Here is a 121,896-nt window from a genome sequence, read left to right as displayed (position 1 = left end):
TGCCAATCTCCATTCACTTCAGCAATACAAACTGCTTCCCGTAAGGTTCTTCCAAGGTAAGAAATATAACTTTGCCATACCCAAAAGGGAAAGATCTGTACTATATATCACATTTTCTTTGTTCCCGATAATATTTTTTACAGTTCATTTTACATGCTGACAATGGTGAGGCATGTTGTCACTTTGTAATTTGTCAATAAACAGCCTTTGTCTCTTTATTCTGTTAAAAAGCAAAACAATCATTAAGCACAAAATGATTCATGAGTGTGAATGAATTCATCAACATCAAAAAAAAAAAAAAAAAAAAAAAAAAAAAATTAATGCCGTAGAAACAATTTACACATAGAAATTGCTAGTACATTTTACTGTTATAAAGAAACAGCAAGTAATACATTGAACTAAATGTGATTTTTTAAGTAGAAATGTACACATAATCTTTATTTACAACTTAAAAAAATAAGTTTACAGTGTGTATAATATTGTTATTAATTATTATATAATATAACAATATACATATATAATATTTGTATAATATAAATAAATATATATATATATATACATACATATATATATATATATATATATATATATATATATATATATATATATATATATATATATATATTGTAATATATAAGTGTAATATAAATAAGTTGCAACTGATACGATAAAAAATTCGGATTTGTTTTTAAATTGTATTTCTATTTATAATAGAATTTTTATTTGCAGGACAGAATTCTCTAGACCTAAGCGAGATGTCTGAATGCTTTAAACTGCTGATAAAGCAAACAGCATTTGTGGACTTTTTTAATCAAAACCTAAGCCCTATTACATAAATATGACTATATCAAAATGGCTACAATATTAATTTTATGAGGACAATAAGGCTATACTTACTATAACACTTTATTGTCTTATTACATTGACTATATAAATATATAAAAAATATAAAAAAAAAACCCTGCATTTCTGTTTTTCCTGGCCATTCCAAGGGTTTGCTGTGCAGGATGTCAGTTCAACCCAAGTGGTTGGTTGTAGCTATGTTTCCTCTGATCTGTCTGCACTTATCTTCTGCAGCCTTCACTTTGACATTTGGAGCATGTGTGAATGAGGCGCGGGGCGCGGAGATCCCGTCCCTGAAACACCGGGGTAGGCGAAGTGACACAGCAATTTCCACGATGCATTTTTAATTAATTCACCAGTCTCTTCTGTGAGGAATTGTCTAATATAAGTGCAGCCATCATGACATCGGTTTGGAAGAGACTTCAGCGCGCTGGCAAAAGAGCGTCGAAGTTTCAGTTTGCCGCGTCCTTTCAAGAACTCACCGTAGAGTGCACCAAGAAGTGGTAAGAAATGCGATTTCTCTTTTCATTGTCATGTTCTGTTCTTGTTGTTACACTCTATCGTATATGTTTAACGTTTCTTTTAAGGTTGACGTAGCTACAGTAACACCGGTTTAGAAAGCGACGCGACGCTATTAAAATAGAACGCATCGCTCTCATTATAAACTACAAAACTTGTGTGGTTGCTGTGTGTAGTGATGGTGTAGTTTACTGTCAGTGTGCTGTGGTTCATGAACGGACAGTATATGAGGGCTTGTTTACTCTGGCAAGCGCATTTCTGTTTGTAGTAGTGGGTTTTGTTATTAGTTCCTCCGCTTATACTTCAGTTTTACTTTCAGTTCTCTCGAGCACATTTATCTTAATAGTTCCACTTGAAGCTTATCTTCAAGGACACTTTCATTAGCAGCTACAGACCAACTTCATTAAGCCCTGTTTATGTGATACTCTTTAATTCTGATGCTGATGGGAGGGTCTTAGAGATGTTGATAAACGAAGCTACTAACCACAGCCATTGATTTCCATTCAGTTATACACATAGCCTTTTATTATAAGTATTTCACTATATCATAAACATATTTGTTCCGTCAAATTTGCTAGCATTTATCTAGATTTCAGCTCTGCACACTCCTTTTCTAAAGTGCAGGAGGTGCATTCTGGGATGTTTTTATTGAAGAAGTGCTTGACTTGTTGAGCACTTGTTGATTGGGGTTTCCTTTGTTTTACTGTCCAACTCATTCATAAAGCATAGCTTCAAGTCAAGTCAAGTGCAGCTTCATTGTCATTCTGCTACATGTGTGGACATGGAACTAAATGTTTGTCTCGCAGGACCATGGTGTTACATAATAATTAAACATATATAAACATACAACAACAAAAGCATAAAACACTTATAAACCTATTCACAGCTAAGCATCTGACTATACATATACTATAAATAGTTGGCTATACATGCACATAATCTGAGAGATTAATTTTTGTATACAAAATTCAAGCGTGGAAGCATTTAGATAAAATGATTTTTAAGAAACATTCAAAAAAAAATCAGTCATGTGTGCCAGACTTCTTATTGGCAGAGTGGCAAATCCATACAGACTTTGCATTAGACACAGACTATGTATGTTGAGGAAGGATATAGAGTTTTAATATCCTTTATTTGTTTAGTTATTAGTTGAGTTCAGTCATTTAAATCTGAAATAATTACAATGCAGTTCTCTCAATAATCCCTTTTAGCAAATAAATGCTTCTGAATTGTAGGCCTTCAATCTTGAAAATGTATTATTTTCCTGACAGTCAACATCATAATGTGCATTATAGCATCATGTGACAGTGATTTTTTTTTTTTTGTGGTAATCGATATTCCATCTAAACAGTGTTAGTAGAAGGATAATAAGTATCCATAGTCTTGTCTTTATCATTAGAGAGTTAAGAGAAACGTGGCTAGCTCAGAAGAATTTGTAGTATGGGGAATGGCTGGACTGATTAAAGAAGTTTGTTATTTTTATTTGTATTCATTTATTTAGTGAAAACTAGGCATCAAGCCTAGAAAGCAGACAGAACTATTACATCCTATGTTGTAGACATGACTTTATTTATTAGCTGAAACATTCACTTTGAGACACTACATTGTTGTTCACTTTGACAACACAACATGGTTAGCTTTTTATACACTATTGTTCAAAAATTTTGTTTTTGAACTCTCTTGCTCATCAAGGCTGCATTTATTTAATCAAAAAATACAATAAAAACAGTAATGTTGTGAAATAGTATTACCATTTAAAATAGTTGCCTGTTTTGTAATATATTAATAATAATTTTTAATTTGTTATGATTTTAATATATTTTAGTGCTTTCAAACGATTAATCGCATTCCAAAATAATTGTTTTTGTTTACATAATATATGTGTGAACTGTGTATAATTATTATGTATATATAAATATATACACATAATATTTGGACATAATAGTTTGACTCCTAACCCTAAGGTTGTGGGTTCGAGTCTCGGGCCGGCAACACTACGACTGAGGTGCCCTTGAGCACCAAACCAACAACTGCTCCCCGGGCGCCGCAGCATAAATGGCTGCCCACTGCTCTGGGTGTGTGTTCACGGTGTGTGTGTGTTCACTGCTGGGTGTGTGCACTTTGGATGGGCTGAGCACGAATTCTGAGTATGGGTCACCATACTTGGCTGTATGTCACTTCACTTCACTTCACTTCACTTCACTTCACTTCACTAAATATACAAACATACAGTATATATTTAGAAAATATTTACATGTATAATTATATTCATGTAATTTATATTATATATAAGTATATTTAATATACAAGCGTAACATATTTTTCTGAAATATATATGTATGCATGTATGTGTATTTATATATATTTAAATAATAAATATACACAGTACACACACACATTATATAATTTATTTTGTATGCAATTATTTGTGATTAATCGTTTTGACAGCACTAATATTAATGCGTAATTTATTCCTGTGATATCTGGAGTCTCAGCATCATTACTCCAGTCTTCATTGTCACATGATCCTTCAGAAATCATATGCTGATTTACAATTATTTATTTATTATTTTTATCAATGTTTAAAACAGTTGTGCCACATTTTTCAGAATTCTAGAACAGCATTTATTTGAAATAGAATTCTTTTGCAAAAATTATAAATGTATTTATTATTTACTTTTGATTAATTTAATGCACCCATGCTAAATACAAGTATTAGTTTCTTTCAAAAATATTTCTGACCCCAAAGCTTTGAACAGTAGTGTATTTCATGGAACATTCTGTAATATTAGCTGATGCTGTGATGATGTCACCTGACTTCTGTGGCCGCTGCGGACCTCTCTGTGGTCCATTGACAGTGTGTCTTGTGTAGTCACATGACTTAACAATGTCTGACCTCAGAACAGCTGTTTGATTCTGTCACTTAAATGACTCGGCTAGTTCTTGAATGTGAAATGTGGTCAGTGTTACAAGACTGTCTACAAGTGAAACATTTTGAATCTCTGGTCGTAGTGTTTAAACTGGGTTATTATTTTACATAATATATATAAAAAGATGTGTAACATTTACTTTTAAGTTTAAACATTGCACCATCTAATACCTCAAATCTAAATAGTTGTTTAAAAGCATAAAATTTGAATCCCTTCTTATGCAGTTTAATAGATGTAGCAGTGTTTCAGCCGCTTTATATCAATGCGTGTACCTTTTCCCAGTCTATTTCTGTGGACCCCATGACTCTGTCACCACGTCGCTTGGCCTCTTGCATCCATTCACGCAGCTGCTGCTGACACTGACCTGCAATATGAGACCCAGAGGCTCACGATTCTCTCTCTCCACCTTCCCTTTCCTTTATTATGACTCAAATGTCACGTTAACATGCGTAGACATAATCTACTGCAATCATTTGGTTTTTCATCAGTTTGAGGAAATTATTTTATAAAAGCACTTCACGTCCTATTTATTTGACTAATCAGCACTTTTCCAGGTGTACTATTGAGTGATAGATGTTACGGGTGGGTTGCATGGGATGCCTGGAAAGGCAAAGCATGTAGCTTATATCCCAAGATTATAAGAACGACTTGCATGATATGAGAGTTGCATAACTGCATAGTCATCTGCATGTATGAATAATAGTGTATTTTTGTACTTTTGTGTTATTACACAGTAAATAACAGTAAATAATAATAAAGGGGAAGTCTTGGCCTAGTGGTTAGAGAGTTTGACTCCTAACCCTAAGGTTGTGGGTTCGAGTCTCGGGACGGCAATACCACAACTGAGGTGACCTTGAGCAATGCACCTAACCCTTAACTGCTCCCCGGGCAGTGTATGGCAGCCCACTGCTCCGGGTGTGTGTTCACGGTGTGTGTGTGTTCACTGCTATGTGTGTGCTTTTGATGGGTTAAATGCATAGCACAAATTCTGAGTATGGGTCACCATACTTGGCTGTATGTAACGTCACTTTTTTTTAAATTGTGTAATTTATGGTAAGAAACGGCAGCTGTGGTTGCCAGAAATACCACAAATATGGAAGTTACATTTTAGGTTTTACTGATTGAACTTAAATATGCAGAAAGATGATGTATATTTTATTAACTGGTAAAATGTTAAACTGCCAGCCTACTGTGTATAGTGTATACAGTTTTTCACTGTATACACTAAGGAAACTTACCATTAACCAATCAACAGGTTTTTCTGTAGCATTTTATAGTCTTTTACCATTAATTTTTTTAGTAGTGCAGACATTGTCAATTTTGTATGTGTTCAAAACAAGCGTTGAAGCATTGCTGTTGAGCATTAACATAAAGGTAATCAGCAAACAGAAAAAGTGGTTAAAAATGAGACATCTGAGCCAAAACCACTTCCACGAGGAAGTGGCATAGTGTATGTAAGTTAAACAGCTGATCTGACCATGTTATTGTAAGGAGAGTCCACACCTTCCATTGAGAGAAGAGAGATCAGTTTGACGTAAACACGCTGGGAAAAGTAGAGCAGGGCTCAGGTTATATTTCCCACAACCACACTTAAGGGAAACCCTCATCACACCCCACTCTGCTAATACTCAGTTACTGAAGCTTACAATTGACTTGCACTACTTATTAACACTAATATGTTTTTATGGTTTGTATAAGGTAATTGCTATTACTATTATTTGATATAGAGGTTGACCGATAAGGGTTTTTCACTGGCTGATGCGATTAATTAAAAAAATGCCAAAAATCGATCAATCGGTCGACCACTAATTAGGTAACAATAATTTCACTTTTAGTATAGAATGAATCCTTTTTGTAGCTTTGTTTAAATAAATGGTGTTTTTGGACTCTGGAGGTTTGAGATGAAAATTACAGTATGTTTTCATAGTAAAGTGAACTCTTTTATCTCAAATTGTTCCTCATGATGTGACCACTTTAATCTAATTATCTTTTTCAACTATATGCTGTGCTTCTCCAGAATGTTAGCATGGACATATTTTAAGATATGTCACATGTGTTGGATATTGACCCATCTGCACTTCATGATGAGTCTCTCAGTTACTTTTTTAAATAGCAGAAACATATTTCGTTCTGCGATTGCTCACATTATGCACAATGTTAGCCTGTTAGAACAGGAACAAATAATTTAACTTGATCTTAAAGAAGCTCCAGCATTCCACGCAATAAAGCCAGCTAATGCTTTCCTGCATGTGGGTCAGATGAGTAACCTAATAACCAAACTGAGTGCGCATGATAGTAGTCCCCTTCTTCATGCTGATGGAGACTAACCTCCTTAAAGCAATTCCCAAGGGAATTTTAGGTGAAAGTCCTAGTTATGTTTTCTGAGTTTCATGAATCGTTTCAAAATTCAGTACATTGTGAAGAGAAATACAGCCTCATGCAATATTACATGCTCTCTAAACAAACTAAATAATAGTACATGTGCTTTCAGTGTGGAACAGGAGCTATGATGTTTTTGTATTGTAATGTGTTATTATATTTTATTTGTCATTCACAGGCAGCCAGACAAACTGCGAGTGGTTTGGACCAGACGAAACAGACGCATCTGCAGCAAGGTAAGAGGAGGATGTGGGTTTTTAGTGTTATTGTTCACACATTTATAGCTTTCAAATACTATATGAAGATGCAGCTGTTATTAGGTTACCTTGACTTTAACTTATCTAGAATTGCTCATCTTATTCATATAGAATTACAGATGTTTTAATAGCTACTGGAATTGTAAAGTTACTAAAGTGAAGCTGTAAGTGCAGAACAGCACATAATAATTTTTTTTTCTCATTTAAGGTTATAATTGGATGGTGTATTGCTGTTTTATACGTTATTATTAATGTGTGATTTTTTTAATGAAGAAATGTGCATGATCGTCATCCAGGCAGTTTTGATGTTAAGACTTTGTTATCATCTTTATTAGCTTCATGGCTGGCAACCAGGTATCAAGAACCCATACAGGGGGACTGTGCTTTGGCAGGTTCCTGAGAGTGTGGACATCACTGTCACTCTTTTTAAGGTGAATATATGATATGATATAAAAAGAAATCAATACATGTACAATACAATTTAAAAGTTTGAGTAAGATTTTATTTATATTTTTGAAAGAAATTAAGTTTTATTTAGCAGTTATGATTTAAATTATTAAATCTTTAATATTGTTCCAAAAAAAAAAAAAAAAAAAAAAAAAAAAAACATATTTCAGATAAATGCCATTCCTTTGAATTCATTGTTCATCATACAATCCTGCAAAAAAAAATTCAGAAAAATTTTAAGCAGCACAACTGTTTTCAACATTAAGCACCAAATCAGCATATTACAATGTTTTCTTGAAGGATCATGTGACACTGAGGACTAATGATGCTGAAAATTCGCTTTACCATCATAGGAATAAATTATGTTTTAAAAAATATTATGAAATAGAAATTAGTTATTTTAGATTGTAAAAACATATCACAGTATTACTGTTTTTACTGTATTTTTTATTAAATAAAGACTTCTTTCAAAAACATTTAAAATTAGCCAACCCCAAACTTTTGAATAGTAGCAGATAATTTGTGATATGGTGCTTGAATATGCAAGTAATAAACTAATAAGGAGTTGTCAACATGAATTTTGACATTTATGTTATATAATTATTAAGTACCTGTACTCCATGTCCACATCAACATTTTTCACTTTCCCTTTAGGATCCAAATACAGATGAATTTGAGGACAAAGACTGGACCTTCATCATAGAGAATGTGAGTCTGTCTACTATGTAATCTCACCCTGTTTATTAAAGCTACTGCTAGCAATTTTAGCTGTTTCCTAACCTCAGCCACAAAAGCATTTCTGTTTTGGTTAAAAAGTATGAGCCACCCCCTGACTCTTTTTCTCCATTTAATAAAGGGCTCTCACAGAAATGGGTCAAGTTTTACATCTTATGTATTAGTCTTGCTCTTTTGCACTATTTTGTTATCAAAAGACAGCCTTTTTGAAAAGCATGTCTTGAATTATGTTGTGATGGCTTCATCGATTTGGCAGTACACTACAGTTTGAAAGTACTGTGCTCTAACATCCACAGGAAACAAAGGGCCACCGAAAGGTTTTAGCATCAGTGGATGTGAACATGAAGAAGTATGCGAGCGTGATCCCGGCTCAGTTTGACCTGACGCTTACACTAAAGCCTCTGTCTGTGAAAGTGTTGGATGCCACACTTAAACTCACCCTGTCCTGTGTCTTCCTGAAGGAGGGCAAAGCTACGTGAGTTCAGATGTTTTCAATGTTCCAGATGTGTTTCTCTAGATCTGTTTAGTGATGTGGAAGCATCAGTCCAAGCAGACAACACATACAGAATCAACTACATTTTATTTACTTTATTGATCTATAGTCTGTTTTTAGTAGGCCTTCAATTATCTTCACCAGTGCTCTATTCTGTGTTGTGCATTCAGTGATGAAGACATGCAAAGTCTGGCGAGTCTGATGAGTTTGAAGCAGTCCGACATTGGAAACCTGGATGACTTCAATGACAGCGATGAAGAGGAGGACAAAAGAATGAGTGCAGCAGTGAAAATGGCCACAGCAGTAATAGGTAATATTGACATATACTCTCAGTCTTAAGTACAAATACTACAAAACTTGAAGCTGAAACCAGAAGATTGGAAACAAGTTTAGAAACAGGCATTTCCTGTTCCTGTATTTGCTTTTTTTTCCCCTGATGCTGTGTGGTTTCCTGGCTTATGAAAATTGAAGTAGATGTAGATAACCTGGTGATTGTTTGCTGTCTTAAGCTGTTTGGCTGTATTGAGTTTATTTCATGTTTGACCCAGTTTAATGCTGTATTTCAGATTTACATTTAGTCATTTAGCAGACACTTTTATCCAAAGCAACTTACAAATGAGGACAATGGAAGCAATCAAAATCAACAAGAGAGCGATGATATGCAAGTGCTATGACAAGTCTCAGTTAGCCTAACGCAGTACACACATAGCAGTTTTTTTTTAAATTATATAATAAATAAAAAGAAAGCAAATATATAGAATACAAAAAGAATAGAGAAGCTAGTGTTATTTTTTTAAAGAATAGAATTAGAATAGAGAGTGGTAAAGTTAGAGGGTTAAATTTAGGTTTGATTTAAAGGAACACTCCACTATTTTTAAAAATGGGCTAATTTTCCAACTCCCCTGGAGTTAAACAGTTGAGTTTTACCATTTTCGAATCCATTCAGCCGATCTCCGGGTTTGGCGGTAGCACTTTTAGCTAAGCTTAGCATAGATCATTGAATCTGATTAGACCGTTAGCATCTCGCTCAAAAATGACCAAAGAGTTTTGATATTTTCCCTATTTAAAACTTGACTCTTCTGTAGTTACATCATGTACTAAAACCGATGGAAAAAGAAAAGTTGTGATTTTCTAGGCCCATATGGCTAGGAACTATACTCTCATTCCGGTGTAATAATAAAGGAATTTTGTTGCCATACCATGGACGCAGCAGGTGCAATGATATTATGCAGCGCCTGAAATTTGCCGGCTGCAACTCTGCTAGGGACTTTTTTCAGGTGCTGCATAATATCATTGCGATATCAGATTCAATGATCTATGCTAAGCTAAGCAAAACAAAACAAAAAAGTAAGCAACAAATACTTAAACTCAAATGGATACCTGGACAATTTTCAATCTGGTTTCCGAATGCATCACAGCACAGACACAGCACTTATTAAGATAATAAATGATATTCGCTTAAATTCTGACTCTGGCAAAAAAAAACAGTCCTGGTATTGCTAGATCTCAGTGCTGCGTTTGACACTGTCGATCGTAACATACGAATAGAGAGACTGGAAAACTGGGTCAGGCTTTCTGGGACAGTACTCAAATGGTTCAGGTCATTCTTAGAAGGGAGAGGTTATTATGTGAGTGTAGGAGAGCATAAGTCTAAGTGGACGTCCATGACATGCGGAGTCCCACAAGGCTCAATTCTTGCACCGCTCTTGTTTAGACTGTATATGCTCCCACTAAGTCAAATAATGAGAAAGAACCAAATTGCCTATCACACTATGCAGATGACACCCAGATTTTCCTAACCTTATCTCCAAATGACTACAGCCCCATTTACTCCCTCTGCCAATGCATTGATGAAATTAACAGTTGGATGTGCCAGAACTTTCTTCAGTTAAACAAGGAAAAGACTGAAGTCATTGCATTAGGAAACAAAGATGAAGTTTTCAAGGTGAATGCATACCTTGACTCTAGGGATCAAACAACCAACAATCAAGTCAGGAATCTTGGTGTGATTCTGGAGACAGACCTTAGTTTCAATAGTCATGTCAAAGCAGTAACTAAATCAGCATACTATCATCTCAAAAACATTGCAAGAATTAGATGTTTTGTTTTCAGTCAAGACTTGGAGAAACTTGTTCATGCCTTTATCACCAGCAGGGTGGACTATTGTAATGGTCTCCTCCCAGTGGCGGACTGGGACAGTAAATCAGGCCGGGAATTTGACTCCACCTCAGGCCACCTCTGTTGGTCCAGTCACCATCACCCAATTCATGTGTCCACCAGACTGCTAAACTTGTAGGCTAACCCTGTTAGTTGATGTATACAGGTAGACTACCATACATAATATGAATGGATAAATAAATAAACCCTCAAAAACTCACTAGGAATCCACCATCTATATCATCTTTCCCTAAATCCCTCTCTCTCTCACTCTGCACATCTAGTTTCTCTGCAAAATGAAATAAGCACTTTCAATAATCTATATTAATTATGCAGCCATCAATTGTATGTCCCCATGATCACAGTCCTACTACTGATGATCTTATAAATCATAAAAGCACATATTGTTCTAAGAGTATAGCCAGCATGTTTAGTTTTGCTTATAGCTTAAACTTTACCTGAAGGTTCGTGCTCTGACTCAAAAGCTGAACTGTCCACCCCGTTTTGTTTAACAGCAGGAGCACTTGGAGCACTGGTGCTACTGTTGCTTCCTTCGTCACCTTCAAAATAAATAAATAAACATTGTAGACTAGACTACATATTGTAGGCTAGAAATGGAAAATCAAAATTTCTGGTCAAATTTGGCACTAAAAAAATACTGTGTCCCCATATGTAAAACAGTGTGCTAGTTTGTCATAAACATGCTCTTTTAAAACTTCTATCATTATATATATTTGTAATTTTTTTTTTTTAGAATAGTTTGTATCTATTGTAAGTCTCTTTGGATGAAAGCGTCCGTCTGCCAAATGATTACGTAAATATAAGGGGTGGAACAGTTCAACTTTTTCACGGTTAGGTTTGTTTCACAGTTTGTGCTATGTTTATGGAAAAACGATACTTTCAAAAAATATATATTTTATCATATTATTAAGAATATTCTAACCACAAGCAACAGCACAAATAAATACAATAGAGTAAATCTACAAATAAAATAAACTGACTTTCAGGTTTTTTTAGGTAGGTATAGCATAGTTTTTAGGTACATAAATTGAATAAAGTAATCAAATGTAAAACAGCATTGCATTTTGGACTACAAATTAAAGATTATTCTTTATTAAAGTTACAAAAGCTTTTCAATCAAGAGCAGTGAGTGATTTCTTTGTTGTTGCTGTTCAATTAATATAAAGACTGTCACTTTAAAAGAATGCATTATTCCAGTGTTCGTATTCGTATTGAACAAGAGTGAATGGTTTGGCCACGGGTTTTTTTTTTCATCGCTGTTGTTGTAATGTCTGGGAAGCCAGAATGTTCATCCATCAACAGAAACATATATTAACTGAACCCTGTTTGTTTTACGTGTTATTTATAGTAAACCATATTACAGATGCTTTGTCAGATTTAAGTTGAACAGCGTTTCCAGCGCGTGCCGAACCGTGTGTGAAAAACCGAACAGTTCGATTTTTTCAGTGAACCATCCCACCCCTAAATATAATGTAAATGTAATGCTGACCGACCTGCTCCCTTACTGGTGAACATGGCTGGGATTTTGCATCAACTTAATGCGTCTGTGGCCAGGCGGGCTTTTCTCTTTTGTATACGTTCCCGCTCTGCTCCTCCTTTGCTTTTACGCTCCGTTTTTTGCACGGTTTTCTAAGATGAAGCCTGCCTCTGGATATAGCCAATTAGGCAGTGCTTCGCTGATGTTGGTCATGTGGTGGTGTCACCACACTGCACAGCGGCAGCCGGCAGGCCAGAATGACCATCAGGCCACCGGGAAATGTACCGGTACTCCCGATGGCCAGTCCACCCCTGTCTCCTCCCCGGCCTTGACAAGAAGACCATTAGACAGGAGCAGCTTATCCAGAACGCTGCTGCCAGAATTCTGACTAAAACCAGAAAATCTGAGTATATCACACCAGTCCTCAGGTCCTTACACTGGCTTCCAGTTACATTTAGGATTGATAGCTTTTAAACGAAGTAGTTCACTTAACTCAATTCACTGAGTAAGCGATCAATATACATACTACTTTTACAAACGACTTCAAAATAAATGCATATATCCTACTTATTACTTACATAAAATGATGGCTTTGAGAAGAAACACATTGGATGCGAGTAAATCCGTAGGTCTTGCACGCAGATGCTAAAAATGGCTCCTTCGTCTGTCCAGTCTGTTCGGTGTTGGCGCGCTTCATTGCACATGTGCCAACTTCGTGGTCATTACAGTGCGCATGCTCCAACCTCCAACCCAACTTGTATGCTTGTTAACTTGCATTTACAAATCGAATTTACAATTAATACTAGGTTGGTCCAACGATTGTTGAACCAACGTCTTTTCACTAGTTAAGCCAACATTTTTGCATTTAATTGTCCAGTTAACTAAAATATAATCATTAGTGTAACTTTTTGTGAGTTGGATTTTTTACAGGAACGAAATACATTGCAGATATGCTCACTGAATATAAACCTAACAGAGCACTCAGATCAGTAGGATCGAGTCAGTTAGAAATACCAAGGGTTCACACAAAACAAGGGGAGTCTGCTTTTAGTTATTCCAACTGCCGCCCACAGTTGGAATCAGCTTCCAGAAGAGATCAGATGTGCTAAAACATTAGCCACTTTTTAATCTAGACTCAAAACTCATCTGTTTAGTTGTGCATTTTTTGAATGAGCACTGTGCAATGTCCGAACTGATTGCACTGTTTTATGTATTCACTGTATTTTATGTAAAAAAAAATTCTATTTTTAACTGTTTTAAATTCATTTTAAATCAATGTTTCAATAATTTTCAAAGTTTTTAAATTCATTTTTTTTACTTTTGTGATTATTATTATTTTTTTCATGATTATTTTACTTTCTTTAATGTAAAGCACTTTGAATTACCATTGTGTATGAAATGTGCTATATAAATAAACTTGACTTGCCTTGACAAAAGTGCTACCGCCAGACCCAGAGATCGGCTGAATGGATTCGAAAACGGTAAAACTCAACTCTAGGGAAGTTGGAAAATGAGCCTATTTTCAAAAATAGTGGAGTGTGCCTTTAAAGGTAGCTTCCATGTGGTTAGCCATGACAAACATAGAATTTGACAATATTATCTCTCAGTCACGTTGTAAATTTGTTTATTTATTTATTTATTTTTGGTATTTTTTTCTCAACTGCTGTCTTGCTTTCTTTTTCATTCTTTGTCTGTGGCTCTATTCTTCCTGCATGTGGTCAGCTCCTCTTCCTCCTGCTAGGAGAATACATGACAAAGCCTGGAGACCTGCTGTAGACGCAGGTCCCTCTAACCCAGGTAGATTACTGAATGCTTTGGCTTCTTTTTCCACTCTCTTTCTTCCCTTAACACTGAAATTAACATTTTATTTATATTGCTAATATTCAAATGTATTTGTATTCAAAAAATTATACTGCTCAATTTGTATCATGTTGGTCTTAGGTTGGTAAATACTTGCATCAAAATTGTGGGACACTTATTAAGAAATTTTGATGGTCATACTTGGCACTGTGATCGGCTGATATTTATTAATTTGCATTATTTGTTTTTCAGTGAGCCATAGCAAAATGCACCAATGTATAAATAATGCACTTGGACATTTTAGTTCAATAATATTTATTACAGTATGTATGATTATATTAATTTATCTGTTTGTATATATTCTAAATTTACATATGCATACTGTATATATGTATATGTATTAAGAAAATTTTTTGCATTCTTGCATGATTAAATTCTATATATATATATATATATATATATATATATATATATAATAAAATATAAATACATATAATAATAATAATAAATATATATATATATATATATATATATATATATATATATTATATATATATATATATATATATATATCTATATCTGTGTGTGTTTGTGTGTGTGTATGTGTGTGAAAATGTGTGTGTGTGTGTGTGTGTGTGTGTGTGTGTGTGTGTGTATAAATATAAAAAAAATACATATTTATTGTATTATTTTATTTATTTCTTACTGTGTATATTTTATATTTATATTATTTTATACATAAACCATGGATATTTTGGTGCACATTTGGTGTGTTCACCCCTGTTATTATTATTGTTATTATGCACTCAAGTGTAAATTACTTTAGTTGTGCAAATTGAGCATAATGTTACTACTTAAACTTGTGGAAACATCTAAAACATAAACCCAGAAATTTAATAGTAGAGATCATGAATATCACAAAAAAACATTTTCACACACATATATAAATAGAATATATAATTGTTTCACTTCTTCATTTTGTACTAGAAATAAGATCAAAAGTAATGCACTTTCTAACTCGTGTTGAGAGTGTATTTGGATAGACTGGATTTTTTGGAATGTTTTGTATCGGTCAGAAAGTGGGTGAAATTGCATAATGCATTCCCATGACCTCAGCATACCAGTGGTCATAAGTTTGTGTGTGAGAGAGTTTATCTGAGATCTGCATCTCTTCCTGGTTTCATTTTCTTCTCTTCTAAATTATTCCCTGCTCATTTCAGTTCCTCTTTATCTCTCTGCATTTTTTGTCTGCTACCTGTCAACTCTTCTTTAGTAAATACACCTCCACTCTAACTTCGTCTGTTTTTGTCTGTTCCTCTCCATGATCATCATCATTTCTCTCAGCTCATTCTGAACCAGAGCGGATGAGCTGTTCCTTCACTACACCTAATGTTCCACTCCAGTACCGCCCCCTGTCATACACCGCTCTTGAACCGTCTGCCCCGCCCCTCTCCACTTCCTGTATCCAACTCCCCCGTGCTGCCGGTAGCGACCCGCAGGCACGCCCCTCCCCGTACGCCTTCACTATACCTGCATTTGCACGTGCTCATCCACCTGCCTTGCCCAAAATCTTCCAGCCGCCATCCGGCTCAGGTACAAACACTCATCCACCCGGTGCAATGCAGCAGATCACCACAGAGTTGTGCTGGTCTCCATCTGCTGCACTGTGTACATGTCCATACCTCATAGATCATCCACAAACTCACTCTTCTGTGCTATTACTTATACAGAAACGTACTTGTACTTTTACGTACTTGTACTTGTGAAGTAATAGTGCTATGGAAGCCCATTTCTTGCTTAAAGAAAACAAAGCAAAATTATTATTATTAAAAATATGATTAAAAAAAAATATATATATATATATATATATATATATAGATATATATAAATATAATTTTTTTTGAAAGAGACTTATGCTCAAGGCTGCATTTATTATTTTTGATTAAAAAAACTGTGATAACAATAATACTATGAAACATTCAAATTCAAATTTTGTTTTAATATATTTTAAAATGTAATTCATTCCATTGTTCCATTGCTTAATCTTTTGTAACATAAATGTATTCACATTTAATAAATACATTTATAATGCTACAAAAGATTTCTATTATAATTATGAGAAGAAAAGTTTAATAAGCAGCAAATCAGCATATTAGCATGATTTCTGAAATATCATGTCATTTTTTATAAATATAATCCCCTAGCTGAATACAATAAACTTAGGGTAACACTTTACTTAAAGCCTTTATGTATAATGCATTTTAAAAGTCATTTTAATGCATTAATTATGCCTTGTAATTCACCTTATAATGCATTGTACAATCACATGAATAATTGTAATCACAGTTAATACATTATAGCACTTAACAATTCATTGTTACACTATGCATTTTAAATTTGGTTATAATTATTGACGACAAGATATAAGGTATTACAATGCACATTATGAATAATTATGATGCATTATACCCTTTAATAACCCTTTATAATGCATTATACATAAAGGCTTTAAGTAAAGTCACCCCAAACTTTTGAATAGTAGTGTATTTCATAAACTGACTATATATCTTGCAATTGCGCACAGTTTGACTTTCTGCCTCACATTTGGACTATTTTAAACTAAATTTGTTATATTCATGCTGAATATCTGCATGACATTACTGAATGAATATTTGCATGAAATTCTGAGACAGCTATTTTTAAATAATGTAGTTTAAGAGATATAATCAAGAAATTAATTAGAAATGATTGTTTCTGGCAGTAAGGTCTGCAGAGTTATTGTGTGGGACTTTTGTAGAATATTTTTTTCTTTAAACGTACTTCACTTCTAGATTCATTAAAAGGAATCTTAATTGACTAACTTTACCTTAAAAACAACCGATGAGTGTTAAGGCTGCTGTTTAAGAAAATAACAGCCTGACCACCATAGTAACTGTTGTAGCGCCCTGTGAATTTGTTGATCAAACAGCTATATATCCAGCCCCTGACTTTTACCATTCTTGCCCTGTCACAACTTGATCTAATGAACCTTATTTACCTCAATCTAATGAGTGTTTTTGCCTCCTTTTAAACACACACATCAACAGATTTACCAAAAGCTGTAGCTTTACTCTCTATTTTCTGTTATTTTTTTCTCCTCTCTAACTCTTATCATGCTATAAATTTTCCTTCTTCCCTTAGTTGCTGTATCTGTCACTCAAAAGCCGTCTGGAGGTCTTGCTAGGTCTGAGTTATTGGAGAGCAGTCGCTCTGCTGAGGGCGGTGCAGTTCCTCCCCAAAGGCCTCTCTCTTTTCTTCCTGGGACTAGCACACCTTTCTCGCTTTCCTCTGCTCAGTCCTCCTCGTCCCCTCAGCAGACTCCTCTGCCTGATATAACCCAGAAAGGTAATGAGTAAGTCAGTAAAGATATAGCTTGTAAATAGTTGAATTGTAGCCTGCATTAACTGTGTAATGTATTTTTGCTTATTTGATATTTGCATATCTTTCATTTTTACCTGTCCTGTTGCTGCTTCACCTTGCTTTTATTCTGTCTTTTCTTCATTCTTCTCTTTTCTATCTCATCGTTTTCTCCCTTGACTTAGCCACCCATTCTGTTGCTCGTAGCAAGACCTGGAGGCCTCAGAGTTTTCCCTCTTCACACTCCTCTCCTTCTGATTTCCACCCCTCCTCCTTTGAGTTTGGCTCCTCCCCTCAAGGCACAATGACTTTACCTGCACCACGGCCCTCAAAAGTCTATCGCGCCTCATTGGCTGAGCCAGGCTCTGCTCTTACAAAGCCTTCAAGCATGCCCTCTGCCACTGAGACAGGTACATGGGGCAGATGTTCATTTTTAACCATTTTAATTTGTTTAATTAGAACCACAAATTTATGTTCAGTACCCAGCTTTCTAAAAATGATTTGGAGGTCTTAAAGAGCTATAAAGTCACCGTGACAGACCCTATGAAAGAGTTTTAATGTTTGGTAGCTTTAAGTCTGTTCATATACTTGTCTACTCCTAAAAGTTGACCAAATTTGACCAGATAGATTACTGTTCAGAAGTTTGGCATTGGTAAGATTTGTTTGTTTAAGTCTATCACCACCAAGGCTGCATTTATTTGATCAAAAATACAGTAAAGTAATAACAGTAATAGTAATAATAATATTGTAGTTTTCCATTTCAATATATTTTAAAATGCAATTTATTCCTGTGATGCAACGCTTAATTTTCAGCATCATTACTCCAGTCTTCAGTGTCACATGATCCTTCACAAATCATTCTGATATGCTGATTAACCTGCTCAAGAAATATTAATATCAGTGTTAAAAACCATTATATTTTTTGTGGACATCGGGATGCTTTTTTTTTCAGGATTCTTTTATGAATAGAAAGTTCAAAAGAACAGGATTTATTTGAAATCTAAATGTTTTGTAACATTTTAAAGGTCTTTACTGTCACGTTTGAGAAATTTTTATTCACCTTTCTGAATGAAGGTATTAGTTTCTTAAATAAAAGAATCTTTCTAACCCCAAACTTTTGGAATAAAATATATAATTTGTATGTTATGGAAAGATTAACCAAAACATTGGTGACTCTCTAGAATATCAATATCCCATACCCTAAATTATAATTGACAATAGCATGTAGCAAATGGCTGTGGCATAAAAGATTTTAATAAAATAAATAAATAAATAAAAATTCCCTTGTTCTCATGTTACGTTTTTTCAAACATATTTGCAAATCTATACTAATCATACCTTTTTGTTTTTTTTCTTCTTCTTTCTTCCCCGTAAACACTGTCTACTTATCATACATGCACTCTGTCATTATTTACTATGGTTAACTCCAGCATCTTGGCAAAAAGAGTGGAGGCCTCCCAAGCTGCACCCTACTCTGTGTCCTGCTCCCCTTACCTCTCCAGAACACATTAAACAAGAGTGTCATCCAGCCTCAGTGACCTCATCTCTACCTGCACAAACCTCTCCCCTAATGTATGTCCCCCTTCCTGCAATATCTTCATCCCATGTGCTTCCACAACCAATGGTAACATCTCCCAGTGTGGTTCCTTCCTCTGAGATGCCCATCATTGAGTCAGTCCTTACTTCTTGCTCACAAACCCTGTCAGCTGCCATCCTTTCTCCTGCTCCAGCATCACTGGTTTCTCCCTCCATTGCTCCTGCTGCTTCATCTAGTTCTCAGTCCACCCCGTATCCATGTGTTTCTACTCTCTTGTCATCTCCTCATCTCACTCTTTCTGATGCTCCTCTAAGTTCCACTTCTGATGTTGGTCCTGTGGTCACTGCACCTGTTGTTGCCGAGTCAGGTAGAGAGCAAACACTCTAGGATAACTGTATTCTAAACCTGTTTGCATGTGTTAAACTAATGAAATGATTAGTTTTCATCTGTTGAGTTTAAGATTAAAAAAAAAAATCATGCATTGTTATAGGGTTTTGGATGCCTTTTCAATGGAGCATGAATATTGTGAAATTTCTAATCCTCGTTGTCTGAATCGACCATGCCTCAATTTTTAAAGGGATAATTCATCCAAAAATGAAAATTGTCATCATTTACTTACCCTCATGATGTTCCAAAACTGCTGGCTTTTGAAAAATAGCATTTGGAAGTAAAATAATGATAAATGTCACTTTGCAACATAGACTCATGTAATTGAACAGAATTAAAGCAACACTGAAATTTCACATTACAATTATTATTAAGCTGCTTTGAAACAATCTGTATTGTATAAGACGCCATTAAAATAAATGTAATTTCATTAAATTTAAATGCATTTTAAAGGAACAGTTGACCCAAAAATGAAAATGTGTTGAATATTTACTCACCCTCAGGCCATCCATTATGTAGATGAGTTTGTTTCTTCATCGGAACAGATTTGGAGAAATTTAACATAACATCACTTGCTAACCAAAGCATCCTCTGCAGTGAATGGGTGCCGTCAGAATGAGACTCCAAACAGCTAATAAAAACATCACAATAATCCACAAGCAATCCACAAGACTCCAGTACATCAATTAATATCTTGAGTGAAAATCTGTTTATTTGCAAGAAACAAATCCATTATTTTAACTTCAAATTGTTGTTTCTGGCTAAAAAAAATTCCTGTATTCATAATATTGAATCTGAATTGAGTATGAATCTTGTCTGAATCAGGAGAGAAATATGCACAGATCAAGCATCGTTTACAAGCGGAAACAGTTATAAACAAATATGGATTTTGATGTGAGAGGACAAAAGTGGATGGACTTTTTCACTGGAGGAAGTGTTATTATTGATTTTGACCAGAAGCAATGGTTTAAAGTTAAAACACCTTAAATATGGATTTGTTTCTTACAGGCACACACATTTTTGCTTCATAAGACATTAATTGATGTACTGGAATCATATGGGTTACTTGTGGATTATTGTGATGTTTTTTTCAGCTTTTTGGACTCTCATTCTGACGGGACCAATTCACTGCAGAGGATCCTTTGATGCTGGCCTTAACCTTTATCTGTGCTTCATTCTCATACTGTGTGTATTTGCTGTGGAGTATGTGTGTTGTACATTGAGTAGATAACAGAGAACTGATTTTAAAATTGATGCTAAATTTCTCCAAATCTGTTCTGATGAAGAAAAAAACTCATCTACATCTTGGATGGCCTATTTCTTTTTTTTTTTTTCTTTTTTTTTTAGGTGAACTATTCCTTTAAGCTGTGTACGTATTTTGAACAGAAAAATTTCACATGCATTTTATTATTAAAAATTCAGCAATCGATATTCACATTCCAAGGTTAATTTCCAAAATATTATATATATATATATATATATATATATATATATATATATATATATATATATATATATATATATATATATATATAAAGACATGCCTCCTTCAATTTTCAACAGACAGTTTTCAATCATTTTATTTTACTTTACAAATTTGCTTCTGTATTTGTACATTCAGTGGATATGTTGCACATCCGGTTACTGTAGGCAATAAATCTCCATCTGCTTTAAGTCAACTTCACCAGTAGGTTTTGCTTTAAAGACGTGTCATTAATTTACTTCCATATGAACCTGAATAAAAGTAAATGAATTGTCATTTTTGGGTGAACCTAAAACCTTTAAATGGTTTCCTCTCTGCACTCATCTCCTCATCCTTTCCTCATCCTTATCATTCTCTCCTTTTTCTGTCATCTTCCATTCTCATCTGGTTAATGTCGACCTCAGAGCCTCTCCCAGAGGTCCAGACATCTGAATGGAGGCATCAGGTTGTGCCCACAGTGGTTAGACCTAATGTGCGCAGACCAGTAGCCCCTCTTCCTGTTAATGCCCCTACCTCTCCATTCTCTTCCTCTCCTTTCATTCTTCCTCCACCCTCATCCATGATCCCTGACCCCCACATTTATGCCCAAGCGTCCACTGTGGCCCCTGTTATTGCATCCATTTCAGTCCCTTCCATTGACACACTCACAGGTACATATGCTGGCCTGAACCTTTATCTGTGCTTCATTCTCATTCTGTGTTTGTTTGCTGTGAATATGTGTGTTGTACATTGAGTAGATAACAGAGAACTGTTTTTAAATGTTTTGAGCTAGTGAGATCTGTTTTAGATTACACTCCAACATTTCTTGCATAGTAGTACAGTGTTGGAAAACCAAACATTCCATTCTTCCCAGTGGACTGATCCATCATAACTATAAAACTGTTCAGTATTTCTAACTCACTGTTTTTGAAACTTCTCTTAAGACAGCATTATATTAAATAATTTTTTTTTTTGAATTGGAGATTATCAACAACAATCAGAAAACACATTATTTGCAAATTATTTTGTAAATCATATATTACATTATGTTACGCCCCCTGGAGGACACATGAATGAAACTACTTGTCAAAAACAAACTGTTAATATAAAATATACTATTGTTTAAACAAGGTTGGTAAGTTATTTATGTATTTAGTTTGTTGCTCAATAAACATTTCTTATCATTAGGAATTCTGAAAACAGTTGTGCTGCTTAATATTTTTGTGGAAACAGTCACTTTTTTTTAAAGATTTTTTGATTAATAGAACGTTTAAAAGAACTGTGTTTATTTGAAATTCAAATAGTTTATAAAATTCTAATGCATTTAATGTCTTTTGATCAAATTCATGTATTTTTGCTAAATGCAAGTATAATTTTTTTAAAAACAACTCTAGTGTATGATGTTAGATATAGCATATAACAGAGACACGGATGTTAGATTGATAAGATGCTTGTTGTTACATACATGTTTCTTGTATGATTTGCATGAATTTTATTAAATATTGATCTTTACAGCAGATCTGTTCCTTAACAAACATGTATGAGACTTGAGCTTCCTCTTTTCCATATTATGTTCTGTGTTAACTGCAACAGATGGATAAGATTTTTAATAATGCATCAATAGAATGCTGGAATGCTGCTTTAGTGCTTAATATTTTGTTATAGATATACTGTGTTATATTATTATGACATATTTTACATTTCTGTTTCAGAGCAACACAGACAGTTAAGTGTATTAGCAGAGGAGGAATGTCCCAATACAGTGTCTTCTAGTGAGTATACACTACAGCTGCTTTAACAGCTAACCTCTCATTGAACTGTATATAACTCAGAAGAGTGTTTTCTTAGACTTATTAGTAATACTTGAGTGATGTCTGGGCATATTTCTGCAGCTGATGAGGATGCAGATGCTAAGCCCACAGATGTTCATCAAAACCATGAACCTCACCCTCGCAGAGCCGGAGTCATCAGTATAGCCATCCAAAAACCAAACAGCAGTATGGACAAGCAACGGCCTGTTTTTGGACTTGAGGTTGTGCGGCCTGCAAAAGGGTGAGTTTTTTGATTGGTTTATTTCAGTAACAAGTGCACTGAAGTGAGCAAGTTTTTGTTAACACCAGCAAATCACTGAAAATTTGATTTCAATATATGGTATACTTGAGTGTTACATTTAATAAATTGGGTGACTTTTTGGGGAAATCTTTGATGAAACAATAACAGCTAAATTAATTTTATTTTATTATTTAATTTAATTTAAATCTTGTGTTTATATTGTATTATATTATGTTGAATCAACCTGAATGTTGTTTGGTGTTTTTATAAATGTTTTTCGTAAATGCTGAAAATCACTTACAATTGTGAGGACTTTAACCCTGCTCTAAAACCAAAAGTTAACAATGTTATGATATAAATTTAATCAAATTAGGCGCAAGTTCACAAAAGCAAAAAAAAGAGTTTTGAATTTTAAGTTTTAGAAATGGTTACTGACATTTTGAGGCTTTGATTTAAATCCAGGGTTAAAGTCACTTAATTAGCTTTTTTGTATTAGTTTATATCTGAAAACACAAGTTGGCACATTGTAATGAATATATAAGTATGTTATGTTCATACAGATACAAAAAATTGTTTAAAAATTACTTTTTTCAGCATGGTCTTTCATTAACACTTTATTCACACACTTTATTCAGTTCAGAGAAAGGTAGTTCACTTTGTTTCAAGGTGATGCAATGCAGTATAATTTCTTGCTGTCTTCCCAGCACACTTCATCAGTTCTGATGTGTTCTCTTCCTAGACCAGAGAGTATGACCTCTCTGCTGCCCAGTGACCAAAAGTCACCTATCACTGATGTCACATATTTTGAGTTGCCAAAATCCGAGCTGTCTGATACAGATAGAGTACACCCCCATGCAGCCCTCGAAAATGTTGCAGAACCTGTTGTGGTCCCTACATTAACTGAGGTCCAGATCAATCAGTCAGAGAATTCACAGAGCTCTGCCGAGCTGGCTGTTTTACACTCAGCTGCACATGAGCAGACAGAAGATGAGACGATTCCTCATAAAGACAAGACAGAGCCCTTTCAAAGTAGCGTTCAACTAGCAGAAATACAAGCGCAAGAGGCCAGCCCAGAATCTGTGCCACAGCTGCTCTCAAATATAGAAATGTCCCAGTCAGATCATACTAATGAAGGGTAAGTGTGGAATGATGCACGTGAAGTGTGAAGTCTGTCAAATTTGCCAGCATAGTTACTGTGTTACATTTGAAGCTAATGCTATATTAATATAAAATGCAAATACTGTATTTGACGCGGTCTGTTTGCTTATTATTATTTATAAATCCATTTTACATCCTCCCTCTGATCTCTGTTCTAATGTCCCTGTCCCTCAGCACCAAAAGCATGGCCGCTTTGCTGCCCTCTTGCCCAAAAGAGTCCCATTCTCCTTGGTCACCATCCATATCAGCTGATGACATAGCTGAGAATCAAGTAGAAGACTTATTTGTAGACCGTCTACCTTGGATGAAACAGGAAGGAGAAGAGCCTAATTTTGACACCTCTCCATCTGTTCCCAGTATGATATATCTTCTTCCAGCCTGTCCAAGAACTGCTTTTGCACCTGGGATGCCATCTATAACCTTTCGAGACACAAAGTGGCCTTGGGATGAATCTGTGAAGATACTGAAAGAGTACATTCAAAAGGAGAAATCAGCAAAAATTATTCAAGATATGGATTGCTCACTGTATGACCAAAGCACTGTGGAAAATATGGTATCCCTACAGTTAACTTGTCCAAAAGCTGCCAGCATCCCAGGATTCCCATCTTTGCCATTTTATATGGTCGACCTTCTTCCATTATGTCCAGATGTCTCTGTAGTTCCAGGTTTATCTTCAAGATATTCAGTCATTTGCACAGATGAAACCTGGCCTAAAGAGAATTTAGTATTATTCTTTAGGAAAAACAAGGAACAGATTTTGCCAATAAATTCAATGAAGGTGGATTTTGAAACTGCAAGAAAGATGGTTGCATTAAGATCCTCTTGCTCAGCAGCACCCAAGATTCCAGGATTTCCATCTGCTCCAAAACAAGCTGCACCAAGTATGGTCAGGATTTTACCATGTTGTCCAAAGATTTCTTGCATTGCTGGATTTACATCTGCAAAAGAACATGCCAGTCAAAATGTCTTCCAACAGTGGCCACCCAACAATCAATCATCTGTGATAATAGCACAAAGGAACCAGTCCAGTTTGCCTCAAGTTCTAAATATACTGCAAGATGACCAGTTAACAGAGATGGTTAACTTAGTACCATCTTGTCCAAGAAAAGCAAGGACTCCTGGTTTTCCATCTGCACCAAAACGAAAACAAGACATTGCATTCTGTATGACAAAACTCCTACCTCTATGTCCAACAACCTCTTGTGTCTCTGGAATATCAGCTATACACATTCTTACAAGCACTTCAGATTCATTTAAGGAGTGGCCAATGGACATTAAACCATTTTGGATGAAGACACTAGCATCTCAGTCGTGTCATTTAATCTGTCCATGTCCACTTTGGTATGAAGTAACAGAAAGCAATATGCTTTCATTGATACCATCATGCCCAAGAAAAGCAAGAACACCTGGATTTCCTTCAGCACCGTGGCTCATCCCTGAAACACAAATAACATCTGGTACTCTATCAGCATGCCCACAGATGGCTAAAACGCCAGGCTTTCCCTCTTTAGTTCAAAGCAAAGTTGATAAGACTTTGGTAAATAATTGGCTTTTTAAGGAGAAAGCTCTTTGTATCAGGTGTCTGCCAGTGTACACATTTGACAAGCTAGACATTGCTTATCAGGACAAAGAGAGTTTTAAAGGAATGTATGCTATTTTGCCAAGTTGTCCAGTGAAAGCAAGTGTCCCAGGCTTTCCATCTGCACCAAAGCCCAAATTAATGGTTTATCTTTTCGATTCCTTCCCAACAGTCTCAAATGTACCTGGGATGCTATCAAGCATAATATCTGAGGTGGAATTACAGTGGCCTGTAAATGAAAGGCCATTATGGGTAAAACAATTAAACAGAAAGGTTCAGTCCATACATGCTGTTCCTCCTCACTACAGAGAAATAAAGGATAAAGCCTTCATTAAGCATATGGTAGCTTTACGCACAACTTGTGCAATCAGTGCTAAATTGCCTGGCTTCCCATCTGCTCCAAGAAAAATAACTGAGAAGAAAGCATCAGATATGGTCTCCCTTGTGCCATCTTGTCCACATTTTTCAAAGGTAGTAGGTATGCCGTCTGTTGACTTGGGAAATGAAGCAATAGATTCAAGTGCATGGCCTCTGGATGCAAAGCAACTGTACAAGAGGTCCTCAAAGAACGAGTCCGATATGATGTATTCTTCATTGAATCAAACATGTGACGACCATCTGAATTTCGACATAGAAGACATGGCTATGATTACGCCATCCTGCGCAAAGCAATCCAATATCCCTGGTTTTCCATCCACATATTCAGAATCTCCACATACGCTTTATAATGCAAATAATACCCAAACATCACCAAAAGATGTTGGCCATAAACAAGTAACTTCAACTGTGCTTAGTCCAGCAGATACTGAGATAGACCTGTCCAGTGCAAACAATTTTGACAATAGTATTGCATTAGAGAAGGCCAAGGAGAATGTGAACTTTTGGGCAAGATGTGAGGAAGGACAAAATGGAATTCTGAAGAGGGGGTAAGTTCAGAATTGGCCAAGTGTTTTTTTTTTTGTTTGTTTTTTTTTTCACAAAGAAGACATTTTGTATTGCACATCCTGCAGGCAGTGGATAGTGCATGAAATACTTTGACAATTGTTTCTAGGAAAATGCATTGCAGAATGTGGCACTCCATACCAGACATGCCACTATTACTGACTGTTGAGGAAAGGTGAGTTTTGCAAGGAAACATAACATAGATAATTTATTGCTTTGCCTTGCTGCAACTGCATCAGATTTTTTCCACATGCATAAAGGCATAGTTCAACCCAAATTGAAAAATCTGTCATCATTCACTCACCTTTATGTTGTTCCAACTCTGTATGCATTTCTTTCTTCTATTGACACAAATTAACATATTTTGAAAAATACCTCACAGGTTTACAAGTTTAGAACAACATGAAGATAAGTAAATAATGACAGAATTGTAATTTGGGTCACCAGTGCCTTTAATATCATAAACGCATAATGGTGTGAAAACTAAGCACAGCTTGTGAGTTGTAACAGAGAGAGTTTAGGCCTGCATCATGTATACTGAATCAGTTAAATGCCTGCCAGTAAACAAAATGATGCATGCAGTCAAATCTTCTTGCAACCTCACATCTGACATCTGATTATATGCTTATTTTTCTCAGATGTCAAAGCATAAGTGCTCAGATTCCACCTTCTGAAAATAACAGAGACACTCTGGTTAAAAACGATTTTGTGGATCAAGGTGTATTATGGACATCCCAAGACAGACCAGAACAGTTTGCTGAAAGTTTTAAGCAAGAAGAGACTATGAAAGATCATAATAGAATGGTACCTTCAACAGCTGAAGATCAGCCTACAGGACTGCAACAAGAGTGTGTCCCAAACATGGTAGATCTTCTTCCATCATGTCCACTGTTCTCAAGAGTTTTTGGATGTCCATCAACAGCACTATCTAGCATATGTAAAACAGACATAATCAACTGGCCTACTGATTTAAGTATAATTTGGGATGAGCCACGTAACTCACCAAAAAATATTGGAAACTTGGAAAAATCCCTCTATGAGGCAAATATGGTGTCCCTGACATGCACATGTCCAAATGAAACAAGAATACCTGGCTTTCCATCTGCTAAGAGACCGACCGAGGCCCCATGTATATCTTTTCCAGAAACATTCATTGTTGTTGACACATCTACACAGACCCCAATTCCAAAGGAAAAGCATCATGAGGAGTGGCTGAGCATGGAAACATCATTATTGGAAGAACATCCTAAAGCAAAGCCAATTTTACACATCGAAAGCCCAGTTGAGTATTCAGAGACGACTATAATGATGGTGGATACAGTTCCATCTTTAAAACTTGATTTCACATCTGCTCCAAAGAGTGAAGAAATACTTATTCAATCATGTAAAGAATTGATTCTTCAAGAGTCTACAGTTGCTGAGTCAGAACTGAGGGATGATTCAAAGCCTACAAATGAGATATTAACCTTTGTGTCTGAAAATGCTGCACAAATGACAGATTCTATCCCTGAAACCCAAGCAGAGCCAAATATGTTGGAGCTTCTTCCATCCTGTCCAGTGCTTTCTAGAATCCCTGGATGTCCTTCTCTAAAGGTCCTTGAAGGCATGGAGTGCATGAGTGATCAACCAGTAATCTTTTGCAATTTATTAAAAGATAGACAGACTGGTATTTTTGGCCCCATTAATGATGAAAAAGACTCCCAGATTATAGCTCTGGCACCAACATGCCCAAAAGCATCATGTATTCCAGGCTTTCCATCTAGACCACATCGTAAATCACAGATGGAGCCGAACATGCAAAAAATTTGTCCCTCTTGCCCAGAGATTTCGCATATAGCTGGTTGTCCGAGCATCCAGACCCCTAAGATGTCCAATTGGCCTTTGAGTACAGTTATTTTGTGTTCGAATCCATTAAAGAAACCCCCTGTTGTTTTGGACATGGACAAGATATGCAAAGAAAATGTTCATAGAATGTTTGCTTTGGCACCTACATGTCCATCAGTGGTCTGTGTTCCAGGTTTTCCATCTGTGTCCGAGCCAATAATGCTGCACATGCTTCCCACTTGCCCAGAGAAGTCTAATGTTATAGGATTTTCTTCTAAAAATGATAATTTAGATTGGTTTGTTGACAAGAAAACATTGTACAATGTATCTTTTAAAAAGCAACCTGTTGTTCTTAATGACAGAGTTGATTGGCTTAGTGAATTAACTAAAATAATGTTTGCACTGGCTCCAACCTGTCCATCAAAGGAAAGAATACCAGGATTCCCATTTGTGCAGAAGTGCAAAGCTACACTTCCCCGCAGTATGGTTGATCTACATCATTGCGTTCCAAAGAAGTCAAGAATCATGGGATTCTCATCAAGTGAGGAAATAAACACAGGAACATGGTTTGAGAATGAAAGGTCCCTGTTGGAGAGGCCACAGAGAACCAGGTCAGAGCTGCTTGTCCAGTTTAATTTAACAACTCTGTATAAAGAAATAGACAAAAATATTTTGCAGAGGATGTTTGCACTAGTGCCCACCTGCCCAAGAGAAGCATGCATACCTGGTTTCCCTTCTCTACCTCAGGTTAAACTGGAGGGTTTCTATCTCCATAAAGAACCAGATGTTGTCAGCCTTTTGCATTCTTGCCCAATGTTTTCTTTTATTGTAGGTGTTCCTACAGTAAAATCTGTACCCATAGAAGAGTCTCAAGAAAGCATATGGTCCACTCAGAAATCCATATGGGTTAAACCTCTTAAAGAAAAAGAAAGACAGTTTTGGTCTTTAAGTTATACAAAGGATAATGAAGAATATTCAAAAACCATGTTCTTGCTTGCCCCTACGTGCCCTGATAAGGCCAGAAATTATGGTTTTCCATGCTCAGAAAGGCTTAAAGAAGAGGGTCCAATGACAACTGTCTTCCCAGCTTCTCCAGAGGCTCCATTCTCTTCAACCTATGAAACCGAATTTAGACACCTGGTCCCTGAAGTGCCATGTTCCCCAGTTGAAGCAAGGCTTCCTGAGTTCCCAGATACTTCTACAAATGCAATTTCTCCATCAAGTCCAACCCAAGAACACACCAAATTTGAAGCCAAATTTACCCAATACATAGAATCTGAAAGTAATCAAACACTGGATATAACAGGGCCTGGTAAGAGATCCATTTTAGAGTGTGGCTTGAACACTGAGCAATATGTATTCTCAGAAATCTTTTGTGACTTTTTTTATTTTATTTTTTTTAAGAAATAGGAAGTTCTTATGAAATGCTCTTGGCTGAAGGGTGAGTTACATAGCATGTTTTTGTGGGTGGCGTGTGAAAACATTTTAGAAATTAATTTGTGTTCTTTTGTTGCATGTGCAATAAATTATTTTGACATTGTTTGAGTTTTTTTGTACTTTAATTGAGGCCACATTTATCTTACTGTAGTTATTTTATATACATTTTATATTATTTCTTGACATTGTTGAAGCTTAATGGGAGCGTTATGCAAGCCTGTTCATGTAAAGACAACACCCATTGTGTCATTCAAAATAATCCAATAAAACGTGGCTCACCATGATTTGTTTTTACCTTTTTAATATCTGACTTTTTCTTCACTAACTTTGTTATATTACCTGAATGTATGTTGTGCCTAAAAACACCTTTGGTGCATGTACATGAGAGACGCATTGTTGAATTGCATCATGGACCATGTTGACTACTGAACTACTCTTTATCAGTATTGAAAACCATGAGTTGAAGTTTTTTCTGGAAGAGCATCGTGTTGGGGAGCAGTCTGCTAGTAAAGCTCATGATAATGCAGAGCCTGGAGAGACTGCTATAGCCTTAGGATGGGAAGTTTTGGAGGCAGATGATACTTCCACTGAAAAAGAAGGATCTTCAGGTCTTGTTAGGACTATAGTTGATGTCTTTCACAGAGGGTAAGATCAAATAACATAACTGGGTGAAATCACTGAAACTACTCAAACCCATATTCCAATGTGTTCTTTTGTTAAAGTAAATAATTTTCATTAGTATCATATTTTTACGTTTATTTTTCTGGAAACTTTTTTTGTACTTTTTACATCTCAAGTGTTGCTTTCTTTTAGTTATGAGACAGTTGCTGCAATGTTGCAGCCCTCTAGCTCTGGATCAATCACAGACACGGACACTTTAGATCCTCTCGACAGTCTTTCATCCTCTGTGGATCCAGAGGACAGTGCCACTGGATATGATCACTCATTAGAGGAACTCGTACAGGCAGCGGAGTCTGAGGTTTTTGATTCTGCTGAACCCTACATGTGGCGTTTGGTTGGTGGTTGTTCAGAAACATCACTGTCATTAAAAGAGACTGAAAGCTGGTTCGTTGAAGATGAAGAATTTTGCCTAATGAGGAAGTGGCCCCCTTTAACAGAGGCTGACCTTCATGAGATAACCAAAGAGGAGGAGAACAAAACAGATGTTGACTCATTGATACAGGAGTGTACATCTTCGGTTCAAGAAGGAACTGGTAATGACGAGATTGTGACAAAAAGTCAAATGTTGAAGGATGAATTGCCAACCACACTATTTCCAGAGGAGGGGTGAGTTCATCAGGAGTGTTGCATTCAAACCCAACCTGCAAGTCCTGTGAACGGCAGCACGGCTATATTTGTTTTTCTATTTTTGTTTTCCTACTCACATCTGCACACATTTTGCACTGAAATGGCTTTTATGTGGTTTTTTTTCTCTAAATAATATGTCCATGTGTGTAATTTAGCTTTTTGCCCTAAGGTGCGGTGTGTAATTTCTAGTGGCACCTAATGGAATTGCAGAAATATTAATTGTGTCCAGATATGCAACACACCTACTGCCCTTTCATAACTTACACACTTCACCTTGAAAGACGTTTATTTGTTCAGCCAAGATTTTAAGCTGTGATCTTCTGTGCTTTTATTACCAAATCCACCGTTGTTGTGACTTTAATTTAGTTGTTGCATGATGCAAAGGTATGTGCAATTTCTGAAGACAGCATCTCATGCAGTGGTACAACTGCTTGCTAAACGGAATGTTTGGTTGTGATTTATACTGTAAGTGTGTCGTGGTACAGTCAGTGCATTCATTATTTCAACAGAAAATAAAGTAGTGATAATGTATTTTTGTTCTTAGCCACAACATCATTTTGTCCAAGAAGTCTCTCTTTTCATCCAGCGGACTAAGGACGAATTGCTGGATGAAGAAAAACCACCTACGTCCTTACCGTCTTCAATAAATTTTCATAACCCAAGGACTATCATAGAACAGACTGTTTCAGCTTCAAAAGAACCTGTGCCACCAAGAAGGAGTAAGAAGCAAGACATTCTTCAAGAGACATTTCCGTCATCATCACCAGTTTCCAATACAGCTGAGCCAACTGCCCAGAGTGACAACATCTGTGTCATAAGACAAACTGATCATTATTCTCAGAGTACATCACAAATTGTACAGCCAGATACCCAACTCACCACCATCCAGAGTTCTTCAGCTGTGGTAGATAAGGGTACATCTTTAGAAACAGATCTCTTGACGGATGTACCTGTCCCACTGACAAGCACTTCTTTTCCTGGTGGGACCTCTGTGATAGAAGCAGCTGAAGCTGAAAATGTAGTAAAAGTATCCAAAATTGAGATTTCTTCACCAGAACCCAAAGAGAAGCCCACACCCAAAGAAATTATAGCATCATGCCATATCAACAGCGAAGAAAATGTTCCTCTAGTGCCTGCTGAAGACACACATTTACGTGCTCCTCAAAGGTGGAAGAATAAAGCTCCAGCCAGCAATGTTGATGAAGCTGGTGGAGAGTTTGAAGAAAAGAGTACATTGTCTTCTGTCATCACCAGTAGGTCCCAGTCTGAAGACAAAAGAAAGACCCATGCTGGTGATGAATTGAGCATGAAAGTCCAGGTACAACTGGATGTGAATGTTCCTGAGGTATCAGAAGTAAAAATGCGAATTAAATGCGCTGATCTTCCAGTCCCAATGCCACGTGTAAAGAAACGTCTCAGTGGATCTTTTGCAGATGATCTTCCTACTCCTTCATCCACCCCTTCATCTCAAACAGATCCAGGTAACATTGTTCTCCAAACAGAAGTCCATCAAGATTTAAGTCTTCCAGTCCCAGTGCCACGTGTGAAGAAACGTCTCAGTGGTTCTTTCCCAGGTGATCTTCCAGTCCCTTCATCAACCCCTTCATCTCAAGCAGATTCAGACAACATTGTTCACAATAGAGAAGACCATCGAGATTCAAATCTGCCAGTTCCAGTCCCACGTGTAAAGAAGCGTCTCAGTGGTTCTTTTCCAGATGATCTTCCAGCCCCTTCACCCTACCTTCCATCTCAAGTAGGTTCAGAAAGCATTGCTTCACAAACAGAAGACCATCAAGATTCAAGTCTTCCAGTCCCAGTGCCACGTGTGAAGAAACGTCTCAGTGGTTCTTTTCCAGATGATCTTCCAGCCCCTTCATCCTCCCTTCCATCGCAAGCAGATTCAGACAACATTGTTCTCCAAACGAGAGACCCTCAAGATTCAAGTCTTCCAGTCGCGGTCCTACATGAAAAGAAACGTCTCAGTGGTTCTTTCCCAGATGATCTTCCAGCCCCTTCATCAACCCCTTCATCTCAAGCAGATTCAGACGACATCATTCACAATAGAAAAGACCATCAAGATTCAAATCTTCCAGTTCCAGTCCCACGTGTAAAGAAGCGTCTCAGTGGTTCTTTTCCAGATGATCTTCCAGGCCCTTCACCCTACCTTCCATCGCAAGCAGATTCGGACAACATTGTTCACCAAACAAGAGACCCTCAAGATTCAAGTCTGCCAGTCCTGGTTCCACGTATTAAGAAACGTCTCAGTGGTTCTTTTCCAGATGATCTTTCAGCCCCTTCACCCTCCCTTCCATCGCAAGCAGATTCATACAACATTGTAAACAATAGAGAAGACCATCATGATTTAAATCTGCCAGTGCCAATGCCACGTGTGAAGAAACGTCTAAGTGGCTCATTTCCAGATGATCTCACTGTTCCCTCAAGTTGTCCACCTCCTGTAGATTTACTTAACATAGGAGTCCTTGAAGGAGTACCAAGGGATACAAGCATGCCCATCCCAATTCCCCACTCAGAGAATCTCAGTAATGAGTTCTCTGATGAGAACCTTCCAAGCTTCCCTCAAGAAGAAGAAGGCAAGCCTAATCTCTCAGAAAACAAACAATGTTCTGTTGAAGTGGACACGCAGGTGAGGGCAGAAGCAGATATTGAGAACCTCAAGGGTTCCACCACCTCAAGTGCCAATGAAGTAGAGCTAAACAGAAAAGGCCCAGAGGAGTCTGATTTAGAACCTGTTGGCCAGTTAGTATCTGTAACAGTTGTCAGTGAAAAACCTAAGACTGGTGCTCCACTTGGTGAACATTGTAAGGACAAAGGGGAGACAGACCAACAAATTGAAACAGATAAAAGTGTTGAGGAAGAAAAGGATGCTGTACATTCTGGAGATGAGGTTGATTTGAGCATGGACAGTGTAGATGACACAGGTGTTATCATAGATGAATTTAGGTAAGTTTCATAGGATAAACTGTTGCAACATTTGTAGACATTACAAATGCAAATTTTTGACAAAAGTGCAGTAACTGCTCTCTAACTGGTGCTCTGTCTTTTCATCCAATACTGGTGTTCCTGGTATTCTTAAAAACAATGGGTTTAAGAATAATTTACTCATTATGGGTTTGACCTTTAAGTTAAACTTTTGGTCTTTAAAAAAAAAATGTGCATGATGTAAATAAAAATAAATGATTGTTTGATGTTGTTGTTGGTGCTTGTTTAATTTTGTTTTTATGCATACGTTGTTTACACAAAACTAAATCTAAATTTCTTTTAGGCTTCAGAGATATATCTACATGAGTTGAATAGATTTTGCAATACTAGTTTATTTAAATGTAGAAATCAGTTTTGTTTAATATTTCCTTTCTTTCTTTAATCCAGACAAGAAGTAGCTGAAGACTCCTCCAGTCTTCCTGTGCCAATACCTCGTGTGAAGAAACGTTTAAGTGCCTCTTTCCCAGAAGACGTCTCCATTTCCAGTTCCTCCTCACCCAATCAACATGAGGTTTCAGAAAAGGCCAATAATGAGCCGACAGTGCCTGTTCGTAATAAACGAAGAGCTGCAGCAGATGCCATAGACCTTCAGGGAAGTTCCACAGCTCACACATCGCCAACCAGTGAAACAGAGGTTGTTAAATCTGCTACTTTTTAATTACGTTGATCATATTACCATAGTGACATCAATGAGCAGGTGGTTAATTTGTTTTTGCCTTCAATTATAGATTGCGACCTTGGTGAATTCAAGTCAGTCTCTGCTGGAATGGTGCCAAAAGGTCACACAAGGTTACAAGGGCGTCCGGATCACAAACTTCAGCACCTCATGGAGAAACGGCCTCGCTTTCTGTGCCATCCTGCATCACTTCCATCCAGATAAAGTGTAGGTGTTTTTTTATCTGGAAGAAACCATTAAGCTCATTTTATAAATGTTACATGGGTTATGTATTTTTATCAACCCAGTTCTACTCAGTATTTGTTTGTTATTCTGTCTTTAGAAATTATGAAATGCTGGATCCATATGACATTAAGCGCAACAACAAGAAGGTGATCCACCCATTTTCAAATTAGATAATGACTTTTTTCTTTTTTTGATTTCTTTTGACTGTGATCTAATTGACTGACCCTATATATAAACTGTATGTTCAAGTTTTACTGTGCAAAACAAATTACAATACCATTTTGGTTTGTAAGTGCTGTGCACTTACCTTAATGATTATAATTCTGTGATCAGCAAATGGCAAAAATGAAGATTTCCTTGTGTATTCATAGGCGTTTGATGGCTTTGCTGAACTGGGCATCTCTAGGTTGATAGAGCCCTCTGACATGGTGCTGCTGGCAGTGCCCGACAGGCTCATCGTGATGACGTATCTCAACCAGATCCGCACCTGTTTCACGGGCCAGGAGCTCAGTGTCATACAGATCGAGAAGAACAGCAGCGAGTCCAGTTACGCTGTTGGAGAGAAGAGGGAGGAAGCCGACCCTGAAGCCGCTGTTCGCTACTGCACAGAAAGGCTCCAGGGCAGTGGCATTACTCTAGAGACTAATGGAAGCTTCCCTGAAAAGGAGGTCAAGGAAGGTGCTGGTGTTTTGGTGCCACCTCCAAGAACGAAGCGAACGCAGGGCCCGAGCCAGGCTGGAGGATCAGGGGCCACTCAGCCTCCGGTGGCACCACCGAGAACTCACATCTCAAAGGCCTTTTCTCATCTCAAGGATGCAGATCTTGTTAAAAAGCGCAGATCGAAGCTGCGTGGAGAGTCACTGGATGAGCCTGAACCACACGAACAGCAGAGCGGTACAGAGGTGAAACATATCAACTATACTTTATCAGTCAAATATTTGGAATTATTAAAAAAGAAATTGAAAAAAGTCTCTTATGCTCACCAAGGCTGTATTTATTTGAACATACTGTATTTTAATATATAATTTATTCCTGCGATGGCAAAGCTGAATTTTCAGCAGCCATTACTCCAGTCTTGTGTGTCACATGATCCTCCAAAATCATAAGTTACATTTTAAAATAGAAAACAATTGTTTTTTATTGTAATAATATTTCATAATATTAGTGGTTTTACTGTATTTTTAAGTGATTAAATTTAGCCTTGGTGAGCAAACCTTGGTGTTTTTGAAAGAGACTTGTTCTTTCTGTGTACTTTGCAGTTTCATGCATTTTTCTTGAAATTTCAAGTTTTTGAACATTGATTCATGTTGTTTCATAAGAAAGATATTGTTTTTGGAACTGGGTTGTATAGCACTGTATTTTTGTCTCCTTGTGAGGGTAATTATTTTCAAATTTTCTTATAATTGAGTTATCTTTATAAACAGTGTATTGCTGAGCTGCTGTGCATTATGTTTTTTTACCCAGGCTGCATCAGTCCAAGCAGAAAGTGAAGCAGCCAAAGGAGGTTCAGAGTCACGTAAGATTTAAGTCAAAACATACTTTTCAAAGACTTTATGTTCAAAGACACTGACATGTTGAATCCATAACGTATGCTTAACATATTTTCTGCAAAATATAGGAAATTATGAAAGTTTTTTGGTTGTATACTGTTGTAACATGTCAGTTAAATGACCTATGGCATGCATTTAAACAATTTGTTTAGGATGTATTGATCTTCTGTCTTGTTTGTGTAGAAAACGTAGAGAATGTTGAAGAAGCCACTGCAGGAGAGAAACAGGTCATTTGACGTTTTTCATTCAACTAAGTCATTTGAAATATTGGCTAAATATAAAAAGTCTTATATAGATTGGCTTATATGTAATAGTATTGTATAGTAAACTAACTCCAAACCAATGTTTCATAGGGTTGTGAAATGCGTATACTGTACATGGGTGAGAGTATTTGCATGTGTGTTTATGATGTGTTTGTGTATTTGCAGGATATCAGTCAGTATGTACTTAGTGAGATGCAGGCGCTGGAGGCTGAACAGAAGCAGATCGATCACAGAGCAGACATTGTGGAAAGGAAACTAAGAAGACTTATGGAATCTGGTAAATCACTGATTAAAGTAGTATATATCAATGAATAATTTACTCACACCTCCAGATTATTATTAACAGTATTAACTAACTTTAGATTATGATGCATTGTGCTATACAGCAAATGACAAAACATTTGATTAGTGTGGCTTGATGAAGTAGTGCTCTTATCATACACTTGAGGTAGTGATCGAGTGGAAGAAGAGACATTGATTCAGGAGTGGTTTACTCTGGTCAACAAGAAGAACGCTTTGATCAGGAGACAAGACCATTTGCAGTTACTGTATGTCTTTTCACACTTATTCCAATTTTGTTTCACTATACTTGTTTAGATGATGACCTCTCTAAAGCTTCATTTGAACAGAGGCTGATTTAATATACATTGCTAATAATTATCATTCCTTTTGTGTGACAGACAAGAAGAGCAAGATTTGGAGAGGAAATTTGAGCTGCTAAAGAAAGAGCTACAAGATTTAATGGCTGTGGAAGGTACGACTGTTCTTACATAAATATAAGTGAAATGGCAAATTATATAGCTAAAAATGACAGAAAATGTGCACATATGATCAGGAGCATATGCATGTGTACTCATTAAGTAGTTTTATCAGTTGTGGCATCTCTCATTATCCTCAATTTTTTGTCTTGCTTGTTTTGTAAAACTAGAATGGAAGAAAACCCAGGCCCATAAAACCAGAGAGCAGCTGTTGTTGCAGGAGCTGGTGTCTTTAGTCAACCAGAGAGATGAGCTTGTGCATGATATAGACGCCAAAGAGAGAAGGTGAGATTCATTCACATGACAAAATATACTCAAAACTTTTTTTGACCAGAATTGAAATGTTTCTTGTGTAGCAATGACTGAAGTAAATGTAATTTATTCCATAGCCATCAATGGAATAAATTACATTTTAAAATACATTAAAATAGAAATAAGTGATTTTAAATCATAATATTTCACAATATTAGTGTTTTTACTGTATTTTTGCTTGTTGAGCATTTCTCTTTTTCTTACTTTTTCTCTGTCGTCTCATTCTCAAGGGCTCTTGAAGAAGACGAGAGGTTGGAGAGAGGACTAGAAATGAGGCGCAGGAAATACGGAAGTCGGAAAGAGAAGTGTGTGTTACAGTGAGGGATCCTGTGCACCTGCTTTTATACAGGACTGTCCCCCGTTAAACACTGTGCTGATGGACTAGTGAGGTGTGTGTGGACCACATCACATTAAATGATAAGGAGATTGTTACTAGATGAATTCTCATATTGAAAAGTTTGAGCAGCATGAATGCTCATTTCAGGGTGGATTAAAAGCTGTTTTCTTTTAGAGACATTTTTAGTCTGAAAAAGTGAAATAGATCGTAATGGTCCATATCTTCTGACAGCAGTTCTTGTTTTACAATTTTAGTGAAAATAATATACATGTTACCTTTGCAGTGTTATTATCTTATTTAACTTGTGTGTAAAGTCGATTGCTGCAGTGATTTTAAGGTATCTCAAAGATATGTAAAATAGTAGAGTGCAATTATGAATGAAGGATCAGGCAGTTTTAAAAGATTGCTGTTTTACAAAGGCATACATTTAACTAAACAAGACAAAACAGCACAAAAGCATTGGAGGAAATAAACATTTTGCCCAAAATAATTCACCCTATTAGTTATGGATATCATTTGAACAATATGATCTTAATGATGCCTCTCCAAATACCATTACAATGGTTGTCTGTTCTGTTTGAAGAACCTAATATCACAGGATATAGAAAATACAAACTGTCAAAAAGAGTATGTGCATGAATGTTGAGTGTTAGCTTTTTGTTTTAAAATATTTGAATGAAAAAAATAGGGATCGTATTTATATAACATCATTTTTCATCCATGTATGGTACAGAATGCAAAAGCAAATGTACCCTCAGCAATTCAGAAGAATTTCTCCTTTAAAAAGTGTGTGTTATAGATTTTTCGAGTGACTGGTTGTTTAGAGACTGTTTGATATTATCTCTGGCCCTGTTTACATTGTTTGAAATGTCTTTATTTGACAGTGAATTGTTTTTGAAAAGACTGATGTCAGCTAACACACCTACAGCTGACAGGTCTTTGGGAAATAAAATTGTTTTAAAATTCTGTATTGCATCCTGGTGGTAGTTGAACAGAAACACGTACAATAGTGTGTTTACAAGGAATATATGTGGTCATCATCAGTATGTGCAAAGGTTCCTACCGTCACTTGACTTCAGTAATAGAAAGTGCAGATTTAGCAGAGTTCTAGGCAGAAGTTTCAAGGGCCGGATCTCCAGCCAAAATACACTGATTCACTGTGGAATGTATCTTGTGTTAAGCAAGCATAAATGCAGGTGCGCGCACGCACGCACGCACACACACACACACACACACACACACACACACACACACACACACACACACACACACACACACACACACACACACACACACACACACACACACACATTAAAACATAATAATCTTTCTACCAACAAGGGAGTTGTAGGGAGTGTATTGAAGGGTGCTTAAGCATTGTTTTATTAAAAGAAATGTTAATTGAAGTGTTTATATAGAAACTTTTTCTATTTTTTTTATTATTTATTTTTTTCTTAATTGCTCTAAAATATTTTTTATCAAATAATAAGGGTAATTGTTAGATATTTTATTGTTTATTGGTGGTTCTATGGTTCACTTCCCTATTAAACTGAAACATCAGCACATAACCATTTCTCAAAAAATTCCATATATACCACAGTCTTGCACAACATTTCTACAAAATAAGCACTGCTTAATCAGCTACCTCGACAGTGTAATGGAACAAAAACTGGATCATTAAAGTGTGTTTTTTCCCTTTCTTTCTTCTTCTTTCTGGCAGTCACTGACTGAATACCTGAAAAAGTTCATTTAAGCAGGAATTTGTTCACGAAAAAGTCATCGAGTTGTTCCGCTGGACGCTGGACTAAGAAAGAAATATAAAACATTATTAGTAATATTAATTTCTATTGGCGTTTAAAATAAGGTTTCTTCACGTCGAGTGATTACGAACGCTTTGCAATTCTTTATAAAGAACCGAAACTATCGCTAAGGACTACTGAAGTTTGAACTGTATTCGGAAGTAATAGTGAAAACTATAATCTTTCTCTGAATAAAGGTACATTTTTTCAATATGGTTTATTTTTTATTATTCATTTCATGGATTGTCTTCGCTGATGTGTCCGCACAGCTCACACCAGTCAGAGGTAAGACATTCACAGCAGTGTGTGCTTATATTATGGGATATTATGTAAATGTGATCAACCTATATACAAGTGCGTTTCTTTTTAGAAGAAATATTTGATTCAAGCAAACAGCACAGACTACAATGGACATTCTCACCACTAAACGCTGTAAGTGACCGTTTCTTTGTAGACTATTTGAATAATTCCATAAAGGTCAGGCTTTTGTGCTCCTCAAAAAATGACTTTAACGAAGAAATTCTGTTAGACTACCTAACGTTTATTAGGCGATGTTTTATAATAGGCTACACATGTTCTAAAAAAAAAAAAAAAAAAAAAAAGTATGTGTATATATATATATATATATATATATATGTGTATACTTTCTTCCTTCAAAAACGTTTTAACAATATAGACTATATTTATATAAAATAAAAAAAATAATAATAAAAATGTAACATGTATTTATGAAAATTATGGGAAATGGATGAATATGGATATATTCATCCATATATGTTCCATATATATATATATATATATATATATATATATGCTTAATATTATTTTGGAAACCATTTTTTCAGGATTCTTTGATGAACAGGAAGTTCAAAAGAACAGCATTTATGTATAACATCATAATATTATCATGTTTTATAACATTATAAATGTTTTTAATGTTATTTTCTTGCTGAATACAATTTTTTAAAAATTATTTATACAGATAATAACTTTTTATTTTATACAGATAATAAACAAATCAAACAGAGTAACATATGTATTGTTTAATACCAGTCAATTTTTAATACTTAAAAACTGAATAATGAATCAAAATAATGATTTGCTTCTCTTTTGGTCGATGTGTGGAATGAAACACAAATGCAGCTTGGAAAGAACTATACACACTCTGTCTACCAAGCTTGTAACCCAGAATTGAATAAGGATCACAAAACACTTTGGACCAACTGGATCCCCAAACAAGATGCCCGTGAACTTTTTCTGGACCTACGTTTTGCCCAAGCGGACCAGCAGCCTCTTTCTGTCTATGTGCGAGAATCAAACGAAACGCACAATCAGTACTTCAGAAGACCAAAAAGATCACCTCTTCTCCAGATCACAGTCCAGCATCCGTTTCCTGATGCTGTTCCACAGGATGAGCACCTGAGACATGCTAAGGGCCTTAAATTGGGAAAGATCTCTCAGAAGGGCTTTCACCTGGGATTTAGCTACAGCGGCAAGTGCACTTTTATTGCTTCGATCCAGGTGTTCTTCCTGAAATGCCCAACACTTGTTTGGAACCAAATGGAATTTGAGGAAACAGCAGCAGGAGGGTTGGGGAGAGGAGTTTGTGTTAACGGTTCTGTGGAGATCAGCACCCCAAAGAGGGAATGTAACACAAATGGGACGTGGGGTCCACCGCAGGGGTTATGTGTCCCTGATACAGGATACAAGACAGACGGAAACCATTCAGAAAGTGAGACATTGTTATATTTGACCACCTAAGTAGAATCAAGAGAGAGAGAGAAAAAGAAAGAAATATGTTTAGAATTCTTATGCCGTGCAATGCATAAATTATAAACAATCTTCACAGAGAAAGCATTTTCTGAATGGTACAAAAAATCCTTAGAATCCCTAAAGCATTTGAAATGGCACCTTTGATAAAGCAAAATGCTTGATTTTCAACTTTAACATTGCTTATAATATAATATAATATAATATAATATAATATAATATAATATAATATAATATAATATAATATAATATAATATAATATAATATAATATAATATAATATAATATAATATAATATAATAGTTTTATGCTCACCAAGGCTTTTAAATATTTTTTTTAAAATACATTTTTATTTTACCTAAGTGTTCAGTGTCACATGATACTTTAGAAATCCTTCTAATATGCCGATTTTTATGCCATAGTAAAAACCACTCAGAGCATCTTAGTAGTGCCCTGGCAATAGTACACAACACCCTGGCATCATAGAAAGGATTTTTGACTTTGTCCTTAAAATGTAGTGTTAGTTTTTATGTTTGCAGTGATATATAGAGTGCTGATATTGTATGCTGTGTTTTTGTTTCAGTAAGACCTCCAGTAAACCTGTTCTCCGCTCCTGACTCTATAGCTGATTCCAGCCTGGGACCCTCTTCTGTCCTAACTGCTGGTCTAGTGTGTTCTGTTCTGGTTTTTCTCATTCTCATTGCTGTTGTGTTCATCTTTGTAAGGCGTCACAATAACTCATCAAAAACTCAAATAAAAAACAAATACAAATTTTCAATCCATTCCAACACAAATAAAACATAAACAATTCAAAATCTTTCAAAATCTTTTGGAATAATGGTCAGTGCATAAAATTAAAAATTTTAGCATGGCAATGTTTTTTTTTCTGTTTAGGGCAAGTGAATATATCTGTATTGCATAAAATAGATTGTTTGCTGCTTTGTGTGTATGTGTTCAGTGGAGGTCAAGAAACAGAGCCCTTATCCAGATCTGGTGTGACTCAATATCGACGTACTCAAGAACTAGTATACACTGCTCATCCGGAGCTAATCAACAGTGAGTCTACTTCTGTTTTCACCATGTGAAAATTTTCATTCCAATTGTGAGTTTATATATCAGAGTTCATGCTTTTCTTCTCAGAAATGCATGTTATAAACAAATCTGAGTTTATATCTCACACTTTTTTTTGTTTGTTTTTGTGCTCAGAATTGCTGAGAATAAATCAAAATTGTGAGATATACTCACTCAGAAAAGCCTTATTGTGAGATCACCATTTTAATCATTTTGTCATGTTGTGGAAACAGGCTTCTATATTTTCTCCTATGTCATACAGAAATATAAATAGAAACAATTCTATTTACAAAAATAGATTTTAACATTCATTAAGAGTAGACTATAAAGCCATAAAATGAATGTGAATAGATTAATTTATAATCTGGGGTCATGCAAATCCCTATGAAAGCTCATGAAGTATTTGAGGTCACTGTCCAGTTCTGTATTAAAATGATGATTTTCATTCAGTTTGTAGGATGAGCAGCTGTGATCAGAGCGGTGATTGTAGGCCTTGTCCTCCCAGAAGTACAACACTTGGAGAGGAAGTGTCTCAGCGTGACAATGGATATGAACAGCTGCATACTGACCGACCTCAGCACGAATCCACAAGTACGTTTGAGTGAGAAGTCAGTTTTGCAATTCATTCCCGTCATCTATACATTCAAATTTCCGACAGATCTGACTCAGACCAAGTGTTACCAACAATCATAATACTCAATAAAAGCATTAAAATAGTGTCGAAATGCATATGCTTATTTAGAAAAGGGGTTTAGAAAAGGGTAGACCTTTAGAATTTTTTTTTTCTAATTTTGAAATTTGTTTTTCCACTGTTATTCAAATAATTGACATATAATAATCTCTACACAGTTTTCATTCAATAAGAATATAAAACCAAAAAATAAATTGTGGATATATTAACTTATAATTTGGTAAGAATTATTCGGACTTCTGATAGCAGACATTTTGAGATATTTTAGATAATTTGTCATTTTTGGTTGCATGAAAGTAACTTATTTGTTATATACAGTATAACTAACTTAGACATTATTCTCTTCCTTCACTCACCATTTTTCCTGTGTCTCTGTCTTTCTGTGTCGGGATCAGTTGAGGTGTTGGAAGGAATGAGTGATAGGCTGCTGTGTGATCTTAGAGACGTGATGGTGGAACGTACAAAGTTGATAATGGGCCAAAAGCTTGGGAAAGGTATAAACAAACTCTCATCCTGATCTTTTTTTCTAGGTCTTGCAAATTTGTTTGCAAGAACATGCTTATGAAAAGGTTGAAATGCATCCATTATAATTTTTATCGGAGAGTCCTATGTAAAAAAAAAGATTTATCCAGTTTCCACAAAAATATCAACATTGATAATTATAAGAAATGTTTCTTGAGCAGCAAATCAGCATATTACAATGATTTCTGAAGGATCATGTGAAACTGAAGACTGGAGTAAAGATGAAGTTTTGCCATCACATGAACAAAAATTACATACATAATATAATATATATATATATATATATATATATATGTTTAAAAAAATCTAATTTAAAATATAAAAACAATATAACATGTAAAATATATTTCATAAAATTAAAACATATATTCAAAAAGAAAACCTTCAAAAATATTAAAAGATTGTACACTTTCCCTTACATAGTACATCCAATAAAAAAATAAAAAATAAAAATAAAATAAAAAATTGACAAAATATAAAAATTTTTTTTTATAATAAATATAAACTTTTATATAAATGTATAGAAATATACAGTATATAAAGAGTATTTAGTATTTCCTTTCAGTATTTTAACCTAACCCTTAATTGGTATTTAGAAATGTTGTGCATATAGAAAATAAAATGAAGTGATAATTTAATAACTGTTAAATTTAATTTAATAAAATACAATTAAAATTAAAAAAATAGTTTCTTTGTTCTTTTGTCAGTTAAATAAAGGTTAAAGGGAATTAACATCACAGATACTTGATTTTGATTGCATTTTACAAAACATCCTAACTGTTTTGGAATTAGGGCTGCATTTTAAAAAGGAATAATTGGATAAGGAATAATTTGATTGAAAACAGCATTTTGATTGTCATTTTGCATTCTGCAAACGGATTCTTATACTGGAATTTTTCCATCTGCAGGAGAATTTGGGGCCGTCTATGAGGGCATATTTTCCCCTCAGAAAGGACAAGATATCAGAGTGGCAGTGAAAACCTTGAAAGGTATAAAGTGTGTATATATAGCAACGAGCAAGTGATAGTAAAATACAAGATTCTGATAATAAGTTAAAAAGTATGATCTGAATTAAGTCCAAGCTTGAGACAATGCAATTTACACAATTAATTAAATCAGCCTTTTTCTTGCTGTTATGTCACTAAGCGTTTCTGTCAAATCAGGTGCAGTCCACAGTAAAGAAGATCTGGAGTCCTTCCTCAAGGAGGCAGAAATTATGAAGCATTTTGATCACGTGAATGTAGTCAGATTGCTTGGTATGTCTCTCCTGAATGAAATTATTATTTCATGCTTGAAATCTAGGCTAAAATGTATAATTTATATGTAGTTGGAAGGGAATATTTTGGATAACCTGATTTCAAAGGGCACAGACGTTTCCATGGAAACTGCTCATCTGTGGCCTGTATAGTCCTGTCCAAGGGCAAAGTGTGAACTTCCACAAGTTCCTCTGGTGATGCCTGTAGCTACACATTAACAGTGGGATACGCTTGACTTTTACCTCCTGCGTGTCTTTGACCTGCAAAATTATGGGTGGTGGTGGGGGGTGGGAGGGTTGTCTGTTCCACTGTAAGGATTAAACGGATCATAGCAACTGTAATGTGTAATAATGTAATTGGCATCTGTCCAATACTATGATGTTCAGCAGCGAGTCAAGGTCATGCAGTATGCAGTGATTGCTTTAAAGGAGCAGTGCAGCTAAAACGGAAATGATTGATAGATTGATTATATACCCTATAATTATTCACTACATCGCCTACAACATATGCATGAAGATTCTTCAAATGCTCCTGTTGTGTTTATGGGTGGGGGGTTAAAAAAATTATAATCACACTGTTTCCAATATAATGAGGATGGGTAAATAATGACTGAATGATTATTTTTTGGTTGAGGTAGATATATCCACATTACTTTCTTTTAACGTAAGAACCATTAAAAAAAAAAAAAAAGAGTGGCCGCGGCCCGTTGAATGTTGAATGTGCGAGACTTCCGGTGTCATCTGCTTCCATTTATTTTACCTGTCCAAAATGTCTATTCTGCTTGATATTGCATGCTGGTAATTGTTACTATATTATTTTAATTTATTACCGTAATAATAAACACACTGGTTTGTAACGCAAATAGTTTTTTTCCCGTTAACTTTATTATTCTACAGGTCTTACCTAATGAATCGGTAGTCTCGTGCATTCAGATAAAACAGTCTACTTCCATGTTGCTAGATAAAGGGGATGAGACAGTATTATAACTAAACTGAACATCATGGATTTTCTCTAGAGATGAATGCTACTGACAGACAAGGTTATTTATGTCCACCAGGGGTGGCACTAGAGAGGGATCCGGGGTCCTCCATCCATGTACCGCTTGTTATTCTTCCGTTCATGAAGCATGGAGATCTACACAGCTTCCTCAAAGCGACCCGCTACGGTGATATACCCATGGTCAGCCTCACACATTTACAACACCTGCTTTTGACTCTTGTTTTATATAAAGGGTTGGTTAAAATAACCACATAGCTGATTATATACATTGCGTCGTTTAAACTGGTTTCTTCTCTCCAGTTTGTGCCTTATCAGCGTCTTCTGGGTTTCATGATTGACATTGCTGCAGGAATGGAGTATCTCAGCCTTCAGGGTTTCTTACACAGAGACCTGGCTGCCCGCAATTGCATGTGAGTCCACAGGAGATCAGCAAAAAGCACATTACACAATAATGTCCTGTTAATACTTGCATTGTTTTGAGAAGAAGCCACGCCCAATGATGAATAAAATGTTTTTTCCCCATACTTACCCAGTGCTGGACTCACTCACATAGTTTGGCTTTCACAGGTTGGGGGATGATCTGCATGTCTGTGTGGCTGACTTTGGCCTGTCTAAGAACATCTATTCCAGTAACTACTACAGGCAGAAGAATATGAAAGTTAACATGCCTGTAAGGTGGATGGCTATAGAGAGTCTGTCTGACTTCTTATACACCACCAAGAGTGATGTGGTCAGTCCTATTTATGCTTCTAATGCAGTATTAATACAGTGCTTTATTTTAAAATTGATCACTGTTTTTTGTGTCTAATGTATAAATGAGTGAAATAGGTTCTTTGTCATATTACAAAGTGAACAACTGGTGAAACCTGCCAATCAGAAGAAAAAAATTTTTTTCCCTGTATAGAACATTGAGGACATTTCTGACCCTAATCCTCATAACCTTGATTAAAATGAAATAATACTAAAAATAATAATTTTAATTTATATTTATTTAATTGCAGTGTTTTGCAGTGAAGGAATAGTTCACTCAAAAATGAAAACCAGTGGATGCTCTACAGTGAATGGGTGCCGTCAGAATGACAGTCCAAACAGCTGATAAAAACATCACATTAATCCAATCCATCAACTAACATCCTATGGATTGGAAATCTGCATGTTTGTAAGAAGCAAATCATTGAGACATTTTTAACCGTCTAAAATATGAGTTCTCTATCTGCAATATTGCTTTCTTCAGTAAAAAGCTGTCTTATCTGAATCAGGAGAGAAATGTTTTACAATTATGCCGCTTTTGACTTCACAAGATGTTAATTGACAGACTGGAGTTGTATAGATGGGTTGTGGATTATTATGATGTTTTTAGCAGCTTTTTGGACTCTCATTCTGACGGCACCCATTCACTGCAGAGGATGCTTTGTTTAGCAAGTGATGCAATGACACATTTCTCCAAATCAGATCTGATAGAGAAACAAATTATTCCTTTAATCAGAATCATCAATCAGAATAATAAGAGTTTTTAAAAAAAATACTTAAACACACAGTTAAACACAAACTGTTTGAGTGGATATGGTCCTAAAAATAGTTTCTTATATATAAAATATATTTTTTGTTTGTGTGTGAGAAAAAACTGTGGGAAACTCTGTGGGAAAAATATGACCTGGATATGTGTTTTTTTTTTTTTTTTTATCAAATTTTCCCACCAAAAATATTATACCTTATGTCTCACAGTGGTCTTTTGGAATAACCATGTGGGAGATCACATCCAGAGGGAAGGTGCCTTATCCAGGTATCACTGGTCATGATCTCCTGGACTTCCTGGAAAATGGACACCGTCTCAAACAAGGGGACAATGACAGTAAATTGTAAGCACATTTTTCATCAAAACATCACAAAAAGTAGCACTGAAAACATGTAATGATTATTTATAGACAATTCTGTTTTATCAGGAATCTGTGACTAAACTGTTTATTGCAAGACTAATGAAATCAGTAGCAAAAGTTTAGGTCTGTTTTAAGAATCCTCATGAGTCACGGCAGTAATGTGCGTATGCAGCTGAATTATAAATCTTTGGATATGATAATGTTTAGTGCATGCTTTAGAAGCATAAATGGCAAGAGGGGGTTTTTAAACTGCAGATCTGGAAGATGATTCATTCTAGTGCTCTCTTTGCTGCTCTCTTTCTCCATTTTCCTTTGACTCTTCCTCTGTCAGATATGAGCTTATGTTGAGCTGCTGGCACAGAGATCCCTCTCAGAGGCCAGGATTTGGAGAGCTGGGCCAAAACCACAAATCACTTATCTACCACCCCCCAACACCAGCGAAAACACCGAAAATACACACTACATCAACCTGGGTCTGGAGGCAGCCAGTGATCACCAGGACAGCGCAGAGAGCCTGGAGCCTGAGGTGGAGAGGATGATGTAAGCGACATATACCTGCCTAAACCAGTGGGTGGCTTTGTGCTTTTCTAGATCCGTGAGAGAAGAGAAGGAAAAGGATGAGAAGGAAGACCTGCTGTGCATTACAATTTAATATGAGAAAGTAGTCCACAATATGCATTTATTAACAAATATTTGAAGTATTATGGTGAGATTTCGGTTTTCAGAAATGACATAAAAGTACACATTGCTAGAAGTACATATGAGAATTCATATTTATCAAAACATACACTATGTATTTCTCAAAACATATAATATTGTGATTCAAATTTTTATTTTTCTACTTTTTTCTACACTGTAGCCTATATATATATATATATATATATATATATATATATATATATATATATATATATAATTTTGAAATTTGTAAAAATTAGATATTTCAATTAATATAGGATTTAATACACTTGTAACAATTTTATACATAAATATATATACATACATACACACACACACACACACACACACACAAAAAAAAAAACACACACACATATATATATATATACAGTATATAGAATATAGAGTGCATCTCAATAAATTACAATGTCATGGAAAAGTTCATTTATTTCAGTAATTCAACTCAAATTGAGAAACTCGTGTATTAAATAAATTCAATGCACACAGACTGAAGTAGTTAAAAGTCTTTGGTTCTTTTAATTGTGATGATTTTGACTCACATTTAACAAAAACCCAACAATTCACTATCTCAACAAATTAGAACATGGTGACATCAGCTTATCAACTCAAAACACCTGCAAAGGTTTCCTGAGCCTTCAAAATGGTCTCTCAGTTTAGTTCACTAGGCTACACAATCATGGGGAAGACTGCGGATCTGACAGTTGTCCAGAAGACAATCATTGACACCCTTCACAAGGAGGGTAAGCCACATACATTCTTTTCCAAAGAAGCTGGCTATTCACAGAGTGCTGTATCCAAGCATGTTAACAGAAAGTTGAGTGGAAGAAAAAAGTGAGGAAGAAAAAGATGCACAACCAACCGAGAGAACCGCAGCCATGTGAGGATTGTCAAGCAAAACTGATTCAAGAATTTGAGTGAACTTCACAAGCAATGGACTGAGGCTGGGGTCAAGGCATCAAGAGCCACCACACACAGACACAGTGTCAAGGAATTTGGCTACAGTTGTCGTATTCCTCTTGTTAAGCCACTCCTGAAACACAGACAACGTCAGTGGTGTCTTACCTGGCCTAAGGAGAAGAAGAACTGGACTGTTGCCCAGTGGTCCAAAGTCCTCTTTTCAGATGAGAGCAAGTTTTGTATTTCATTTTGGAAACCAGGTCCTAGAGTCTGGAGGAAGGATGGAGAAGCTCATAGCCCAAGCTGCTTTAAGTCCAGTGTTAAGTTTCCACAGTCTGTGATGATTTGGGGTGCAGTGTCATCTGCTGGTGTTGGTCCATTGTGTTTTTTGAAAACTAAAGTCACTGCAACCATTTACTAAGAAATTACTTCATGCTTCCTTCTGCTGACCAGCTTTTTGAAGATGCTGATTTCATTTTCCAGCAGGATTTGGCACCTGCCCACGCTGCCAAAAGCACCAAAAGTTGGTTAAATGACCATGGTGTTGGTGTGCTTGACTGGCCAGCAAACTCACCAGACCTGAGCCCCAGAGAGAATCTATGGAGTATTGTCAAGAGGAAAATGAGAAACAAGAGACCAAAAAATGCAGATGAGCTGAAGGCCACTGTCAAAGAAACCTGGGCTTCCATACCACCTCAGCAGTGCCACAAACTGATCACCTCCATGCCACGCCGAATTGAGGCAGTAATTAAAGCACGAGGAGCCCCTACCAAGTACTGAGTACATATACAGTAAATGAACATACTTTCCAGAAGGCCAACAATTCACTTTTCAAAAAAAAATTTTTATAATATATATATAAACTTTTTTTTTTTTTTTTGAAAAATGATATTTTATACATATGTTATCATATTGTCTGTAGAGGACACCAGGACTCCGTTTTTAAAAAATAAATAAATAAAGACATGAATAAACACGAAAAAGCAAAAAAAGTGGAATTTGTTCAAGTGGAATACTTTTTTTTTATGCCAAACTTTGAATAATGATGATTCTCAACTATGATATTAAAGATAACATATGCTTTGATATACCATTTTGCTTTATGCAATATATGTGTAAAATGTCCATAAACCAGTTTACCCATTATATATACATTCTAACTTGATAAGTTCACTTGATTAGTTGAATATCTTGAGTGTCTGGGTTACTTCTGTGAGATCGGTCCGTGATGCCACGTCATCTGATGTCACTGCCGCACCTGCGCAGCCATCTTGTACTTCGAGCGAGGGGCAGATCGGAAGGAAGGAAGAAAAGCAGAACGAAATAACAGTGTTTTGCGTTACGTGGTCAGTAATGTCCGTCAAGTGACTGAATCCAACGAGAAGACAGTGCTGAGGTGTGATCGGAGGGGCTAAATCAGAGAACGCTGCCCCAGTGCCTCGGGATCCCAGACCTACAAGTCATCCTCTTCATCATTATCGCCTCTGCTCGCAGAGAAACGAGTCCGATCTCCTGCTGAACCCGACGACAACGACACGAACACGCCATGAATCCAGAATAGTGAGTATCTGACGGACAGACTAGTGTTACGGATGTCAGTGTCTGTCTAGTCACGAAGCGTCAGTGTGAGTAGCTTTGTTTAGCCCCAACGGCTAACAGCGTCCGGAACTATCGGCGAATTCGAATGATATGTGCTCATTCAGTCTTTAATTAGACGTCTTCTTACGCTAACGAGTAGTATTATCGCTATCGCAATAATAACTGTCGTTATTTAGTGTTTATAGCACGTAATTTTAGCATTTGCCGTATTATTGCTTGACGTCAGTTTGGTGTGTTGCGTTGCGACGGAGTGACGTCATTAGTTTACGGACGCCAGGCAGAATCCAGCTGTCAGAATGGATCTCGCATGCGAGCCCATAATGCCCTTTTAAATGCAAGCACACGGTGTTTTGAACCAAATACGAGCTTGTCATTGAAGTGTCATGTGGTTTTTATTAGGCCTGTGAATTGCAGGTCAGTTTTACAGCTGGAAGAGTCGTGAGGAGGAGAAGCTTCGCATTTATTGTGTTTTTTTTTTTAAGTAGCATGCAGTCAGCTTACAAGTCTGCATACATACAGACGTCTTTATTTGAACATTTATTAATGTTGCATGAATATCCAACAGATTATTTGCTGCCACATCCATCAGCAATATTTTAAGTGCATCTATTTCACTGGCAACAATGAACACAAGCATGTTTCACACACTCCCCTGTTTGCCATTGGTCAGTTAAACAGTTAGCCCCGCCCCAATCTCTCACCATTGAGCCAATGTTGATGTGCCAGAGCTGGTCAGGAGGATGCTCAAACAAACAGATTTCACTTCCTTTCTGTGTTGAAAATGGCGAAGTTGTACACTTCCAAATGTCAGTTCCTAAGTGTGCATCCTTAATTAAATGAACTAAAATATCTGTATCAGCTTTGGCCTTTGACCGACCCACTTATATCCAATTTATGGGGTTGCGGAAAGTGTTTGACTAAAATGTACCTGTTAAAACAGAGAGCTGAACACTGAAACGCTTTACTTGTTTGAGATTACAGTTTGTGGGTATAACACCTCTTGTTTTTCTCTTGACACATGCAAGCGCTCTTTGTATCATTAGCATGCTGAGAGTCACGATTGCTTCACAACATTTCTTAGCCTGTCTAATGTTAGGACATGAATTCAGAACCAGAATAGGTCCCTGGTTGCGACAGTCATTGCTGGAATCAGATTGGCTCAGCTGTATTTTGAGCTGCTGGCAGGGGATACTTTGTTTATGCTGATTTTGTTTTGAACCTACTTCACCATCAGTGTGAACCAGATTCATCGCTGTTGGTTTTTGAAAATGGGAGTTGATTTTGCAACTTGTTTCCAAACCAGTTAACATTTTCGCAATACTGATGCCACTTTTTTTATTATATCAGTTTAACCTATATGATAACCCAATGTGATGTGCTGTATGATTGGTTCAAGACTATAATGTAGTGTTATTGATGTATAAACACAACGGGACAAACACCATTCCTGCAAGTCAATATGCACACAAAACTCTTTACACTCCAAGCATCTTTGTTGTTGGTCTTACTGTGTACAAAGAGTACAACGCGAATTGGTATGTTCCCATGAGCCAAAGTACTTTAGGCCACATGATTTACAATATGCTACCATATTGTATGCTTATCATCACTAATGTAACTATTGTAGCAGTGTTGTCATTGTTAATGAAAACTAAAAGTATTAAAAACCGCTTTTGTTAATTGAAATGAAGCATGGATAAAGTAAAAAAAAAAAAAAAAAAATAGATGAAAAACGTAAAAAATGTAAACAAAAACTAGAAATGAAACTGAATGAATTAAAATAAGTTGAAGTAAATAGAGGTAATAATTAATTAAAACTGTAGTAGTTTATAAATATTTAATACTAACATAACGCTCTATGGAATAATAAAATAAAACTTGAGGTATTATTTTATTTTAATAAAACATTTGACTTGTAATTGTCCTAAGATACAAAGTTTGAATTTACATTCAAAACTGAAATACGATCATGTTGATGTATTTTAATGTATTTGTTTCGTTTTCGTGAAAAAAGAATGACTGAATTATGAAAACAAACTAAAATTAAAATGAAAACTGAAAATATAACAAATAAAGGTTATTCAAAATATGAATAGTATATAAATAATACTAAATGGACACTGTATGGAGTTCTACCTCTTTAGGTATTTAAAATGGTATAGTAACCCTTTTGACTTGTAAATGTCATACGATATAAAGTTTAAGTTGATCTTCAAAACTGAAATATATTCATATTGGTGTATTAAATGTATTACTGTTGTTTTTCTTAATTTTAGTGACTACTTGTTCAAACTGCTCCTCATCGGTGACTCTGGAGTCGGGAAGTCGTGTCTGCTGTTGAGATTTGCTGTGAGTACAGGCACACATGGGTTGTTTTGTCAGCTTTTGCTCATAAACATGAATTAAAAATCAACTGAAAACATGCAGTCTGCAAATGGTATAGAACTAACAATGTATTTTATAGTAGATGTAATATATCCACAAATGTAAATCTGTTTTCATTCTCTTTTCTGTTTGTCTTTGCTCCTGCAGGATGACACATACACTGAGAGCTACATCAGCACCATAGGCGTGGACTTCAAGATCCGCACCATTGAACTCGATGGCAAAACCATTAAGCTACAGATTGTAAGTCTATACATTCTCCATCACAACACTAATTTTTCACACGTTCTATGATAGCATGTCAGTCTCTAGTATGCACACCAGTACATGATGATGACCTGCTTTCTTGGTACAGTAGATGAATCTAGTAACTCATTACATTGTACATGTGAAAATGGGCCCAAAGCTTTATTAGAAACATGCATAGTTTGATTACTTTCTTTTTCTTTCTCATAGTGGGATACTGCAGGGCAAGAAAGATTTCGAACCATCACCTCCAGTTACTACCGAGGGGCTCACGGTATCATTGTGGTTTATGATGTCACGGATCAGGTGAGACGTCATGAGAAATTCTCCTCCCTTGTTTGACCTTAATTTAAAGGTGCTGTATGTAGGTTTGAGACCGAGTGGTTGAACTAGGTATTGCAGTCCAAATTCTAAATATCAGAGAGGGTTTTTTTCACCCGGCCCCTCCTCCTCAGACTTGAAGCACGCAGGTTGCAAGATTGATGACACCAACAGGAAAGAGCACACTTGACGATGAATGAAATTATATGCGCTGTGTTTTCCGCCAACTGGCAACCCGGGGTGCCAAATACAATTGGGTAAACTGGCAGTGGATGGTTTTCAAAAATCAAAACAAAGATTGACATTCTGGCCCAGAACGCACATTTTCAAAGGAGAATAACTGACTGTAGCATTGTTTTTCAGAAAAACAATTATGTTAACTTAGCATGGTTCTTAAATATCTGCAAACATATTGTGGTGTTTTTTTGCTTTAGTAGAGTCAAAAACTTACATACAGCACCTTTAACAAGGCACAATTTGCAGCTGAATTAATAATGAATCGTTGTCAGTAAGTCTCACAGACGTTTACCACATTTTTCTGTAGTTCTGATGCTGTATACACTGTGCTGATGATGACCTGCTTTTCAAATATGTGTGATTTTAAGTGCATTGATAAAAACACCAGTGTTATTTTAGTATTCTTATTAAAATGCATATTAATATTTTGAATTAGCATTTATTTTGATGTTTTCAGCTTTTCATTTTAATCCTAATTAGTTTTTTTCTTAGGTCCTTTTGTTTTTTTGTATTTCTATTTAGCTTTATTTTTTATTTAAATTTTAGTTTCAGTAATTTTAGTACTTATTAAATTGAAGTTAAAATGAATTAACATGGCAACATTTCTCATTTTCATTTACGTGTTCCCCCATAAGTATTTATATATTTTTTCAGCTTTTACTGAAAATGATTTTTATAGTTTTAGTTTCTAATAACAATCCAGCATATCACGGCTTTATTTTTCACATGAAAGGTTGAAATTAAGAGTTATTTTCTATTCCCTGCTTTCTCTAAAGGAATCATATAACAATGTGAAACAGTGGCTACAGGAAATAGACCGCTACGCAAGCGAGAACGTTAACAAGCTGCTGGTGGGGAACAAATGTGACCTTACCACCAAGAAAGTAGTGGACTACACAACAGCCAAGGTATTGATGTGTCAAAATAGACACATCTAATCTGCATTCGTTTCTGATTTGAAATCTCTGTTCCCTTTTTTATCAAAACTAGTGGACTTTTCAAGCCCAATTGCTTCCCATTTTTGTGACATTGGTAGAACAATAATGCACTTAGCCCTACTAATACTGCTGCAGATGCTAAGGGTTAGAGATTTGAATAAACCTTAACTTAATGTTTAACCAGCCTTGCACCATTTGTTTTCTGGACATGAATGAGACATCAAAAAGTGAAACTTGTTCTAAGCGCTTTGATTTAGACTTGCATTTGCAAGAGACCAGGGGGCTGTTTCATAAAACTAGTTTACCAAATAAGCCAGGCTTATTTCAGTTATTTTGACTTCTTGTCACTTGATTTGGTTTCCGAAAGCAAAATTACCATAGCTCAAGCTCAGTCGCTGTGGCAACTTATGCTGGGAAACTAACCTGGTCCTTAGCAGGCTAAGCTGAGCTCCTCTAACACTGACCAATAGGAACGCATTGATATCACCACTGCAATGACTTTCTCGCATAAAATTAGTTGACTTTATTATTAGTCCAAAAACAAAAGTGTACAGAAAATGCAACTTAAATAATCAAATATATAAAAATATAGGCTACAGCCAACTGTATTTAATGTATTGTGTCCAAAATGTAATGACCTTTTTTTAAGATGAAAACATTTTAAAGTGGTTGCTACTTGCGCATTCAGTTGATCAGCAGTTTCTAGCAATGCAGCCTTTTTCTCGGGTTTTATGACAACTGTACCTTTTATGGTTATTAGTAGAACATCAAAAACATTACAATGCAAAATTGCTCTTTAAAGCATTAAAAACACTAAATTATAAGTTAAAATCAATAGCTATGGTTTCATCCAACGATTCGAATTTAACTTATGCGCAAAACTGGAATATTGCATAAAACATATGCGAATAAAGCACCGTTTCCATCCAACAAGTCACAGAGAACAAAATCGTCACTTCCTGGTAAACTGTGGAACTAAATATCACTAAGAATATAGGAGAAGCCACTGAATGTAATATTTTTCATATTAATTACTTGCACCTCAGAGCGAGCAGACGTAACACAATAAATGCTGTCAATGCTTTCGGAGGTGGATGCTGATGTTTGGGAACGCTGTCATGTAAGACAATTAGACAGAAATACTTTAACGACAGACTTTGCTCAGGCATTTCAGAATCACCAAAACAACAAATAGATGCCGTGAACGAGATCGGTCCACTGTTAGTCAAGTTATCCCATCTCATAACGCAAAGTCACATGACTTTTTCGATGTGCATGGAGGAATTTATTTGGTAAATGTGTTTCCATCGTAGTTTATGCACATTTTTCTCATGGGATAAAAAGTTTATCCTACTCAAATGTGCGCATATGTTTCTTTAAATTCACATTTTTAGAATTTATGCGCATCTTGGCGTTTCCGTCCAGAGTTTTTTTTTTTACGCCATATTCCAAAATGCGCCCAAAAATAGGTGGATGGAAACAGCTAATGAATTAAAAATGAAAATAAATAATAGAAATCAGACTACATTTTAACTGATAAGAAGAATACACATTTAACTAATTTGAGCTAGTAATTAGGGCTGTGTTAGCCAGCTTAAATTTGATTTACAGTTACTGCTATATATATAATACACTTATATGTAGAATTAAGATTCTACATTTGTCACATTTAATGTCCAACAACAAATATTTTAGCAGAATGTATATTTTACTCCGAATTATTGTGCTATTGTATTTAGCGTGCATGTGCCCAGCAGTGCTCGTTCACTCGCGAAGCCTTGCCCACACCTGACAGAAAAATGGATATATTTGCATGACTTCCTAACATGTACATGTGAAAAATATAACCCTAAACAAAATACACCAGGTCACCTATCACCTTCAAACCAACTACCACCTTCAAAGTTACTGCTTTCTGTTGGTCAATACAGTGAATTTGCATAAAAATCTTGAATCCATCGGCGCCGATAGCCTGACATAGCCAGTGCGCTGACATATGACGCTGTTGTGTTACAGTCGTCCCGAGTTCAAATCCCAGGTCGAGGACCTTTCCCAACACAACCCCACCACATCGCTTCCTGTCTTCTCTAAACTATCCTATTGAAATAAAGGCAAAAATAAATCTTAAATCCAATGCAAAATCTGCAAGGAGAAGTCTTTCTTCCTCATGCAAAATTCCTGATTGCATGGATAACTGGATTTCACCTACAAAAATTCACAGAACAACCGTAAATGTGATCATAGCTTTATGATGTGAAATTTTTAACAGGCATGGACCGTTCAAATTTTCATCCGGCCAAACAAATATGACAAAAATCTTTATTAGCATGTAATTGTGCAAGAAAATGACCTTTTTCAGTTACTTGAGTCTTGAATACAGTCAATAAAGCTTAGGTTGGGCAAAAAAAAAAAAAAAAAAATTTTATTTTTTTTTTTCACTCTGATTTCTTTTTATCTTAAAGGAATTTGCTGACTCTTTAGCAATCCCCTTCCTTGAGACGAGCGCTAAGAATGCAACGAATGTGGAGCAGGCCTTCATGACTATGGCTGCTGAGATCAAGAAGCGCATGGGCCCTGGAGCGACAACCGGAGGAGACAAGCCCAACCTGAAGATCGAGAGCACTCCTGTGCGGCAGTCTGGCGGCGGCTGCTGTTGAAGAGCCTGAGCGTGCACACACACATACACACACACACACACAACCATCCCTTTCCTTCTCAAACGCATTTTCTCACACACACCAAAAAAAAAAATGCATTCTCATGGGAGGAACCACTGCATTAAGAGCCAACATCTAACAGCCTCACGGCTTCATTTATGACACCATAGTCTTCTTGTTTTTATTCTCCTTAGCCTTTCCTTTTGTGTAAGACACCTCACCCCTTTTTCCTCCCTGTGCACATTAATAACCCCACCCACATCCATAACCCCGCCCTCTGTACTTAAAGTCCAGGATGGAGTTTTAGTACATTCATATGTCCAAATACAGAAACAAATGAGAGCAGATCTAGGGGCGAATCTCACATCCTCCTTTTAAACAACTAGCGAGGTTGCGTTAAGAACGTTAATCCGTCTCTCTAGTATTTCTAATTCTCTCACACGTCGTCACTTGAATGAGGTTTTGTGGGCGAAAGCATGGCTTCTGAGACTGAATCGACAGGAAGTCAACTGCAAAGTCGGCAATATTCTAAACTTGTTCTCATCCTACTAGTATATTATTGTTATTATGGTGATTTTTAAGACTGATATCTGTTTTGTTTTTTCTGTAGGTTTTTGTTTTTTCTAATGAAGGCTTGTACAAAGGCTTACTGCTGTCATTGATATAGACTGGTCAGGGAAGGGGCGGATAGGGATGTTTTTTTTTGTTCATAATCTGGATTTTGGGGGTCTAGGCTTTAGGCTGGTCGATGAAAGCTACTGTTCCCTCTATTACCTCAATGACCTCTGCTACTTTTGAGTGTTCGGCCATCACAGGTTCAATATGAATGCACGAACACCATCTTGACACATTGAGGTTGTTTCTTCGTCTGGTCAGCAGTTTTGTGTCTTTGGTTTGAAACCTCAGATCTATAATTTGGTGTCGTTTTACCATTTTATTGAGCCAGACTTCCAATCCATAGTCGTCGCTGCTGCCAAAAACGGTCCATCATGCAATGTGTGTGCGCTTTGTATTTATTTACATATGGTAAATATATTTACATATTTGTGGAGGGCCTTAATTTTCCCACAGATGAAAGCATGGTAGTTCCATGGATCCGGTTTAGTGTGCTGTGTGTTTGTGTGGGAATATTGTGTATTACATCTAGGAATATTGGGACTGACTGGTCCAGCGCAGGAGACCGGATATGACCTCCCATGTTCTTTAATGAGAAATATCCATACACTTAGATTCTAGCTTTCAAATCTACCTACAGATGGATCTGTAAAGGTCTAGAAGCTCATTTAGATGTTGCCTTAAGTGATCAAAGAGGTTTATATGCTCCTGCGCTCTTCTCCATATGGTTGCAACTCAATCTTATCAGCATTTTCAAACAAACAACAACAAAAAAAAAACTGCAAATGATTGGTCTGATGACAGTGTTTTTGACCTGGCTGTTTTATTATGTACAACGTGGATCTTGAAAACGTAGAGTTTGTGAACTTGGTTAGTATTAGTGCATCATTTGATCTTAACTAGTCTCACCATCGTGATATTAGATCACTTTCGCGCACTGAACCAGTCTAATCTAGTTTTACATCTGCTGATGCTAACGTAACCGCACATACTTGTCACTAATATTGTGTGCTGGATTTGCTTGTACTATTTTGTATGTGAACTGGTAGCGTTGGGATGGAGGGAGCAGTAGCAGGGATATGGGTGCATGTGCAATGGCTGGGGAGGAGGGACGAGTAAGGGGCAACTGCGTTTGGGAACATTCCTTTGATTTTAAAACCGGTCCGTCGTGGATCCCGTGTTACGTCTATGTGAAAAATCAAGTCTCATTTAAACCTGCACTCATTCACACACTAAACAAGTGCTTCTTTGGGATGCATTTGGAAAGGTCATTGTTTTCTCAGAACGTCTACTGTCTTGCGATCTATGAATTTTGTGGTAATGTGTGGGGTTATCGGAAAGATGAAGGGTATGGGGTGGGGGGTGGTTACTTATGAATTGGATGGAGCGTTCTTATACTTTTCGTCTTTTTACTTTTTACCCATGTCATTTGCACATCTCATTTTTTGAATTAAGACACGGTGATGGTAAAATGGCCAGCACCTCTTTAGTAGTTTCCCTGTCTAATATACACACTCTTTCTCTATCCCTCTTTGCTTGCTCACCCCGGTGCTGTTTCAAAGCTGGGTTTGATCTTGTTTTCTCTTTTCTGTACATATTATAAATATATATAATAAAATGATCAACATGAGACTTAAAGATGACTTTTCCTGCTTGCTTTTCTGTTGTGTCGAGTGAAATACTGCGTGGGTGGTGAGGTAAGTATCACTTCCTGTGTTCGCTGGAAATTTGATGACTTATCATTTTGAATGTTGAATCGCATAAAACCTGTCAGGAACATGTCTGTGGCAATTACAAAATATGTAATTTTTAATAATAAAAATCATTTTGTCTGGACTGGATGATTCTCATTACTCTGTTACAGTATAATGTACAATGTAATGAGAATCGTTATTTAGAATGATGAGAATTACAGACAAATTCGACAGTAAAACATCTGGACCTATTATAGTAATGATAATTGGTGAGTGAAATGTGGCTGGTTGTCATGAAAATAATTTCAAAATTTAAAAAAAAAAAGTTTTTATTTAATATTTTATTTTTTTATAAAATATACATTTTTATTATTCTATTTTGTTTTTTGGGTAAAATATGACCAGGTCATAAATTTTTTACATTTGCCAATTAAGCTAAATAATCTGCCTTTTATATATATATATATATATATATATATATATATATATATATATATATATATATATATATATATATATATATATATATATTGTTTATATTGAATAGGCATTTTTAAACTTATATAAAAAATATATTTTAACATCTTTTTTTAATTCTAATTTTCTACGTGTATTTCTATATAGCTTTAATTTTCATTTCAGTTGGTAACTGAATTTTTGATTTTCGTTTAAGTGTAGGTTTTTTCATCTAATATATTTTATTACAGAATATTTTTAATTGACAATAAAAACACTGTTTCATACAGACCTATGATCTCCATTTTTTTAACATTTACTTTAGATATAAGCAAACCATAAAGTAGGTCTTTAAGCTACCATGTATCATGTGATGGCAGAGTGAAGGTCACATGAATCCTTTTCCTTGTGTGCCTATTGGTCTCCATCTAGTGCCCTGTTAGCATCCTAACAAACGATAATGCATACAGTATATGTGGGGTAATACATTGATATCCATTTTGTATGAAAATCAGTGACTGTCCAGTAGCAGACTGTCTGAGGTGTGCAAGGCATTATGCCTTTATCTGTTTATTTTACTCTATTTTTACTATCAGATGACTGAGTATAAACACCATAAACAGAAACCATTTGATATCATATTTGACCTGTTGATTTACTATATCTCGTGTGCCTGTTTTTGTTTCTAAACAGACACATTCGAAGGCGCGTACATGTGTAGTAGGGCTGAGCCAATGACCTTGAGTTATTTATAGCCAGTCAGGGTAGCTGCAGTCAGTATGCAGGATCGTACCATTCTGCTCAGACTCCCCTGAGAGAGAGAGAGAGAGAGAGAGAGAGAAGAAGAGATAAGAGCGGATGCAGCATCTCTCTCTAATTTCTCACTGTGCCAGCTCATCAGAATCATTAAACTGAGACCCTGTAAATGTAAAGAGATCTGAGCATCACTCACACACACACACACACACACACACACACACACACACACACACACACATGCACGTGGATGCTAATTTAATTTAAACTTGTTTTTCTGACCAAGAGCTGGTTGATAGTTTTGTCTTCGTCCTTTTGCTTTTCACTATTTTCTCTAGCACAATTTTGCATTGCTGAGTAGGTGAATCTCACTGTCAAATACACATCTTGGTCAAATTTCATACCACAATAAAAAAAAAAAACTAAAAAAAAACAGGGATATGCCTATTTTTTAGGATTATTTTACAAGAAAATTCCCCCATTCTCATGAAAAAGTCATTATGGTGTTTGTACAATAGAAAGACGTTGCTTTTTTTCCTTGATTTTTCCCCCAGTTTTAAATAAAACAATTGTAGGCGTATTGCAATCAGGACAATTACGTTCACACCAAGAATAACTATAATGTTAATGATACAGACATAGTTTTAAAAATCGTTTTAAATTTAGAATAATATCAGAATCAACACCACAGCTATAAAGATATTGTTGGAATCACTTTATAAACTTAAAAAAAAAAATTCTTAGCTGTACAATAAAACATTGGCAGCCAATCAGAATGCATCCTGCTGAAGTGGCAGACTGTATTGTCCATTGGTGTGGGTGCTACTATGGTTCTTGGTGTGAACGGGCCAAACGCCACAATGCAAAAAGTCTTCTAATGATTTTTTTCTGTGATTTAGTGGTGAAAGGTGACTCAAATACATTTTGCTCCATTGCTGAAAGCTGACTGCAGTTGCTTTGTCAACATTACACATTATGTAAATGAAGGCCTTGCATGAAGCAAATGCAAATGTATGCAATTTCCACTCACTTCTTACACACAACGCTCTTGTTTTTCAACTTTTATTTCATCACTTTTATTTACACATTCTGCATCACATAACAAAGTATATTCCCTTTTTATGTCATCATTGCCTTATTCACAAGCTCTTAATTTTGTGTCCTTCTTAATTTTGCGTCCTCCACAGTCCAAACTCTCCGTTTCTGTTATTCAGTCTCAACATCTCACTTTCCACATGCCAGCTGTTCCTCTCAGTCGACGGGCCCTTGGAAGATGAGTTTGATGTGGCCTTGTTCCCCAGTCAGCCATGTTCCACAGAAAGGACAAGCAGCGTGGAAGGCATGCGTTCCGTGCGGCAGTGGGATCTGACTCCAGCCTTGCACCGTCTTTTCCGAGCACACATGACCGCAGGGGCAGAACGCATGTGTGGGGGGCCCTGCGTCCAGATACAGGCCCCCTTCACACCCAAGCCAGAGGGGCACGTAGGGGCCCACCCCTCTGCACATGGGACACTCTCGCTCTCCTGTGGTAGCCGGAGCTGTGCCTCCGCCCCCGGTTAACGCAACCGCAGACGATCCCGCTTTCTCTTTACGAAACCCCCAGTTGTGGTAGCCATGCACATGGCCGCAGTTCATATAGACCCAGGGCTGTTTCTTGTCAATGGTGGCACGCTGTGCTAGGCTGGGGAAGGCGAGCGTGTTGAAACCCACGGGACACTGGGGACGGGCGGCGTTTAGTTCCTGGCGTAGAGACTCGAGCTGTTTGAGAGTCGGGGTGTGACGAAGACCGCTAGGGGTCCGCCAAAGCAGAGTGGCCCCGCAGAGATCGATGAGAGAGCCATCCTGCAGCATGTTTGATTCGTTCTCTACCTGTCAGGTAAAAAACACATGCATGAAATCACTCAGGACATTCTGCAATATGTCTTCTATTGGGTTCCACAGAAAAAAAGAAAGTCATACAGGTTTGGATTGACATGAGGGTGACATTTTTGGGTGAATTGACATTCAAAGCTTGAAACTTGCCATAAAATCCAACTCATTTCACAATCTGTGCTATTTAGCAGATGATAAGGCCATGCTCAGCTAGTCAAATAAACTCATCTTACATTTTAATAGATCTAAATTGAAAATCAATTAAATACATTTTTTCTTTTGCATTTGAATTGAGATAGTGGATGCTTATAGGAAGTTTATAGGCCTTGCGAACATAAAGATTTATCTTTTAAATTGCACTTAAACAATTTTGTATTTGGTTTATATACACTACTGTTCGAAAGTTTGGGTTCGGTAAGATTTTTTTTTTCTGCAGTGTACCTTTGAAACATTTTTACTGGTGGTTCATTACTGAGATTAAAGCAAATTCTCACCAGTTTGCCTCTCTGCTGGGCGGACCGTGTCTCTCGGAGGGCAAAAACATTCCCACATACTGAGATCTCCCTCCACACACCTGGAGCGGGTTCAGATACAAACTCCCCTGCTGGGTGCATCACCAGCACCCCATTGGTTGTTAGTCCATCCATCAAACCATCCGAGGTCCTCCATTTAGCAGCTCGCTCCTGGAAATCAAGCACATCAAGAGGATTTTCCTAACCTCTACAGTACTCACAGCGAAATCAAAACGTGTCATGGCTTACTGTCAGAATATTATCGGTTCTCTTTTAATGTACACGTATGTAGTGAGTTACATAATAAATCACTGACGAACTGAGCTTAGAGGATTATAATGCACAGACAGACACTGTAGGCTTTCCGTATATAGCTACTAGCTCTTACACAACACACCTACTATACAGTGGGAGTCTGAAATATTTATACCCGACTAGAATACAGAATCCATTCCTTCTCTCTCGTTCTCTTTCCACCTCCACAGAACAGCGGTGGGCAGAGAGCCTGTCAAGGACGTTTGTATGAGGCCGTAGCCATGTATTGATATGTCATGCATCACTGCCGACTACTGGACCATTACTGTCCTCCAGGTGTCTGTGTTTTTTTGAGAAGTGCAGATCTCCACTATTGAGTTAGCTACTATCAAGATCAAATCAAATATTAAAGTCACTATTTGAAAAGGCTTGGAATAAAAGAGTACAAATAGTAGTGTTCCATTCAAAGTCTACTTCCATTGCTTAGTGTATGAAAAGTGATGTATAATCCATATCTCCTCAACAATTAAAGGGATAGTTCACCCCAAAATGTAAATTCTGTCACCATTTACTCACCCTCATGTCATTTTTGTCTATAAAGTGAAAGTCAGTGGATTTAAAAATACATTAGACTATTATTGTATGGACAAAAAAAGTTCTGCAAAGAGAAGGACGGTCATACAGATTTAGAACAACATTAAGGTAAGTAAATATTTATAGAATTTTAATAAGTCAAATGCACATGATTTGAAACAGTTGATAATTTAATCAAGCGCATTAAATGTGAGCAGCGATGTGAAATGAAGGGAAATGAGTCATTTTGATCTTAAGCATGTCAGTCGGTGACAGCAGGAAGATTGAAGCTCTGTAATGTGCCTGCTGTTTGTTATGAATGAAATGCATCTCTAGATTCAGCATGATTTTTTTGTATCATATTTTATGTTCTTGTTCCATTGAATGATGGATGGTCTTATCTGCATTCACTCTTTGCTTCTGAATGAACAAGCAAGACCTCTGTCCCCCTGAAAATGTTTTGCATAGCTCATGTCAGAGTGAGCTACACTGAGTATGTTTACACTGATGTTAATATCAGTCTGTGATGTAAAATGTTGTAAATATAGATCTACTCTATGTAATTAGTGGTGTTTGCTAAGGCAACAAACCTGTATAAACAAAGCCTTTACACTAAGTAACTCATCAAATGCTGTTTGTACTGCAAACAGCAATGATATTCAAACCATGCCTGCTGAGGAGAGGTGTGCTATACTTTTCTAAGCAATCAAACATGTCTCTGAACAGATTGAAAACAAGAAAAATGTATATTCATTACAGAAATGTCCATGATTTTTCAATAACTTCTTAAGATATTTACTTATTTCCATAACTTTCCAGGTCTACGTGTAAAAGTTAAAACTAATAAAATAATTCACTAACTTTCAACAAAGCCCTGCAAATTTAATTAGACACCGCCTGCCAAAAGTGCATTTTGTGTAAAAGTGTTTTTTTTTCAAAGAAGTCTCTTACGGTCACCAAGGCTGTGTATATTTGATCACAAATACAGTAAAATAATAATAATATTGTAAATATTATTACAATTAACAGTAATATTATGAAATATTATTACAAACTGTGTTTTTTCTAAAAAATATTTTTTGAAATGTAATTTATTCATGTTATGGCAAAGCTGATCAGTGTCACATGATCCTATAGAAATCATTATATCAGTATGCTGATTTGGTGCTTAAATATTATTGGTGCTCAATTATTAGTAATTATTAGTTCTTCTTATTATTAATTTGATTGAATTCAATCTAATATATTAGATTTTTTTTAATGTTGATATTCCGAGGTTTTATATCGGTTTTACTGCATCTGTAACTTCTTCACAGGAAAGAACCATTCACATTTTTTTATTAAATATTAAATCCACTTATTCAGAATGGAGCAGCTGCATATAAGTTACTGCACATGTTAGGGAGTAAAGCCTTGGTGCTTGTTGTGCAATGCAAGTTCAAATCTGGCTCATGACATTCCTCTAACATGTTCATCTTTTCATAATTCACAACAAACAATATCCAATAAACAAAGCACTAGGCTGAAATTTTACCTGACAAACCACCCTACTCTAATGGCCACTTTACTACTGTTTACACAAACTTAAGTCAGTGTAAATAATCCTCCTCTACGTAATGTATTTTCATACTGTAATTATCCCAAGATGGCGCCGAGCATGGCGGCCGTGTTGCGAGCTGGCCGAGTAAACTTTGCAGTTTTTTCGTCTGTTTTACTATGTGTTGGATTTGTTTTGTATAACTGTCTACGATAGACAAACGCTTCTGAACATTGGTTCCTACGTCGCGGAACGCAAACCGGACTTTGAGTTCTTGAACGCCGGCGCTTTGTTTACAGACACCGCATCCGAGCCCTCTGAGCCCTTTGTCTGGGCTGCGCCGGGGCTGGCGACCGAGGAGAAAACGCCGCCGGAAAAGCGGAAAGAGAGAGAGCCGGCGTGTCTAGACGTTTCTTCCCATCCATTTTTGCTGGCTAACGTTCAGTCACTGGACAACAAACTTTTGCGCGAATGCGGGCACGTATCTGAAACAGATTGCAATTATTTGCCTCACAGAAACCTGGATGTCTGCAGTGGTTCCAGACTCAGCCATCGAGCTTACGGGGTTCTCCTGTGCACCGCTCGACCCAGAACGAAAGAGCTCACAGGGAAAAGCAGAGGTGGGTGGCGTTTGTTTCTTTATCAACAACTCGTGGTGTGAAATGTCCCCTGATGGATTTTTCATTCTGGCTACCGAGGGAATACCAGCTTCTTAAGATATTGTATGGGATATTATTACCCAGATCCATAACTTTCCAAAGTCTACAAAGCTCCGAAATATTTTCAACACATCTAATGGTGATCGTGTACTGGACCAATGTATTCCTTTTCCGGGAATTTTCCCACGCCCACTTTCGGCAAATTAGACACCGCTGCTGCATGCTATAAAGTGGCATTTTCAGTGTAAAAGTGTTACTTTTTTGATCACGTGGAGGGACATGTTCCGGGCAGTCTCTTACGGTAGAGGCGTACCAGAGGCTGTGTGTTCTTCATCAGGAAGTGTGTAGATCACCAAATACAGTAAAATAATAATAATGTTTACGATCTGTAAATATTATTGACAATTAATCAGTAATATTATGAAATACAAAACAAAGTTGATTATTACAAACTGGGAACAACCCATCGCTACTGTTTTTTCTCTAAAAATATTTTTGCTCGTTTCGAGGCTCACACACCGCCCACACAGAGCGCTCCCGCAGCATGTGCTTGATGTGCACTTCCGTCTCTGTCGCGGATGTTATGGCAAAGGCAGCGGGTGATCAGTGTCTCCGAGCATGATCCTAGCCGGTAGAATTTTCAAACCTCATTATATCCAAAGTATGCTGAATTTGGTGCTTAAATATAAGTGTTTTGAGAGACTCGTCAGGTGCTCAATCCGCTATTATATTCGTAGCAACCGTAATTATTAGTTCTTCACTCTACACACTTCTCTTTAATTTGATTGAATTTTGTGGAACATCTAATACACTATTAGATTTTTTTCCTGGAATGTGATATTTCATCCCCGAGGTTTTATCCTCGGTTTTACTGCATGTACTGTCCAACTTCTTCACAGGAAAGAAACCGATTCCGACATTTTTTTAGGACAACCACCTCTCACTAAATATTAAATCACCATCGACTTATTAAGCAGCTTCAAGTGGAGCAGCTGCATATAAGTTACTGCACCATGTTAGGGCCCATATAGTAAACGGGCCTTGCGTGCTTGTTGTCCTGCAATGCAAGTTCAAATCTGGCTCATGACATTCATCCTGCACTTATAGAGAGCACATCCTGCACGGGCTGCATCACTTGCCTGTTAACTGCCATGTTCATCCGGTGTATAAGGAAATTTCATAATTAGCACAACAAAATACACCCTACAGCATACAATATCTTTGACAATAAACCAAACTATTTAACAAAATATCTACCTGCACTAGGCTGAATCCATTTTACCTGACTATTCTACGTGATTCTTTTTGTGTACATTCTGTTGATAGGGACATGTGTAGTGCTAACTGTATGTATGTACATATTGCGTAAAAGGTGTAAGTGCACAATAGTTACTTTAACAGGCATATTGCATACAGCTGTAGGTTAATGTTAAATACTGTAAAGAATGTGTGTCATCACTAACCAAGACGAATTTTTTGATGTCAGTGTAAATAATCCTCCTTCTGTACTTTGGCAAAGATTCTGCATTAGCAAACGCGGCTGTGACTCGATAGCTTGTTATGACTCACCCCGAGGAAGATGTTTTTGGAAGAGTCAAAGCCTGCTGCATATATTCGTGCTGTGTAGGGAGCACTACGCTCACACATGATGCGGCAAGCGTAGCGGGAGATGGTGCTCTGGGCCGACTGTCCCCCCTCTCCATTTGCACCCCCCTGCCCTTGTCCTCCACCGCCGCTGCTCGCGGTGTCTGTCACCACAAAGTCTATCATGCTCTCTGTGGAACGGCCGATCTAAAGACACATCAACAACCAGAGTAAGTGAGATATTCAAGCACCATTTTTATGAATTACTCCTCCTCGTGTTGTTTTAAACCCATATGACTTTCACTCTTCCATGAAACACAAACAAAATACGTTTAATAATGTACGGGGTGCTCACTCCCCATTCAGTGTAATTCCATGGATGCACAGTATATACACTACCGTTCAAAAGTTTGGAGTCAGTAGATTTATTCAGAAAAGCTACATTAAAAAGTGACATTTATAATGTTACAAAAGATTTCTGTTTCAAAAAAATGCTGTTTCTATTCACCAAAGAATGCTAAAAAGCTGTTTTCAAGATTTTCAGCAGCATTGTAAATTACATTGTATAATATTTAAATACATTATATTTTACAATATTACTGTTTTTACTGTATTTTTGATCAAATAAATGCAGACTTGGTGAGTATAAGAGACTTATACTGACCCTAAGCTTTTGAATGGTAGTGTTTATACCATATTGACAATAATCTGATTATTATTTTTGGTATTTATTGGTATCAATCAATATTTTATTTAATTGTGCATGCTCATTTCAACCTATTTTCCCACTTTGATTACTGATACTTTAGCCATCATAATGCTTACTTAAATGTAATATTTACTATTGCTAATAATTCAGTAACACAGTTAAACTTAATATTCAGCAAATCACAAAATTAATATCCATCTTTTATGTTTTGATGCCTAAATAAATATTTAGGGGAGGTTTGTTTATTTATTTATGTATTTATTTATTTAAAGACAAAATAATGTATAATTTTAACATCAACCACTTATTGTATTAGCCATAAATTGCCAGCTTATTGTTATCAGCCAGATGTTTAATACTGATGCATCACTAACTAGTGCATTATTGAAATGTCTTATTTTGTGTCTCAAGGAAGGAAGAAAGTTATTTAGGTTTAGAATGGCATGAGGGTGAATAAATGACAAAATCTTCATATGTGGGTGAAATTACTATATATTTGACATTATTGAAGCCAAAAAAATATAGGTAAAGACATTAACCACTAAGACAGGATACTAAATAAATTTAAATTCATTTGCATGTTTAATGAACTAAATAATAAGATTTAAACAGGCAGTTAAATGAATGAATCCTCTCTTCTTCTAATATGATATGATTTGCTCACCTGAAACATGTCAGTGTTGGGGTCATGTGTATATTCCACTATAACAGAATGACTCCGGGACAGTGTGTAGGATATGCTGTGCTGGCTTTTGTTGCTTAGGGCCTAAACACACACACACACACACATACATACATATAAAACTCTTTGACTAATAGCCTTTGTTGCATCATTCATCCCTTGACAAGTCAGAAGAACATAAGGTACTTTCAGGTTCCCTAACCTTATGCAATAGATTGGCAAAACACTCAGTCGGTTGCAGTGTTATGCAATGACTCTTACAGAATTTAGTGGGTGGGTCAAGAGGACACTTATGTTGGAAGAGATTTCACATTTTTTGCAAGCCATGAAAAAAAACGGTTTTAGATAATGTATCTGGTCCTTTCAAGTATTAAGGCATTACCATTTATATTTTCAACTTTAAGCAAATGCTGTCACCTTAGACACCAGAGGCGTGGAGACGTTGTGGATGACATCAGGTTTGACACCATTGGATTTTGGCCGTTTGTAAAGGGCCAGCCGACTCCTCCTGCGGCCCTTGTCCCCGCTAGCCAGCGAACCATTATGCCTGCGTGTAACAGAACCACAACAGTCCCATCTGAGCTTAGCAAATGCTTTGAACAATAAAGAATGAATTACTAAAAAACACATTCGGTGCTTAATTTAGAAGCAGCAGCTCACCCGCTGACTGATTTTGATAGAGCTGACAGATTGAGCACAGACTGTTGTCTTGAGGATGACAGAAACTAGGCAATACTTGTTTTCACTTTTGGTGTGTACTTAAATATAATTAAATGACATTAATCTATCTCTCTGTCGATACTATGACAGGAGTCATGAGCCGTCCACAAAATGGCTGATGCAGGCCTCTCAGAGACTGTCAATGAGGAGGTGAAAAGCCATCTTATAATTCATCCAGACAACGATCAATAGTCCAGACACTTAAATGAGCTCTCTATCTCCTTTCATCTCACTGTGCGGCTTCATTTTTACCATTTTTTTTTTTTTTTTCAGTTGTAGCATGTAGTGAGGAAAACGTCCTTTAAATTAGCTCATTTTTGTCTATTTTACTCTGACTGAACTAGAATACTTTGGGCCACATTTACTAACAGCTTGTGCCAAAGTAAACCCTTTTTTTACAAAAAAAAACACTCACAGCTCACAAAAAACAACAAGCAAAAAAAAACAATGAAAAAAAATCAACTGTTATTACTTCTGCTAAAAAAACATATTGCATACAGTATGCATTTACAGGAGTTTCCTTTTTTAGAAGCAAATATTTATGGGAGGAGAGTATTTAAATGAATCTTGCAAAGTCACTTCATTGGTTTTACCATTATTTAACGCCCAAAAAAGCCAGTAGTAACCCAGGTCGTGAGAGTGTGTTGTTATCATCAGCTCTGTTTGCTTGTGACTTAATTTGCACTACTCTTTATAGATTGCATTGGTCATTATGGAAATTATCTGGCTGTGTCTGTGAACATTAATTTTGCGTACAATAGATCTCCTATTGAATTTTCCACTCCCATTGCCACTTTAAGGGATTGTAGTCTCCCACTAATTTGCCCTGTTCATGTAAATCCAGCCCTTAGTCTCCAAAACATCTTTTTAATTGCTGATAATGTGCAAAATAACACAGTAATGTCAGTGTGTCACAGACTAATTCCCTTTATTGTCTGTGCAAATGTAAGTTCTCATATTATGTTTGTGTTTTTGGATATAGTGTTTTGGATGTAATTTTAAGCAGCCATTACTCAGTGTCCCATGATCATTCAGATATCATTCTAATATGCTGATTTGGGGCTCAAGAAACATTTACTATTATCATTGTTGAAAAAAAGTTCAACATTGATATCTGTCTTTTCCTGACACTTTTGATCAATTTAATCGGTTGACAAAAACAAAAATAAAAAAAATTGTTTACTTAAGACATTATTATTTTGTTTAACATATAATTGATTTTATTCTTTAATATTAGTGCGTAATGGAAAAGAAATGAACACTTTTGTGAGTGATACAAACACCATTATGTGCTTTCTCTTTTCCACTTCTTGTAGCTCAAGGGTTAAACCCTCCTCCCCTCCTGGCACTGGAAACACTCATCGCTTTGCTCTGCTCCATGACTGTGTGATTTGAATGACACCTTTGTTGGCAGTCAAATGAAGTGTTTTGCATCCGCAGCTAAAATCTAAAGATAACTCAGGAAAACCATGCACAGGTACACCAGGAGCCAACTGGCCTGGATGACGTGGTGTTCATTCATCTGCGAGAAAAGATGTTAATTGAAGTCATATTTATTTGAGGGTAATTTTACCCTTGAACTCCCACTGAACTCCTGCTTTCAGCAAAACGCTGGCTGAGTGGAGGAGCTATAATTTAGATAAATGGGTTTTCACGAATCGGAGACAGTATCGTACAGTTCCAATGTGTGTGGGAACAGTTAAACCTGAATGATGATAAACTCAGTGCTGCTGATGTCAAAGGTTTGGTTTATTCATAATTAAATATGTGACCCTGGACCACAAAACCAGTCATAAGGGTCAATTTCCCAAAATTGAGATTTATACACCATCTGGAAGCAAACAATATTTGGCTGAGATACAACTATTTGAAAATCTGTAATCTGAGGGTGCAAAAAAATCTAAATACTGAGAAAATCACCTTTAAAGTTGTCCAAATTAAGTTCTTAGCAATGTATATTACTAATTAAAAATTAGGTTTTAATATATTTACAGTAGGAAATTTACAAAATATCTTCATGTACCATGATCTTTACTTAATATCCTAATGATTTTTGGCATAAAAGAAAAATCAATCATTTTGAATCATACAATATATTTTTGGCTGTTGCTACAAATATACCCCAGCGACTTAAGACTGGTTTTGTGCTCCAGGGTCACATATGTTCAGATTCAATCCATTAAATACTTAATTTGTGACATCTATTTTGAAATAATTTTATGATTCCCTTTCTTTGCAACAATGAATGTTCTAGGCTGAAAAGCTTTAACAACATTTTTTTTTTTTTGCATAATATTAATAATTTTGATTAATAAAGATTTGGGTGCACTTACAGTGGAAGTCTAAAAGACATTACAGAGAGATTTAAAGCACAAATGAGAAGCTTGTATTTTTGGTAAAGCACATAAATAATAATAATAAAATATTTATCTTTTTATAATATTTATTTTTTTCTTCTTTTCCCATATCCTTATGCATATTATCAAAGTTACAAAGTTTACCGGCTTTACAGATCATGACATAATAAAGGATTGGTTATTAATTCTTATTAATTAATACATTGTTGCTGTACTAACAATGTGCATTTTTTTGTGCATTTATCTTTACTGACTTATTTTTGTGAAGATACTTTGAATTATTGAACAAAAATAGTAGCACAATTATGTTCAACATTGATAATAAGAAGAAATGATTCTTGAGCAACAAATCCGCATATTAGAATGATTTCTAAAGGATCATGTGACACTGAAGACTGACGTAATGAGTGAAAATTCAGCTTTGTATCACAAAAAAAATTACATTTTAAAATATATTAAAATAGAAAATAATATTTAAAATTGTATATTTATATATTTATACACACACACACACACACACACACATATATATATATGAAGATTTTTGTGGACTATTCGGTAAGATATTCTGTTGCACTATTATGAAAGCTAATCTGAACTATAGAAATGTAAGGAGCGTAACCATAATTTCATCCTTTTTAATATTAATATTATTCCCTCAGGGTTGGCCGTATTCTTACCCAAGTACAATCAGCTCCCCGTACTTGATGGGCGCCTTGTCCTCAGGGCAGAGAGCATCATGGGACTGAGATCCTGAGCCCAGAGGAGGAGATGGCTGATTCTTGTTGCACGAAGGGCGCAGCTCCAGAGATGGAGGAGGGCAAAGAGCTTCAGAGCTCCCTTCCAAAACCATATCCAGAAGAAGGCCTCACAGCTATAAGAGAGAGAGAGTGAGGGGAAGAATGTGAGCTTGATATTGTTGATCAGCACATTTGCTTGTTTTCTCACAGTGAAATGACAATTTAATTTAATAAGTGCTACAGGGAGAGAAAATGGAAAAACAGTATGATTCTTATATGTATCCATCCCCCCCCCACCCATCACTTACTCCACCTGTAAAAACAATAACAGATGAATCACGGATCAGCTGTTATGTATTTATGTAACTGCTGATTCTGTGAGAACAGCCTGAGATAGTGTGGCTGTCTCTGCAGTGTTTTGAAGTCAACAAGCAGCCAACCATCACTTGACAACCTGTCGGAAATGGGAGATTTAACCAATCCCAGGAGAATAACAATCTCTCTGCAAACACGCAGTCAAGTGCTCCAATGCAAATGACTTCATTGTTGTTTTTCATACAGACTTAATGGAACACAGTCACAGCAGTGGCATTTCAAAGGTTCGATACTGACTGTCAGATAAATTGCTGTTGTCATTACCCTGAGTCCTTAATGTGTGTTATTTAGGGGAAAATCTATCTATATATCTATCTATCTATCTATCTATCTATCTATCTATCTATCTATCTATCTGTCTGTCTGTCTGTCTGTCTGTCTGTCTGTCTGTCTGTCTGTCTATCTATCAATCTGTCTGTCTGTCTATCAATCTATCTATCTGTCTGTCTATCTATCTGTCTGTCTGTCTGTCTGTCTGTCTATCTATCAATCTGTCTGTCTATCTATCTATCTGTCTGTCTGTCTATCTGTCTGTCTGTCTGTCTGTCTGTCTGTCTGTCTGTCTGTCTGTCTATCTATCTATCTATCTATCTATCCATCTCTGTCTGTCTGTCTGTCTGTCTGTCTATCTATCTATCTATCTATCCATCTCTGTCTGTCTGTCTGTCTGTCTGTCTTTCTGTCTGACTGTCTGTATGACTGTCTGTCTGTCTGTCTGTCTGTCTGTCTGTCTATCTATCTATCTATCTATCTATCTATCTATCTATCTATCTATCTACATCTGTCTGCCTGTCTATGAATCTATCTGTCCAGCCATCCATCCATCCATCCTCTATGATGTGTTATTTCAGTGTTATTTCACTGGGATCAATGTTATTTTAGTATTATGTATATACAATTATAATATTTATTAGTAATTTTTTATAATTTTTTTTTATATTTTAAGTTTTCATTTTTATTTTAGACTTAGTGATTTTATGTTATTTACTACAATATATAACAACTTTTAACAAAAAATATCTCCCTATAAAAAATTTTCATCTTATCATTAAATCATTTTTAGGGGTGCACAATAAATATCGGCCGATAATTAATGTGCATCTCGTCAGTAAAGCTGGTTCTCTAATCAGCGGTTCGTGATTTGCGCAGTGATTTGCACAGCTTGTCAGTTAACAATGGCTCTGTGTAGTAACAGCTGCTCTATGTGAAATCACGCACCTGATGGAATTTACCGCTGATTAGAGAACTGGCTTTACTGACGAGATGCGCATTAATTAATGGCCGATATTTATTGTGCACCCCTATTTATTTTTATTTCAGTTTTAGTTTTAGTAATTTAATACTCAAAATTACTTTTCATCTAATATTTATATTTAATTTTATTTCAGCTTTATACCTATCTACCTAATATATATATATATATATATATATATATATATATATACAATTTCTATTATTTTGTCTTGTCAAAAAAATCTGTTTTGACGCTTCTTCTACAGTTCACTAAATCACTTTTATTTTTTAAATTATAAGCATCTTACAGATTCTGCAATTTTGAAATTAGAACTGCATTTATAATGATCAACTAAATTAACACAACATTAAAAAAAAATAAACGTTAAAAATACACACAATGTTGAAAAAATATACATAAAAACTTTGTAGCGCAAAAATATCAAAAACATTAGCAGCAACTGGTTATATGTCTATTTACTTCTTCCAGGCTCCCTTATGCAGCAAATTAATCTGAACAGAGTACAAAACACACAGGAAGCTGACTGATTTAGAGATGACGGACAGCTCAGATGAGCCAATCGCTGCGCTATTATGGCACTGCATGACTGTGGGTGTGCAATGGTGAGAGGTGGACTGGAGGCTGAGAGGGTGAGTAAGGAGAGGGAGGGAAATTGAGAGAGGACAAAAATAGAAAATAGCATGGTGGTGCAGGTGATGGAGGGGAGAGGAGAGGAGCAGGGAGGGCCAGCGGGATGGAGAAGGGTATGTAGAGGTGTAATACATATAGAGTGCTTACAAAACAGCAGATTGTAGATAGCAGAAGATTACTAGGGATGAACAAGCACTATTACAAAGAGATTGTGTGTGTGTTTATGTGTGCTGAGATTTGGCAGGGTGATGGATTGCCTGTTCTATGCCATGCACTTTCTAATCAGCCCACAACCTGGGGGAGGAACGAGGGAATGAGAGAGATATGGGAAAGGAAGATCAACAGGAATGCAAGAATATGGATGGGTGGTGAGGACAAGATGCACATCATGGAATGAGATCTTTCTAGACACAACAGCCTTGGTGTATAGTGGCTTATTGTATAATAAAATGACAAGCACCGTCTCTGAGCTCGCACTGTTCTCCACACATTGGACAGCTTATCAATAATTCATTGGCTTCTGGTGCCTTTATTAAAAGACTTGCGTCCCATAGTGTACTGTAGGAACCTCTAATATCTTCCTCTTTATTCCCTTCATCTCTGCTTCTCGGATCATCACGTCCTCTCTCTGGTCTGATTCTGGTCCTCCCTGGTTACTGTATCATCTCCCGTCACCTTCTCTCTGCATTCCCACGATCCTCTCTGCTGCCTCTGTAGTGGGTTGAGCGAGTGTGGCGTGTGAGACTGAGCGTATGAGTGTGAGCGGGGTAGACAGAGAGCGAGTCTGCCTCATCCATCTCTATCAGGAGCCAGATGAAGTGGGCTCTAAATATACACGCACGAGGAAATGATCTCACGAATAACTTATGAGGCTTTACTCCAGTCCAGACTTGCCAAACTTAATTCTTCAAAATCTATATCTGCTTTTCAGCAGATCGTTAGCTATTTTGCAGTTTTGTCAGAGCTGCATTTTTGTGCAATGCACATCTTGAATGCTCGTACGGCTGCAAAATTTCTGTTTGCATTGTTGTTCTGTCTGCAAACAATAGTATTGGTGTTATGCTTTCAAACATTTGGCATCCTGTAGGAAAGTGAATTTGTATAGGTAGCAGAATGTAGTTTGCACTAGTAGTATTGTCTGCTGGAGTCAGCTCAAAGAGATGGCATCTCATAAATGCAATGATATACTATTATGTATTCATAGCGTCTACAATGATCTGTTATTGTTTATGATTGCATGGCTCTCTGGAATACTTCTGATTGGTCAATGGCAGCAATCGGAGGTTAACTATATTTGTATAACAAGCAATTTCCTACACAGCTAGTATGATGTTTCTCAGGCGTCTCTCTTCTCATGTAATACAATTGTTTTAACAAATTAAGATTTTATGTATATTTGGCAAGCAGCAAAAGGTGGAAACCTGCCAATTTCAGTTTAAGGAATTGTTTTGACCTGATCTAACCCTTTAGGTTTGTTGGTGTAACATTATGTATTTAGGTTGATTCAGTGATGTTAATAATAATTTTGACTAGAATAAAATCATTCATTTAGATGTTACCACATACAAAACATGTTTAGGTTAACATTTTCTCAGTTTACAGTCAGCATGTTATTGCAAAAAAATTATTGCAAAACTCTTTCCTTTTTGTAAATTCTGTCAAAGTTTTATTTTGCAATAATGACTGACTCATTGTATGTTAACTCTTTCTTTATATTAGCCATAGTTTGCAATAACTATTAGATATTGTTTAAAATTACTTTAGAGTTACTTTTGGTCAGTGTTTTATATCTGTAACTTTATAGTCTTTAATGCTCAACAAGGCTGTACTTATTTGATCAAAAATACAGTAAAATCTGTAACATTGTGAAATAATAATAGATTTTAACATAACTATTTTCTATTTGAATATATTTTCAAATTTAGTTTACTCCTGTGATAGCAAAGCTGAATTTTCAGCAGCCATTACTTCACTCTTCAGTGTCACATGATCCTTTAGAAATCATTCTGATTTTCTCCTCGAGAAACATTTTTTTTGTTAAAATAGAAAACTGTTGTAACTTTATAAATGTAATTACTCTCACTTTTGATCAGTTTAATGCATCATTGCTAAATACAAGTGTTTCTTTAAAAAACATCAACAAAATCAATGTATTTTCTATCTTTTAGTACTTTATAAATTTGTTGATTGTTGCCTTGTAAACCATTAGGCTAAATTAATGTAATATCTGTCCACCAAACCAGGATGCAAATTTCTTGTAACCAGTACACTATGTTCTACATTAGCATCATGTTGTCAGGATAAGATTATCTATCTGTTCTGGTGAGCTGAGTAGCTAAGGTCTTCCACAGACTGCAGTGCAACAATGGTGCATATTGCATAATTAATGCGAAAACACCATCTATAACAGTGTTGCTCACTGCACCGTAAAATGTCATTATCTCTGTCAGTGTAAGTCTGTAGTCAACTGCAGCTTGTTGAATGACTGTCATGGCTGTTGTCTGTTGCAGTGAGCAGTGAAGCTGTGGTCTGCAGCAGGTGTGTGTGTGTGTGTGTGTGTGTGTGTGTGTGTGTGTGTGTGTGTGTGTGTGTGTGTGTGTGTGTGTGTGTGTGCGCGACTCATGATGGAGTGAGTGTCCTACAGTGCTGTCTGACCCCGCTGCTCCTGTCTGGGCGAGCACTGGAAAGAGCTGCAGCCACCAAAGGCAGCGAATGAGAGAAAGTGTGAGAACACATTGACATGGTCTCCCTGTTAAAGGTATCGTGATTGTGAAACTTGATAGTGACCTTCAGAGGTAGGGACCTCTGCAGGAGCTCTATCATTTACACTCTTCCTGTTTTAACAGCACATCAGCATTCACAGATGCACGTCAGCAAACCCGTATATGGGTCACCTATGTGACATTGCAAAGACATTTTGTTTATAATTTGATTTAATAAATAATTATGACGTTTTTTCAGTATGCCGATCAAGAATGAACCCTGAATTAACACTGACAAGGGGAAATACTATGCAGCACATAAAGAAAACCATGGCAATGAAGAAATAAATAAGATGAATGAACAGGAATATTACAAATGTGTAAACTTCAAGCATAATGGCCCTGCTCAGAATATTAGTTAAAAAACATTAGCAGTGCACAATAAACTGACATGTAATAATTATTCTACAACACAAGCAAATTTGATCATGTAAAACTAAACTGCACTTTCCAAACCTTAGTAACGTCTCATTCTCTAAGTATAAATCCTCATTCATGCAAAGAGTCTGCCAATAAGCATTCATTTTTTCCTTAAATATTTTTCTCATTTTAAGACATTAATACGTAATAAGACCAAACTGGTTTTTAAATTGATGTTTTGTTCAACAAAGAACAATCATCCCTCTTAATATAAAGACAATTGAGAAATTTCTCCTCTCAGACTTTGTCCACAATGCAAAAAAATCATTTTCTTAATCACTGTCTTGTTTTCCTTAAAACAAGATATATTTCCCTGACAAGCAAAATATATTATGTCTAGATTTAAATGAAACCTCTTGGGACATTATCATTCTCCAGTAAATATGCAGTATATTGTTTTAAAGATATTTACTGGAAATTTAAATAAATATTAAGACTTCTATTTTTGCTGTTGCATGACTACTCCCTATCCACATACAGATCATCACATGCAGTCAACATCTAAATCAGCCTATTTTCTTAATACATATATTAATAATTGTTAAATATGTTGTCAGACAAGTAAATGGAAAGTTGTCCATCAGATTGATTATTCACCTCAACATGAACAAGTACTACATGTTTATAAGACAAACATACTTTAACCAGTCATGATTGTTCATTATATATATAAAAAATTCATATAGGCTGTGCTTATTTGATGTGTAACTATTGCTTTTTTAATTTTGCAGTTATTCAAACAAGTTGTAAACACGATAGCAGGACTAGCTCAGCAATTAAGAAAAACTGAAATACACAAACTATCCAAAGAATGAATTATAGAATTAATAAACTAAATTACATTCTTTATTTTTAATGTTCGCTCAACATTTTGTAATGTAACTTCACCACACTGTTGTGCAATTTAGGTTTACAATAGGCCCTGTGAAAGTCGTTTTTTCATGATCCGTTCTATAAACGTCGGAGATTATTGTACACATCAGAAACTAACATTATAAGCAAGATTATGTAATGGCATTGCTCGTATTCTGCTCATTTACTCGAGCCAGCATGAGCCGTGGACCAGCCCGTGCTCTCAGACGACAGATTGCAGCGGATTGCGTCTCAGTAACAGCAGAACATGCAAAGATTCGAATTCTAAAATCCGAATTATATAATTCGAATTTTGCGACGTAATCATACAATACCGATCCCCCCAGGAAATACATGCACGCACGCGAGACGTTTACTATAGATGAAATATGAAAGTCAGGCAACACTTTTTAACAGTTGATTTATAAGGCGTCAGCATGATGTAAGAGTCACACTCGTATTATTCCCGTTCCTTTCAATCCGTCGGTAAAGACCTTTAAAAATGCACATTACATATGGACATATTACATAACGTTATCATACCAAAACCTGACCTATTTGGTATTCACCAGAATGATCACTGCAATTGTATCCCACTAGAACAATATAACTGAGATGCTCTTATTTATACTAAGCAAGCTCGCGCTGCCTATGAAGCCTGGGAAGGACACAAGAGATTTCACGTTAAATTTATTAATTATTTTATTTATTACACATAGTAGGCTACAATTTAAATGAAACGCTTTATATATATATATATATTAAAAAAAATCAAAATTACAAATGATTTGCACGTAAAATAAGTAACCAAATACAGAAGAACGCACGCATCTATACATGCACTCCGGACTGACATGAGGAGAAGATAAAAAGAGGAACATATTTCTATGAACAAGCACGCCAAGCAAAAACTATCCAAATACGCACCTGATGATGTTACAGACCCCTGCCTTGAATATCCTTGGCTTGTCAATCCCCGTGTGGCCTTAAAATAGGGCGTCGTGCTGTTAATTCATCATTAAACTGGATGGCACGCGCATCACGTCGTGTGCTTTGCATTGCCACACTCCGTTGTCATCAGCGACACGGAAGACAGCGCGGATCTTAATCCAGTAGAGAGTGTTTTCAGTCTAGTACAGACACTCCGTTGTCACGCCCATCTCTCGCTCGCAGTTCTCCGCCGTTAAAGAAATCCGAGGATGGGTTTCGCCCTCGCCCACATCATGCGCCTCTGCGGTTGGTCACTACACGCGTAAGCCCCGCCCCCGGATGTGAAATTACTAATCCTAATATGGTAGTGTATTTATTAATATTCACGAGCCAAGCCTTTGCCATTGGACCGTAAAAGCGCAACGTAAGGAGTAGGTCATTAATATTCAGAAACCACGCATCGCCATTAGATGATTTCTCCGCCTGATTAATATTCATGAGCTAAACGTAGGATTCGTAATTTCGCCTCAGGGGTTGCTGTTACTTACGCGCTCGGTGACGCTCGAGCGAGGGATCTGACAGCCTGAGGAATCCTCCGCATCCTCCGCTTTTAGGAATACACCTGTGGAAGTCATTCCTTCACACCTGTAGGCTAATATATATGCAGTGATTGTGCTGTGTCACTTTCATCGACACCTCTCCGTTAAGACGACCATCTGCGTGATGACGCGCATGCTGGTGAACCCAATCAGCCAGTTTCATAAAGCTCTGTTACTGTAGGAATGATATTTTCACAACAAAATAAAATAGAGCTAATACATGCCACGTGTTAACCCATAGTTCAGTCTTTACGGAAGTCAGAAAGTATATAGCTAGCTAGGGGAGACCACTTGTCACAGGGGCTATACTGTATGAATCATATAATATATATCTACACACAAACATATTTTTTTTTCAGTGGATGTGGTCCTCGAATAATTGTGAATTCTGTCCTCCATTTCGAAAATTCTTTTCATCATCATCAATATACAAAATACGTTAAAGTGGGATGATATTCCTGTTACAGTTTAGAGTTTAGCAGTTTTCCATAAATAAATTTTTGCTTCATAAAAATTTTTACAATCATACAGTACAAATAGATAGATAGATAGATAGATAGATAGATAAAAAAAAAATACAAATAGATAGATAGATAGATAGATAGATAGATAGATAGATAGATAGATTAACAGAAATACAAATAGATAGATAGATAGATATATAGATAGATAGATTAACAGAAATACAAATAGATAGATAGATAGATGGATCTATCTATCTATCTATCTATCTATCTATCTATCTATCTATCTATCTATCTATCTATCTATCTATCTATCTTTCTCTCTGTCTGTCTGTCTGTCTATCTAAACAATTTTGCAAGGAATAGGGTTGGAAATGTTAAATAAATAAACTATAAATACAATTTATTGCACAGTGGGGAGAATTTATTGTATCCATAAGATGCAACCATATTGTAAAGGTTAGAGCGTCTTCAATGGGCCAGTATGTGTTTCATAAATTGACCGTCATTTTTCTTCTCCCCATTCAACATACAGTGCATCATCATCATCAGCTGTCATGAGTTGTGAATGGAAATATGGGCCGGTGTCAGGACCGTCTCACGTTGATGGCGTCATTCTGTGGCGCCAAAACAGTCTCCTCTCGGCCTCTTTAGAGTGCCTCCATTGTAGACATACACACTTATCTAGGACAAAAACTAAATTAACTGTGTGGGGTTTAATGTGTCACCCATACCTGCAGTTTTTTTAGCGCGTCTAGTGGTTTCTAGCCCCTTTGTTGGTCTCGCCATGAACGACGACGATGAATTGATGACAAGTTTTCATACAGGTCAACTCCATGCTAATGCGGCGTCTGTTCCTGACGGACTTTGCTGGGTGTCAATTCTCTCCTGTCTACTACTAGCGTGCTCCTATGTTGGAAGTTTATACGTTTGGAAAAGCGATTTACCAAGGTATTTTTCATAGTCTTTGACTGTGTCACAAAACCTAGTGAGATCCCTACCTAGGCAGCGTTTTAACGACGGATTCGACGCTTACAGTATATTGTTTAAATCCAGTGTTCGAAAAAACGCTGTTTCAAGCGAATGCTGAACCAAATGTATCGTAAAAATGTTCAATCGAATCGAATGTTCAAACGCAGCTTGAGGCGAACGTCCAGTATCGCTTGAGTGGAATATTTAAAATACTAACGTTATTCGAATCAAATGTTTTAAAATGAGTTTCAAATCGAACGTTAAAACTATTGATCAAAAGGTACGTTTGGAACTATTTTTCAGCACAACATTTGAATTTTTTTGACATCAGCAGCATGAAGTGCATTAAATATTAGTAAGTTGTTTATATATTTGACTTGTTTTATGTAACAACTGGTGGCAAGATGCAAACTTGTTACGGTATAATGCACTTTAACAATGATTGTTGTTTGTTTGTGTGGTTGTTTGCGCTAACAGGGATCATCCTGCAGTGATAAAGAGGCGCTTCACCAGTGTACTGATTGTATCTGCTCTGTCTCCAGTGTTTGTGTGGGCATGGAAAGAATTCACAGCCATCCAGGTTAGTTTGCTGCAACACACATGTCTAGTCTTTACTGTTGTTTGCAGTATGTGTTTACCATGCTCCATTTGTTATGTTGTCCTTGCTCTCACTGTATCATACAGTTTTGCTATGAAGCATTTTGTAATTAGTTTTTGCCGATTACAAAAAGAAACACCAGACTTAAATTGTTTGATTTCTCCTATAGACTGGTCCCTCATTACTGGCCCTTATGGGGATCCGGTTGGAGGGTCTTATTCCTGCTATCATTCTTCCACTGCTATTGACAATGGTTAGTAAAAGACAAAATCTGTACTTTTTTTTTTTTTGTTTTTTTTTAGATAAACAAGTGTTTATCTTCAACCTAAAGCCACACAATATTGAAATGTAAGATTCTGAGAGACTTTCAGATTGTATAACAGTCTTTCTATTGGACACCTGATCTGGCACATTTTTTTGTGTTATATTTGATTATTTTATTACTCTGTTTTCTGTCAGGTGCTGTTTCTGGGTCCTCTGATCCATCTAGCCATGGATTGCCCCTGGGGTTTCATTGATGGGATAAAAGTTGTAGTTGGTAAGCAGTCTTTTCCACTTCTAGTGATTTCTCCAGTGAATCTCTCTAATTATAAAGCTATTTTGTGATTTAAATAATCTGTTAGTGAGCTGTCATGATGCTAAATTATTATAGACAACAATAAGTGTCAGCCAAATAATTTGGGAGGTGAATCTGTAGCTTCATGTTATGCCAAATAAATCAGCTAGGTTGATCTTTTTTTGCTGCAAAAGAATCAGATTGGCTTCAGTGTCAGTGTTGTTGTAAATGTGTTTGGTATGTTATGTCTTTGCAGACCCTTGCTTCTGGTCGCTGTGTCTGAGTGACATGCGCTGGCTGAGGAACCAGGTTGTGGCGCCATTGACAGAGGAGTTGGTTTTTCGGGCATGCATGCTTCCCATGCTAGTACCCTGTGCAGGCCCCTCCACCGCAATCTTCACGTGTCCACTCTTCTTTGGTGTTGGTGAGTGGTGACATTAAGTCATCAAAACTGACTCTTTGCATTCTTGATACACATCTTAATGTTAACTCTTCATTAGTGCATGTTATTCTAAAGAACAAAAGTTGTCTTGTTAGTCTTTCATCAAATGTAATAACTACATTTTTGACTGATGTCAACAATGCTGTGCAAATCTGGGATATATTTTCGCCACATAACTGTGTATACATTCGGTTTTATTGAATAATAATTCTGTGGATTGTTCATATTTAAGGACACTTTCTCACATTAAATTATCTCCTACTTGACAACACATACGTTCACACAAGAATTTGTTCTTAACCATGATCTAACATTAATGAATTTAGAATAATTTAAAAGACTGACAACACCCCCCTCCATTATTTCAATATATGGGTTTTCCACAGAGCTTTTCAATTTCAGCCTTTCGTTACTCTCATCTTAGCAAAAATATAGCACTCTTTAAAGCGGCATGTGATTTTGTATACAGACTTCACTCACAAATTTGTTCATGCATGTGGATAGTGAATAAGACCCATTGTTTTAGGCTACTTTTGTAGATAATGCACTCTTTATGCGGTCTTCCAACCTAATTCAAAGATGCGATTAAATGGTAGTAATGATACATATTTTCTTCCGTATACGTGACTTTTCCTGGAATCTTGAGTTATGACATTTTGTTTAAACATTCTATACATGCATGCATGGATGAATTATTCACAATAAGATCTATTACAAGATAGATTGAATTTTCATTTCATGGCAGCTAATGTAATAAACGTTACTGCGATAACAGCAAATACTAAAAACAGATTTGAAAAAGAACTGTTCGGATACCCTCCAGGGAAATTATTGTTGATACTTGGCACTACCTAGATATCTGGTAATTGGTAACCCAAGCATTTCATGCGGTTTTCTGAAAATATCGGGAAAGCAACCTTCTCCAGTCTTATTTGACAGAAAATATTACCTCTGTATTAATGTGTTTGATTGACTGACCACTGACTTGCTAAAGAAAAACAAGACTGTTTATAATTTAATTTGCATTGCTTTGTAGACCATTATTGTTATGGTAACCTTTTCTTTCTCTCTCTCTCTGTTTGCATGTGACTGCAGCTCATTTTCACCATGTAATTGAGCTCCTGCGGTTCAGACAGGGCACTGTCTCAGGGATTTTCCTCTCTGCAGGTAATCGAGTCATTAGTTTACTGTCATCTTTAGTGCGAGGAGTGCTGCCCGTGAGACATAATTACTCATGCCTTTGTTTGTTTGTGTATTTTTCAGTGTTCCAGTTCTCCTACACTGCAGTATTTGGAGCTTATACAGCCTTTATATTCATCAGGACAGGTGCATCTATTATCTTTAATACTACTGATGCATGCATTACTTCACGAGAGGAATAAAAATTCTAAAATAAAAAAGTTTTGCTTTAAAAATATTAATAGTGAACTCTAAGATAATTTTTGTATTGTGACTATTTTCATGACAATTAAGCACATTGACATCTCAGTTCATATTTCCGTAATGCAAAAAAAATAAAAATAAAAATAAATTGTATTTTTGTATTGTACAGTATTTGTGCTTTTGCCATTCCGTGACTTTTATTAAAATATCATTGTGTCCAGACACAATTATGATTCGTAATGTAAACTAGATAAAGTTTGCTTAAAAAAAGCAACACAACAAAGATTGAAGAAGTTTGAAAAGCTTGAGGTTTGAAGTTTAAGTTTGAATAATTTTTAAGTTCTAAGTAATTTTAAAAGCTTTATGTTTAATGTAAGTCTGTGGGATTTTTGAGTTACTTTTAGTTTGTATTGCAGACAGTAATGAAAATTAGGGAAGGAATTAAGCTCAGCTGTCATCACAATTCAACAAGAATTGTCTGTTTTCTTTGTGTAAAATACATTTCTTATTTTTTGGTCTTTTGGGTGAAGTGTGGCCGGGAAATGGTATTGACAGACCTGAAACTCTCAGAGACAATGTTCATTGTAGTTTTGATTCAACTAGATTTGTAGCAAACAAACTGTAATGCATACAAATAAAAACAACTGCAGCTATCTCTTTCTATGTATGTGTCTGTAGGTCATTTGGTGGGTCCTGTGCTGTGCCACTCCTTCTGCAATTACATGGGTTTTCCAGCTGTCAGCACGGCCCTGGACCACCCACACCGCCTCACGATTCTCTCCTTCTACATTCTGGGGGTCGTTCTCTTCTTCCTCCTCATCTTCTCCATGACTGACCCGCTCTTCTACGGTTTTCCCACACCTGTCTGCACCCTGACCTCCACGCCTGGATCCATCTGCTCCTGATCCATCCATACCTCCATTCCACGTTTCATCCATTCCTTCTCTCCAGCCATTTGAAAAGGAATGGCTGTTTTGCTGCTGGATTCACCAGGAGAGCAAGGGACTGCTGGAGAACAGGTATGAAAATTCACAGCCTCTGTGAGGTGGTGCGTGGAAGAACTCTGTGGATGCAAAACATCCTCAGGTTGCACTGGCCATTCTTTTCACCATTCAGCCGATGTTGCATTATCAAGTGACTTCAGCTACAGGCCTACGTTTGATGAAGATAAGTTAATTATATGTGTCTGCATGTTTATATGACAATATTTCAGTGTGTTTATCATGAGACTGGTGCTGGGGATAAAGATCAGACACTATTACGGGTTTCCTAGGAGGATTTGTATGCTGAAATGTGCATTGCTAAAATGCTAGATTCCCTATTTTTTTTGTTGTGATATTAGAATCTTGTTCACATACACCATACCTTGTTTGGTCTGGTGCCCTTACTTGAAGACGACATTCATTTTTACAGACTTATGTTGTTTTACTCTTGATTTTTATTGTCTAAATATCACGTCACTCAAGTCAGTAGGCTTAAATTTAAATAAATGTCTTTAGGTACGCTTTTGGAGCAATAGACCTAGACCTATAACAAAATGTAGTGAGTATCAGAAGTTGAATTGCCCTGGCCTGACCACACAGCTTTATGTGTAGGTCTAAATAGAATTGTGGCCTCATGCACATTTCAAATATGAGGTCTTTTTAAAGCATTGATCAGTCCTGCCCTGGCCGTTTGCTTATTAGAAAAAAAGAGGAAATACCAATTACTGTTTATATTGTTTAGTTGATACTCATTAATAGATTTTGACCAAATGGTATTTCATTTGTATTTAATGCAGCGCTAAAGACATTCTTTATTTACATCAGCATAGGAGTCTTGTGAATGTAGTATGGTAGGATGTTGAGTTCAATTCTAGACTTCTGCTTTAGTTATGGTGCAAATTCCAACACTTTCTTTTTATGACTACAGTCTTGTAGTCATAAACCACCTGCAACAACATTGAAACTACCTACATCGGAATTACACTCCGAGTTCTTCGACCGATATGTTTTACGTTCTAAATCTATATGCTAAGCTTTTTATAAACCTTTTATATATTAAAAATGACATAGTACTGGCCTCATGAATTTTTATGCGGGTTCCTACACCATGGAGTGTTAGTGAAAACTCATACCACTGATCTGCATGCTGCTACACTGATGACATATGGATGTTCGAATGATGATTGATATAGAAACACACCAAATACAACTCTTAACAGCTTCTAGGAATAATTTACCCCCGCAAATGAAATCCCTGCCATAGGGGTGGGCGATATGAGCTAAAATTCATATCACAATATTTTACACTGACCAGGCGATATCGATATTATATTGCGATATAAGAAAAAAAAATTACAGGCAAAATATTTTAACCTTATATAACTAGAAAAAGTAAGGGATTGGACATAGACATTTTTATTGTGCCATTTGTTTTTTGGCCATTGTGCAGTTGTCAGGGAATTGTTGATTATATGCTCACCAAGGCTACATTTGTTTATTAAAAATGCAGTAAACTCTTTAATATTGTGAAATATTGTCCATTTAAATTATCTATTTGAATGTTTTAACACACAGGCTACTGTATTCCTGTGATCAAAGCTGAATTTTCAGCATCATTACTCCAGTCTTCAGTGTCACACGATCCTTCAGAAATCATTCTAATATGATTTGCTGCTCAGTAACCATTTCTGATTGTTATCAATGTTGTAAACAGTTGTGCTGCTTGATATTTTTGAGGAAACCATGCTTTTACGATTATCTTATGAATATTTGAAATGATCCTTTGTGTCAGAGTTATTTAACTCAATATAACTCTGATTCATCAATCCGCCATCTAGTGGTCTGTTATTGATACAACCACAACTTCTACAACTGATAACTGAGCGCTCAAGCGGGTACTGCAAGTCATGTTGATGTAATTAAAATATGTCAAATTATTAATTTGAGTTTAGTTATTTACTTATTAGGCAAGTGGCCGCATAAGCGGGACAGTTATGCAGTGTAGTCTTTATCACCCTGCAAAGGTTTCTTTTGCAAAATAATCTACTGACTATACACCAGGGGTAGGCAACATCGGTCCTGGAGTGCGGATGTCCTGCAGAGTTTAGTTCCAACCCTGAAAAAACCTCACTTGTCTGTAGCCTTAGTAATCCTGAAGACCTTGATTAGCTTGTTCAGGCGTGTTTGATTAGGGTTAGAGCTAAACTCTCCAGGACAGCGGCACTCCAGGACCAACGCTGCCTACCCCTGCTATACACTATCCCTCAGTTTGGGAACCACTGGAGTAGGCGATTTGCGCTCTATTAATTTGGTCTGTTACGATGCTCTGTGTTTGATTACTAATGCCTGTGTAGTACGGCGTTGCACACAGAGGACAAAAACGTTCAGCCTCGACTCTTTATCGTCATTTGTGTTATAATTTGCAAAGCATAACAAATTGAACAAAACTATATAAATGCAAAATTTGAATTCATGAATATGTAACGGTATCCACGGTATCACAAAATCCATATCATGGAACAACATAATACCGTTTGTCACATTCATACCGGTATAGCGCCCACCCCTACCATGCCATCATTTACCCACGCTTGTGTCTGAAAACCACAAAATTAGATATTAGGCAGAATGTTCATGCTGCTCTTTTCCATATAATGAATGGTGAAAGGAAGCTAAATTCTAAAACGTATTGTCGTCCATACGACTTAAGTGCTATATTCCACTCATTTGTGTGATTTGAATATGCATATATTATGCTCATCCAAAATGCATAACATTTCTTGTGTGTTCCAAGAAAGAAAGAAAGAAATTAGTGCAAGTAAATTTTTTACATTTTGTGTGAACTGTCCCTTTAGCAAGTGTGGCTTTTAATGTTATGTTGTTGTATTTGGTTTCAGTTCTCGTTAATTGTGAAAGCAGAGTGTATAGAGAGTATATATAGAACTATCATTTACTTTATTGCTTGTAATTTGTTGATTAATATATTGGCATGGCTTGCCCTCACATTTATTATGTGTGTATCATAGGGTCATTTGTAGGCTTTTCTGTGTTGTGAGAGACCATGCAAAGTAAACCTTTTAAGCAATAGTCTCACAAACAGGATCAAATCAGGGATTTCCATCTAGTGCCACATAAGAGGTTTGTTTTGGGTGTTTATTTTATTAGTTCCCAAAATAATTTCTTATTGGGCTCACTACAAAGAAAACAGTTGTATTTATAACATCACTTTGAACAGCCAAAGTTATAGTAGGAATTTATCGCAACTTGTCCAAATTACTACAGTGATCTGGTTTACTTGTCTCTAGCGTTAAAAAAATTGTGTTTCAAGTGTGCCATAGTGTATATGACTGTACTGACGCGTTTACCCAAGGAGGATGCTGTATGTAAGCACTGTTTAACTGTGACTGGCTGCATGGAATGCTGCTTTAGTTTAGTTTAGCTTTGTGGTTGAGGTCAACAGAGGGCGCCAGAGGACCATTGTTTGGTGTGTGGTTTGTCTTTGCGTTGTTGTCAAGATTAAGAAGCGGTCACCTCCTTGTGTTTATTTAGAAAATTTTTCCGTATTGCTTTGCATATTTAATCCTGTTAAAAGATAATTTAATTAAACGATGATTATGACAGTGCTGTGATTGATGACTGGTGTAACTTTTAGTAGGAGAATGTTTGTAGTGAATGTGTCAGGAGCTTGTTAGTTATCACAGTCCAATACTCTTATCCTCACTTTCTTCATTTGTGAAGTCACTTCATTCATTTATTTTACAAGAGAGTTTCGACTGTTTTTTTCCTTAGAAGTGTCTTTCATCCCCTGTTTGAGTTCACAGTGTTCTTTCTTTTATCTGGGTGTTTGCAAGCAAAACATTTGCACCGGGGCTTGTGTTTTAGATGCTTTGAACGTCATATTAACAGTAAGGTGGAGCAATAGACGTTCAAATCTATTTTTGCAAATGTGAAAAGTAGCTGAGCGCTGTTTTAGCTCATTGAAACATCATCTTAAAAATGTAAAGTATTTGAGAATCTCTACACAGATGAATTGTATAGACTGGTTATTCATTACAAACAAGTCTGATGTTTATATTGAGAGCTATATTTTGTAATCAAATCTATTTTGGTGACTCAGAGAATAATGTGCATGCTAGTTGTTTTTGACTAACGTGCAATGCAATTTTCTGTAACTCACTGATGGACAAATGTTTTATGACAATCTTTTTGGGGGGCTTTCAATCCACTCTGCAAAACTCTGCCGTTTGTAAATAAATTAAAGGTTTTTAAACACCTCACTTGGAGTTTTTACTTATGTGTCTCTTCAGAAGGTGATGTGTAATTTCTGCACCATCAGGCCAGAATGGTTTCTCAAACACTTCTGCAGTTCTTCAGACAAACAGGTAATCCTGCTTGAAACTCACATTGCTTGGTTGAGCCACAGGTTGATGGATGACTCACACTAAAGCTCTAGTCTGTGCACATTTTCAGGGAAAGTCAACCCTGAATGACTTGTATGCTGACTTGCATGCTAAACTAGTTTTTTTCACATTGCAAAAGTTGAACACTTCAGCTTTAAGTGATATTTTAATAACAGAGGCGCAGAAATGGGATTGATTTGATATGTAGAAACTGAATTTGTTTCTGCAAAATGTTATTTAAGCTCAATATAATTTATTGTCCTTTTGTTTGAAATTGTGTTACCAGTTTTTGACCACCAGGGAGAGATGTTATAATAACAATTTTACATTTAGGCACATATATGATATGTTTGTATTAAAAATTATTTCCTGTTCCACCCTAATATTTATTCATTTCAGTACAAGTGACAGCTCATCTTTTGACATTTTTTGAGCTTTGACAAAACTGGGCCAAAACACTTGGAGACTGACAGTACCATTGTGGTCTCTTGTTCAGCCACAGGAGAGATGTCAAGGCATGTATCTATTTGCGTCCCTCTTTTAGATTTGTTTGAATGTGAATGTGTGACATTTTAAAGGTTGGCTTCATAGAATCATTCTATGCAGGCCTGGCATTCTTCACAAGTGGGCGTATGGATAACTGTTAACATGAAATCATTTTGCCTCATCTTTGATGAGTAATTTGCTTCATACAGGTTTACTCAACATCTGAAAATGGGTTTGGTAAGAGTATAATTTATTTAATGTCTCATGCTCATCAGACATGCATTCATTTGATGAAAAATACAGTAAAACTGTAATATTATTACAATTTAAGTAATTTTTCTATTGTAATATATCTTAATATATAATTTATTCCTGTTACGATAAAGCTGAATTTTCAGCATCATTGCTCCGGTCTTCAGAGTCCTTCAGAAATCATTATAATATGATGATGATTTTGGTTTTATTAAAGTGATATTATTAAAATAGTTTGTAGAGAAACCATGATATATTGTCTAGATTCTTTTCAGCGAATAGAAAGTTTAAAAAGAACTAAAAATGTAACAACATAAATGTCTTTATTGTTACTTTTGAACAATTTAATCAATCATATCATTGGTAAATGAAAGTATTAATTTCTTAATAAACTGCCCAAAACTTTTGAGCAATAATATATTTATCATATAATTTCTTAATGACAATGAAAAGATAGCAGGAGGTCTTTTCTTTGGCTTCACTGTTCTGTATGTCAAAGCCCTATTCTATGCTTTGCTGTCTCTTTGTCAGTCTGTTTTCAGTCTCTTTCGAATATCTGTCTTTTTCGATATCTTGGTCCAAGCTTTTGAATGGAGAGCTGTGAAACCTGCAATAACTAAAAGTAAAACTCCATCTATTGCACGAATTCTCATAAAAGCTTCTCTCAGTCAAATCTTAATTAAATCCAAATGAAAGTGAGTGCTTATCTTGATAACTAAAGTTGTTTTTGCCTTTTCCATGCTTGATTTAACCCTTTGAGAGCACTTTGTTGACATGAAGTATCAATGCAAGCAAATGAACTGAAGAATGCAATGTTTGTTATTAATATCGACCTGTTGGGTGAAGAAAACTCTGCAGGTGCCCTGCAGGGAAGCAACTGGTAATGATTCATCTGGATAGATGAACAAACATCAGGGTTTTCTGGCTTCTATAGATTTATTTTGCAAGTTTTCTTTTGTTTGTATTTATAAAGGTAGATTTTTGGGGGCATAAAAGAGTAGTGATTGCACATTAGTTTTCTTTCTAGGTAGTCTGACTGAAGTCAAAAGAGCCTGTGCGTAAGTCTATGGAATTGTCCCAAATAGTGTACTTGATGTACTTCACAATTTGCCTTCACAATAGACTATTACTTGTAAATATAGCATTACGTCACCATAATGTGGACTTTGAGAAGGCATTTTGGACATGGCCTGTTATATTGTTGGGCCATTTCTGATCCAATTTTATTAGTAGCTTTTGGCCTTTTTTTTAAAAAAAAATTTGTCCACCATGCAAAATTTGTAAAAGTTTGCTCAAAGTAACAACACATGTTTCCTCAATGAGACATTTTTTTTTTTTTTTTTTTTTTTTAGGATTTCAGTCATGTCTATTGAAGAAAGAGTGCACAGTTAGGTATTGATGACATTAATGTAATATCAGATGCATTATTCAACATTTTGGCAGCAATGAATACGTTGCTGATAATTGCACAGAAAGGAGCATTTGGCATATTCATATTCTTTTGTGTGATGCTATTCATCACTCGAGAGAATGCATGTAAATTCATATATGTAAATATCACACCTGGCCCTTGTTTTAAAAGAGCTGGGAATATGTCAGGATTACTTGTCAAAATCCTTCAGTTCTCTCATTGGAATATATTGGAAAATTAATAAGACACAGAAACGGATGACTTTGATTTTTCAGAAGATGAATCTGATGGAGAACCAGAAATGCCTTGTAGCCGTCTTCGAAACCTCTTGATCACTTTAACAGTAAAACTATTCCAACAGGTATGCAGCTCCAAATGTCTTTCACCAGGTTTATACACCAGCAAGAGGCTATACACCATCTGTTCATATTTTATATTTTCTTGCCTTCTATGTCTTAGTCTCTCATTTGTATTCAGATTTTTAAAACTGCATATTTTCTTTCCAAGGGAAGCAGAGGCTAAATGCAAGCTTTCATGCAAACTGACATTGAAACTCACTAATTATATTACACTGCAGTAACAGTTTGAAAGAGTTTTAGAATTGCCTTCACTTTTACTCAATATTGAGTTTCTGCACCTTGGAGTTTGTCTGCACTTTGTACGTTTCTGGTAACTTTCTTTAAACTCTTTGCAAGGAAGGACCTTATTGATTGAACGGTTCATGCAGTGGTTGTAGAAGGAGGCAGTGAAAACGCTGTCCTGCTGTGACCTTTCTGCAAACGTGTCTCTAGGGTGAAGGTCTGACTTCAGAGAAGATCCGCTCAGCTGTGAAGGACATTACCATTGCTAAACTCACAGGTGTGTCTGGCATATAAACTTCAAGGTGTTTTTTTTTTTCCCTCCCTCATACACTTAGGTTTGCCTGTGCATGGGATGACAGTAATGTGAATGTCTTTAGCAACAGGTTTATGATAAGTGATGATTTTACAGAAAATATTATATAGTATGCATAGTTTATTTGACACGCATAACCCTGCCATATAGTGGACACTGTCACAATGCTATATATATATATATATATATATATATATATATATATATATATATATATATATATATATATATATATATATATATAATTATTTTACTGATTTTTGTTAAAGGGATCATATGATGTTGCTAAAAATGTACTGAAATACGTCGACCTTTACAAAGCTCATCATTCTAAAAAAGAGAGGTGTGCTCTGATTGGCCAGCTATCCAGTGCGTTGTGATTGGCCGAATGCCTCAATTGTGTGTGACGGAAATGTTACGCCCCTTAACACTGTGATGCCGTGTGTCCCGGCGTGATGAGACAGAAATAATTAAACATGATTACTGATTATAATGACTTATACTGTCTTTTTACACGTTGGGTTGTGTATCGCGCCGTGTAAACATAAAACCATGTTTGCATTTGTGATCGGAGAAATGACAAACAACAAGTTCTAACAGTTTCTCTACACTGCTCAAAACTCGCATTTGAATTATCATTGGCAAATTCTTTAAATATGAATACATACTTACAGACTGTGTGTCAGAAGCGCCAGACTGTCCTCACAAAGCTGTTATTGCCCCACTTTATAGAAACAGACACTGGCATTGTAGGCTAATCTCAGAGGAAATGGACCTTGTCCTCCGCAAAATGCACAGCACACATCTGAATATTTGGGTTGAAAATGCAACTTAACCGCTGAGTCCTAGTTGTGTCCTTTTTTGGAAGGCCAAACAAAGTATTTTCGCTTTCACAACAAAACACACAGCGGCTCCACAACATGGCGCTGGCGGCAACAGCGAGAATAAAAGTTACACCTTCTTTCTTTCCGTGAACATTTGGGCGGCGTTATGCAAATCTTCCCACATCGTGACGTAGATATGTGGGGGTGTGTTTAAACAAGGCGTTTTAGGAGGGAGCAGCGGAGTCTTAACTTTTATAAAGAATATCTCTTTGGATTTGATACTTTAGTCTTTGCAACTTTACAGATCTTCTTTATGCACCATCACCTTTAAACAATCCAAAGAGAAAATGTATATCTGAGTTGGCAGTGTGCCGACAAAATAAGCTGAGCTGAAGCACAGCATTTCACAGAATATTATAAAAGTTTGATAGATTCTCTGTTCAAAATAAACATCACGTTAAGACCAGTTGGTTAAAGGAATAGTTCACCAAACAATAAACATTTGCTGAAAATGTACTCACCATCTGGTCATCTAAGATGTAAATGAGTTTGTTTCTTCATCAAAGCAGAATTGGAGAAATTTAGCATTACATCATTTGCTCACCAATAGTGAATGGGTGCCGTCAGAATGACAGTCCAAACAGCTGATAAAAACATCACAATAATCCAGAAGGCACCCATTCACTGCCAAGGATCCATTGGTGGGCAAGTTTTTATATATTTTTCCAAGTCTGTTCTAAAGAAACAAACTCATCTGCATCAGGGTGAGTACATTTTCAGCAAATTTTGTTTTTGGGTGAGCTTTTAAATGTAGTTGTTAATTCTGAGAAAAGGTTATTTATCGTTTGTTTGCAGAAGCCACTTTTAATATTTAGTATCTAATGCCATGCCATTCAGATAATTTCAAGTATGCTTTCATTTCTTTTCAGCTCAGCAGTCCTCTAACTTTCCCATTAGGTTTGAAATATTGCTTCTTATTGTGTGGTGTTGTTGATTCACAGTTTATTTAAAAAAAAGAAAAAAGAAGCAATATACCTCTTGTGCTCTCTCTGGTCTCGTATGAAAACAGATGGTCGTGATATTGAAGGGGTGGAAGAGACATCGCTGTCGGTAATGAAGGTGCTCTTGCTGAGTGCACATTTCCGAAGATCTTAATAGATTCACAGTATGTGAAAACAGTTTATCTCTAGGAACTCAAGCACTGCATTTCACGGTATTTGCCGCCTGTCTGATGACAGTGCAATGAGGGACACAGTGATGGAAGAGTTTCCAGCCATTGATGTTTTATGCTTTGCAATTACAGTGGCATATGAGACTTTATCTCTAGGCAGCATTATTTCCCACAGAGAAAAATAATGACAGCAGCACCGCATGTGCCATCACTCTGTTATATCTCTCATGAAGTCATGTTTGTATTTCATACACTATTATCACTCTTCTACCAGTTGAGTCATTGAGGTATAAACCATCCCACATGCTGAACTGGATTATGCATTATTTACAAACTACTACACCTCCTGACCCCCGTATGTTTGTTTATTATATAATTTGGCTTATTTAATTATGCCTTCAGCTAAAAATGTCTGTAGTGCAGAGTCCACTTGTGAAAATGCTTCAGTTTTGGATTAATACTTTTCATAATTATAAATTAGCACCTTAATAAAGAGATTGAAAGGTTGAATTGAAACATTTAGTGAATTACACCTTAAACCGCATAAACACATTTCATTACACCAAATACACAATATAATGTTCTTTTTAGCAGCATCATATGACCCCTTTAAAATAAACAAATCTTTAAAAATTGTAAAATCCGGTTTATTTCAGAATCTAATTTAAATCTGAAATCCTAGCTTTTTTAAAGTGGGCTCACATTTGAACAACGCTGTGTGTCATGCAGTACATGGGATTTCTTGTCCTCATCAACTATTTGTCCTTGCACTATAATATTATTTGAATATTAAATTGCTATTTGAACTTCTGTTTAGATAGTAGGCTAATATCATGTTTAATTTAGTGGAGTACAGGTAGAGTAAATATGAATGTAAATCCAAAAAAAGTGTAGCAATTTAGTACCACTGCATTTAACACATTTCTTCATGTTAAATCAGCACAGAAAATGCATTAAAGTCTGGGCCTGAGTAACAAGAAATGCATTAGCACACACTCAGTCCCTCACTCTTGCCTGTTGTTCAGTTGTGGTGAGGTAAGGTTACGGTCATGGTCTTGACTTTTCGTGCTTTTCTCTCTCAGTGTCTGAGTATAAGCTGATGTTACTAAGGGCAGAAGGCTTTGTGTGTTCACATGACCTTCTAGTGATAAAATTGACAGATAACTTTTCTGTCTGTGATAAATTTGTATGTGGAATGTCAGTCTTCAACTGAAAATGCTACTCTTTCAATAGTTTTGAAAGAGAAGGTGATGAGGGCACCTTTAAAGGGCACCGCTGAATTGACACTACGGCTATCAATGCAGCCTATATGCTCAGTTCAGACATATTGTCTCCTCAAAGCACTTTTTATATTCTGAATGTCCGAATATGTCACTCAAATGAAATAAAATGCAAAGAAACTGCTCTGGAAATAAGCTCATAAGTGAAGGGCTGTTATCCTAGCACTTCAAAGTGAATAGCATGAGCATATTGGAAACAGATAGCATAAGCAACATGCTTTGCTTTGACTTCTCAAGTGCTGTATGCTGAAATCAACCTGTATGTTTTTTCTAATTCAATTTGAAGCAGAGTTGTGCCACCAGTGCAGTACAGAACTCTGGCCTTGTTCATTGTCATGTCACTCGGAACCACTTTTCAAGTTTCTTGAATTCTCGTTTTATTGCTTTCTGGGGCCACGGACACTGTGGGGTGAAGGGTAAATGAGGAAGACTGAATGTGGAAGGTCTAATTCCATCGTCCTCCAGAGACACTGAGCACACAAACGCAGAAGTAATACTGACAAAATCCTCCTTGAAAGAAGGTAACAAAATACTTCTTACTCTGGGAACTCATAGAAAGAATGTGAAACAGGCCAAAAGCATGGAGAAAACTTCAGTGAGAGTTTTAAATATCTGATTAAATGGTAGTTTAGTCCATATGCATTATGCAGTGCATTTCAGGTGGTTTTTAGCTGTCAAGTAATGGTCATCTAATCAAATCAGTATCTAACTTTTCAAAGAAATGTTACTGATAGAGTCATATTTCACCCCCAAATCAAAAGAAAATTCTGACAAATTATATTTTGAATCATGGGGAGCCATTAATACACAGTTCTTGGTCACTTCGGCACAGGCTGAATCATATAATGGTTTCCTCAAAATACATAGCTTAAATATTAGCTTTTTTTCAGCATTGATGATAATAAGAACACCAAACCAGGATATTAGAATGATTTCTCAAGGATGTTTTAAATAAACATTAAAAAATAGTTTCTTTGCAAAGGCCTCTCCTCTCCTTTCAAGTCATCTAGATTTATTTGAATGCCCCAAATAATTCATATTTTGCATATGGCGAGGGTCTTGTTCTGTTTTGCCAGTTTGTCTCCAGCTATTATGGTAAATCCAAGAAAACGGTGACCGTAATCACAATTCCTCTTGTTTTAAATTTGTCATAGGACTCCAGCATGAATGCAAGTGGTTTGAGCTTATTGTAGTTGATCAGCAAACACTGTGGCCTCCGCTGTGTTAGTCTGTGCCCTGACATGCCCACACAAATCAACCACTTGTGCACGTTCAGGGCATAAAGTACCCCAGGCACACAGAGCAATTGTTATCAACATAATTGCCATGTCCACTCATGGCCCTGATTGTGCGTCTTGCAATCTTCACACACTATGTGTATGTGTGAGCGTGGTGTGTGAAAACCAGTGTGATTAGAGCTGAGGAAACTTGACGTGTAACGTTTTACAATGAACCAGTAAAGTCCAACAGGAGAAATAGTCATAGATGCATTTGCGTTCAATTACTCCTGAGACTGGATTGCGCATTACAGCCGCCTTTCATCGTCCAATCAGCAATCAGGTGCGAAAAGTGGATGCAAATGAAGCTGGATCTCTCTGACTCTTATATGCAGGCGCAATGAGATTATTATTAATGATTATCTGTACAGTGCTATCTTACAAACCAGTTAGCTAGAAAATGATCTAGGTTATGACCAAAAAAAAATAAAAATCTTGATACTTGTCTGTGTTATACTTTCTCCTACAATAGTGACTTTTCAAACATTTCTCTAATTGTTTGAGGTCTAGGGTCAAGGTTTGGCTTCTGGTAGATGTCATAACTTCACTTTCTCAGCCTAAAGAGCAAAATTTGGTAAGAATTTGCACGTTGCATAACACATAATGGCTTAACAGGGACCTTCACCCTGCTCATGAGAGTGATCACGAGCTATGACTATAACGTGTGACACTTCCTGTACATCACCGTACTCTGATACAACAAAAGTACTTTTTTTCCTATAGGAAAAGACAGCTTTTTCAACAGAGATGATATACAGATTTAATCAGAAGCTGTAGTATTGTCCTACATAACAATGCTCATGATGAAAATTTATTTTTAGAATCCACTTTGGCTTCTATTTCATAATTCAGTGTTCTAGGTATCATTGTTTTCAGAAACAATAGAACAGTAATGTTCTATCCTTAAGAAAGAATTAAACTAAAAAGACAACTAAAAAATAAAGATACACTTTATATTTGTTCTTGTAAGAAATACTGGATAACAACTGGCATGTAATATGCAGTTATTTTGTAGAACTGTATTTAAGTATACATTAAAAGTTGTGGTGTTTACCAAGGCAACTGTACTGTTTTTTTTATACATTTTATGTATTTGACAAATGCTTTTATCTTCAGTGCATTCAAGTTAAACATTTTATCAGATCATGCATTTGATGGGAATTGAGCCCTTGGCCTTGGCATAGCATTCTTTACTCCTTAAGCTACAGGAACACACCACTGGTATCATGTTGACAGCTTTTGCATGCCTGTTTTTTAGCCAAAAATTTATAGAAGTACATGGTGCTGCTATTACAGTAATTCATTATAATATAGCATGAATATTGTAATATAAAGTGCAAACTGAATTATTAGTGTACCATGACACTGGTTTTGGAAGAACTCATATATTGTGCTCTTCTTTTGTTACTCTGTGGAAACTGGGTCAGGAACTTGTGCCAAATTCAGCATTCAGACAACTTTTGAAACGTATGTTGTTGTACGTAGCACAGCAGTTCGTACATGAAATATCTGGTGACCTTCTTAACCGCTAAAAAGGTTAAGGCTCTATCGTGTGCCATTTTAGCTTGTTTCTACAAGTCTTTGAGCTCTTTTATTAAGTATCATCACTCAAAGGACTCATTGCAAGTGCAGTGTTGTACCAGCTGAGCAGTAAAATACAGTAAAAATTACAATTCATAACTTTTCTATTTTAATGTATTTTAAAATGTAATTTATTCCTGTGATAACAATGATGAATTTTCAGCACATGATCCTTCAGAAATCATTCTTAAAGTTAAAAAAAAAGAATTTATTTGAAGTCTTTACTGTCACATTTCTGTAAGAAATAGCCTGATTAATTTTGCATGCAATGAATCAAAGATGGCAGTCTCCAGGTTGCGTACTTCCAGCGTTACGTAAGACAACTGAGCAGCTGCCTTTGAGATGAATGGGAATACTCCTTTCATAGAAATATGGTAAAATTGAAGAACTAAATAGTGTTTAGACATTAGCTACAGCTGTTGTAATTTGCAGAGCAGCTTGTCAGCATACAGTAAAATAAAGCAAAACCAGGCAAAGAAGTGATTTATTGGTGAATTTAAAAGTGTCTTTTTTTTGCAATCCTAAAAACTCATAAATAGAGACTTTTGTTCTTTCAGTGCACAGCCTTCAGTCTTCCGCTGGGTCTTAAACTTGTCAGTTTACACAGCTGGCTACAATTTCTTGTTCTTTGCATCGAGGCCAACCAAAACAACCCCCCAAATAGATTATCTGCCAGACAGAGGGGTGGAGGGTGGGGTGTCTTGTCCCCTCAAGTCATAATGACTGCTGTGCCTAGTATAGAAATCTGGAAACAAGTGTTGGCTGGCATTTTAAATTGCCCTGAGAAAGGCTATTGTGTGAGTCTGATACATTAAATGCAATATCCTAAAGATCAAGGCAGCATCTGTCCTCAATAACAACACAAATAACATATGACAAGGAATCATATCTCACACAACATTTCCATTGTTATTATAGACATGTATGTCACATCTTTAAGATTTAGATCTTGTTCAAGAGGACACACAATGGTGGGTGAGGCAATATCGGATGATAATGCTGTCACTGATAAATCATGGTGATTGTAGTGTGTCAAATCTAAAATATTGTGTTTTTTTCTTTCTTTTGTGCTGCATATGCCCTCAAGACATGGTATAAATTAATTCTTGAGACACAGAGGGAACAGCCTGTGCTTCTCCTGAAAAATGTTTTACATTAATTAATTACTGCTATGAGTTCTCATATGATATTGTTTCAGAAAAACAAAGTTGATTTAGGATACAGATTGTGTTTCTGTCGTCTCTCTTTATGTTCTGCATTACTGAAAGTGTTCAGTTCAACCTCTCAGTTAGCGAATGAACTAATTTATGTTCATCAGCTTAAAGTAGCAGTCTAATTCATTAACAATGAGAAATAAATAGTTAAATAACAAATAATATGTATGTGGGGCTTTAGGTGGTCTGCAATTTTTTCATTACGGTTAAAGTTGGTCTACTCTAGTAAAAGTTTGAAAACCAATGCTTTAGGGTAATATCGACAAAAGATAACATTGGTTACTGTGCAATACTTCAGACTGTGTGTCAGGGTATTATGGTTTTGTTTCAGTAATGATGTTTCTGTGTATATGTTTGTGCACATTTATTGTGGTGTCACATTTGGGGTGTAATTGTTAATTGTATTTAAAAAATCTGGACGCTAGATATAGGCCATGATAAGAAGTTAGTGTCATCAAGCTTAAAATGATTTTCAAGATAAAATTTGAGTAGACTTTAAGCTGATGTGCATAACTGATGAGGAAATCTCATTTTAAAGGAGTCATATGATGCAGATTCAAATTCCCCTTGATCTTTTGTACTTGATGTACAGTCAAAACATACTGTAATTTTCAGTTTATAACTAACTGCAGAAATGAAAAATAGGGATAACAACATAATCAACAAATGTGACCCTGGACCACAAAACCAGTCTTAAGTGTCAATTTTTTTCTATTTGAAAATCTGGAATCTGAGGCTGTAAAAAAATCTAAATACTGAGAAAATCGCCTTTGACGATGTCCAAATGAATTCTTAGCTTTGCATATTACTAATCAAAAATAAAGTTTTTATATATTTACGGTATGAAATTTACAAAATATCTTTATGGAACATGATCTTCACTTAATATCCTAATGATTTTTGGCATAAAAGAAAAATCTATAATTTGACCCATACTATGTATTTTTGGCTATTGCTACAAATATACCCCAGCGACTTAAGACTGCTTTTGTGCTCCAGGGTCATAAACAGCAACTGAAATGTCAGAAGAGAAAAGGCTGTAAAAGCACTCACACAACATCGATAACTAGTTTTCTGTCATTTAAACCAAACAAAATGTTTAGTATTATAAATAAAGATTAATTTTAGAATAAAAAATGAAAATAAAGAACTTTGCTGGATTTGCTAGATGTTAATCATGGTGGAAATGCATCATCACAGTCTGTGAAAGGGGTCCATGGAAGATGGAGGGAAACCTGTATACACTTTTTAAATTTTTATTATTAGTCTATTTGTTACTAGTAGCAGTACAGAAGTTACAGTTTGAAACTTTTATCTGAAGTATAAAATGAAAATCTTTGTCAGTTCTCTGACATGCTACTTCCTTTTTTCATACAGAGCTACTTCAACCTTTTAAACAGATACGCTTCCTTAATAACAGGTTAATAAAAAGTTAATAAAACTCTTTCACAGTCCCCTTTGACTACTTGCTGCTCTAAATCACAGAACTTCAGATTTCCTTACTTGTCGAAAACGACCCCTGGTGAGTGTAAATGTGTTGGTAGTCTATGACGGCAGCTCGAGATGCCTGCAGCAAGGTCTTCACAGGTCAACATCTGGAGCAGATTATCATAGCAATGCTTCTGATTGGAGCTTCACTGGAGAGCATTGTTGGGAAGCTGTCCCTCATCAGCAGTCACTCTTACACTGCTGCTTATCTGTTGCACTCTCACTTTCTTCCTCACGTATTCGTCGTCCTGTCTTTCTCTCTCTCTCTCTCTCTCTCTCTCTCGATAGCACAGCACACTCACACGCAGAGGCTAAAAGTGTCAAAGAGACATCTCAGGCACTCCCAGAACTCAAGGCCCACTGTAATTTATTTGATTTACACAAGACTCTTTGAACTGCCATATTTTACTTTGAGTCACTCTCAGTGGGTTCGCTGGAGAACATGACACCCTTGAAATCATGGATATACTATATTTAAAGAGCAATTCGCTAGTTAGAAGTGACATATTTCTTTTTTGTATAACAATGTTAAGAAATAAGTAAAGTATCCTAGTGTGTGTGTGTGTGTGTGTGTGTGTGTGTTTACACTACCATTAAAACATTTGGGCTGGAAAGATCTCTTATGGTCACCAAGGCTGCATTTATTTAATCAAAAAGTAATATTGTAAAGTCTGGTTTTCAATATTATTAAAATGTATTTTAAAATTAATAAAGTAATACTCCAATTAATTAAATTGTAATATTTTTTAATTATAATGTACTCCTGTGATGCAAAGCTAAATTTTCAGAATCATGACTCTAGTCTTCAGTGTCAAGTGATCCTTCAGAAATCATTCTAATATTCTAATTTGCTGATTTGCTGAGTTTTTTTTATGATATGTATGTGTATATATATGCATGTTACAAATGTTTATTCAAGTTGAAGTGTATAGTGAATGAACAGCAACTGTGATTCAGTTTGTTAAATTATAGTTTGGACTTTGACGATTATTTTAAAATGTGATAATACTAACAATTAAGGATGAGTAGGTGTCCTGACTTTTGATTAGCAGTGAGATGTTAGCTTCCATCTAATCTATAGCTACTATTTTGAAAACACTTGAAAAAAATTAACATTCATCAATGTGAATCATCAACAACTCACCTTTAACTGAAATAAAACGCTTCGGTATCTTTTTAACTAGAATTGTGCAGATTGTGATTAGTCACCATGATTCAAGAAATCCTCTAGATCCTTTCAAAATGGTCTTTAAAGCGCAAAGCATTTCGTGCTCAACAGCAAAGCGAGGTCTCAAATATCTTACCAAGCACCAAAACAAACCACATAAAGATGAGAATCAATCACGTTGCAAGTGAGATGAGGCCTTGAGATGCTTTCCCAAGAAGATCATATTCATTTCACTGTTTTTAATTGTGTAGCTTTTATTTATAATGCACTTATAAGTCAAGAACCAGATGTACTTTAACATCTTCATTGGATCTCAGTATTACACTGACTATTTTATTTGGAGTGAGATCTTTGAAACGCAGTGTTTGTTCTTCTATTCAGTGATTCCAGACTTGCTTTATCTATGAGATGTTATTTTACCGTCTATAGCCAGATACTGAAACAGAATTTCACCAAAAGATATTTCTTTTGCTTTATTTTGGTGCACAGATTTCTATCAATTGATGTATTAATAAACATTGTATTGTTTTGTGAGACTCTGTCTTATTCCTCATTTGAAATATATGACTTGTTTTTATAAACCATGTCCATATAAATGATTTCCTATTCTTCCGACAAATGTATAAATCTGACATGCTGTTTTGCATCCATATTTTAAATCCATTTTCCATATAAATATGCTTTTAGATCAGAACCAGTGTTTATATATATATATATATATATATAAAAAAATAAATAACAATTCTTAAAACAAAAATCAAATTAAAAAAAAAAAATAGAAATAATAAATAAAAATAATTACTAAAACAAAAAACTAAAAACTTACAAAAACAGAAATAAAAATGAATAAAACAGCAACTAAACATGTCAAAAACACACATCAAAATTGCAAAAACTTATTTAAAAAAAATAGATATAAAGCTATAATAGTATCTCAGTGATCCTAAAATAACTGCAGACACCACAATGTTATTTTAATAAGCTGTAATTGTTAATACAATAAGAGACACAGAGAAATATATTTCACAGAAATAACATTTTCATATCTTTGGTGTGGATATGTTATATATAAATATAATTATAGATGCCTAAATATTCAGATTATTGTTTTAGTGGGGCCGATATTCAGATTATTGTTGAAAAAAGCCACTGCAGATCTCTAATGAGAAAATATCTGAGAAGTCAATTACTTCTACACATTCCCATTACATTACTTTTGTTTGCTCTAGTAATGATTATTTCCTCGTGCTGACCTTGTTAAAGGATCCTTGAAAGAATGGATTTTATATTAGATGTTTAATTCAATGGCATTCGTTGCTCTCTCAGTGTTCATTTTGCTGGCCTTGTGTTCAGGTTAAAATAGCACCGTCCCTGTTTGATGCTAGGATGCTAGAAGCTTCCAGGTCTGATGATGACCTCTGTCCCCTCAGCTTGACAGATACACAGCTGGTCTTCCCAGCATGCACCTCTTCTTATCCTTTGAAACCCCTTGTCTCAAACCAATGGTTTGTGTATTTGTGTAAGATTCGATAGCTCCTCTGACACTGCTTCATACCCTGCATCCATTAGTGAACTCATTAAGGCCGCTGTTTGTGTAAGTCACTTTTAAATTTGATTCCCAGTTCCCACGTATGCAGACAAGTAACCTCATTACTCACCTGCCCATCGGACCAGCAGAGTCACCTGGGGATTCAAGAATGTGTTGACTGATGTTGCTCCCGTGCTTCATCGCCCAGCTCTTATTCTCTGTAAGTTACCTAATTCCCCGTCACCTCCCTCCACCAAGGCCAGAATTTATTGTCCCTGCCTATTCTAAGGAAAGTTCATTGACATTCCCGGATTGTTGTTGCTTTGCTTGCTTGCATGTCTTAGAGTATAATAATTCTTTGCAAGTGTTTTAATGGCCTTTGGGATATTCATCTCCCAATGCTTTCCATCCAAATAAAGCAACCTTTCACGTGGCTGAAGTTTAACACACTTACGGTCTCACAAAAGTATGTTGCAAAGGGCAATGATTTTACAGATGCACACTACTGTTCAAAAATTGGGGGGCAGTAAGAGGCTGCATTTATTTGATGAGAATTACAGTCCAAATAGCAATGTTGTGAAATATTATTAGAATTTAAAGATTTAAAGTAACGGTTTTCTATTTTAATATATATTAATATATACATTGCTCAATGTTGAAATCCCATGCTTAATGCAATAATATATAATCAGCTGATCTACAGTCAGAAGACTGTATGTATGCATACTGGCTGTTTCACAGTTTATAAATATATGCTTAAATATTTTTGTTTTTCTGTCAGTGATGCAATTGAATGAGTCCTGCTGTGGACACTCAACATGGTAGTTTTGGTAGTTTCTTTAAAAAATATCCTAGGGAGTTCAGGATAAGTTCATTTTTTCAAGTTTGTTAGAGTCTTACACAAACGTAGTTTTGCAATGACTTTAGAAATGTGAATACTTCTGGGATGCTATTGTACAAGTGACACTTCATTGTTATAATTGTTTTTTCCTGCTGTTATGCAATTTAAGCCCCATTCGTTTGATAAAAGTTACTGTCTTTGTTGAACGCACTCTGTTTCATTTCATATTTGAGATCTTCACTGTTCAAGCAGATTGGAAGGTATATGAATAATTCAAGTAACATTGCACCTATAAATAATCAATTGCCTCTAGTCTGTCAAACCTCACTGCATAATCCATGAGAAAACTCCTTTTTTGTGTGACTTGTGATTATATGTAGACCATCAAAAAAGGGGAGGTCAGTTGTAGCCTTTGCAGCTGTGTGTTGCATCATGGACCATTAAACCCACATCAGTGGGCACATCTGCATTTATTAGGAAGCTCTCACAGGCACTCTCTCAGACTTATTTTGCTCCACGGCCTCTTTCACAGCAGCATAATTACTCAAGCGAAGGTATTTAAGCCATTACAAGTGGGTAATCAGAGTAGATTGCCACGATCATTGCGCCAGTGGTTCACAACATTCATTTAAGCTTTGTGACTTGAGGATGAATGTATACGCATAGCTTGAGGAATGTAAATGCAAGACTGAAAAATGTTCTTTCCTTTTGTTTGACCTTAAATCTATGAGTCAGGGATCAAAAATTACTGTTCAGTCTCTAAGTGCATCTTTAGCAGGATTGTTTGGTTTCTATTACCACCACAATGCATCAGTCATCACAGAACAGACAGGTAATGAAAATATCTCAGGGTTTTAGTTGCATGAGGTTAATCACATCTAATCTTCTGACTGTCAGTTGGGGTTTTTCTGGTCACGGCCACATTAGTTTGACCTTTATCAACCCATACATGCCCCAAACGCACGAATGGCCTATCAAAGCAAATATCAGTCTTTCCTGAGTCTGTCAAATCATATTTCTTTGTCCACAAATCATAAATCAGAACAGCATTTGGAGTTTATAATTAATCTTGAGTTGTTTTTAAGAGTTTTAAGAAATCTGCTGCCATAGATGAAGTGAGCCAACATTGGTTGCTTTGGATTAGGCCTCACAGCTTTTAGAGCTGAAAATAAAATGTTGTTTTTCGATATTGTTTTTCAGTGCTTTTAACATATTTTAAATCATTTTTTTATTTAGGAGTAGGTTGATTATTATTATACTATCAAAAATACAATTAAATCAGTAATAATGTGAAATATTATTAACATTTTAAATTAACATTTCGTTTTTAATATATATATATATATATATATATATATATATATATATATATATATATATATATATATTCAGTGTCTTAACACTCACTTTTTATCAGCTGAATGTGTCCTTGCTGAATAAAAGTATAAGTATGATTATTATTTTAAAATCTTACCCTTTTTCAATGGTAGTTTACTTGTTTAGCAACAGTAAGTTATTTTCGTGGTTACCATTTGTGTGAATTTGAAATGGGCAGGAAATGGAAGTTGACAGGAAAAGGAAGTAAATGAATTACAATTACAAGAAATGCATCGCATTCTGAGAACTCTGTCCTGACAAACTTGGCTTAATTATTAATTAATTTCTTTGTGTTTCAATTCATTCCACTTCCTTGGATTTCTGCATCCTGAAAATTAGTTGCAAAAGACCTTTCAGTTAAGTTCTGCATTGCACGCAACCATGCTGTTAGAGTCATTTGTTTATAGTACAAACCTGCGTATGTACAAAACATACTTCAGGAATATGAAATTCTGTATATACGTGAAAGCACGTGCATTCCCATGCAGCCTATATTAATGTTGTGTTCAGAGTAATAATGCACCTAGATTCTCTGTATCTGCTGCCCCTTGTGGTATGGAGATCACTTTATCTCCATTTAGTCAGAGCTAGTGTAAAAAGCATATCGAAAACAACAAACCCAAAAATGTCTCACAATCACAAGGGATAAAGTCAGAGCAATGTCTGCTCCCTTTCCCCTTGTCAACACACACACACACACACACACACAAATTCAGGTTTCCTCCAGGGTATTAATGCCATATCTTCTTATTTATTTTTCACTAGAACCACAAACCAATAAACAAAAAACACAACAAACCGGAAACAGTACACAGCAAGAACAATGTCCCTAAAACATGCGACCTATGTGAAAATTCATTTCAGAAGGGGGCTCTAGCTTTGCCTTATAAGGATACATTGGATTGAACCTTTTGCCTGAACTGACAGCTCATGCTTGATTCTGTGTTCCTCCAGCTTGGGTTCTCGAAGTGTTTCCTGTCTCTATATCAGTAGATATATTTCAGATACAGCGTGATTGTGCTATGTCAAGGACAACATGTCCAAATATAGAGGCAGGTCGTTTCTTTCTCAGGCTTTTAATGCTAAAAAATCACAGACTAATGAGCTAAAAACATTTGTTTTTTTTTTCCACAAGGGCCACAGACGTGTCTTCATCACGTGTTCATGAGTAATCTTAAAGGGACAGTCAAAAAATTGTCTTGTAGTTCCAAACCTGTATGACTTATGGGTGAACAGTCCCTTTAGCATGGTTTGTTTTGTTGCAGTTTAGTGTACTTATGTTTAGTGTAGTTTAGTTTGGTCTAGTTTAATTTGGTGTAGGTTAGGTTAGTTTGGTGTAAGTTGGACTAACCAAGCTAGAAACCTAAAACTTCTGTGAGCATTTTGCAAAAGGGCCACAGTTTTGTTCTATTTGGTAGATACTTGGGCCGTTCGATGAAACAGGAAACTATAATTCAAGCTTTAATGGAATCAACAACATCAGTTTCATATCAGACTTCTTCCTTGTTTGACTGCTGTGTATATTCTGAGAGGCTTGTATCCTCTTGTGTAATGTATTACACCATTAATAATGTTAATTTAACATATGTAAACAGTGCATGGTTTATTATCGTATCTGGGAGGGTTGATATATACTGGCATCAGAGTTCAATGTTTGTTTAGTATTTTGAAGTTTTAAATGTGAAATATTAATCTGGTTATATTCATATGTAAGAAGTTTGATCTTTCAGCAGGTGGAAGGTAGAAGTGTGTTGTTGTTTTTGATTCACAGTCTGTAAGCGGAAGCACTAAAAATAAGACGCAGTGAGAAAATGAAGCCCTCCCCCTCATACATGTCTACGTCACACACACACACACACACACACACACACACACACACACACACACACTCATACATCTGTAAGCTTACACACTGCTGCCCTCGCCGCCCTCCTCCAGTGTGACCCCTCTGCTTCCTGCAGTATTTTTGGGAAGCTGAGGGAGAGCGTGAGAAGAGATCATGCCGGGTGCTCTGACCAGGAACATCTTCAGTTCTCATTACCCATGAGTCATTATTATATGTTCATGTTATGTCATTCTTCTGGTTTTCTGGTACATATGTTACTTTGAGGTTATGGTGTCTATTTATTTGTATGCATGAATATGAAATGGTTTATCTTGTGTATGATGCAGTCAGAAGTGCAACACAAATTTTTTTAATACACAACCATTCAAGATTTTGAAAGAAGTCTCTTATGCTCACCAAATATGTATTTATTAAAATGTATTTTATTAAAATTACAGGAAAAATAATTGTTTTCTATTTTTATTATATTTTAATATTTTTGTAATGGCAAAGCTGAATTTTCAGCAGCCATTCATTCAGTCTTCACAGCATCACATCCTCCTTCAGAAATCATTCTAGTTTGCTTTTTCTGGTGGTCAAAAAACATTTCTTAATTTCAATTTTGAAATAGATTTTTCATAACAGTGTATAAGACTTTACAGTTACTTTTGATCAGTTTACAGTGTCCTCAGTGAATACTTGTAGTAATTAAAAAAAATCTTACTGACCTTAACCTTTTTAAATAAAAGTTTATTTAGCAGATTGTATCATCATAATTTCATTGAAAAGATTAGTCCATCATAGTGACGTGACATACAGCCAAGTATGGTGACCCATACTCAGAATTTGTGGTCTGCATTTAACCCATCCAAAGTGCACACACACAGCAGTGAACACACACACACTGTGAACACACACCCGGAGCAGTGGGCAGCCATTTATGCTGCGGCGCCTGGGGAATCATGAGCTCACTTAGAACAACTCTTAAACCCAAGTATTAAATGTTAATGCAACTTGCACTGTTTGTGCTACACACATGAATAATACCTCAAATTGTGTATCTAGATGAGGAGAGGTGTGCTATTACTTTTCAGAGTTATCTGACGTCCTGTTTATGCCTGGCAGATATTAAAATCTGATAGAAAAAAAGAATCATGTTGATTTTACATTGAAGGATGAATGTGAATCAAATCCATAGAGAAAGCACACAAAACACCTTTGCATTTTAGAGACAAGTTTTTGAACATGCATTACCCTTTCACGGTTATTGCCGTTATTGTTTTTTATTCACAATAAGATATTTCCACCCACTGCCAGCTTCTAAATGTGATCCACAGAAGGTTGAGTATCTACCCCAGATATTCAAAAATTTCTGAATTCGCACATTAGTGTGAACAATGTAATAAAATGTGTTAATGAAATCTTTTAGACGAGGACTTGAGCTCACAAGGACCTTTCTTATTACCAGTTCCTTTCCCTTATGATTTTTGGCTAACAGTTTCCATATGTACGTGTTTGAAAAGATAGCAACGCTCCATGTCATGCAAATGGTCAGACCTTAAACAGGAAGTCCCCCAGAGTGACCTTTATCATGTAGGCAACATGGCTCCAACCATCATAGCCTGTCTCCCCAAACGAACCGTTCAGTGTGGGAACAGCATTCTCCCACACAAACGAGCTGAGAAATCAAATGATCAGGGTGGTGGCTTTCCAGATTGTAAGCATTACCGAGAGAAGAATGACCAGAGGGGATGAGACTAGCCTCCTCAAGGGGAATGCATGGTAAACAGCCCCAGTCTGGATACCAAAATCAAGGCTTTCTTTTGTCCCAGAACCCCTGTCGTGCAGCCCACTCATGAGTTACCCCACCAGAACAAAGACAAGCAAGATCTCCCAGAACTCTGCATGAGACATTGAGATGAAGAATGTTTAGTTATGGCACCACTGCTCTTGCAGTTTTTGGGATGTAACCGTGTGTTTGCATCAGTATTTGTGTAAATGTCTGCTGCTTTAGCAATACTAACGCTTGCCTTAGCAAGATCAGCTTAGAATTAAGGATTTGAACAAACCCCAAACTCCTAAATATTAAAGTACGAAACCCACACCATTTGTGCAGTGTTATTTTAGTATTATTTATTTGCTATTGTAATATTTATTAATATTTTTTTTTTTTTTTTATTAAGTTTTAGTAATTATTATTATTATTTCAGTTTTAGTTTTAATCATTTTAGGGCTCAGACTTACTTTATTTCAGATGGTTTCTAATTTTACTCATTTCTAGTTGCCTACATAAGGGTCACTCTGGGACTAGATACTCATTTCTAATTTTCCCTTAGTTTTTTTTTTTTTTTTCAGTTTAATGTTTATCTTTAATATAATGTTATTTAGAAATGTTGTCTTGGCAACTAAATGAAATAACATTTAGATACTAAAATGACTAAAACTGAAATAAATAAATAGCTAAATAGAAATATTAAAAAATTAATAAAAAGGACAAAGGCATGTAACAGAGTTAATAAAAACTTTAATGAACAATTAAAAAGCAGAAAATATAAAAAAATTTTAATTCAAAATAAATAATACTATGTAACACTATATAATACTATATGAATCTGGTTTATATGTTGCTGTGCACTGAAAACAAATTCATATTGTGAAGCAAATTTTCACAATTAATTACAATAAAATGGGAAATAACACATTGAATTAAATGTTTTTATATATATATATATATATATATATATATATATATATATATATATATATATATATATATATATATATATATATATAATAGAAAGAGTTCAAAATCTAATTTGCATACTCCAATAAGTGTGCACTTTTTTTTTAACAACTTCACAAATATTTTTTAAGTTCTACACACAAAATGTGGAGTTAATATATTTTATCAGAGATAATATTACAGTATGAAGTTCAGTTGTTTAACAACTAAGTTTTATGTGATGGAATGACAGTCTGTCATGTTAAATTATAATGAGACATTTCCTAAAAGTCAAGCTGACATCTTTTCAAAGGATACTTGTGTGTGAAAATGACACGACCGCATGCAGCTTCAAAGGCTCCACCACTACATCTCCCCTGAGTGTATGTATAGGTTGAAGTGAATGTGTGTAATGGATTGGCGGTGGTTGGAGGGTTAAAAGCTCGGCGGTGGGAGGAAATGGTTAAACTGGACTATCATCACAGCAATTTGTGGTTCTGCCACACACTCTCATGTAAGATGTGGTATTTCCAAGTCACTCTGTGTAGCCAATAATACCGCAAGATCACAGCCCTAAACCAGACCATTACCTTTGCTGCCGCAGCTTAAATGATGCAAGATGAATGCCATTTTCATTTCATTAAATTCATTTTGCAAAAATGGATATATACTTTGTGTGGTCACATTTTTACTTCACATTTGAAGTACAGGATAAGGGGGATTTTTCAGGTTTCGGGATTAGATGCATGAATTGCATTCAATGTTTGTATACGTATGTATACTGAGGTCGTTTATAGATGTCTCATTCCAGCGTAATGTGATTTTAATGACAGCACTGCACTATTATAAAAGTGTACATTGATACAGCACATTATGGCTGTTGCTTGAGAAATATAATGCCTTATTTTTGCAATCAAACAGCTGTCCTGCATGGCTGTTCATGATGTCTTCATGTCTTTTTTTTTATCAGATGCATAGCAACTTATTATATTTTACCATAACCGCAATTTGCACAAATAAATAAACATATATTTTACATTTAAGGATTTATATGTTTCTTGCTGTATGTTTGGCAACAGTTTTATTAACACTAACTGGTATTATTTTATTGTTTAAATTATTTTATTTATTTCATTTTATATTATTTTATTGTATTTTTATCTAAATTATGAATTTCAAGCAGAACACACAAGTGGTTAGCACTAATCCGCTTCCCTGACTTTGAACAAATACTACTGGATGAAAGTTATCTCATCCAACTAATATTTGTGAATCAAGCTTGTAAAGCATTTTAAGATTTTTTTATTGTTCCCCTGTCTCTTATAACAGATAAACACAAGAGCAACAGTGATTTCATAGTGATTGAATATTGCATAGTCTCAACCTGTGCATGAAAAGCAGTGCGCTGCCTGGATACAGTGCAAATTACTACTGATAACTATAGTCTGTTAGAAAAATGAAGCATAATTGCATATGAATAATGCATCACCGACACTCCCTTTGAATAGCACAGTAGGACTGAATCCCTCTATGTCTAGGTATAATTGTTGTTCTTCAAAAATTTTCTCAATGTAGCCTTATCATCAGTATTTTGCATTCATCCATCTCTCCATTTCATTCCATTCCATCATTACTTTCACTATTAATGCAAACAGGCAGTTATTGGTTCATTACTATCACAAAAACAAGAACATTTTAATGCCAGTCAAAATCTATTTGAACTGAGTGCGGGTTGCGATGAACCTGAAATTCAAAACTGTGTTTATGTTGCTTAATAGCTGGATATCATTATAGGCCTCATGGTTTTAGTTAGTGCTAAAGAAGAACAGTTGGTCATTACACAAACACACATAAGCAATAATACATGTGGACCACAGACCCATTTATGTGTTTTTTTTTTTTTTACACAGCGTCAAAAATACAACAAATTTCACTTTATCTTTTTTTTAATCTTTATTTGTATCTCCAGCCAAAAGTAATACATTGTAAAACACCACAGAGCAGAGCCAAACTTGATACATATTATTCAGTGTACATATGTTTTGATTCTATCTATCTATCTATCTATCTATCTATCTATCTATCTATCTGTCTATCTGTCTGTCTGTCTGTCTGTCTGTCTGTCTGTCTGTCTATCCGACCGTCCGTCCGTCCGTCCGTCCGTCCGTCCGTCCGTCCGTCCGTCCGTCCGTCCGTCCGTCCGTCCGTCCGTCCGTCCGTCCGTCCGTCCGTCCGTCCGTCCGTCCGTCCGTCCGTCCGTCTATCAGTAACCTTCCCAACACTGGTTACTTTACAACTAATCTACAAAAGACTTCAAAATAAAATGAGTACATCATCCAACCTAATAAGATGCTGTTAGTATTTAGAATGTACCTGAAGCAAAATTTCTGGTTGTTTTTATGTGAAAATATTAAAATAACCAGATTTTTTCCTTTATTTGTTTTAACTCTAATGATTTATCGCCATTGGAATGAGGACAGAAAATAGATGGGGTAGGGTTGGAGATATGATTACATTTGAAATGTTTAGATCAATAACAACTGACAATTTGATAATTTTAGTCCTCATGCTTATCTTTTTTTTTCTTTAATGGATGAGTTGGACCAGATGATGATGGAAAAGCAGGCAACGTGTAATAAGTTGAGAGAAGTCCTTAGTGTGTGGAGCTGGAATGTAGACAAAGGATGGCTACTCTGAAGAAGATCAGATGTTAAGATAGTTTGTTTAACAAGTTTTTTATCAGTTTTAGTCAGCACACAATTCCCACACTTCCACTCGTGTTACTTCATAGTTTTGATGACTGTTATTCTACAAAGTGGAAAATAGTTACAATTGTCTTGTTGTAGAAATATTTACAATGCATGTACAGATGACCGTGTTTGCCTGCAATTCTACACAGCTGATTATTCATTTTTCTCTGCATTCTCTCAGCTGGCTCAAGTATCTTGTTTGCTTTCTTCTCAGGCTTCCTCTGCGTCGTGAATTGACCCCCTGCAGCCAGTGAGCACACAGTTTGATCTAATTAATTGCACCTCGGCTCAGACAGTGTAGTCATCTCCGGTTATGTTGGTATCTGTGGAAGCAATGACATTGTGAGGCTCTGTTACCAGGGACCAGCGGATGAGTCATAGCTCAGACCCTGAAGAGCCGCACCCAGCCTCACTTCACCTCACGGACCGGGCGACGTGCATATGCATGTCCTCATTAGAATCTCATTAATCCTTCTGATGATCTTGTTACTCAATGCTGCAAACATCTCGCCTGCTGTGCTGCGGCCTCGACTGAATGCTGAAATCTGTGAGATTCTTCCACTGTTTTATTTATTTTTCCTCTTGGACTTGTCCACGTACTTACAGCTTTGAAATATAGCATGGTTTCACCACAATCAAAATATTCAGGGATATCTGGCAATGTGCTCCTGGGTTTCTAAATATGTCAACGCCCAACTGTCTGTAGCAAACTCTAATTTCATCCATGACATTTTCCACATTCTTAAAAATTATTAGAGCAGGTCAAATGGTACAGCTGATCACATCATCTTCTCTTCACGTCCAGTTTTTTTTTTTTTTTTTTTGTCAAGTTATATTTTCAAAATGCACATGGTTTCAAAGAAAATCATTGTTAATTTTTATAATATCTGTATATTATAATGTTCATGCCTTTATGCATTTAAATACTTTAAATACTAGTCACATTCGCATCCTTGTATATAAAGAGCTGTCTGGTAGCATAATTACATTTTGCAGTATATATGGTATCAACATTTGTGAGATTTAGTCAGTCAAAACCTTTTTAAGGGTAATAGATTTAATTTTGTCTGAAAGTGATCTATGAAATTGTATTATGTTGAATATAAAAGTTTTTGTGTCTATTTGTTAATGAGGGATTTGTGGACAAATAAGTGATATTTAATATTAATTGGGTTATTATTTAATGTTTCCATGAATTACAGACATTTTCGCTTAACATTAAAACCTATAGGAAAATTGACAGAAATCATTCAATTTGCATTCGTAGTGTTACTATTATGAAATATCTTTGATTAAAATATTTATATTTATAGTTATTCAACTAAATTGTCAAAATTCAATTTGAAATAGAACAATTGATTAAGTTGATTTCACATTAATGACACTTTCTATTCTTTTTTTATCCTATAATAATTTATTGGCTGGAGCATAATCATCTTTTTTTTTTTTTAACAAATGTAGAACTATAGTTTAAAGTGCAAACAGTGTTTTCTAGTATTTTAGAGTTCACAATGCAGCAATCATCTCTACAGTTTAACAGCTTTTCTGTGTTTCATTTAAGGAGTAATTTTCACCTTTTAACATTGAGATGTTGGTGATTTTAAGTCCTATGGCTGTAAAACACTTAAAGAGCTCAGAATACAACACTAGTTAAATCTCTTCGTCAATGAACAGCCCGCTGGCAACCAAAAAAACAAGTCAGCCTAGAGTTTTCCTGCACATTGCATGAATTTAAGGATTGAGAAAGAGCTTGAATGTCTGTAAACACTTCCTGCCGTGTGGAAAAGAGACAGACAAACTCGGTTTGTAACTAGAGGCTGTTCGGAGTGCGTGTTTCTCTCTGTCTCTCCGTATGTAGCAGACCTCCCATGTAGCCTTGAGTTTTTGGCTGCGGTTCAGTATTGTACTTGGTGCGGTGATGCATTCCGAACAGTTCAATAAGTAGATTTTTTGCTCTTGCTCAGTTTGCTTAATTCAGATGAGATAATGCATTTGTTTACTTAATTTCATTGTGTGCAATCAATTTGCATTTATAAGTAGAAGTTTGCTTAATCTATCTGTGTTTAGACCCCATCAGTGGTTCTCAAATTGTGGTCCGTGAAGGGTTCCAAGTGGTCCGTTAAATGCCGAGCTCGCCTCTCCATGAGAGACCAGTGTCTTGGATGAACACTGAAGCTGCGGGGAGTGAGAAGCAAGGCAGCCCGACCTCCCTCATGTCCTGGAAGAGATTTAGTTGAGTTAGACAGGTCTAATTTTGTTATAGGTTTACGCAATTCCAGCATGTTTCCACTATACGAGGTATTTGAGTAGAGCTTGCAGTTAAAAAAATAAAATTAAATTAAACATTTCCAATGTGTGGAACCGCTGCCCACAATTGAATTAAGTTGAGCAATAGACTTGTTTTTTGAGAGTAGGATTCAGGCAGACGTTACCTGCAGCAGCATGCTGAGAGGTGAAGATCATGAAGCTCACAGATCACTGCTTCGAGGTTTTGATTACTGACATTGCCTCATGCTGAATGTTATGCAGGGTTTGACATTGGAAGCAATGAAACGTTTCTTTTTTTAGCAATACTGCAATTTATACCATGTAATTTACCTGGATATTTTGTTTATTGTGTTATACTGAAGTCTGTAGGAACATTACAAAGCAAAGATGTATCAAAAAGCCTCTTTGACAGCTTTGCTTTGTAATGTATTCTAAAAAGGAATGTTATGCAAAAAAGTATAATTTGTATTCCTCCTGTTTAATATAATTATACTCTCTGGGGTTCGGATTAGCTGTGTTTGAGAGTAAATAACACAGTGCTTTTAAATCAACCACTTATTTCCAAGCTGTTTTCAAAAAAGTTTATCTTTTCTAGCTTTTTTCAATGAGTAGTGGTCTACATGGCAAAAGGGTACTCTCCCAGGGGGAAAAAAAAGTGCAAAAAGCTGTCACTGGGGTGGTACCCTTTCACAGGGTACTAATACAGTATGTACCATTTTAGGTACAAATATGTTACCATTAAGTCCTTTTGGAAAGGTACCACCCCACTGACAGCTTTTCTACCTTTTTTTCTGGGAGTGTGCATCTATGGTTTTAATATTTTCAGTAGGAACTCTAAAATGTATCCAGGTTTGTTTCCTACTAGCACACTAAAGCAACATTTATATAACTTTTTTGTGAAATATATAAGGTGTTGATGACTTGCACAATGCTTTTTGTATATGCAATATACACCTATTTAAGCACATTTTGAGGACAAGTGAGTTAAATCTGAAGTCCTCAATTTGAAAAATGGAATTGAATTAAAAAAAATAATAATCCAGATTTTGTGGGTTAGTATTGGGTTAAAGTATTTATAACCAAAAAAGCATTAGAAGTCTATGGAATGTACATTTATGTAAATTTTTCCAAACAACATTTTACAAAGTAATCAATGGGGGGAAATATAAATATATAAAATAAATAAATAGAACAAGAAGAAGTAAAAAAGAAGATAAAAAAAATACTTTTTCTGTTGCCAAAATATCATTCATAACTTCTGTAAATTCAACACTCAGAAAAAAGCTGTGACGGGGTGGTAACTTTTCAAAAAGTACACTTTTCTACCTTTTATGGACTAATATGTACACTTTAGGTACTTATATGTATCTTTAAGGAACCAATATGGACTCTTTAGGTACAAAGGTGTGCTTTTTGAAAAGGTACCGCCCCAGTGACAGCTTTTGTACCTTTTTTTCTGAGAGTGAAGTATAGTTGGTGTCTCAGGCTGTAACGACTTCTTTCTTACATTATTTTAATAAATAAATTAATTAATATACTACATTTTACCAACAAAATTTCCTCCAACATTGAGATGCAGTTGTTGCTCCACACGCTCCTTCACTGATTTACTGAGATTGTCGATCATTCTGATATGTTTGGCTTATTTGCCGTAAATATTTTTCCTTTTGAATTAAATATGATGAGCCCAAAGGTTTTGTTTTATTTTTGGCCTTGCTTGCATTGCATATAGACAAAAACAACATGCATGTGCTGGTCCCTCAGGAGCGAACAGTAAACTATTGTATTTGCATTTTCCAAGCATAATAGCATACATCCCTTAGTTTTGATCCAAGGGTATTTTGAATGCACCTTTAAAAATCATTTGCTTCTGATTATTGTATGCAAAAATTATAGGAACATTTATGCTTGGAAAATGGTGAACCATAAGTGTACTATTGGCTATTGAGAGGCCAACACATGCATTTATATACAATGCAAGCCAGACTAAGAATAAAATACTTCATCGATCTAGTGGTAAGCCATTGTTCATATATCAAACTCTTTACATTGCAGCTTTGATTCTAAAAAATCTCATGTTTTTAGTTTGAACAATGTTCCAATACTTATCCTTCAGCTTTTAATCATGGTAATGGTATGTCACCAACTCTCTTTGTGTGACATGGGTCTTTTCAGGCACGTTTTTCTCTCTCTCTCTCATTTGTTCATGATCTTTTGTTCACTCCATCTGAGACCGCTGGATAAGAGGTTTTGTTTTATCTGAATCATCTGATGTTTTTGGACGCTGCGCATGTTTGCCTGGCAGTGCGACAAAATCGTGAGAACACAGTTGTTGACAAGAAAGGATACAACCCGCAGGTTTCCATGGTCTATGTCAATGCCTTGATCACTTATCTTTGTACTCCACAATGTAATGAATATCTGACATCAACACTTCATTTGAGGGAGACCGATTGTGATGCATGTGTACTGCAAACACAGTATTTTGTGTGGGTTGCATTGCATCTTGAATGCTAATGGATCGATGTATTGTTAACCTGCACTGAAAAAAAGTTTTTCTATCTATCTGTAGATAAGTTATGGGAGAATGTACTTTTTTATTACTGACTGAAATGTCCAGAATTTTTTTTTTTTTTTTTCAATACAGATGAATATGAATCTGTTTTATTATGTTGGTTGCTGTACATATCAGCAATGAAATGTCCGGTAAGTAGCGCTAATTCACGTTTGAAAATAACATGCCATCTACTCTAAACCATATACTGAAACCTTAAAGATAGTGTTAACAAAAGCATATGTGAAAGAATAATGCATTTGATGTAGCAACCATGTAATTATAGCTGACTTCTACAATTCAAGCTCTTTTATTGTGATTTATACTGATTTGTACTGAAGTGCTCCATATCGCAAGTGCATTGCTGTACAAGGTGTGCTACTGAGTGAGTTTACTACATCGCAAAAGCCATTCCTATGGAGCTGGTTATGTGATGCTAATGTCAAAATGTATTAGTTTACAAATCATGCACATGAAAATTTTTTTTTTTTTCTGTCATATAATATTGTACAAGAAACCCTATGGAAATAAATATTTATTATTCAATAATCTTACCCTGTAATCATAATTTGTGTGAAAAGAATAAAAGTTAGAAAAACGGGACAAAAGTGCAGTGAATTTTACTGTATGCATAGGTAGGTTTGTTGAGTTTTGCATAAATGTGGCATGTTTTTTTGTCAGTGAGCCTAGGTTGATTACTTCATAACACAGGAATAGGAAGGATGGATGCATCAGGGGTGCTGACTTGTTTGCTAGGCTTTTAATCTTAGGAGAGAGGCAGTTGAGAAAATATAGAGCTGTGACTTGACAGTACTTCCAAGATGAATATCAGCTGGACTGCATCATTCCAGAACTACAGAGGGTTTGATTGCGTATGCTGGGAAAACAGCCAGGAATGAGTTGCAGTACCAGAATCTGAGTCGCTTCTTTGGCAAGAAAGTTCTGACTTGTAGTTTTGCAGGAGGAATCTGCATGTCTTAACCCATGGGAGTGACCAAGGTTCTTGCAATGCCTGACCTGGTTTTTAAAAAGCCATTAAAAAAGTTCTGGTTCCTATAGCTTCAGATCCTGTTTATTCACCCAGGAAGCTTGCCAGAATTTTGTTTTTAAGGGCATCTGATAGTCCAGTGGTGGAAAAGTCAGAATTAATTAATCATCATTTGCATTAGCATAACAGAAGTAATGAAAGGTTAAAACGTTGCTCATTTTGTATAATACTGATCCCTGTGGTGCTCCAGTTGGTGGTTTAGAGATAAAATGAATTATTTCCATGATCTAGTAGTTTCTGTGCTGCAGGTAAGATGTGAACCATGTAATTGCATAAGCTGTAGTGTCATTTCACTGAGGGTGGAGAGGACGATTTGGTAGTTTTCAGTGCCAGGTGCTGCAGAAAGATCTAGCAGAATCAGGACAGATGAC

General features: G+C 36.0%; 5 protein-coding genes and 1 long non-coding RNA gene across 17 annotated transcripts; 5 read left to right on the top strand and 1 right to left on the bottom strand.

The window, feature by feature from the left end:
- The first annotated feature begins 1,046 nt into the window (after nt 1-1,046).
- On the top strand, nt 1,047-38,516 carry ehbp1l1a (EH domain binding protein 1-like 1a). Of its 12 annotated transcripts, XM_042727113.1 has the most exons (33): nt 1,047-1,346; nt 6,850-6,907; nt 7,264-7,359; nt 8,030-8,083; nt 8,407-8,585; nt 8,774-8,913; nt 13,981-14,055; nt 15,403-15,651; nt 17,239-17,442; nt 17,640-17,864; nt 18,885-19,358; nt 21,266-21,511; nt 22,553-22,612; nt 22,733-22,892; nt 23,632-24,027; nt 24,225-26,555; nt 26,681-26,746; nt 27,210-29,707; nt 29,800-29,836; nt 30,277-30,477; nt 30,646-31,119; nt 31,684-34,101; nt 34,528-34,774; nt 34,869-35,023; nt 35,139-35,187; nt 35,413-35,943; nt 36,506-36,557; nt 36,775-36,818; nt 37,020-37,131; nt 37,303-37,402; nt 37,535-37,608; nt 37,783-37,897; nt 38,155-38,516. In XM_042727113.1, exons 1-33 carry the CDS (start codon nt 1,243-1,245, stop codon nt 38,243-38,245), a joined length of 12,315 nt encoding a protein of 4,104 aa, XP_042583047.1. In that variant the 5' UTR covers nt 1,047-1,242; the 3' UTR covers nt 38,246-38,516. The 12 variants fall into 12 exon arrangements, with proteins under 12 accessions (XP_042583047.1, XP_042583049.1, XP_042583051.1 ...); XM_042727115.1 differs by lacking the exon at nt 13,981-14,055; XM_042727117.1 differs by lacking the exon at nt 15,403-15,651.
- Nucleotides 38,517-39,905: 1,389 nt separating this feature from the next.
- Nucleotides 39,906-48,897, top strand: si:ch73-40a2.1 (ephrin type-A receptor 5). The gene is made up of 15 exons (XM_042726733.1): nt 39,906-40,345; nt 40,431-40,492; nt 41,183-41,792; nt 42,413-42,563; nt 42,782-42,885; nt 43,351-43,491; nt 43,987-44,085; nt 45,022-45,102; nt 45,277-45,369; nt 46,427-46,548; nt 46,669-46,778; nt 46,936-47,098; nt 48,094-48,227; nt 48,577-48,771; nt 48,837-48,897. The coding sequence occupies exons 1-15, from the start codon at nt 40,273-40,275 to the stop codon at nt 48,895-48,897; spliced, it is 2,199 nt and encodes a 732-aa protein (XP_042582667.1). The 5' UTR covers nt 39,906-40,272.
- Nucleotides 48,898-51,081: 2,184 nt separating this feature from the next.
- On the top strand, nt 51,082-60,477 carry rab1ba (zRAB1B, member RAS oncogene family a). Its single transcript, XM_019106730.2, has 6 exons — nt 51,082-51,401; nt 53,717-53,789; nt 53,973-54,068; nt 54,282-54,377; nt 55,406-55,537; nt 58,030-60,477. The coding sequence occupies exons 1-6, from the start codon at nt 51,388-51,390 to the stop codon at nt 58,222-58,224; spliced, it is 606 nt and encodes a 201-aa protein (XP_018962275.1). The 5' UTR covers nt 51,082-51,387; the 3' UTR covers nt 58,225-60,477.
- A 2,316-nt stretch (nt 60,478-62,793) lies between these two features.
- On the bottom strand, nt 62,794-81,429 carry peli3 (pellino E3 ubiquitin protein ligase family member 3). The gene is made up of 7 exons (XM_042727112.1): nt 81,167-81,429; nt 73,886-74,079; nt 70,546-70,675; nt 70,111-70,212; nt 68,723-68,944; nt 64,112-64,300; nt 62,794-63,614 (listed from the first exon to the last, which is right to left on the bottom strand). The coding sequence occupies exons 2-7, from the start codon at nt 74,056-74,058 to the stop codon at nt 62,997-62,999; spliced, it is 1,434 nt and encodes a 477-aa protein (XP_042583046.1). The 5' UTR covers nt 74,059-74,079; nt 81,167-81,429; the 3' UTR covers nt 62,794-62,996.
- On the top strand, nt 68,831-73,994 carry LOC122137931. Its single transcript, XR_006155144.1, has 3 exons — nt 68,831-68,967; nt 72,165-72,325; nt 73,868-73,994. It is a non-coding gene; the product is annotated as an uncharacterized LOC122137931 (long non-coding RNA).
- A 1,401-nt stretch (nt 81,430-82,830) lies between the features above and the next one.
- Nucleotides 82,831-88,440, top strand: LOC109092999 (CAAX prenyl protease 2-like). Its single transcript, XM_019106731.2, has 8 exons — nt 82,831-83,183; nt 83,682-83,784; nt 83,972-84,055; nt 84,262-84,340; nt 84,615-84,782; nt 85,896-85,967; nt 86,064-86,126; nt 86,862-88,440. The coding sequence occupies exons 1-8, from the start codon at nt 83,020-83,022 to the stop codon at nt 87,086-87,088; spliced, it is 960 nt and encodes a 319-aa protein (XP_018962276.1). The 5' UTR covers nt 82,831-83,019; the 3' UTR covers nt 87,089-88,440.
- The last annotated feature ends 33,456 nt before the right edge of the window (nt 88,441-121,896 follow it).

This window comes from Cyprinus carpio, chromosome B7, assembly GCF_018340385.1.
Source record: "Cyprinus carpio isolate SPL01 chromosome B7, ASM1834038v1, whole genome shotgun sequence".
Taxonomy (NCBI): Eukaryota; Metazoa; Chordata; class Actinopteri; order Cypriniformes; family Cyprinidae; genus Cyprinus; species Cyprinus carpio.
This window is presented reverse-complemented; position numbering and strand designations above follow the sequence as displayed.

What these genes read in the sequence shown, in the direction of transcription:
- ehbp1l1a (XM_042727113.1), top strand. Translation starts at nt 1,243, where the DNA reads ATGACATCGGTTTGGAAGAGACTTCAGCGCGCTGGCAAAAGAGCGTCG. An exon ending in GCCCTCTGCCACTGAGACAG is followed by an intron (nt 17,865 to 18,884) that starts GTACATGGGGCA and finishes GGTTAACTCCAG; the next exon opens with CATCTTGGCAAAAAGAGTGG. An exon ending in ACTGGATATAACAGGGCCTG is followed by an intron (nt 29,708 to 29,799) that starts GTAAGAGATCCA and finishes ATTTTTTTTAAG; the next exon opens with AAATAGGAAGTTCTTATGAA.
- si:ch73-40a2.1 (XM_042726733.1), top strand. Translation starts at nt 40,273, where the DNA reads ATGGTTTATTTTTTATTATTCATTTCATGGATTGTCTTCGCTGATGTG. An exon ending in GGCAGTGAAAACCTTGAAAG is followed by an intron (nt 45,103 to 45,276) that starts GTATAAAGTGTG and finishes CTGTCAAATCAG; the next exon opens with GTGCAGTCCACAGTAAAGAA. An exon ending in GGGGACAATGACAGTAAATT is followed by an intron (nt 48,228 to 48,576) that starts GTAAGCACATTT and finishes TTCCTCTGTCAG; the next exon opens with ATATGAGCTTATGTTGAGCT.
- rab1ba (XM_019106730.2), top strand. An exon ending in AAACCATTAAGCTACAGATT is followed by an intron (nt 54,069 to 54,281) that starts GTAAGTCTATAC and finishes TCTTTCTCATAG; the next exon opens with TGGGATACTGCAGGGCAAGA. An exon ending in TTTATGATGTCACGGATCAG is followed by an intron (nt 54,378 to 55,405) that starts GTGAGACGTCAT and finishes CTTTCTCTAAAG; the next exon opens with GAATCATATAACAATGTGAA.
- peli3 (XM_042727112.1), bottom strand. Translation starts at nt 74,058, where the DNA reads ATGGTTTTGGAAGGGAGCTCTGAAGCTCTTTGCCCTCCTCCATCTCTG. An exon ending in CCACGCCTCTGGTGTCTAAG is followed by an intron (nt 70,213 to 70,545) that starts GTGACAGCATTT and finishes GTGTGTGTTTAG; the next exon opens with GCCCTAAGCAACAAAAGCCA. An exon ending in CCAAAAACATCTTCCTCGGG is followed by an intron (nt 64,301 to 68,722) that starts GTGAGTCATAAC and finishes CTTGATTTCCAG; the next exon opens with GAGCGAGCTGCTAAATGGAG.
- LOC109092999 (XM_019106731.2), top strand. Translation starts at nt 83,020, where the DNA reads ATGAACGACGACGATGAATTGATGACAAGTTTTCATACAGGTCAACTC. An exon ending in TGGAAAAGCGATTTACCAAG is followed by an intron (nt 83,184 to 83,681) that starts GTATTTTTCATA and finishes TTGCGCTAACAG; the next exon opens with GGATCATCCTGCAGTGATAA. An exon ending in TTCCACTGCTATTGACAATG is followed by an intron (nt 84,056 to 84,261) that starts GTTAGTAAAAGA and finishes GTTTTCTGTCAG; the next exon opens with GTGCTGTTTCTGGGTCCTCT.